This window comes from Trachypithecus francoisi, unplaced genomic scaffold (genome assembly GCF_009764315.1).
Source record: "Trachypithecus francoisi isolate TF-2019V2 unplaced genomic scaffold, Tfra_2.0 Contig01554, whole genome shotgun sequence".
NCBI classification, from domain to species: domain Eukaryota; kingdom Metazoa; phylum Chordata; class Mammalia; order Primates; family Cercopithecidae; genus Trachypithecus; species Trachypithecus francoisi.
In genome coordinates, this window is record NW_022681439.1 from 489,360 (window position 1) to 633,538 (window position 144,179).

Here is a 144,179-nt window from a genome sequence, read left to right on the forward strand (position 1 = left end):
ATAAAAAGATAAAGACTGCATCCAATCAGATAAAGACACAAACAAGCACACTCGTCCACGGTCAGTTCTCACCAGAGGACTCTGTGACTTTAAAATGTCAGGCTTTCAGCAGCTCAAAATGCAGCTGCCTTAACTGACACTGTCTTGCAGTCACTCACCATATGAACTTAGCATCTGCTTCTGCCACCTCAAACACTCTTCCTTGCAAAACCGACCTGCTTCCGCTGGACTGGTTCCTTAACCCTTTCTCCTATCTCTTTCTCCTCTTGAGGTTCAATGCTACTTTGTTCATTGTGGAATGTTTAATCTGTAACGTGTATATCGATTAAGCATACTATTATGTATGATTTACCATATTGACTGGCTTGTGGAGTGGCTCAAGCCTGTGTGCCTGCGGCTCTGACTACCAAGAGAACAGGAGGTACTAAAGAGAATTGCCTCCTTGGGAGTTCCATGTAACTCCTGGCTTTTGTGACTGAATTCGCATCAACAAAAGCCTGACATTGTGGAAAGACACAAGCATGTGTGGACCTCGTTATTTTTAACCTGGCATCGCTCATGACATCTATCTTCAAAAAACGCTTTTTTTTTTTTTTTCTTTTTAAAACTGCTATTGAGGCATTATTCAATGTCTTCAAACAAAGAATCCTTGGCAAATTTCCTTCAGAACCAAGCACTGGGCAAAAATTTCTTCCTCCTGATGAACTCTTTCCTAAAATTGCACACACAAAAAAATTCTGCAACCAGTTTTCTTTTTCTAGGTTGGTGGGCAGCTCAGAAGTAAGTTTTATGTTTAATTGCTCTTATTCCTCTCATTCAGAATTTACTGCTAATGTTTCTTCTTTATCCTTTACTTTTCGGTTCATGTTGGTTCTTAAAACTGTTTTTACAACCTCGTTTTTTTTTTCTCAAGTAGGTGGCATAAAAAAAAAGTTGCAATTAATTCAGGAATTAAAAATGTGGCTCCTAAGACTTTCTTTCCGTCTTTCTTTCTTTCTTTCTTTCTTTCTTTCTTTCTTTCTTTCTTTCTTTCTTTCTTTCTTTCTTTCTTTCTTTCTTTTCTTTCTTTCTTTCTCCTTTCTTTCTTTCTCTTTCTTTCTTTCTTCCTTCCTTCCTTCCTTCTCTTTCTTTCTCTTTTCTTTCTTTCTCTCTCTCTCTCCCCTTCCTTCCTTCCTTCCTTCTTTCCTTCCTTCCTTCCTTCTTCTTTCTTTTTTTTTGATGACGTCTCACTCTGTCACCCAGACTGGAGTGCAGTGGTATGATATTGGCTCACTGCAACCTCCACCTCCTGGGTTCAAGTGATTCTCCTGCCTCATCCTCCTGAGTACTGGGATTACAGGCATGTGCCATGACACCCAGCTAATTTTTGCGTTTTTAGTAGAGACGTGGGCTTCTCCATGTTGGCCAGGCTAGTCTTGAGCTCCTGACCTTAGGTGATCCACCTGTCTTGGCCTCCCGAAGTGCTGGGATTACAGGTGTGAGCCACCACACCGGGCCTTATTTTCTAATGGCACTGCATTCCCATGGCAGAATATTTGCTCCTCCCTCTCCATTGTTTATTTACTTGAAGTGAAAAAGGACAAAAAAGCAAAAGACAGCAAACTGAGGGCGGGAGGTTTGCCTGGAAAATTCCCAGGGACAAAGAAAGAACTGGCAAATAATGACCCCCTGAAAGAGATAGGTCCTAGGGAGAAATATGATTTCCACATTTGCAGACTCTCTTTCTCTTGTATAAATGGGTTGGGAGCTGGTTTTGGTTCAGTTCTTTCCTCAATACTCAGGAAACAATTGAAATTACAAATGTGCCCCAGGTGCTGTCTTCAGCACCGATGCATGGAAGTATGAATGTGTTTACATGTAGTCGGGGCTGGAAGGTGGAACTCACAAAAGGATTGAAATTAATATGCAGAAGAGGACCTGGGAGAGTTCCCTATCCTTCCTGCTAAGTGCATCCCCAGGTTTCTAAAACATCCATTCAGATCTTTGTATTTGTTTTAATTTGTCCAGAGTTATTAACAAGATTTTGAAATTAATTAGTTATCTAGTTGGAAGATTACCCATTAGGTAGAAATACAAGAGTCTTGGGGCTATTTCTCTTCAAATAGGTAATTTTTGACTTTTGTGCATGTGTCTAGTTTTGAGGAGGAAAGATATGATGTCTCCTAATTTTCTTTGTGTGTTTTTAAAGGCATAGTAACTAGTATTAACTATAGTAAGTAGCAGGTGCCAATAGATGTGTTAAATGAGGTTTTAGAAAAGGAGACTTGAAGGAGGCCCGAACAGCAGAGGGAGTACTGGCCTGGGAGTTGAAACACCTGAATTCTATTCTTACCCTGCCAGTATCTAGTACAGTAGGAACAGTGGGCTGTTTGCCACCTGGCATCCCATGCATTCTCTACCTCCTCCCTGCCCCTGGAGGCTGATCCTTCAGACTGCATCACCCAAGGTCCCTTGCTGTCTGGCATCCTATTAGGTTGGAGATGACAGATGGGAAACAGAGACTCTCATCTCTGGCTGTAGAGATCTCAGTGCAAATACCTCCTGTATGTTCCCCTGTCCCGCTGTTCTGGCCCTTGCTTTTGTCCTTGTCACTCTTTGTTCTCATAACCCTGATCACACCTAGCTAAGTAGTCCCTTTAAGGTCTTTTCATCTGAGCCATCTGGGGTGGACTCTGTTTTCAGGCACGTCTCTGAATGATACAAATGGCAACCAGCTTTAGCAAACTGGAAATGGGTTTGAATTCCAAACCACTGGGATCACAGCGGCTGTGTCTGGATTCTTTCCAGGAGGCTTCCAGGTGGGAAGAGAAACAGGGAAGATTAATTGGTACCCACTTGCCTGGTCCTTTGTAGACTGCTGCTCTATCTCCTGAAAAGCGTAAGACCAAAGACAGGTCCGTTTTACTCACCAAGCATATTAATGCACTCAGGCACTTAAGGATAAAGGGCTTTGCTCATGACTCAACCAAAAAAATTTTTAATGAAGTTTTCTTCTTTTTTTTTTTTTTTCTTTAAATAACAATTTGACAAAAGGGTGAAGAAATCCTAAACAAGGTATCAAGGCCAGTGTCCAGGCTGCATTCTGTTCACAGAACTGTCCTCAGGACGTTGCATGGAGCTAGAAATGTACATAATTACAGAAGAAAACAGGGAGGACTTGGTGCAGAGAGTAGACCAGTGTGGACGGGCGACAGCATCCTTAGTCTTTCATATTTATATATGGTATATGTATTTTCTATATATATATTTATATATTTTACATCCAGGTATACCAGTCATCTGTACCATTTCCTAGGGAGACATGGGCGCTTCCAAGGCAAGACAGGAAAGGGTTAGGCAGGGAAGGGGCAGCGACAGTGCAGGCTGGGGCTTGGCTCACAAAAGCTGCAGGAGCTTTAGCGACTGTAAAAGGGCCTTGGGCTCCGCGGACGCCAGGTACTGGCAGCAAAGCCAGTCCTCCAGCTCCACGCCCCGCCTGCGATCCACCGCCTTCTCCGCAAACTTCATCATCATCAGGGCCCGCTTCATGTCGATCCAGTTGTGCAGCGTGCCGCACAGCGCCTCCTCCGAGGTGCCGGGCTGCTGCACCAGCTCGCGCCGGGGCCCCCACAGCAGGCACTGCAACACACGCTTGGCCTCGCCGATGCGGATACGCTTGATGGGGTCGGCCTCCAGCAGCAGATGTGCCAGCTGCTGCAGGCCGGGTGAGTAGAGGGACAGCGCAGGCAGCGGCGGCAGGTCCTCCTGCCGGTAGTCCCGCTCCCGCAGCTGGGCGCGCACCTCGAACGGGTTGGGCTGGTGCAGCAGCTCGTAGATGAGGATGCCTGTCTGGAACTCATCGAACTTGCGGTACTGGGAGGCAGACACGATCTCGGGGGCCAGCCGGGCCTGGCTCTTCTTCTGCTGCAGGTTTGGAGTGCCGCCCGACTTCTGCTTGGCCTTCAAAAAGTTGCTGATGATGAGTCTGGGCAGCTGCTTCTCCCGGGGCCCTTCTGGGGAGGCGGGGCCGGCTGCGGGGCTGAGAGTGCCACCAGCAGGCAGGGCGGCAGAGGAGCAGGGAGGCGCGGCGGTGGCGGGGGTGGGCCCGGGGGCGGCCTGGGGGATGCAGTGCACCAGCAGCAGGTTCTCCAGGCACAGGTCCCGGTGGATGATGCCGTGCTCCTTCAGGTGCTCCAGCCCGTTGCAGAGTTGCAGAAGCAGGAAGCACACGCGCCGCTCGTAGGCCTCCGGTTCCGCCTGGTGGCTGGCCGTCGCATCCCGCACGAAGTCGGAGGCGGTCTGATGCGGCACCTCTCGGGTGATGACGACCACGCAGTCCTGCTCCTGGGCAGGGGGGTGTGCCGGCAGGGCAGGCACGGGGTCCTTGGGCGCGTCGGGGGAGGTGAGCATGCTGGAGGGCACCGAGGCGACGAAGTGGCCGCAGTCCTGCTGGATGTTAAAGTGCACGGGCACGGACGGGCTGCAGTAGGAGACTGTTTTGGGCTCAGGGGTTTTGCAGATCTGTGGGGAGAAGGAGAAGTGAAATCAAGAGTGGGGCCCATGGTTCTGCCCAACAAAGAGTGTGGAAACATTTGAGTATCTACGTGCAATAAACCTATCCACATAGGCTTGAGGGTAAGAGCAATCCGTACACATGCTAGAAGAAAACATGGGACAGAAACTTTGGGGCCTTGGGTTGGGCAAATATTTCTTAAATACTGCACCAATAGCATCGTTCACAAAAGAAAAAAAATCACAAACTTAACCTCAAAGTTCTAAACTTTTGTGCTTCAAAAGGCACCATTAAGAAAGTGGAAAGACAAGTAACAGATTGGGAGAAAATATCTGCCAAAATGTATCTGATAAAGGACTTGTTTCCGGAATTTATATATATAAAAACCACTCTTTTACAACTCAATAATACAAACAAAAAAGGATACAGAATCATGGCATAGAGAAAAAAGAAAAAAAAAAACAACAACAAAAAACACGGGCAAGAGATATGAATAGGAAATTCACCAAAAAAAATTGTAAATGGCCACAAGCATGTGAAAAGATGTTGGACATCATTAGTCATCAGGGAACTGCAAATCAAAACCACAATGAGATATCAGTCCATGCCCACTAGAATGAGTTCTAATAAAAGACAGTTCCAAGCGTCTATGAGGATGAGCAGAAATGGGAATCCTCACACATTGCTGGTGGGAATGCAAAATGGGGCAGACCCTTTGGAGCAATTTGTCAATTTCTTAAGAAGTTAAACATAAAATGACCCTACGGCCCAGTGAGTGAGGTCCCTGCTGAGCAACACCCAGCGTGGTAGGGAGGTGCTGGTAGGAAGACATCCCTCTGCGCACAGTGTGGACAAATTGTCATGAAGCTGAATAGCGTTTATAAGAAAGCAGCCTCACTTCCCACACACTTTTCCTCCAAGGTGAGTCACAGCAGCTGAAAGAAACCAGAAAGTTCTCCAGGGAAGAGGGGACCAGAAGGAACCCTCAGAGGAACCCCAGGGCACCCTCTGAGATGAAGGTAGGAAAAACAAGATGGAAGATCTCAAGCTCCTCTGTGGGAAGGGTAGCTGGGGATCCACACAACTGTGTCTTTCTCGCCTCCTCCATCTCTTCTTACACAAATGACAGTGCCAGCCACCTGGGGACCTCTAGCAATCCTAGTTCACATCTGGCTGCCACTCAACTAGAGTCTTGAACCAGCCATAATGGCCCTCTGTCAGGCCTCAATCTCCCTGTCATTACCCTGAAAGGGACTGAAGTCTCCTCTCTCAAATAAATATTATTATGCAACTCACCCAGGCTTTGTAGAAAGACAAAGATCAGATGTGAGAAGAAAGGCATCTCACATCTACCCATAAAATATTATCCTGCAAACACTCCCAAAATAACCCTGCCTTCAGGCTGCAGTGTTGGAATGATGATGAAGCAGTGTTTTTGAAGTGCCTCAATGCTTACAGGCGATACTTTTAGAAGTTCTATTGCAAGCACCTTTTCACGGAGATTTATTTATATTGCAGCTGTACAAACCTTCTCAGCATGAAACCTGGCATACAAGAGCTCAGCCTCCAAGAGACGTTTTTAAAGCTAATTGTGGGGAATGGTGGGTAACACATTAATTTAGTAATCTATTATAAAAGCAGAACGGTAATAAAAGGGAAAGACATTTACCCCAGACATTGCTTCCTATTACACTAACAAAAACGATTTTGAAATACATGTCTAAAAGGCATTGTTCAGGCTCTTTCTTATTCTGGCCTACTCAACAGTACTCGGTTTTTATTTATTTTTCACTTTTTGAGACAGGCGGGAGTTCAGTGGGGCAATCACAGCTCACTGAAGTTTTGACCTCCCAGTTTTAAGCAATTCTCCTGCCTCAGCCTCCTGAGTAGCTGGGATTAGAGGTGTGCACCACCATGTCCAACTAATTTTTGGAAATTTTTGTACAGACAAGGTTATCCCATGTTGCCCAGGCTTGTCTTGAACTCCTGGGCTCAAGTGATCTTCCCGCCTCAGCCTCCCAAAGTGCTGGGATTACAAGCATGAGCCACGGTGCCTGGCCTGCACTTGGTTTTTAAATGCAGGCTTCTGGAGCACTATTAAACTAAAGGAAATTTGCGGCAATGGAGGGGGTCCTCAAAGAAAGCATCTTGCATGTACGCAGCTGTGTTGTCAATGGAGATGTGGGAAGGACATCACTGTTATTGTCTCACCCCTAACACATATAGATCGGGCTCTTGCATATGCAAGGACTGTGCCAACGGTGAGGGCTCCATGCAGCATCCCATTCAATCTCATTAAATCCAAGGAGGAAGATGCTATTACAGAGGAGGACACTGGGGCTTCCAGTGGTTACATTATTTGCTCCGGACTATACAACGGAGAAGTGTTCCAGAGGTCAAAAGCACGGACTCTGGAGTGAAAAAAGGCCTGGGTTTAAGTATTAGCTCTGTAACCGTTGGCAAGTTACAGGGGATGTTCATTATTTGCAGGAGTTGTGTTCTATGAAGAAGCCATAAACACTGAATTAGTGAATAGAGAACCATTGCTTAGGGGAAATACAAGGTAAGTTTCCTGGGAACTTCTGGCCACAATATTTTCATTAACCCACCAGTGTTCAACCTTGTTTCACGTGTGCTTCTGTTTAGAGATACCTTGTTTAATATACATTACATGTTTAAAATACATTAACATGTTACATGTACATTAACATACATTAACATGTTAATATTCATTAACATGAATTCACAGGCAACAGCACTAGAGCTCATCCCTGAACAAAGCTTATCTAACACACATGTTTTTATCCGTGAGGCACATCCCAGCCTTGTGGTGGCTGGGAACACTAGACAGCACTTCAGCCCTATGCTGGGACCATTTTATTTTATTTTATTATATATATATATTTTGAGATGGAGTCTGTCTGTCATCCAGGCTGGAGTGCAGTGGCGCGATCTCGGCTCACTGCAACCTCTGCCTCCCAGGTTCAAGCGATTCTCCTGCCTCAGCCTCCTGAGTAGCTGGGAGTACAGGTGCCTGCCACCACACTCGACTAACTTTTTTGTATTTTTAGTTGAGACAGGGTTTCACCATGTTGGCCAGGCTGGTCTCGAACTCCTGACCTCAGATGATCCAGCTTCGGCCATTTTAAACAGCAAAATCAACAACATGTAAACCCAAAAATAAAATTCTCAGGCCTTCCAACAATCTGAAATGGACCCTTCCTCTCAGCCAAAGGCATTCCAAAGTTAATCTAAAAAAATGAGTTCAGGCCGTGATGGGAAGGGGGAGCTGGACATGCCTCATGCTACCCTCCTCCCTGTTGGAATTACCGATAAAGCAGACTTCTCAAGTCTGATAAAATTTGTTCTCACTGAAGCCTGCTACCTGGAGGCTTCATCTGTATGATAAAGGCTTGATCTCCATAACTCCTTCTCATAACCCAGACATTCCTTTCTAAGGATAATAACTCAACCAAGTGCCAATCAGAAAATCTTTGAATCCACCTATGACTTGGAATCTTCCCCTGGCCCCCTCAACTTCAATGTACATCATACATGTATTGATTGATACCTCTTTCTCCCTAAAATGTACAAAACCAAGTTGTGGCCCGACCACTTTGGGCACATGGTCTCAGGATCTCCTGAGGGCTGTGTCATGGGCCACAGGTGACTTATATGTGGCTCAGAATAAATCTCTTCAAATGTTTTACGGAGTTGGACTCTTTTCATTGACAAACAAAAAGCACATAAATGTGAAAAACAAGACACTAAGTAGACTGCAGAAAAACACCCTTGCTTCCAGGATGAGGGCTGAAACAAGATGGGAGACTGTCGCCTCATTCCCCTTCAGCTGGAAACATGCACGTTGGGTGATACAGTTTGGCCGTGTCCCCACACGAATCTCATCTTGTAGTTCTCATAATCCCCACGTGTGGTGGGAGGAACCTGGTGCTGTTCTCATGATAGTGAGTGAGTTCTCATAAGATCTGATGGCTTTATAAGGTGCTTTCTCTGCTACCCACCCCCCACTTTTTTTTTTTTGAGACGGAGTCTTGCTCTGTTGCCCAGGCTGGAGTGCAGTGGCACATCTTGGCTCACTGTAACCTCCTCCTCCTAGTTTCATGTGATTCTCCTGCCTCAGCTTCCCGAGTAGCTGGGATTACAGGTGCCTGCCACCACACCTGGCTAATTTTTGTATGTTATTTTTTAGTAGACATAGGGTTTCACCATGTTGGTCAGGCTGGTCTTGAACTCCTGACCTCATGATCCACTTGCCTCAGCCTCCCAAAGTGCTGGGATTACAGGTATGAGCCACCGCACCTGGCTGCTTTTCCCCCTTTTGCTTGGCTTCTCCTTGCTGCCGCCATATGAAGAAGGACGTGCTTGCTTCCCCTTCCACCATGATTGTAAGTTTCCTGAGGCTTCCCCAGCCATGCTGAACTGTGAGTCAATTAAACCTCTTTCCTTTGTAAATTACCCAGTCTCAAGTATGTCTTTATTAGCAGCGTGAGAACAAACTAAAACATCAGGTCACTCACATTTTTCCTTGCCTTACACATATCCATAAATCACTGGAAAGTGCTTCGAGTATTGATTTTGGAATTACAAATAAATTTGAGCGGGTAGATGATTTTGCAAATACAGAATCCATAAATAATGACGATGGACGGTATTTATCTCAAAGCATGTTTTCTCCTCTGAATGACAGAGGCAGGGATAGTACTTCCTCGTAGGGCCATTGTGAGGATCAGATGAAATGATGCAGGCATGGCTCTCAGCGCCAGGCCCAGCCCAGGGCCAGCACAATGGGAAGGGTTGCTATGGTGACTGCTCTTGCCATCTCGGCTGTAGCCCTCTGGTGGTGCGGAGGCATCCAGAGCTGGCTTGCAGGTATTGTGCAAACCCGAAGAGCACAGCTGCCCAGGGGCCTGGGAAGAGTTTCCAAGGCCCCTTTTTCACAGGGGTATGAAAGGCCCGGGCCCAGCAAACACTTGAGGCCTGGAGCTCCAGTCAGGCTGCTGACATTTTGCACAGAGATGTAAATGAAGGAGCAGAGTAAATGGCAACTGGGTTGGATGCATTTCAAAATCAGTGCAGTGGGCCTTTGGCAAGACCCGCAGCTTCCTCAAAGCCCAGCACCCGAGAGGGCTGCTTAGGGCGCATGCTAACCAGCCCCGTGAGTGAGCTCCGGGCCCTCGCTGGAGATCATTCTACAGTACTGGATGGGGGAAGAGGCGGTGGGGCAGGGAGTGGTTTCTTCTCCATCTCCATCTCCCTACTCCCCGCCCCCACCCTCATTTCATTTTCAGGGGGCCCTGCACTCGGATTTTTAGCTCTAGAACTTTACATAGACCCTTGGTTCAGCTCAAGTTTCAAACGTTTTGCTGAGCCAGGACTCATTTAAACTTTGGAGTCAGGGCCTCATTCACAGGCGAAAGTCTGGGCTAAATCATGTCTGTGAAATAAAAAAGGCCCAGCAGCTTAAAATGGGTCCCTAATCACCAAACTAGAATGACTGTCTATGGCTGAGAAATGAAACTGCTTCGAAAACGCACACACAGCTAATGGTTTTTTTTTTTTTTTTTCCTGTCACCTATTCATGCGGTGGAGCTACAAGAACCAGTTTTATCTCCTCACTGCTGCGGGGCGCTGAGCCCAAGGTAGTAGGTTCCAGCATCATCAAGGAGCAGGTGTGAGCCTGCTATTGTTAACTGGAACTCCGCAACGGCAAATGAGGCTCCGTCTGCCCTCAGTGCCGGCTCCCTGCTTAACATGCGCAGATGAAATGCGCTCAGTCTCAGACAGGCAGCTCGCTGGCTGGGAAGGGAGACCCACTCCCCCTCTTGCGGATCCCCAGATGACTGTATTTCGTCTAGACTGGAGAGCTAATGAAGTGGAACAGCTGCCCGTGCGAAATGATGCTCCAGGCCCCCACGGCCCACCCCCCAGTGATCGGGCCAGGCACATTTGCAAATTGATATTGTTCCTGGTAACCTCGTTCCAAGAATTACCATCCTCTGCATATTGGATGCTAGTCTCCAAATTTCCTTTCTTACATGGCACAGAGATGGTCCTTGCGCTACCAGTCTCCAGCAAATTCAAATAGGAAACCCCTGCGGCTCTTGTTTAGTGGCCTAAGGCTTATCTTTTGGTTTCTGTGTGGCTTCTATTGCTCATGAAATAAGGAGCAACACTTGTTTTTAACATTCTTAAGGAAAATTAAATTTCTTTTGTGTTGTTTATTAGAGAATGCGGCTAATTCTGCATGAATATATGGGGCCTTAGAATCCAAGCTGCACAGCACAATTACTTATGGATGTGAAAAACAAACCTGTGCGGGCATGGTGGCTCATGCCTGTAATCCCAGCACTTTGGGAGGCTGAGGCAGGTGGATCACAAGGTCAGGAATTCAAGACCAATCTGGCCAATACTGTTGAAACCCCCATCTCTACTGAAAATGCAAAAATTAGCCAGGCGTGGTGGGGGGCGCCTGTAGTCCCAGTTACTCAGGAGTCTGAGGCAGGAAAATCGCTTGAACTCGGGTGGTGGAGGTTGCAGTGAGCCAAGATCACACACGCACTCCAGCCTGGGCACAGAGCGAGACTCTCTCTCTAAATAAATAAATAAATAATAAAAAAATAACAAAACCGTTTGTCCCAAGGGACCCTTCTTACAGAAGGATCACCTCATTTTCTATCCCATGAGCAAGAGCGATTCAATCTCTTCCACCAGGCTTTTTCCTCTTCCAAATAGAAAGGCCAGCTGTCTCTTGATACTGAATAATATTATTCAGTACATATTATTTATAATAATACTATTACTACTACTATTGATAATATTCAGTATATATAAAAATAATTATAAATATATATAATGAACATTAGTATTATTACTATTAATTGTAATTACTATATATTATTTATATATACTGAATAATATTATTAATAGTAGCAATATTATTACCTAAATATTATTTAATGCTATCTTTGCACTTTTCTAACTGGAAGAAAAAGGATGTCTTAGGACAGGGGATGAGAGAAGACAGCTCAGGGTCTCCCTTCTGACTCCCAGTAAAAGCCTACATTTATAGAAGGGCCAGGGGCTCAATAGGTAATCAAGGGACAGCAAAAGATGAGAAATAGGGCCACAGGAAGGACTGGAGTTCATGGTAGAGACCCCAGTGGCCCAAATGGGTGCAGATGGCTCAACTGGCTCACACAGAGCTGCACTCTGACAGGGCAACGCCGTGTGGGTAGCAAGAGGCCTGAACCAGCATCAAAGGTTAAAGAGCTGTGCTGCCCTCAGCTAGTCACTTAATGTCTCTGAGCTTCATTTATCTTAACTGGTAGGGATATAACTTGGGCTTTGGAGACAGACACACCAGAGCTCAAATCCTTTTATTCACCAACTAGCTATGGACAAATTATTTAACCACTTTCAGCCTCAGATCCCCCATCTGTAAAACCTACCTCACCTGTAGGATTACTGCTAGGATTAGAGGTAAGAGTCTAGTTGTAGAGTGAAGGCTCACACAAATGATATTATTACTATTATTGTTCAAGGTGATTCCTAGGTCAAATGCTCCTTCTGGATCTAACATTAGAAGAATGACCTCATTATCCATCTCCCTCACTACATCATAGCTCTAGAAGGAAGCTTATATTCACCCCTACATACTCAGACTGTGGCAAAGTACCTGGCATATAGTAGACACTCAATAAAAACCTGGTCAATACATGAATAAACTCTCTGTTGCACTAAAAGGCAACTGTTTTCTTAACTCAGCTAAAGCACAGAATGTGTCTTATATTCATACTACAAATCTCATTGCACCATGTCCTGGGGCAGAGAGTGAGTGAAGTTGTTGAGCACTAAGTGTTAAAAGAATGCTTAGGGGTCAGGGATGGTGGCTCACACCTGGAATCCCAGCACTTTGGGAGGCCGAGGTGGGTGGATCTTCTGAGGTCAGGAGTTCGAGACCAGTCTGGCCAATATGACGAAACCCCTTTTCTACTAAATATACAAAAATTAGCTGGGCATGGTGGTGCACACAGATAATCCCAGCTACTCAGGAGGCTGAGGCAGGAGAATCGCTTTAATGTGGGAGGTGGAGGCTGCAGTGAGCCAAGATTGTGCCACTGCACTCCAGCCTGGGCCACAAAGTGAGACTCCATCTTAAAAAAAAAAAAAAGAAAAAAGAATGCTTAGGAATCAACTCCCCTCCTAATGCCCAGACAGGAGAAATGACTTGCTCAGGCCACAATTCTACCTGAGCCAGCACCAGCCAGTGGCACAGCAGAATGGAAAGAGGGAGTGGTACCTACTTTCACAGCATAGGTGCTGCCGGGGTCCTCAGAGCAGGTGGCACAGTAATAAATGGCATCCCCCGAGTCACAGCAGGGTTTGTTACAAGTCAGCTTGAAGAGTGACCAGTTATTCTCATTGAAGTGGAGCTCCTTTTTCTGGCCACCCATGAAGAGGTCCTCACATTTGGCTACAAGGCGGGCCAGGGACTGGGTGTAGAGTCCCCCCAGCTTGGCGTAGGTGCCCTCCTTGCTGCTGATGTTGCTTAGGAGACCGTGCAGCTGAAACTGGGTGCTCCCGGTGGAGGCTTGACTGGACACACTCAGCTGGGAGGACAAGGCGGATGGGGTCCCTTTGCACTGGAGGCCAGGGCTCCCACAGCCACCTCTGTTGCCCGCCAGCCCTGCTACTGGAACCCAGTGGCCACTGCCTTTGAAAGCTTTCTCCAGAGGATCAGAAGAGGAGAAGACAGCATGGTGGCGGTTCCCGGGGCTCAACGAGTAGCTGAAGTGAGACTCGTCGTGGACGTTGGTTTCTGAGTGGCTTAGATTCAGTTTGGGGCTTGCTGTTTGGGGCTTAGGGGAGCCTTGGGTCCAGAAGAAGCCATCCGGCGAAGAGGCTGCCCGGCTCACTATCTTTTTCTGGGGGAGTGGAGGGGGTTGCAGGGGTCCACTAGGGGACACATCCTCAGTGGAGCCTGAAGGAAATGGAACAGGAGCAAAGAGCTTCTTCCCACTGTTGGTGGGCGAGTGAGCCAGCTCAGACGAGGGACCTGAAGAGGAGAGACAGAAACCATCAGGCCAAGCAATGCCACTCAATTCCAGGATCCTGCAGACTTTTTTTCCTTTATTTATTTATTTGGTCAAAGCAATTAATTTTATTTTACTTCTTTTCTATTTCTCGAATAGACAATATATGCACAGTGGAAAAAGTGAAAATGCAAAAAAGGTATAGATTGACAAGTCTTCCTCCTAGCATGTCCCTCAGCACCCAGCCTCTCTTATCAGAGGAACCCACTGCCAGTAGTGTTTCATGCATCCCTCCAACAATCCAAACAAATGTGCACACGCGCGCAGGTACACACACACACACAATTACATAGAAAAGAGCAAACAGCGGCTACTGTTTGGAATAATGCTTTTCTTTCACATCTTGGAGAGACTTTTTAATCAAATATGCAGATCTATTTAATTATTTTAAATAGTCTTACCATAATATATCATCATATGCAAGTATCATAATTTATTTAACCATCCCTTTTTGATGGACACTTAAATTGTTTCCAATATTTTGCAAACAATGTTGCAACAGCAATAACAAACTTGAACATGTGTGGTTGCAGTGGAATTTTTTAAAAGTCAGGTTTATAGAGGGTGTGTAATTGGCCAATGGTAAAATTCTCCCTTTTGGCTGGGCATGGCGGCTCATGCTTGCAATCCCAGGAGGCCGAGGTGGGCAGATCACCTGAGATCAGGAGTTCGAGACCAGCCTGGTCAACATGGCAAAACCCCCATCTCTATTAAAAATACAAAAACTAGCCGGGCGTCGTGGCAGATGCCTGTAATCCCAGCTACTTATGAGGCTGAGGCAGGAGAATCACTTGAACCTGGGAGGAGGAAGATGCAGTGAGCTGAGATTGCATCACTGTAATCTAGCCTGGGAAACAAGAGGGAGACTCCATCTCAAAAAAAAAAAAAAAATTCTCCCTTTTTAGTATGCAGTCCCTGGAGATTTCACGCATACCCTGCTGGCTTAGTGGGTAAGGCAGGCCCACAGAGATTTTAGAAAGCAGGAAGGTCATGATTTTAGAAAAAGAAAATGGATCTTAAAGAAAAGTGAGTCTTTTCAAGGCCCCACAGTTTCCGAAGTGGTGCATGTGGATAAAGAGTCTGCCTGGGCAAAGGCTCACTCAGGGTCACAGGTGTCTGCAGGGCATGGGGACAATCAGAAAACCTTTCTAGGTAGCGCACAGAATGGTGAGATGAAGGTCCAGTCTCTACAAAGGTGAGGGCTGACCTCACTCTTGGCATCAAGGTATAAAATAGTGGCTTCACAATGAAAGAAGAGTTTAAGTTAAAAAATATATATATATGAGATATACACTATTAGAGCAAAGGGCAAACTGAAATAATACTCATTTCCTATATTCTCAGGACAGCTCTAAGGTGTTATCTGCTATTTTAATAGCAGCTTTTAGGGGGATAAAAGAAATAATAAATCATATTCATAGTCTGTAAAATGCATCCTATTATCTTGAGGGTTAAAATATGAAAGAAATATGACTTGCAGACTGGGTGTGGTGGCTCACACCTCTAATCCCAGCACTTTGGGAGGCTGAGGTGGATGGATCACTTGAGGTCAGGAGAGTGAGACCAGCCTGGCCAACATGGTGAAATCCCATATCTACTAAAAATACAAAAATTAGCTGGGCATGGTGATGCGTGCCTGTCATCCCAGCTACTAAGAAGTCTGAGGCAGGAGAATCGCTTGAGCCTGGGAGACGGAGGTTGCAGTGAGCCAAGATTGCGCCACTACACTTCAGCCTGGGTGACAGAGTGAAACTTCATCTAAAAACAATAATGATAATAATGGGTTGCAGCCCTAAGAAAATGCGTACTTAGGATGTGTGCCCCCATTGAGTTCTCCGTGCCACACTCCGTGCCACATCACCCTAATGGCAGAGCATGGAGTGTCTCTATGCCTTTCCACACCTTGGCAATGGGACCAGAAAACAAACAAACAAAAAGGCAGAACAAATGCATAGGAGCAGACAAGGGGTAGAAGGCCCCAAAGGAAGCAAATTATGAGTCTTGTGGCACCTCACTCAGGTGCACAGGACATTTCCAGGGCTTCTCCTGAACAGTTAATAATCTTCTAGCTCACACTGAGCCCTTCTCTGCTGTCTCCAACCCAAGAGGGAGCAGAATAGACCCCTGAGGCTCAAACACCAGTTGCAAGCCGTTCAGATCAAGACTGGGTCTCCCTATTTCTGCTGCTCCACAGGGAGGAGGGCCTCTCTAGGAAGCAAGATGGATGGCCATGGGCTGACATTCATGCCCCAGCCTCAGTGACCGAGGCTGCATTAGTGAGCAACAGCAGGGCAAAACCTTGAATGCAACGCTCACAGGAGGAAAAACTCAGCACATGCAACCTGTTGAACACAGGAGCTGAGAACCAATGGGTTCATGCAAAGAAAAGCGCTGGGTAGCTGAACAAGACTGTGGGGTCTCTGCACCAATATCCTCCTGGGCTCTGTCATCTATCATAAACTCAAGAGGAAATGAGCACGGTGGCTCATGCCTGTAATCTCAGCACTTTGGGAGGCCAAGGCGGGAGGACCACTTGAGCTCAGGAGTTCGAGACCAGCCTGGGCAACATGGCGAACCCCCAACTCTACAAAAGATACAAAAATTAGCTGGGCGTGGTGGTGCACGCCTACAATCCCAGCTACTCAGGAGGCTGAGGGGAGAGGATCGCTTGAACCCAGGAGGCAGAAATTGCAGGGAGCCGAGATGGTGCCGCCACACTCCCACCTAGGCTACAGAGTGAGACTGTCGCAAGTGAAAAAGAAATTCAAGGGGGGAGCACCGTGTTTCTTAAGCTCCCCTTGCCCACTTTCCCATCTGCAGTAAGCAATCTTTGTTTCCCTGTGGTTCATCAAGATCATAGGGAGTTGTCCTTCCCATTTGCTAATGACAGGCGGGGCCCCTGGCAGCAAGGCTGAGTGAATGATTTACACCCCTTCCAGGAGGGCTAAAGTTAATAATAAATCAAGCAGTGATGGTGCAGACTGGACCAGTCACTTTTATATGCCCACGAATTTTCCCCTCAGTAGTCAGAATGGAGGGTGCACAAGAAACAGCAAGCCAGAGGAAGGAAGATCCAGATGGCAGTGATTTCAGCAGGTGCTAAAACCCTGCAGTCCACAGGTCTCCCCATCCCACACTCCCCAGGAAAGCAACGGGGACAGACGGAGGCTAGGGCAGATGATTCACTTCCTCTCCCTCCTCCCTCTAGCAGAAGAGGCTGAGAGGAGGAGGAGGATCACTTGCCGTCTCCTGGATAAAAAAAGGGAGGGCAAGACCACCTACTTATGGGGCTACTGTAAGCCTCAGCCACCAAACTCCCAGCCTGATGAGCAGGAGAAAAGGGAGCCATGAGCACACATCCACTTCCTGACCTTTCTGCATTCTGGGCAGCAGAAACCGTCACCAGCAAGGTGTTTGATTCTCAATTTATCATCAATACGACAGAAGCTGAGGCTGGGGGATGGGAGTGGGATGTGATCAGAACCCTGGTCAATGCGTTCATCAGTACCCTCAGAGACAAGGACAACCTGCCTACGTTCAGGACTCCTTCTCATCCCAAGTCCAGTCGGTCAGGGAGGTTCATAACAGATCGGTTTCCTGGCTAGTCTCTTCTTTAAACCTTAGGCTTATTTCCCCATGTCTATTGGTTTTGTCTTCCTTGTCTTTACTACAAGGGTCTCCTGATGCCACCAGTATGCCCCTTTTTGCTTCTGCTCCAATTTGAGGATGAGCAGTGGAGTGAACACTTCACCAGCTGTCAGCCTGCCCTGCCTGAGTTTCCTCCTTTAGAAAATGGCCAATGACATCATTGTGAAGGCCCCTTGCAGCGCTAATAGTCTATAATTTCAGCTACTCTCTCCATTTTCAACCTCTCTAAACATGCATTTTATCTCAAAGCTGCCCCTGAAATCAAATAGCTCTAGGCAGATCGTTATCTTGCTTTAATTGTTCTTCCTTCTATCTCTAGTTTCCACAAATTGCCACTGGTACATTTTCCAATCTGTGAGGAGACCAGGGATCTTTTAGCAACATAATCGGTAACACTTCTAATTCCCTAGATGACCAAAGAGAATCAAGAGGTTCTGCTTGAGACTGTATGGTAGGTCTCAGCACAAAAAACACTTCGTGTGTTCAGGCAGCTGGAAGGAAGCGATTTTCTCCTTCCTTCTGTTTTCTCTTGCTTTCCTGTGGGAGCTGTTAGTCAGTGACTTTGATCAGATCTACACCCTATCACTACTTACCTATCATTTATTGGGTAAATCTGACAAGGGATACTATGTATTAGGAGGGAAGCTTGACTTCAAGGATTAGCACACACGCTGATTAATTTTTCTTTATTTCTTAGATGGCTATGAGTTTGGGGCACCACACTCAGTACTTGTTGCACTATGCACATACTTATCAGAGGCTAGCACTGCATACCCAAACATTCCCTACCCACGCCCTTGCCCAGCAGAAGTAAAGGCATGTAGCTACACAAACCTCATCAGATGAAATACAGCTCCCTGAAGTATGGACTTTACAGGGATAACTGGGCATTATCTACACATATTATAATTTTTTTTTTGACGAAGTGTTGCTCTTGTTGCCTAGGCTGGAGTGCAATGGTGGGATCTCAGCTCACTGCAAACTCCGCCTCCCGAGTTCAAGTGATTCTCCTGCATCAGCCTCCCAAGTAGCTGGGATTACAAGCACCCACCATCATGCCCAGCTAATTTTTTGTATTTTTAGTGGAAACAGGATTTCAACATGTTGGCCAGGCTGGTCTTGAACTCCTGACCTTCAGGTGATCCACCCACCTTGGCCCCCTGAAGTGCTGGGATTCCAGGCATGAGCCACTGTGCCCGGCCTATTATGATTTTTGTATTCAGAAAAGATGTGCCTGGTTCTATATCCCAGCATGAGCCACCGTGCCCGGCCTATTATGATTTTTGTATTCAGAAAAGACGTGCCTGGTTCTATGACAAGCATACTACATTCCAACCTAATGCATTCTTCCTCTGAGCTTATAGACCCTTAAAGCTCTCCAGGTGTGGAATTACAGCTGGTGAGAGGTCAGAATTCACTCTTGGAGCTCCCACCCCTGCCTCACCGCCTCCAGGCCACTCTAGGCCTCTGAGGATCCTATAGTTTCTCAGGTGTTAATATTCTTGGGGATACTTTGAAATAGATGCTAACATGCAGCCCTTGTAGATGAAACTGATTTCTCCACGACATGGCAAATGGTAGCTGTCTTCTATGGACTCTGAAGGCACTCCTAAAGACCTCCTCTGGCTAATTATCTTGACTCGTACCTGGGGAACCATCTCTCCATAAACACGGCCTTAGGCAACACAGCAGCTATGTTCTTACTGTTTGCAGCAGCTGCCACATTCTGGATTAGGAAAGCCAGAAAGAACAGGGAACAAATATACCCTGACACCTAAAGTAGTTCCAAATTCACAGGCAAACCACTGGTTCAGAAAAGTCTGCCTAAAAAAATCCATCCACAACTTTAGCCAGCAGCCCATAGTCTTGGATGTCCCATGGGACATGAGACTAATTCAAACACACCCTGGTGTTGGATTGCTGTTTCCAAATTCTGCCTTACAATTAAGGGTGTAAAATGGGTGAGAGGGGAGAACATTTTTCTAGGACCTTGGCCTATGTCTCAGTTGCCTCGTTTGTAGGTTGTTAATAATTTTGCATGCTAATTGGGCCAAAGGGCTCCAAACCCCAGGTCCTAAGTTTTCCTTCCAATTTCCAATTCTTCATATAAAGGAAGTTCCTGGCTATACAGTACAACACGCTCCATGCCTTTAGTGAATGTGCTTCAGGGAAGAGAAAGCGTTTCTAGTGGGAAGCTACATATCACGTATGCTGCACTGGATGGATCTTAAAAAGACCAAGGGAAGGTGCACTAGTTTGGTGTCATTATATTTAGAAAGCAGAGATGAGAAATCAGGATTTCAGTGGTTGGGAAGAACAGCTTAACCTCTCTGCAGAAATGCAGGCCAGAAGTTCAAACATGGTACTCTGAGGTTTTCCTTATTATAGAGTGCTCTCTTCTTGCTGGGTTTTAATAGGCACTTTCATTATTCTCTGCAGCCAAAATGAGAGCTGAGTTGACAGAGGAAGTGGTCAGTCCTGTTTTGGCTCTTTCTGTGCACAGCTCTGCTGTCTGATAGCAGCTGCGTCGGAACAAATGCAGAAGCAAAGAGCAGTGTCCCAGCTAAGTTTCCCCAAACCTTTAGCTTTTGTGTTTGACCATTCTCCAACTTTAAGTAAGGTAAAGCAAGTGGAATATAGATGGAGAAAACCTCACCCATACCCTGTGCCCTGTGGCCCTAGTGCAATTCCCTCATGTGAGAGGTGAGAAAACTAAAGCCATCTGCACGGGCACCTTGCCAATATCACCCAGGAAGTGGCTGTCATGCAGGTTTCTGCCAACCCCCATTAACTATTCCTGCATCAGAGAGTATGAAGGGTGGGGCAGAGGGATGCTTTGGCTTTACATGGACTTGTTCCTCTGAAGGCAAGTGTTGCAGCCTCTTGTTTGGTTCCACAATCAGAGCAGGCTCAACATTAAATATAGAAAAAAACAAAAACAAAAAGCAAAGCAGGCCGGGCTCGGTGACTCACGCCTGCAATCCCGGTATTTTGGGGAGCTGAGGGAGGCAGGTCACCTGAGGTCAGGAGTTTGAGAACAGCTTGGCCAACATGGTGAAACCCCGTCTCTACTAAAAATACAAAAATTAGCTGGGTATAGTGGTGTGTGCGCCTGTAATCCCAGCTACTCAGGAGGCTGAGGCAAAGAATCACTTGAGCCTGGAAGTGGAGGTTGCAGTGAGCTGAGATTGCGCCACTGCACTCCAGCCTTGGTGACTGAGTGAGACTCCATCTCACAAAAAAAAAAAAAAAAAAAAAAAAAAAAAAAGCATTTCTTTAAAAGAAACCTTTGCTTTTTTCAAGAAGCTAAACGTGTTCTGAAACTGGAAGCAGGTTATTAGCATTTTACAACTGGATGGAAAATGTGGCATTTGTGAGGAGTCTCTCCAGACCACTTAATCATCCCAGGAAACAATAATCAAGATGTGAATGTGACTTACATGCAAAAGAAGAGAACGCTCTGCCTCACTTTGGAAAACAGGCTCTAGGTACCTCGAATGCTGCCTACAGCTCACATGTGGTCCTGGAATTGTGATCTTTCAATCTCCTGTTATAACATCATCATTAAGGGTTTTCTTCTGAGTTAGTCAAATTAAAAGTTAATTCAAAGCACTTTCCATACTGGGCGCAGTGGCTCATGCCTGTAATCCCAGCACTTTGGGAGGCCGAGGTGAGCGGATCACTTGAGGTCAGGAGTTTGAGACCAACCTGGCCAACATGACAAAACTCCATCACTACTGGAAATACAAAAATTAGCCAGGCATGGTGGCATGCCTGCAGTCCTAGCTGCTGAGGCAGGAGAATTGTTTGAACCCTGGAGGTGGGGCTTGCAGTGAGCAGAGATTGTGCCACTCCAGCCTGGGCAACAGAGCAAGACTCTGTCAGGAAAAAAAAAAAAAAAAAAAAAGCACTTTTCAGATGCTGTGATGATGGAAAGTAAACTGACATTTTTAGAGGATACTTTGGTAATATCTATTTAAAATACACATACAGTTTGATATGTCAGTTCCATTTCTTCTAAGGATTTATTTTATAGATTTGCTTACCAAATTTTGCCAATGTATGGCACAGAGTCTTACTGTAAGTCTTGCAAAAATCAGCCTAGACATGCATCAGCAAGAGAGGGATTTATAGCCAATTCATACAATGAAAAAATAAGCAGCAATTTTGAAAAATGAGGCAGTCCTAGGGGTTCTGATTTGAAAGGCCTCAAGATATGTGAAGTGCAAACATGTGTAGAACTGAATTTTATATTTGACATATGGATACACATTTTGGGGATGATACAGAAAACAATCTTAAAAGTGATGGTCGGAGCTGGGATGGGGTGTCAGAAAACTGACTTTTCATTTTAACCTTTCTCCATTGTTTGAATTTTTATAAAAAATCTATTAACTTTATTGGAGCAATAATATATGACTTAAAATTCAGTTTAATGGGGAAGGTTTAAATTAGGTTGAAGCTTCACTTCAGTGATATTATGGCTTAGGCCACAGAAAATTTTTAAAAAGTAAATGTGTTTTTCCTTCGGGGCACTCCCATCCCTCCCCACCCTGTTCCGGGCTTGATTTTTCTCCCAGCACTCCCTGCCCCTCTGACCAGCAGCTACTTTACATCTTATCTTTCCTCTTGTCTGTCTCTCCTACCAGAATGTAAACCCCTTGAAGGGATGGAATTATTTTCCATCACTGAAACTTCAGCATCTAAAATTGTACCCAGCACAGAGTTTGCACTCAACAATATCTGCCAAATGAATGACTGATTTAATATACATTTTTAAGAAATTTGCCAGTAGTAGTCAGCTTATTGAGAAAAACAAGCTGACTACCGTCAATATATTTAATTAGTGTTCTGTATCTCTGGTTTGCCAGCTATGAAAATAAGAATGATGTCACTGCCCTGGTTCACGTATTCATGCAAGTGAGGATATCTGTATGAACTGTATTTTCAGACGTCTTATCTACTGCTGGTGCCAATGGTTTCAGTTCAACAGAGAACTCTCTAATCTCCTCTAATCTCCTGGCATTCAGAAATGTTTGCTGAACTGAATTTTAATGTTATCCTACATCAAAGAGGGAAATTATCTCAATGAGACATTAGGTTTGCATATTTACAAGTAACCACTTAAAGCAGAAGGGTCTCCTGATGACCATTTCTGATCATCATTTCCCTCACACATCCAACCATCCATTCCCTACAAAAACCCTCCCCTTGGCAGCCTTCATGGATCTGTCCTGACACATGCAGTCTGTCCCTCCTAAACCAAGCATAAACCAAACAACGGCTTCGACAAATTTTGCTTGCACTGAGTTGACTGGCTGTTCAATTGACTTGGACAAATGGGATGACAGATGCACTGGAGGAATACGAAATCTGATACAAGTATAAAGAGGTGAAATTAACATTGATACAAAAGTGGCATTTTGCCACTGTAACATTTAGAACAAACACCTGTTTTAAAAATGTAACAAAGTTAGAGATTTTGATTAGCTTTTCCTTACACAACTAAAACCATTCCCCCTCTCCCCCCCATAAAACTTGAATCACTAACTTTAGCCATTAACCCTGATGCAAGTATAAAGACGCAAAATTAACACTGATACAAAAGTGGCATTTTGCCACTGAAACATTTAGAATAAACACCTGTTTTAAAAATGTAACAAAGATAGAGATTTCGATTAGGTTTTCCTTATATAACTAAAACCTTCCTCGCCCTGCCACCACCCCCACCCTCCACTCCTTCGCCCCTCCCACCATAAAACCTGAATCACTAACTTTAGCCATTAACGCTATTACATTTCCAAGAAGTTTACACAAACTACTATCATGATATGCCCTGGAATGACTTTTTCCTCCACTCATTCAGGCCAGCCTATACTGTGGAGGGAAAAAGTCAATGAAACGCAAAGTTTTCACTAGTGGATTCTTACTGACAAAATAAATGTAGAGTCTAATGGTATCTTTTGGCTTAATGTATAATATTAGAAAGGCAGACACTACATTCAAGTTTCAAAGACCTTCAGTGTGAACTGCTTCTGCTTCTATTTGGATCTAATCTCTCAGCTTAGGTACTATATGCCAAATAGTAACTAAAGTTGCAATGGATAAATATTTCAGTTACAAGATAAAAGTGAGTTAAGGACTCATGGGACTGGAAGATAATTGTGCAATAACAGATCTAAGCTGACTTGGTAAGCGGTGAGAAGTGAATGAAGGATTTCTCATATTACATGACCAGTAGTTCTGTATATTCTCCAGATTAATGATTAATGTTTAAAAGACATCAAAAAGAAAAGAGAGAGAGAGAGAGAATGTCATGCCTTTGGTCTTTTGCCAGTTTCAAAACATGGTTCCGGGTACAGAGTCATGCCCAGGGGCAGAAGATAGAATGGTTGGCTCTCAGGGGCCAGAGTTCAGTGACAAGGTACATATCTTCTTGTTGACCTGGGAGTCCAAGTTTTGAAGTGCATTTCCACTGAACAACTTAGCTTGTGATAAAGGAATACCATGGCAATGCATTCATTTTCATTCATGTTATTCAGAAATGAACATGAGAAAATGTCTGAACAAGTTTCCCCATTGAACTCACAAACCTCCAGCACTGAACTCACAAACCTCCAGCAGCTCTCTGTCTCCCACCTGCACAGATTGCTGTGAGAGTCATGTACAATTCAGCCCCTGCTTCCCACCAAGCTCATGTCCCATTTCCCCTTGCCAGTGTCTATTGAAGCACGTCAGACTGGTCTCATCCTTGTCCCACGTGCGCTGCCATTCCTGCAGCTTTGTTTCTCTTTTATTGTTTTCTGAACCTGGAAAGTCCTCTCCTCGTCACCCCCTATCTCCCCAGTTCTGGCCACATTTCAGATATGATCTCTAAGTCCCATGTTCTCATAAAGTCTTCCCTAAACCCTCCATCAGCCTTCATTGATTTCTCTCTCTTCTGGAAGCGTTTATAAGAAGCACTCAAGTTCTGGGCTGCCCAATTTCCTACCGTATCCCATCCACCCATGTGCCATGTGTTTTAACCTTATCTTTCCTAGTTAGTTCTTAGGAATCCTGCGAGCAGACATCATGATTTACTGACTCTGAGAAACAAAGTGGTGAAGCCATGAAGTCCAGTTCGCCTGACACCCGCTGGCTGGTGGCTGATGGTTCATTGTAGGTCACTCCCCAGAAGTGATTACAATACCCCAAGAGAGTGGATCAGAGCTGACCAGCCCAGGGGCTCATGGTCGAGGTGCCCTGCCCTCTATGGAACAATCTGCCTGTTGAATTTGTTGTACAATGGGCTGGGGAAAGGAAGAAGATAAGAGCCTAGAAAAATCTACAGAAAAAGAAAATCTGTTGTTGCTACATTCCTCCCAAATCAAGACTAAGATATTTCCTGTTTTTAAGTAAGAACTGTCAGAGGTTTCTCATCAGAACACAGCACAGACTGACTTACAACACACACTTTTGTCTCAGGCAGTACCTATCGTTTAGGCGGAAAAATGTTGCTGACAGTGAATTTGCAATAGAACCCTCTCCTGTCTCATTGCCTACTGAGAAGAAATACTTCCATAGAAGTGAAAAAGGAAGTCATGTGAGCACAAGTCTACATCCAACATGCTAACACATGCCTAAGAGAAACACAGGAGAGGACACACACAAAGAATGCTGACAGGGTGAGAAGGTTTAAATATGATCCATCCAGGCCACAACTGTGGAAAAGCAAGAGTTCCTTTTTAGGGATATGCCCGATGGAGGACAGACCCACCCACAGGCTTTGGAGCTTAATCCAAAAAGCAGGCTAGATGGTGGCCTAATGAAGTCTTCATGCTTAATTCAGCAAACGTTATGTAAACATCTGCTGTGTCCAGTAAGTGTGTGCGTGTGCGTACATGCACATGTAGATGCAAAAGAGAGAGACAAGAGAGACAGAGAGAGAGAGAGGGGGAGAGAGAGAGAGAGAGGATGTGTAGTTTAGGACTAATCCTGAGGACAGAAGTAGAAAGCAGGCCTGTACATAGATGGCTCATTATGGCTCATTACACAAGGAAACAGGAGCCTTTCAACCTCATCTTCCTCCCGCCATGTTGCCACATCCACACACTTATAATTTGGAGAGGGCAATATGGATGGGTTGGCTTGCGATATAGTCAGTAGATAATTTACTTCAACAGCTCCCTGGAAGAGTCTACTTCATTGAGAAAGCAGGACCAAGACAGTAGTCCTTGCTCAGCCCTTCCAAATCCTGCAAGTAACCCATGACTGGTCTGGAAGGTCCAGGAGAATCTAAGCCTCTCCATCAAGGTCAAGTTTGTTACCTCCATCGCTGCAGGTCCTGGAGTCTGAGGCCAGGCTGTCCGTGGAGCCGGTGGTGAAGCTGACGTGGACACCCCTGAAGGATGGGCTGAGGCTCTCTGCAGAGCCCTGGCTCACTTTTTCCAAATCAGAGCTGCTCTTGTTCATTTTTAAAAGGTGCCTGGAAAAGGTAGGAACAAACAATACAAATAACTCATTCGGTTTCCATTCAGAAACCAGGCTGATGGATCATGAATCTACCATGCTCTTGAAACTGGCCAATGTCAGCAAGTTTATTTAAAAAAAAAAAAAAAAAAAAGGTTTTGGGGAGACAGTAGAGGTTCTCTTCTGAGTCCTTATGTGCATGAATGGCAGGAGACTTCCTGAGTGTGGTTAGGAGAAGCGAGTCTATTAAATTTAAACAAGCACCAAAATTCTTACATGGAAGGAATTGCCTTCATATTCTGACCCCAACTGCCCAAACATTTGTGTCACCTATTATATCCTGTGTAAAATCTCTACAAAGAAAAATAGAGATATTATCATACACACCAATGTGTAGAGATATACAGAGATTGGGTTGTTTTTGCAAGATGCCAGGACAAATGAATTGCAAACTAGGCCTTTACAAGTGGGATTTCTTTTTTTTACCTAGTACTCTTTTGCTAAAGCTTCAAAGGGTCTAGATTGTTTCTTGGAATTAAGGAAAACTTTAAATGTGAACCAGACTTCCAGTGACATGCTTAGATAGAACCAAGTTGACATAACCCTTATTCCAGAACAATGGAACCAACCTTTGCTTTTCTACGAAATCTTTTGTTGCATCTCTAAATAGCATCACCGACAGATCAAGGACAGAAATACCAGCTTCAAGAGAAAAACACTCGCATTGGAGAAAACAGTTCTATTATTAGGTTGGACGTTTAGCTTATTGATTTCTCCTTCCCACTTTCCAAGGGCCACATGAGTATTCATTTCTGATCTGACACTTTCATCAAGAAGGGAGTCAGATCACACCAGGTCCAGTTCTTTCCCTGTTGGTGGAAACCTACATTCGTCTGAACTGATATTTCCTGATGACATTCCTGTTCCTACTACGGCAGATCCATATCTCAATATCGGCTATGGGAAATACACAATACAGTCTTCATTTGACACAAGAACGGGCTTATTTAATGCACATGACCTTACAGTCAAGACTTGATTGGCTGTTCTTTGTGTTCAACATTGCCAGGCCTTGTTTTAATTTTCATAGGCACAGGAACCCCTTGTTTATTAACAGGAGGGTTTAAAGTTTGTTTGTTACCACAAAAAGTGCTCCTTAGAAAACACGTCCTTCTCCCCACTCCCAATCCTTAGAATTGCATTTTTAAAATGTGTTAAAGCTGTCAAATAAAGTGTGACAGTGATGGCAACGTCACGACGGCAACGTTACAAGTAATCTTCATCTTTGTATCTCAGTATCACTGTGGGAATCTTGGAAATATCAGTTCCTTAGGAAATGCTATGGCAGTAGCTGATCTTTATCTAACCTGCTGGCAAAATAAAATCAAAGACAGTTTCATACAATATTCTTATATCCACATCAGATCCACCACTACAAGTTTTCTCCAAGGCAAGCCAGGATATGAAGTCATGCATAACAACTCCTCAGTCTAGGAGAGAAGTCAGCTCTGTGGCTATCCCACTACATTGCTCCCTCCAAAGGGGTCTCTGGAGTTTCTTGGTCTTCAGGCCCAGAAAATCACTAAGAGAGAAACTCCAGCACCATGGCTACGGAGCTGGCACAGCTTCCCACGCCACAAACTTCATGAAATGAACGTAAATAGACAAAACTAAAAAATACATAGATATGTGTATGTATGAGCATATATATTCATACACACACACACACACACACACACACACTTATTTAAAGTAACAGCCAAGATTAAAAGAAAGAACAATTCTCAGGTGCCAGATACAGAGGGAACTCCACACACAGGCAGTACAAGAGATACTTCAATACTAAGTGTATGTTTACTATAGGTTTCAGTAGACGCTGTTTATTAGGCTAAGGATGTTTATGTCTATTTCAAGTTTTCTAAGGTTTTGTATTTCAAAATCATTTTTGGCTATTAGGGTTTATTAAATGTCTTTTCTACATCTATGGGGAAAAAAATGTATTATGTTTCTCCTTTACTTTGTGAATGTGATGAGTTACATTAATAGCTTTTCTTAATTAAGCCATGCTTGCACATGTTGTATGAACTTATTTTACTACACACTGCTGGATTCAGTTTTATTAATATGTAGTTTAAGATTTTTACATTTACATTCAAATAGAGGCTAGCCCATAATTTTTCTTTCTTGTCCTGTCCTTGTCCAATTTGGATATAAAGGTTAAATTAGAATTATAAAATGACGGCTGGGTGCGGTGGCTTCCTCCTGTAATCACAGCACTTTGGGAGGCCAAGGCGGGCAGATCATTTGAGTTCAGGAGTTCAAGACCAGCCTGGTCAATAGGCCAACCCCATCTCTACTAATAACACAAAAACTTGGCCAGGCATAGTGGCGTGTGCCTGGAATCCCAGCTACTCAGGAGACTGAGGCAGTAGAATCGCTTGAACCCAGGAGGCGGAGGTTGCAGTGAGCCAAGATGGAGCCACTGCACTCCGGCCTGGGTGACAGAGTGAAACTGTGTCTAAAAAAAAAAAAAAAAAGAATTATAAAATGAATTGAGTAACTTTCACTTTTTCAATTATCTCATGTAGTTTTTTTTTTGGTTTTTTTTTCTTGAGACGGAGTCTCGCTCTGTCGCCCAGGCTGGAGTGAGTGGCGCGATCTCAGCTCACTGCAAGCTCCGCCTCCCGGGTTCCCGTCATTCTCCTGCCTCAGCCTCCCGAGTAGCTGGGACCACGGGCGCCGCCACCACGCCTGGCTAATGTTTTTGTATTTTCAGTAGAGACGGGGTTTCACAGTGTTAGCCGGGATGGTCTCCATCTCCTGACATCGTGATCCGCCGGTCTCGGCCTCCCAAAGCGCTGGGATTACAGCCGTGAGCCACCGCACTGGGCCTTATCTCATGTAATTTTTATAAGATAAGCATTATGTGTTCTCCGGAAGATTGTGAAAACTTGCCTATAAAACCATCAAGGACCAGTTGCTGTATAAGTGAGATCAGTAAAGATCTGGTTCTGGGCCGGGCGCGGTGGCTCAAGCCTGTAATCCCAGCACTTTCGGAGGCCGAGGCGGGCGGATCACGAGGTCAGGAGATCGAGACCATCCTGGCTAATACGGTGAAACCCCGTCTCTACTAAAAATACAAAAACTAGCCGGGCGAGGTGGCGGCGCCTGTAGTCCCAGCTACTCGGGAGGCTGAGGCAGGAGAATGGCGGGAACCCGGGAGGCGGAGCTTGCAGGGAGCCGAGATCGCGCCACTCACTCCAGCCTGGGCGGCAGAGCCAGACTCCGTCTCAAAAAAAAAAAAAAAAAAAAAAAAAAAGGATCTGGTTCTGATAAATCTAGGACCAACATTTTCAAGACAGAGGCCCAAGAAACAGACTGGAGGATTAACAAGTCAATTCATGGTACTCACACCAGCTATTTATGATGTAAAGAAAGAAAGAAAGTAGAGCCATATCTCATACCATATAGAAACATGAATTTTCAACAGAAAAGAAACACCCATTAAATTTTAAATTCATCAGAAAAAATAACAGAGAAAACTTTATGAACTTGGGGTAGGAAATAACTTTAAAAATAAGGGCTAAAAACAGCAATATAAAGAAAAAGATAAATCTGACTACTTTAAAACTTAAAACTTCTGCCTGATAACATAAAATGGTTTTTCACCATTAAAAAGTGAAAAAACAAAAAACAAAAAACAAACCTTGGAGTAGCCAACTCACATCTTTGCAACCCACATAACTAATAAAGTATTGGTATGCAGAATAGAAAAAGAGTGCCTATAAATCTAAGAAACAGACAAATGACCCCATTTTTAAAGTGGAAATGAACAGGCAACTCACAAATGAAACATGAAAGGCCATTCAACACATGAAAAGATGATTAAATTTATGAATGATCAGATTATAAATAAAACAGGATTTCATTTCATACCCATCAGATTGGACTGGCAACATCAGATTTTGTTAAAGATCTAGAGAACTAGGAACTCTCTCACACTGTTTCTGAGACTGTAGATTGGTAAGCTCCCACACAGGACGACAATGTGATGAATCTTGTGAAGTTAAATACACACATTCGTATAATCCAATCACTCCGTTTTTGGGTATATATATTCTTGAGCAATGTCACTTAACTAGGAATGAATGAATGGCTAAGTCACTTGAATGGGTCACTAGCAGTTTATTGACTAGCAGTTTATTTTAACAAAATAGAACAGAACAGAAAATATGAAAATATATAGAAAGGATTTGTGAAACTTCACTTTGTAAAACTTTTGTTTCAGATGTGTGTGTTTGTTGGGTCATGATATTAAATATGTTTCTTACTGTTGGTCATGGTTTTTAAAAAAGGTTAAAAATTACTGCTCTAGAATATGAGTCGACAACGTCTTCCTTAAAGGGCCAGATGGTAAATATTTTAGGCTCATAAACCATAAGGACTCTGTTGCAACTACAGAACTCTGCTGTTGTAGCTGGAAAGCCACCATAGAAATTAGTGGCATGTTTTCTAATAAAGCTTTATTTACAAAAACAGATGGCTGGCATGTGGGCAATCAGTTACTGGTTGGTCTTGACCAGCCTTGTCCAGTAGAATTATAATGCAAGCCATATATGTAATTTAAAATTTTCTAGTAGCCTCATTTAAAAAATATAAAATAAATGGGAAAAAATAATTTTAGTAATATATTTTAACATAATGTATTCAAAATATTGTCATTTTAATCTGTAATCAGTATAACCTATATCAATTATTAATGAGATATTCCATATTTTTCATTCTAAGTCTTTAAAATATGGCATGCATTTTTTATTTACATACATTGCAATTCTAACTAACCACATTTTAAACTAGTGGCTACCATACTGTGCAGTACAGAGCAAGAGAAACTCTTATAAGTGGAGAAAGGTGTTCATAATGTTACAAATAGCAAATAACCTTGTAAACTGTTAAACTGTGCTTCAACAAAAGAATGAAAACATTGTGGTATAGTCTTTTAGTGGGATGCTTTATAGCCATCAAAAAAAATGAACTGGATTTTAGGGTAGCAATATGAAAGAATATCTTAAAATGCTGAGTATTAAAAGTAATTTACTTTTAAAAGGCTCAAGTAAAGTGTGATGCCATTTGTATACAGATTAAAAACATGTAAGGATATATACAGATTTTATAGAGCACATAATAAAATGTAAATAGTACTCATCAACTTCAAGACAATGATTGCTCTGGGTAGCAATGGGAGGTTGAAATGGGAATTGGGTAGGGAGGGATCTTCCACAGTAGCAGTAATAGTTTATTTTTAAAAATTCTAAAGCAAATGGCAAAATGTTAATATTTGAAAAATCTTAGGGAACACCTGCAGGTCAGTTAAATTATTATCTGAACTTAATTGCATGCTTGGAATATTTGATACACTAAAAATGAAAATTTCTAGTGAGAAAGCAAATCACAGGGCCTGAATGAGGGCAGGGGGTGACTGCTCCTGTTGATCTGTTATTGTGCCTCTGGGAGGCAAGGAATACACAAAATAACACAGTGGGATTTCTATCAGACCCCTGAGCGGGAACAGGTAGTCTCAACGAGGGTTGGTACAGAGCACCGCTGTGGCTGGAAACAGTTGCATCATAGACGTAACTACTCTTTTAAGACTTGGGAGTTAACGCTTCTGTCTATAGTTACTATGAGGCAGAAGTCACTGCTGTCAAAACTCTCATCAAGTGAATGCAGACAAAATTAGTCTATCCCTGTAATTACAGGATAAATTATCCGCAGGGTGTGTGTGTGTGTGTGTGTGTGTGTGTGTGTGTGTTAGGGAGGAAGGGAGCCTCCCAAAGTGGACAGTGGACTTTGGTAAATTTCAGTTTCTAAGCCACAAGTGGAATTTTCATGGCTTTTGGGATCTAACCGCTGCTTCTTTACTGGTAAAGCTTGAGAAATCCAGGTATCCTGCCAGGTCACTAAAACCGAATAGGTGACCAGGCATGGTGGCCCAAGCCTGTAATCCCAGCACGTTAGGAGGCTGAGGTGGGAGGATCACTTGAGCCTGGAAGTTTGAGACCAGCCTAAGCAACATAGTGAGACCCTGTCTCTATAAAAAAAGAAAAAAAAAAGAAAGAAAGAAAAAGAAAATCAGAAATCAGTAGGCATTTGGAATGCTCTGTTGTCAATGGGGATATAATATGTCTTCTAATACACATGTAGGTGACCCTTTTGCTTAATAGCAAAATCTTAAGGCTGGACACAATGGCTCACACCTGTAATCCCAGCATTTTGGGAGGCAGAGGCAGGTGGATCACTTGAGGCCAGGAGTTTGAGACCACTCCGGCCAACATGGCAAAACCCCATCTCCACTAAAAACAAACCAAAAAATTAGCTGGGCATGGTGGTGCATGTCTGTAGTCCCAGCTACTCAGGAGACTAAGGCAGGAGAATCGCTTGAATCCAGGAGGTGGAGGTTGCAGTGAGCTGAGATGGAGCCACTGCACTCCAGCCTGGGTGACAGAGTGAGACTCTGTCTCAAAAATAAAATAAAATAAAATAAAATAAAATAAAACCTTACAATGGATGACTCTTTCCTATGAACTGCATTAAAAAGCATCCGCCCTGGAAACCTGTACAATCTGTACTTTTTGAGAACTGCCACTTTAATTAGGGCATGAGCAAAACCACATCAAATTTAAAAATGAAAAGGAAGCTTACCATCAAAGCACAGACTTACAATCAAGTTGTTTTTGTGTCTTTACACTGTGTGTCAAATAGACTTCTTAAGAATCCCTGGAAAAGGCTTACTATTGCAAAGGTGACTTCTCTGAGCCCTAATGGATTGTTCTATCAGACGTGAAGCCAAATGACAATGAGTGTACTCAACACGGTATAGCAAGACTACTTCGTTTTTTTAAAGGCACTTTTCCCTCATTAATAATACTTTGATCTGTCTTTCACAAAACTGGTGCAAACCATCTGCAAAATACTTCCACGGACAAAAACCTCATACTCCAATCTTTTCTCTCTGGTTAGTGAATAACATTCTTATCAGCTACAGTGAGAGTACAGTCTCCACAGATGTCTTCACTCACGTAGTGTGATAAAAGGCGTCTTGTGCTTAACCTCAAACTTCCTTTCTGCCTCCCGCTGTTGATTACATACAGCCCAGGCGGGCAGGGTGAAATGTACAGGCCAGTGGCACAGCGTCCTCAGAGCCCCAGCCCTGCAGCTGCTGCCCAGTGTTTTGAGAATAGCTTTTCCCTCCATTGTCCTTAGAGAGAGAGGTTTTGCCAGAGTGGTCTCCATACTATGTTGGTGGAAAGCTGGAAAAAAAGACTCCAGCCGGAAGAGCCATCTGCTAGACTTCCTCATTTGTAGGAACAAGCCTCATCTAAAAATACCTCTGAAGCTTTCAGAATGAGAGCTTTCAGAATGCCCACAATCCTTAACGGATGCCCCAGTGTGCAGCAGAGAGTGAATCTCAGACTTTCCATGGCTGCTAGAATCCTCATATGACAGCAATATTCAAAGTGTGATTGCGGCCGATTTTCGTTCTCACTGCCCCTGACTTTTGTTCGGTTCACATACATTTGGCCGAGAGCTTTCTGCCACTGGAGCGGAACCTTTGAAAACCCACATAGTGCCAGCGTGCAGTTTCAGACGGGCTCTCTAAATCCCAGCATGCATTTACACCACTGGCTCTTGGGATGGGTCAAATGTACCAGTAAGTTTACCCAAAGGATCTGGAGAAGATCTAAAGTAAAGTTTCAGAGAATCAAATGAATGCTCTGAAAGCATGAACAAGTTTTTAAAAAGTCTATACACGTTTTTTCAATTAAGAAGAAGAAAGGAAAAGACTGGTTTTAAACTCAAACAACCAATAATTGTCTTAATCAAAGACTTGAGAACCTCTTACCATTCTAGACTCGGGCCGTGGTGCCGTCCTCATCAGTGAGGCCTCCCCGGCCTCGTGACCAGCTGGGATAGTGACTTCAGGGTCCCAAGGGGCAGCCCTTGGGTGTGAGGAGCCAGCTTCAGAGGCAGCTGGAATGCTTCTCCAGGCTGCTGTGAATTCACCAGCTCAGAGCTCTCTGTTTCCCTTCAGTTCCTCTCTGACTTTTCTATAAAATGCACTTCCTGCAAAAGCACAGGAAAACAGAGACGGCTCTGCCTCTCTGACCTGCAGCTTTCAATCTCCAATTGTCTTATTTGGCTCCATGATTCAAAGCCATTCAAATATGCTCTAGAATACATTAAGTTTCTCTCCATTTATTCTCTACTATTTAGCCACTCACTAAAGTCAAAATCATTAAGCAAATCAAGTTTTCTTGGTGGATAAGAACACCCTGTTTTTAACTTATTATATGCCTGTATTACCTGCAGTGGATCTTCCTCCTTGTCTATCCTCAATACCTTTCCCAGGCTTTTCAGCATTAAGTCTACTTTGTGCCAAGTACTGTTAGGTGTTGGGGATACAATGGTTAACAGAACTGACAAGATCCCTGTGCTTGAACAAACCTACAGACCTAGAAGAGAAATATTTACCAAGCTCCTCTAGTGAGAGACCAATTAACATCTTCTTTTTAATTTTTTTTTTTATTTTTTGAGGCAGTCTCACTCTGTCACCCAGGCTGGAGTACAGTGGCATGATCTCAGCTCACTGCAACCTCTGTCACCCAGGCTGGAGTGCAGTGGCATGATCTTGGTTCACTACAACTTCTGCCTCCCAGGTTCAAGAGATTTTCATGCTTCAGCCTCCCGTGTGGCTAGGACTACAAGTGCACGCCACCACACCCGGCTAAGTTTTGTATTTTTAATAGAGACAGGGTTTCTCCATGTTGGCTAGGCTGGTCTTGAACTTCTGAGCTGAAGTAATCTACCTGCCTCAGGTTTTCAAAGTGCTGGGATTACAGGCATGAGCCACCGCGCCCGGCAATCCACATCTTCAGAGAATATTTGCAACCTTGGTAAAAGCACCCTGACTCAAAATCTTTGTAAAATACTGTTCTCATGATGATGGACGATCCTGTAAGAGTCATACCTGGCACTCCTATAAGGATTCTCTCTAGCTTGGCCACCATGTTGGATTGACTCAGGTCCTCGGTAGTGACAGAAACACACATCTCAGATTTTCCTTGACAATCTCAATTTCAAATATTCCCCCATAGTCTATTCATCCAATTGTACGCATTCCAACACATTCCTAGATTTCTGGTTTAGGAAACAAAGTATCACCATTTTGGTTAACATACTGCTACTTCCCCTCCTAAATCCTCTGTTCCAAGCAGGCTCATCTTTGTCTTTTGATTGTCTCCAAACCACCAAAGTGCTCCTTCTTTTTTAGAGAATCCTAAACGTGGCTCAGAGGAAATGTTCCTCTCTGCCTTTCAAACCATCTCCATCCTCAAGACCCAGCATCAGTTTCACTTACCTACAAATTCCTCCCAAACTATTTCAGTCTTCTCTGACCCTTCTCATCCTTCTGGAACTCACACTGCACTGAGTCTGAATCACATCACTGAGCATTTGGTTATAATTCTGGTTAAATTATTCTAATTGTTTGATGTGAAATAGACTTGTAACCATCCCAAAATTATAAATGGTTTGAGGAGCTGTGTCACAGTTGAGACGTGCTGGAACACAGAGTCATTATTAAATAGTTCTTGATTAAGTTTATCTGCCTCTGTGTTGAGGCCGTGGTGGCATCTGGGAGAATGTTTCCTTTAAGAAAGAATTACACTTGCCCAGCAAAACTTGCAAAAGGCAGGAACACAGAGCAACTGATAACCATCAAGAATACTGGATTCAACAGCTGAAACTTTCTCATATCTACTTGGTTGGTACAAAAGTAATTGTGTTTTTTGCCATTACTACAAAAACACCCGTTCTAACATATTCTGAATTTTCACAAACCTTGTAGTTTTTAAATGCTTTTTTATCCAGAAGAGAGGATGAGAAAGGCAGATAACTAAGCTGGGGAAGTTGCTATTATTATTATTAATTATTATTTTATTTATTTATTTTTTGAGACGGAGTCTTGCTCTGTCACCCAGGCTGGAGTGCAGTGGCGCAATCTCGGCTCCACCTCCTGGGTTCACACCATTCTCCTGCCTCAGTCTCATGAGTAGCTGGGACTACAGGCACCTGTCACCACGCCCAGCTATTTTTTTGTATTTTTAGTAGAGATGGGGTTTCACCGTGTTAGCCAGGATGGTCTCGATCTCCCGACCTCGTGATCCACCTGCCTCAGCCTCCCAAAGTGCTGAGATTACAGGCGTGACTCACCGCGCCTGGCCAGTTTCTATTATTTTTATCATTGGAGATTTTTGATGAAGATGCTAAGGGAGCTATTTTGCAAATGCCTAAATGCCACCTGAAAAAATGGATAGGGTCAATCTGCTCTGGGGGCATGTTTTCTGCCCGCTGATTTATTAGCATGCATAAAAATAGGAAATCAGTTTCATCTTTGATCAGATGACCTCTGTGGTCCCCATGGTGCAGGCCTGTTCATTTGTATTTTCAGTTAACGCACTAGTGACTCTTCTGGAGCTCGACAAGTTTAAAAGCCCTTTGTTTCAACTTCACATTCAGTAGAAACCATTTAACACAGGAATAAAGTCATAGTTACATTAAAAGATAGGAAAATACACACACACACACAAACACACACCGCACAAACACACATACATGCACACACACACATTTAGGTTACTAGTTGGTTTCAATCAAGGATAAAAATTCTTAAATTGGTCAGATGAAGTCTGCCCTGACTATATACAGATATACTTTAGGATGAGAGATACAAACATTTTTTAAAGATGACTATTCAGATTTCAGAAAAGCAAGTCTTTTATTTGTGACCCCAGCCTACACAGTTGTGGACTTTTCCAAAGAAGCGCTGGGCTGCCTGCTACAGGAATGAGGATGGCAGATGTTTAGGGGTATACAAGTGTGGAAGTTTCAGCTGAGGCTGCAGACAGGGAGATGGAACTGCTGATGAGCAGCTAAGAGAGTGATGAAGAACTCATAGCTTGGCTCCATCACCCTTGTACAGTACACTTTCATCTCTAAAATGATCATCTAAGAACAACGTGTTCCAGCTCATGGCCTGGAAAGTCAAGGAGGAAACTCACATCTGTTCACACAAGAGGAGCAGATGGGAAGAGAAGGAGATGAAAAGAGAAAAAGTGGGAACTAAAGACAGAGTAACTGCAATCCACAAAAGGGCCTCTCCTACCAGCTGCCTTGCCTATAGGCAAGCACAGTGTCCCAGGGCCCTCAGGAGCTACTAGGAAGAACAATGATGCTAGCAGTTGAATAACTTCCTAGACGGATTTCAAAGTCACCAAGGATGGCCAATGGTGTGGTGGTTAAGAGCATGAACACTGCTGCTTCACTGCCTGGGTTCGGGTCCTGACTCACTGCTTCCTGGCTGTGTGTTTTGGAAAAGGCCCCTAATCTCTCTCTGTTCCAGCTTCCCATCTATAAAATGTGGATAATGACAACACATACCTTATGCAGTTATAAGATTCAATGAGTTCATATTTATAAACTGCTAAAAACAGCACCATGTTTATAGAAAGTGCTGGTTAAATGGATGGATGGATGGATGGATGGATGGATGGATGGATGAATAGATCAATGGATGGATAAACAGGCAGACAGAGGACTTCTGCAGTCTCCAGTAAACTGAGTGTATTAGTTTGTTCTCATATTGCTATAAAAAATACCTGGGACCGGGTAATGTATAAAGAAAACAGGTTAATTGGCTCATGGTTCCACAGGCTGCACGGGAAGCATGATGTTGGCATATGGTGGGCTTCTGGGGAGGCCTCATGAAACTTACAAACACGGCAGAAGGCAAATGGGGAGTGAGCACTTCACATGGCAAGAGTAGGAGGAAGAGAGTAAGGGAGGTGCCACACACTCTTTTGAACAACTGGATCTCATGAGAACAGCACTAAAGGGGGAAATCTGCTCCCATGATCAAATCACCTCCCGCCAGACCCCACCTCCAATACTGGGGATGATAATTCAACATGAGATTTAGGTGGGGACACACATCCAAACCATATAACTGAATAATCTTTTTGCTATCGACAGAAGCAGAAATCTTCAGATAGTCTAGAGGTTCACCCTACCTTGATGTCTCTACTTTTACTACAACATGTAAAAGATCTGCAAGGAAAGATAAATAGAGTGATGCTTTGAGGACATGCATTATTCTAAAATCACAAGAAAGAGTTGATTTGTCCATTGACCAGACCTCATTTTGAATTTGTGTGTTCAAGAACTAGATAATTTATAGTATAGCTCTAGATCCAGGAGTTGACATATTCCTCAGCTAATCAGGTTGTTTAGCTCTATCACTTCCCGTTCAGTATATGAAAATCTAGAAAGAGTACAACCTATTTAATTACATCAGCCTGCCTTCCCCTTGCAAAAACGAATCTCCCATGAGTATCCTTAGCCTCCTAGAATTTTCCTTTCTCCCTTCACACCATCTCCTCATCCCCCAGCACACACCTACCTCTGGTGTTTAGTTAAACAAAAACACTAGTGAGTTGTTACCCACTTGTGAGTCACCGCAGTTCTGGGCCTGATCGATTCCTATTGAAATCCCACCAAGATCTACTGTGCTTGACCAGAATCTTTGTGTTTCTAGACTAATGGTTTTGGTGACCTTGCTTTCAGAATTCTCAGACCCCACTTTTCTTGATTTGGTAAATATTTCAAATTCACTTTGTTGACCCAGCTTCAGTGTATTTTATACTAGACTTCATTTCTACCCGCCTACCTTGGGAGGTTATTTGGACCAAAGCTCTTAGGATGAGCTACTTTGCTATTCTTCATGCTGGGGCAGACTTTTGCCCAATAAGGACCAGGCACCATCACAGGTTCTCTCCACACTCCCTAATCAATTCTTCACTCTCTTATCTGTATCTCACCAGGTCCAGCTCCCAGACTCAGTTGACTTCCCCATTCTGGATATCCCCAAGCATTTTCCATCCTCATTCCCGTACCAGGCAGCCCAGTGCTTCTCCAGGAAAGTCCACAACTATGCAGATTGGGGCCACAATTAATTCATACTAGCTCTCAGGGCTCCCTGGTAATGCTTGTACTTGACCCAAATCAGCTGTTCCAAGCATTCGTCACTTTTATTCATCTTCTTAGTCACCATACTCACCTTTCCGGTAAGTCCTCTCTCTATCTCTCCATGACTCACAGTTTCTTTTCCTGTTAGTTCTTAAGTGCAGAGAAGTGAGATGATCATATATCTAATTAATGATACATTTTTACATTGGTCTGCATTATTTTAGTTTTTCCCTTCATCTCTAGCCCTACTCTAATTACCCACTTTCCCAATATCTCACTTTTAGGTATACACACTACATTTGGTATATCTGTATATTTGTTGTATATCTTGAGTTTTTCTTTGAATAAAGATTTTGGACCTGCTTACAAAAAATCCATTTTAGCTTTAAGGTCATACATAAGCTGAAGGTGAAGGGATGGAAGAAGATATTCCATGCAAATAATAACCAAAAGAGAGCAGAGGTGGCAATATTTATATGAGATAAAATAGACTCCAAGTCAAAAATGGTTACAAGAGACAAAGAAGGGGATCATTTAATAATAAAGGGGGTAATTTATCAAGAGGACATAACACTTGTAAATACATATTTACAAACATTATAGTATCTAAATATAAAAGGCAAATATTCATGAACATAAAAGAAGAAATAGATAGCAATATAATTATAGTAGGAGACTTCAACACCTCATTTTCAACAATGTGATAGATCAACCAGACAGAAAATTAATAAAGAAATACTGAACTGGAATTAAACTTTAGACCAAATGGAACTAAAAGGCATATATCGAACTTTGCATATAACAGCAGCATTCTTCTCTAACACACAGGGAACATTTTCTAGGATAGACCATATGTTCGGCCGTAAAACAAGTCTTATCAAATTCAGGAAAATTGAAATCATATCTAGTATTGTTTCCAACCACAACAGTGTGAAATTAGAACACAATAACATGAGGAATTTTGCAAAATTCACAGATATGTGCGAATTAAACAACACGCTCCCACAACAACCAGTAGTTAAAGAAAAAAATCACAGAAATTAAAAAATTATCTTGAGAAAAATTACAATAGAAACACAATATATCAAAATGTATAGGATGCAGAAAAAGTAGTTCTTAGAGGAAATTCTATAGCAATAAATGCCTTTGTTAAAAAAGAGAGAAGAGGCCGGGCGTGGTGGCTCACGCCTGTAATCCCAGCACTTTGGGAGGCTGAGGCGGGCAGATCACGAGGTCAGAAGATCGAGACCATCCTGGCTAACATGGTCAAACCCCGTCTCTACTAAAAATACAACAAATTAGCCGGGCGTGGTGACAGGCGCCTGTAGTCCCAGCTACTCGGGAGGCTGAGGCAGGAGAATGGCGTGAACCCGGGAGGTGGAGCTTGCAGTGAGCCGAGATTGCACCACCGCACTCCAGCCTGGGAGACAGAGTGAGATTCCGTCTCAAAAAAAAAAAAAAGAGAGAGAGAGAGAAAGATCCCAAATTAATAGTGTAACATTATATAACTCAAGGAAGTAGAAAAAGGACAAAACCAGTGTTGTGGCTTATGCCTGTAATTCCAGAACTTTGGGAGGCCAAAGCTGAAAGACTGTTTGAGCCTAGGAGTTTGAGTCTGCAGTAAGCTATGACTGATCCACTGCAATCTAGCCTGAGTGACAGAGTGAGGCCCTGTTTCAAAAGAGAAGAAGGGGAAGAAGAGGAGGAGGAGGAGGAGGAGGAGGAGGAGGAGAAGAAGAAGAAGAAGAAGAAGAAGAAGAAGAAGAAGAAGAAGAAGAAGAAGTAGTAGTAGTAGTAGTAGTAGTAGTAGTAGTAGTAGTAGTAGAAGAGGAAGAAGACCACCCATTGCACAAGGAAGGAAATAATAAAGATTAGAACAAAAATAAATAAAATAAAGAATAGAAAAGCCACATAAGGAAAAAAAGTCAATAGAACTGAGAATTGCTCCTTTGAAAAAAAACAGGCAAAATCAACAAACCCCTAGATAGACTAAGAAAATAAGGAGCGAAGACTCAAATAAATAAAATCAGAAATGAAAGTGGCGACATTGTAACAGATGTCTCAGAAATAAAAAAGCTCATAAGGGACTATTATGAACAATTATATGCCAACAAATTGGATGACAGAGAGAAAATGGATAAATTCCTAGATTCAATATTGAATCAGGAAGAAATAAAAAGGTTGAACAGACCAATAACAAATAAAGAGATTGAAGAAGTAATTAAAAACCTTCTAACGAAGAAAACCCCAGGACCAGATGGCTTCACAGTTGAATTCTGCCAAACATTCAAAGAACAATTATTACCAATACTTCTTAAATTCTTCCAAAAAAATAAAATAAATAAAGCTAGAGGGAATACTTCTAAACACACTTTATGAGGCCTGCATCACCTTGATTCTGAAGCTTGACAAAGATATCACAAGAAAAGAAAAAGTACAGGCCAATATTGCTGATGAATAGTAATTCAATTCTCAATAAAGTATTGCAGACTGAATTCAACAATACATTCAAAAGATTATGCAATGTGACCAAGTAGGATTTATCCCTGGCATGCAAGGCTGGTTTGGCATATACAAATAAATCATTGTGATATGTCACATTAAGAGAAAGAAGGATAAAAACCACACCTAAATTGACACAGAAAAAGCATTTGACAAAGTCCAGCATCTTTTCTTGAAAAAAAACTCTTAACAGCTTGGATATAAAAGAAAAGTTCCTCAACATAATAAAAGCCATTTATGAAAAACTCACAGCTAATATAATAAGCAATGGGGAACAACTAAACGTTTTTCCATTAAGATCCAGTAGTAGGCAAATACACCCACTTCTACCACTTCATATTCATCATTGTATTGGAGGTACTAACAAGAGTAATCAGACAAGAAAAAAAAAAAAAAGGCATCCAAATAAAAAAGGAAGAAGTAAAATTATCTCTATTTACAGATGATATAATCTTGTTTGTAGAAAATCCCAAGAATTCCACCAAAAAAAGAACTAAAATGAATTCAGTAAAGTTGCAGGATAGAAGATCTACATACAAAAACCAGTAGCATTTCTACACACAAATAACAATCTAGGTGAAAATAAAAAATCAAGAAAACAATCCAACTTACAATGGCATAAAAAATTAGGAATAAACTTAACCAATGAGGTGAAAGATTTGTATACTGAAAACCATAAAACATTAAATGCAAGAAATTGAAGAGGACATAATTAAATGCAAAGATATACCATGTTCATGGATCAGAAGAATTAATATTGTTGAAATGTCCACACCACCAAAAGTGATATACAGATTTAATGCAATCACTATCAAAATTCCAATGGCATTCTTCACAGAAATAGAAAAAACAATCCTAAAATTCATATGGAACCACAAAAAAAGCCTTCAAATAGTCAAAGCAGTATTGAGAAAGAAAAAAGAAAAGATGAATTTGGAGCCTTCATACTTCCTGATTTTAAATTATATTACAAGGCTATAGTAATCAAAAAGAGTATGGTAGTGGCATAAAACCAGAATCATAGAGCAATGAAACAGAATAGAGAGATCAGAAATTGATCCAGACATATACAGTCAACTAGTTTTTGACAAGAACATCAAAGGGGCACAATGGAAAAAGGATAGTCTCTTTAATAAATGGGTCTGGGAAAACTGTATTTCCACATGAAAAAGAATGAAACTGAACCCTTACCTTATATCATACACAAAAATGAACTCAAAATGGATAAAAGGCCTAAATGTAGGACTTGAAATCATAAAACTACAAGAAAAAAATAGGGGAAAATCTCTTTGACATTGGCTTTGACAATGGTTTTTTGAATATCACACCAAAAGCTCAGACTACAAAAGCAAAAATAAATAAATGGGACTATATCAAACTGAAAACCTTCTGCACAGCAAAGGAAACAGTCAACAAAGTGAAAAGGCAACTTAGGAACTGGGAAAAAACGTTTGAAAACCACATATCTGATAAGGGGTTAATGTCTAAAACTTATGAAGAATTCTTACAACTCAACAGCAGAGCAATAAGTAGTCACAAGTGGGAGAACTTCCTCTGCTTTTTCCAATTCAGGACATTCCCTCTTAAAATGATCTGGTCTCCCACATCTGTAACATCTGTCTTGCCCCCCCTCTCTTCCAAGCCCAGGGCACTTTTTCTTCTCCTCTTTATTTTCACATCCACAGCCCCTACGGCACTTACTTTTACCTTCTCCTCTAAAATACTGACCTTGCCTTCTTTCTCTCTGCATTCCTGAATTACCCAACTTTCTCCTCTTGCCTCTTCCAGAAAATCTTACAGGCACGGGTCTAGACTTATCCCCCTACATCATCTGTCCTGGTGAATTCTGTCAAAAGATTTTCGCTTTCTGCCTTTGCCTTTCCTCATCTCACCTCACATATACCTTCTGAGCTTCTCCTAACAGTTCCTCTATTGACTTATTCTTCCCATTCTCTAATTTTTGTAACTTCTTAGCAATGTCTGTCCAACTCTTAGTAACCAAGTACAGTTTTAACATTCCTTGCCCAAGGGGGCTTTCTGGGTCTAAATCTGTATATTTTCTCATTTGTTCTCTATCTAAGAATCTCATAGGTCCTTCATCCTTTTCTCGTTGTATGTTAAATGCCTTGGAAAGATTTTGGGTGCTGATTCCCGAATCCCCCTAATTATTATTTCCCTTAAATCTTTCATGTTATCACAGTGGGCGGCATTATTGTTATCCCACTGTGCATCCTGAGTGGGGAATTTGTAATCTGCTGCCAGAATATTTTGACCTGGAGGATGTTCACATTCCCAAATTGCCATAGCAGCTTTGTGGATTATATTTCTTTCTTCCCCTGAAAAGAGGATACCCAGGATGGACATTGAGCATTTACAAAGTCAATGTCCCCCTCACTGAGGAGCTTCCCTCAAAGGAAAGAACGCTGAAGTTGACTCCTTAGTGGGGGAGGAAAGTGAAGATTCTGAATATCCTTTTTACATTGCTCTATCTCCCACTGAAGTCCTTTCTTTAAAGAAGTATATTTAGAATGCCCAGATTCCTGGAATTCCCAAGAATCTGGGTTATATAGTAGGGGAGAAATAACATGGAAGGGCCTGGAGTGGCAGTCGGGTCGGGGATCAGGTCCGGAAGGGAGTCCAGGGCAGCAGCAGCTGCCTGGGGAGGTGGTGGTGGGTTATTAAGAAACGGGGGAAGGTAGTCTAGCGGGTCCCATTTCTTATCGGATAAAGCAATCTCTGACTCTTTCTTGCTCTCCCGTCCCCCTTCACCTGTTTTCAGAGGGTAAAGAACAGGTCCTTGCCACCAGCATAGAGCATAATCAATTTCTTCTTGTGATACAGGACTCTTGTCATTAACATACATTATTAAAAGTTGACAGACCCAATCTTCATCTGACCCAAATTTTGGCAAAAAACTGCTGGCTTGAGGATTGGCTCTTTGGTCCAAATGAAGCAACAACACTTAATCATCTACTGCTTCTTTTTGAATTTAGTTATTTCATTATCTTTCCAATCTTTAACGTAAGCCCTCAAGAACTACCAGGGGGAATCTGATCACTTGCATCTTTCTTCACTCCCGATTTACTAGAAACATTTCCCATATTGAATACTGGGTAGACTCAACTTCTTAATTCTGGAGACTTCTTGTCTATCCTGTTTTTCCCTGGCTTGCTTAAATTCTTAACCTCACACACTAGAGGTTTCATTTTCCCTGGGAAGGATCTTAACTCCTCTTCCCCAACCCCCGGAGGTTTCTTACACTCTTCACTCTGTCCTACCCGACTGCTTCCCTCATGGGAATTTAGGCTCCTCTTAGCATTGGCATGCCAATAGAAACCCCACGGCGGTATCCGCCCTAAACTTATGAGGCAGCCATGAAACCACAGGTAGGACCCACCCACTCCGTCCAGCAGGACTTGCCACCATCCACACAAGCAACACCACATGGTTTGTGACAATTCACACACACTTTCAACTTCCAGAATATCTGGACCACCAAGAAAGTACTTTGTCATGCTCTTGTGACGTTTCTTACCTTGTTCTGTGCACAGTTTACCTGGTTGCCACAGCAGTGCAAGCCTGTCCATCCTTTCCTGGGTTGCTGAGAGTCTAGGTTTATTCATTACAACAGGTGAGTTCTGACTCCCAACCCCTGAGGTCACCTCAGCAAGGCACTGGGGCACCTCCCTTGGGGGAAAGATCAGAGACCCTGCCCCAGAGGAGAATGGGTGACCCTGGATGAGCCCCCAAACTGTTGGAAATAAATGCTTACTCTTCAGTGCCACAAAGAAGAATCGGCATTCAGACAAAAAGTTTTCTCAGTACTTTCTGCAGAAAGGGTGCTGCCCATCAGCAATCCTGCCATGAGAGCACACTGAACAAAGAGACACAGGAATATTTATCCCTTACATGTAAAGTCTCTATTACTGTGTCCTATCTCCATTGGCTGGAGTTGGACTTCAAAGTCTAAGCTTAGCCTGACTGACTAACAATCTAAAACTTTCCTAAATAGGTAAAGACAATGCGGAACAAAGGAAAAGAGGAAGTTGCTTATGTAAAGGCTTATAGAAGCAATAACATTTCCAAATAAGGAAGGGACATAAGCTGTGAGCTGGGACATGCCTGAGCAAGCCAAAACTAATATTGTAGTTAAAGTATAAAGATATGTATGTGTTTTTATATATATACACACACACACATATATATAATACGCTTATCCTTTTATACCTAATGACTATATAAGGTTTAATGAAGAGTTATTGCAAAAAGCTAGTCTTTAAGAGAAACTATTAGTTCTAACACTTAGGATTTACTCCTTAATAAAAAGGAAACTTTGAAGAGGAACTTTTTACTTTTCACAACTTTGAAGATTCCAAAAATTTTAGGAGTTGTTTGCCAGGACAGTGGAAGAAGACCAAATATGTATTTCAGAATAGTACAACGGTATATACATACAATGGAATATCACTCAACTTTTAAAAGCAAGGAAATTCTGACACATGCTACAAGATGGATGAACCTTGAGAACATTATGCTAAGTGAAACAAGCAAGGACAAAAAGACAAGTACTGCATGATTCCATTTATATGAGATACCTAGAGTAGTCAAATTCAGAGACAGAAAGTAATGGTGGTTCCAGAGGCAAAGGGAAGGGAGAAATAGGAAGTTGTTTAAAGGTGGAGAGTTTCAGTCTTGCAAAATGAAAGGATATATGGAGACTGATTTAATATACAAATGCAAAATACTACTAAACTTTATACTTTAAGATGGTTGTGATGGTGAATTTTATGTTATATGTAACATACATACAAATTTTATGCATATGTTTACTTTTAAAAACTACATAAAAGGTTAAGAATGCAGCTTTCCTTAAAAAGAGACATAGTGTTATTTTATGAATCTGTTTATATTTAATTTATATTAACTATATTGTGCTATAGATTTCATTCTCGCAGTTATTTCAGTCAATACCAGTATGAGGTTCACCCGTGTTTCTGGACATATTTCTAGTTCATTGCTTCTGACTGCTATTAAATAGTTTATTTCATAATCATAACATTTTACTTACCTATTTCTCTAGAGATGAATACCTGGACTTGCTCTAACTCTCTGCTACTATAGTGTTGTGACGAACTTCCTTGTGTCCCCTTACTGACCTGTGTGAATATATACTCAGGAATGAAGGCTGTGGGGACATGATGTAGTCTCATACTTAATTTAATAACTGTTTAATAGCCATTTTCCTGTATTTTTGCTGAAATTTGGTATTATCCCACTTTGTAATTTTCATCAATCTGATTAACATAATGTGCTCTTTTACTGTTAACTTTATGCTTCTCTGATTATTAATGAAGTTCAGTAGCTCTTCAAATTCTTGCTCTGCATTTAGCTTTTCTCTCCTGTTAACCCCCATCCATGTTTTTTGCCTGTTTTGCTGCTAGTTTCCGCGTGTTGTTCTGCTTGAATTTCGAGAGCACCTTACATGTTAATCCTGTCTCAGTCTTTGATACACTGCTTTAATTTCTCACCCATCTATTGACTGCCGATGGCATCCTCCGTTTAACAGAAATCCTTAATTTGATGAAGTCAAAGCCATCATTTTATGGCTTACTCTTCTAGGGTCTTAAAAATGCTGTGAATGTTTTTAAATTTGCTCTTTGGTCTTATTTTTCTTATTTGGATCACTATTCCATCTGCAGTCCACTTTTACTACACTATATGACACTGTATGGTAGGATTTCAATTTTGTTTTGTTTTTGTTTTGTTTTCCCCATATGGTCAACCAGTGTGTCAAAATCATCTCATAAGCAATCTGTACTTTTCCTACCAATATATGGTCATGGCTCCACCTGCAACAAGTCTTCAATATTTAGCGATCAAATGAATGTCAAGATGGAATCTCAGACCCTGAACTGTAAGGACTTGTCTACTCTGCATGCAAAGTACTCCTTATCTTTCTCAGGTTTCTGCTTTTTGTAGGAAACACAGACAAGCATCAAGAGTGTTTGAGATCTTTACATCTTGAAGATGACATGAATATAGAGAAGATATTTTGAAAGATTTAAAGAAAGGATACCAAGGAAATATGACAGATCAACAAATATCTCTGTCCTGGCTTACTTCTATTTTCTCCTAGGGAGACATGATCTGTTTTCAATCAAGCATCTCTATAAAAACAATGGTCTATCTTTTCACCAGTGGAGAAGATTCAGAAAAACTAGAAGTAGCCTATGTTATGAAAACAATAGTTTTGTTTTCATTTTCCCAATTTAAATTTATGTTACATCACTGAATTTTCATAGTTAAACTATCCCTCCCAAAGATTCTGACACAGCTCCCACATCTGCCACCTCACTCCCCAATCCTGGACACTGAAAATCAATACAAATCAATGCAAATCAACACACTGGGCACGGTGGCTCACACCTGTAATCCCAACACTCTGGGAGGCCAAAGCAGATGGATCACCTGAGGTCAGGAGTTCGAGACCGCCTGACCAACATGGAGAAACCCCGTCTCTACTGAAAACACAAAAAATTAGCCCGGCATGGTGGCAGGTGCCTGTAATCCCAGCTACTTGGCAGGCTGAGGCAGGAGAATCACTTGAACCCAGGAGTTTGAGGTTGTGGTGAGCACAGATCATGCTACTGCACTCCAGCCTGGGCAATAATGGTGAAACTCCATCTCAAAAATAAATAAATAAATAAATAAATAAACAAACAAATAATGCAACAAGCCAAAGAGAATAAGGCTAAGCGGGCTGGGTGCAGTGGCTCACACCTGTAATCCCAGCACTTTGGGAGGCCAAGGAGGGCGGATCACCTGAGGTCAGGAGTTTGAGATCAGCCTGGTCAATGTGGTGAAACCCTATATATAAATATACACACACACACATATATATACAAAAATTAGCTGGACATGGCATGCCCCCTGTAATCCCAGTTACCTGGGAGGCTGAGGCAGGAGAATCTCTTGAACCCAAGAGGCAGAGGTTGCAGTGAGCTGAGATCACGCCACTGCACTCCAGCCTGGGCAACAGAGTGAGACCCTGTCTCAAAACAAACAAACAAACAAACAAAATAAGGCTAAGTGAAAACACATTGCTTAATAAGATTTAAGGACAGAAACAGCAAATTGAAGGTCTATAAAAGAAAATAATCCTTTAAATAACGGGTAATAAACTTAATAGTAACTGTTACTTACTAAAATGCAGAGTTCCAAAAATGGTTAAAATTCATGGGACGTTCAAAATCACTCACTAAGAGGAAACAAGACATTTTGGCATTTCAGTCTAAAATCAGAGTCTGTATTCAAAGAGAATGGCCATCATCTGCCAAACAGGAGTGGCACAGTGTCCCCCCACCACCCAAAGGTATAGGAATTCTTTTTTTTTTTGAGATGGAGTTTCGCTCTTATTACCCAGGCTGGAGTGCAACTGGCATGATCTCGGCTCACTGCAACCTCCGACTCCCGCGTTCAAGTGATTCTCCTGCCTCAGCCTCCTGAGTAGCTGAGATTACAGGCACCTGGCACAATGTCCAGCTAATTTTTGTATTTTTAGTAGAGACAGGGTTTCACCATGTTGGCCAGGCTGGTCTTGAACTCCTGACCTCAGATGATCCTCCTGCCTTGGTCTTCTAAAGTGCTGGGATTACAGACGAAAGCCGCTGAGCCCGGCTGGGAATTCTTAAACTCTTGAATTACTAACAAAAATGGCTATCAACCACTGGAGATTTTGCATTTTATTTTTATCTTTTTTTTTTTTTTTTGAGACAAGATCTGATCTTGTCACCCAGGATGGAGTGCAGTGGTGTGATCATGGCTGACTGCAGCCTTGACCTCCTGACTCAAGCAATTCTCCCACTTCAGCCTTCCAAGTAGCTGTGACCACAGGTATGTGCCACCATGCCCTACTCATTTTTGTATTTTGTTTTAGAGGTAGTGTCTCACTATGTTGCCCAGGCTGGTCTTGATCTCCTGGGTGCAAGTGATTCTGCCGCTTCCCTAAATGGCTAGGATTATAGGTATGAGCCACCGTGCCCAGCCACATTATGCATTTTAGAAGATAAATTTTAAGTTTTATGGTGGAATCAGCAAATATCCAGCACATGACATGTATCTGCACCCTCACCTCCCTACAACCTGCAGACACCACAAATAGATCATGGCCAGCTTTCCTGATGCATGGGCTCCAAATGATCAGAATTGGCATGGAGGATGCAATCAAGTGTCCTCATGGTTCAAGAATATGCAGTCATAAAATCTTACCATCCTTTTGATCTGTACGTATTACAAGAATTACAGGTGGATCACCTGAGGTCAGGAGTTCAAGACCAGTCTGGCCAACATGGTGAACCCCATCTCTAGTAATAATACAAAAATCAGCCAGGCGTGGTGGCAGTCACCTGTAATCCCAGCTACTTGTGAGGCCGAGGCAGGGGAATTAGTCGAACCTGGGAGGCGGAGGTTGCAGTGAGCTGAGATCACGCCACTGCCCTCCAGCCTGGGTGAAAGGAGCAAGACTCCATCTCAAAAAAAAAAAACAAAACAGAATTATGTTAAGTGATGCCACCACTCTGACTGCTTTTAAAATTAGACTCTCCCTCCTTTTCTTCTTGACCTTCAAGGTCATAAGGTCATATTACTTACTACTATGTCAATTTATCTCAACTATTCTTGTATGTATCTAGTGGGTTTTTTTTGTTTGTTTGTTTTGAGATGGAGTCTCGCTCTGTCGCCCAGGCTGGAGTGCAGTGGCGCCATCTCAGCTCACTGCAACCTCCGCCTCCTGAGTTCAACCGATTCTCCTGCCTCAGCCTCCTAAGTAGCTGGGACTACAGGTGCCCGCCACCATGGCCAGCTAATTTTTTGTATTTTTAGTAGAGACGGGGTCTCACCATGTTAGCCAGGATGGTCTCGATCTCCTGACCTCGTGATCCACTTGCCTCAGCCTCCCAAAATGCTGGGATTAGAGGCATGCGCCATCGCGCCTGGCTATATCTAGTGTTTTTTAATTTCATTAATTTTGACTGCCATGTGGAGCTCACAAAGAGCAGAAGCTATTCTGAAGAGCTTTCTACAACTCAGGACATCAAGTAATATCACCACCAGCTATGTGTTTAGGTTTTAGACTTTAGAAAACTTTTCACAGCACACGTATAAATTGCTATGAAATGGCTAAAAGCCAAACTACTGGGAAGTTGGGGGGAACATTTAACCGTGATAGGTACTACTGGAGAGAAAATATCTGAGAATAAAAATTTTTAAAGTAGCCTTTGGCCTGGAAGCTCCCCTCTTCATCCAACAAAGAACAGCTGTTTATATAAGTCTGCCTGTCACAGAAGCACAGAGAAGAAGCCGTCCGGTGCATCGGACTGAAGCTAATTAAAGCAGGGAATTTTACAGAGTTGTATGGGAACAGTATAAACACTCCTAACGCCCAACATTTTTAGGGCTCTGCCCAAAAGTCAATAGAAAGAAATAATGAGCAATGCAAGCACAGAGGATGCAGACCCTGATCTTTAAACTCTGAAACTTATTACTGCAGAAAGGGACACAGGGTATTCTTTGTAGTTGGTCTATCAACCCTGATAAAAGGAAATGTAAGATCTTTAATGAGGACATTAACAATCCCAAAACAACAACAAAAAATTCCTTGTGCCACTAACAGAGAAAATTTCCTACCAGTTGGTGAGTTTCACAACCAATTATGCAGATCAAATGTAGGCTGGCCATTCTAGGAACAAAGTCCCTCTGACAACGTGAGGGACAGAGGGGGACTGACCACACTGCCTAAGCTTGTATTTTGCAATGCACCTGAGAAAGCATGGAAAATCTATTCTCAGAGAAGCAAAGCCACACCCTAGAATTCCTTGTAACTCTCTGGTGGAAAAAAAGGTGTTTAGATGATTACTACCTGAGAACATTATTTTGGCAAGAGAATGCTGGTTCTACACACCTGCTCAGGTTGGAAAAAAAAAAAAAAGCAGGGTAATAGAGACCAGTAGCAAGAGTGAAATGTATAATCATTGGAGAGCAATTAGTCCATGAAAGGATGCATTGTGCTCACATGGTGTTTGCCCACCTTGAATCATTAATAATGATTAACCTTAGCCTCTTAGCCTCTTTAACTCAAGGTGGTAATGTTCTATTGAGTGAGAATAGTTGCAGAATTACGATGGGTCCCCAGTGAAATATCAGGCCAAGAACTATTACATTTGTAGTTCACTCTGGCTTGCTTTTTTTTTTTTTTTAGAAAAATCAGTAATTCGCCATTGAATATCTACTACATATCCAACTCTGTGCTAAGGTATGCTATGGAGAAGTCAAGGAAGAACGTATGAGACACATCCCTGCACTCCCAGGAGTTTATAATTTCTTGAGGAGATGCAAACGTGGACCCATTTTAATGTAATAAAAGATACACTGTGTTAACAGCCAAACCAGAGGCTGAACAGAGTACACGGGCAACCTGGAAATCTGGTTTTAGGATACACTGCATTCAAAGCAATTTGCTTTTTTCTTCAACATTTCTTGAGCACCTGTTATGTGCAAAGCAAGGAGTCAGGTGCCTTTCTGGAAAATGAAGTAAACATGGCATTGTCTCTGTCTACAACTGTCCATTTAACAAACATTTCTTGAGCATCTACTACATGTGATGCTTTGAGTTCCACCTTAGGAGTTGCAGATGGTTAAGCAAGCTCTTTACCTTTAAAGTGTATCTGGCCTATTTTGTAAAAAATAAAAGTTTTTTTTTTTTTTTGGTTGGTTTGTTTGTTTTTTACAAGCTTATACTAATCCTGATCTTGGATCAAGTTGAAACAAACACAGTTAAGGGAGAGGACTATAAGGCACTCCTGGACACAGAGCTGAGCTTACATTTGTGTTCCCTAAACAGAACAGAGGATGTGGTGAGAATCCAGGTCCTATAAGAACCTGTCTCAACAAAGGGAATCAAAGCAGGGGTCGAGCTTTGACAGTCATATTGCACAGCTGCTGATTTAATTCTTACCAACTCAATCCTGAGGATCGTTAAGGAACAGAACCCCAGGAACTGGCTTTTTAGCGCCTTGCACAGAGCCTAATCAAAAGTAGACAGTTAATAGATAGCTGATAAATTAAATAAAGAATCTCTCATTGCCAGCCTTAGTCAAGAATGTATGCTCAAACTTAGACAGAAAGTCTTATATGGGCCGGGCGCGGTGGCTCAAGCCTGTAATCCCAGCACTTTGGGAGGCCAAGACGGGCGGATCACGAGGTCAGGAGATCGAGACCATCCTGGCTAACACGGTGAAGCCCCGTCTCTACTAAAAAATACAAAAAACTAGCCGGGCGAGGTGGCGGGCGCCTGTAGTCCCAGCTACTCAGGAGGTTGAGGCAGGAGAATGGCGTAAACCCGGGAGGCGGAGCTTGCAGTGAGCTGAGATTCGGCCACTGCACTCCAGCCTGGGCGACAGAGCGAGACTCCGTCTCAAAAAAAAAAAAAAAAAAAAAAAAAAGAAAGTCTTATATGCTGAATACATATCGCTGTCAAATCAGTAATTTTTACAGAAATTGTAGAACAAGACCCTAGGAATCCATTTCAATGGTCCCTGCTTACAGTATCATTACATGTCCTGTGTTTCAAAGTTCCATCCCATACTTATGGGAACAGGCCAACTATGAATTTGCCCCTGGCATGGGACAAAATATAAACATGCATTGTTGGTACATATGTTTTGTCTGTTTGCCATACTCTGTGTATCTGTGGGGGCTACTGAAATACGGCCAGTATTTATTCTCCCCTGACCAACTTGACCTCCAGCCTACTTATTTAAGTTTTGTCAAAAAGGCTAAACACAGTCCATGAAGATTCTCTAAATACAGTGCTTCCTAATACAAACTGTGGTTTTCAAAATGCCACCCAGAAAAAGGCAGTTATGTATCAAGAGTATGGGATTTCCTAGTAAAACATTGCCACCCAACTGTCATCCATTATAGTAGAAAGGGTCTGTAGAAGAAAACATTGGAAGCTCTAATCAGATTGGATGTGGAGACTAGAGACAAACACCCTTCTCACTCGTCCTACGCCCATCCTCCTGGTTCGTACCCAGAGACCATGTTTCCAGAGGGACCACACAGTGAAGTCATGTCAGTTCCTCTGGTTAGTGATGCGGCCATCTCTGTGGATAGAAACGAACTCCACTCATGACAGTGTCACTACCTGTCTACTGAGAAGCAGCTCAGGAGGAGAATTAAGAGTGAGCACAAGACCAGGCACACAAGACCAGGCACGGTGGCTCACACCTGTAATCCCAGCACTTTGGGAGGCCAAGGCAGGTGGATCACTTGAAGTCAGGAGTTCGAGATCAGCCTGGGCAACATGGTGAAACCCCATCTCTACTAAAATACAAAAATTAGCCATGCGTGGTGGCGTGCCTATAATCCCAGCTACTTGGGAGGCTGAGGCAGGCAAATAACTCGAACCCAGGAGGTGGAGGTTGCAGTAAGGCAAGGTACCACCACTGCCCTCTAGCCTGAGCAACAGAGATTCTGTCTAAAAAAAAAAAAAGTGAAGTGAGCAAAAGCCCAAGAATAGATTTAACCTCTGCTCCCCAGCAGCCCCACAGAAGAAGGGGTGAATTTAGCAAGTAGTCGGTTAAAATTCAAATTGGCATGAGTGATAACTTTAAAACAAAGACATCAGCTGGGTGTGGTCGCTCATGTCTGTAATCCTAACACTTTGGGAGGCTGAGGCAGGTGGATCATTTGAGCCCAGGAGTTTAAGACCAGCCTGGGAAACATGGTGAAAAACCGTCTCTACAAAAATATAAAAATTAGCAGGGCATGGTGGCATGCACTGGTAGTCCCAGCTACTCAGGAGGCTGGGGTGAGAGGATCACCTGAGTCTGGCAAAAGGGGTCTGAACTGAGATGGCACCACTGCACTCCAGCCTGGGCAGCAGAGTGAGACTCTGTCTCAAAACAAAACAACACACAAAAAACAAAGACATGGCCCACTTTCTTGGGGAAACTTTTCTTTTGATTAGTCTCACCTGGGGCCAGACCATTTAGACACTGAAACCACATAAATGTGTCTTATTTCTTAGTCGCCTGTCATCCTTAATTCCACCTGGGCTCAGGCCTCTTCTCCTAATCTGAGGTTTCTTTGTGAAACGCTTGTCTGCACTAACCAGATGATTCTCTTTCAACTGACCTGGTCACCCAAAAGTCGTTAAGTCATTTAAAACTGGGTTTGCATCTGTGAAAAAGCAAAAGGCAGAAAGCAATTTGGTTCTTTCTCATCTTAATTGTTTCCCCAGCTCTGCTGTTCTTGTTAATGTTGGCCAGGCTGGTCTCGAACTCCTTACCCCAAGTGATCCACCTGCCTTGGCCTCCCTAAGTGCTAGGATTATAGGCGTGAGCCATCATGCCTGACCAAATAGCCATTAAGTCTTAAGCATGACATTTAAACTAAGAGTCCACCTTTCTTTCCTGAAGTATTTTTGTTTCCTAACCAGCAGTACTTGCTGATCCTCATCTTATGATTCTGCCTTATACTGGGCCGGGGGTGACCCAGAGACTCTGTGAGATCCATCATTCTCAGTAAGTGTGACTTTGCGGGTATAAAATCTTGTCTTGACAGCAACAGGAAGGAAATATCCAGGCCTTGCCATACCTACCTGGGGAGGAGGGTTGGGCACGCACTTAAACTCCTCCAAAGAAGAACTGTTCTGTGCATAAAATGAGCATGGAGAGCCTTTGTCCTGCAGGACACTCCAGCAAGAGGTTTCTCAGGAACACGAATGGGAGTTTACAGAGGACAGTGTCTCAAAAAGACAGATGAGCTACTGCCAAACATTCAAAACAGGACTCCAGGAAAGCCAAGTCATTCTTAACATCTATTTTTTTCCTCCAGGTCAGAATCGGTTTTGCAAAATAGGGCGATAAACAGAACAACAGGCAAAAGAGAAAATCATTCCCTGTTCTTCCATGATGGCCTAAGGAAGCCGACAATCTGTCTCTCTCACACCATGTGAGAGGAAAGGAACAGTGTCCCACGTGAAGCAGCCCCTTTTCTAGAGGTTTAAGCATAGGTAACACACATAATGAAGCTGATCATTAGAAATAGGATCTATTTCACAAATGCACCCATGTGAAGAAATCAAGTTGACCTTATATGTTGCCTGAAGACCTTCCACGTTTTTCTATTTTGGAAAACTGACATCAGCCTGCCATAATTACCAGTGTGTACTGGAATTGGTGCCGGATCAACTGTTGGCTGCATTCTCACTGACACTCTGATTTGCCAACACCCTGACCTACTAGGTTGGAAGACTCTGGAGATTCCTGGCACTATCCCCAGGGGAGGTACTGAGTTCCAGAATTAAAAGTCAGCATATGTTCCCAAGCCTGTCCTCTTATCTGCTCACAGGGAGATTCCAAAGATAATGTTAGTAATGCTGGAGAAATGAAAATGCCTCCCCAAATGAAAATATATTCTAGCTTATTTTAAATAATATAAGATGCTGTTCTTTTTCTGTATTCTCTTAAGATAATTTATTTTCTAGATTTTTTTTTTTTTTTTTTTGAGACAGGGCCTTCCTCTGCTGCTCAGGCTGGAGTACAGCGGCACAATCACAGCTCACTGCAAGCTCTGCTTCCTGGGCTCAAGCCATCCTCCCACCTCAGCCCCCAGAGAAGCTGGGATGACAGGTGTGTGCCACCATTCCTGGCTAATTTTCGTATCTTTTTTGGTGGAGACTGTATTTCACCATGTTGCCCAGGTTGATCTGGAACTCCTGGGCTCAAGTGGTCCGCCCGCCTTGGCCTCCCAAAGTGCTATGATTATAGGCAAGAGCCACTAACTCCAGCCCTTCTTTTTATTTCTTTTTTCTCCTCTAACTTGTTTATTTTTTACGAGCTGAAATCTTGAACCTCCAAGATTCCCACCGAGCTTGAGTTATATGTAATCTAAGGGTTTTATCATAACAAACTGGGCAGAAAAAACTCTGATCTCAACCCAGATGCTAATTAAAACCCTACCTGAGTCATGTTGCTACGGTTACTGGGATTTCTCCAAGCCCTGAGATTCTTAAAGGAGTAAATTTTAGTTACTTCTCCAAGGCTTAGGGTGGAGTTCCTGGGATTGAGCCATGCTAGTTCCTATAGGGTGTGGGTGTCATTGTGCAATCAACAGCCTGGGTGGCTTTTGGCTACATCATAACTAACCTTTGCATTGGATTCCATTGTTTGTCTCATTAGAGGCTTTCAATAGCAGGGTGTTATCAAAGTACTATTACCATCTCATTTTAGAGAAGAGACTCCAGACTCTCATTTAGAGAAGAGACTCTCAACTCTTCTAGAGTAGAGACTGGAGACGCAGTCCCAGTGGGTGGCTTATACAAGGTCTCTCCATGTGTAAGTGAGAGAGAGGGAATAGGAACTTGGTCTAGTGCCAATACCTGTGCTTTCCACTAATTTACCCAGGATTGAGGCAGGCAGATACAATTTAGACGTTTTACTCTCATGCCCTACTCAATTTCCATGCTCCTTGATGTCCTATAGGTTCAGGAGGGGCGTAGACTTAGAATTCTTGCGGGTATGGCAGGAACCTTAGGCTGGTTACTCTAGCTCTCCATCTCTGCTTTGTCATCTGTAAATTGGGGCTGGCAATTCCTACCTGTTAGGGCTGTTCTGAGGATGAAATGAGTTGTTATGTCTAACTCTTTTAAATCCATGCCTGGCCCATAGTGAGTGCCATATAAATGGAAGCTCATCTTAGCTGCTGAATCTCTCATTCATTCGGGGAGTTCACGTGGCTGCCAAAGAGTCTGCAATCACCTCAGGATCTGGAAGACGTCTGTTCTGCATGGTGGGCGGCCAACGCAATTCCAGAACAAAGTAGCGGTCATGAGAAAAAAACCCACGTTAGATCACATCAGTGCCTGAGACTCCTTGATGTTCAAAGTCAAGTGTCCTGACTGCTTCTCTCTGTGGTCAATTTCCTTGTTTCTAACATCAGCCCAGAGGCACATCAGCTGAAACAGAACCACTGGAAATGACATGACTCAAGCAAGTCTGTTCAGAAAGGCTGTAATTTTTTGAAAAACAGTAGGTTTCTCCTTTTCCTAACAGGAATCAGTTTTGTTCTAATCGAAAGAAATTTTTTTTTCCCCAGCATTTAAGTCCCATCCACAGCTCAATAGCTTAAAAAAAAAAAAGACCATTTATTTTTCTTGAGCCTTTAAAAGGCACTTTAAACTGGTAGGAGATAGCAGGGAAGCAGTAGAGAAAACTGAGTGTCAGCATGCTAACACGAAACTACATTTTTTTTTCTTTAAAAACCCACGTCTGAGGGTTCCTAACCACTTGTAAACCTTCCTGTTTTCTGCTTTTGGCCCCAAGACCTAATCACCATTGTGGTAACAGTTTATTGGACATACATTTATTTGGCATTAACTGTTTGCTGCCCCACATCTTTTTTTTTTTTTTTTTGAGATGGAGTCTCGCTCTGTCGCCCAGGCTGCAGTATAGTGGTGGGATCTCTGCTCACTGCAAGCTCCGCCTCCCAGGTTCACACCATTCTCCTGCCTCAGCCTCCTGAGTAGCTTGGACTATAGGCGCCCGCCACCGCGCCCGGCTAATTTTCTTTGTATTTTAAGTAGAGACAAGGTTTCACCGTGTTAGCCAGGATGGTCTCGATCTCCTGACCTTGTGATTCGCCTGCCTTGGCCTCCCAAAGTGCTGGGATTACAGGCGTGAGCCACCGTGCCCGGCCTTCCCTCCCCAAATCTTTAAAACAATTTTTTTTAACTTTAACTTTAAAATTTTTATTACTTAAAGAAAATAGAGACGGGATCTCACTATGTTACCTAGGCTGGTCTCAAACTCCTGGGCTCAAGTAATCCTCCCACCTTGGCCTCCCAAAGTGTTAGGATTACAGACATGAGCCATCATACCCAGCCCTCCCTAAATCTTATAGCATAACCTCCTTTCGTGCTTTTGCATGTTTAAATTAGATGAAAATATTCAGGACTTCCTGGGAAAAAAGCCTACTGAAGACACTTCAGAGAACTGGGCAAGAAAAAGAGGACCAGACTATAAAAATGCAGGCACTAAACAAATGGCAACAGCTTGGTGGTGCTTCTTGGAAAGATTGATTTCAAATCACCCATCCCAAGCAGGGCCCCACATGTAGGTTTTTTTGCTGGATACAAAGAGGGTCACAACTCCTGCTCTCCGAGGGCTGCACTGGGACCCTGGGGAAATTTACATAAAGGAGCCCTTTGCCCTGCAGAGAGAGTCCCAGGCAGACAATGGTACTCACCTCGACTTTGGAGGCGGAGGAGGAGGTGAGAATGTCTCAATCCCACTTCTGTCCTTGGGGAACTCAAAGGCAAAAGAGGCCGATTTGCTCATCCCAGTCCCAACTTTGCTGTTCTGCCCGGAGGAACCATCTGTGGGGGGGAGACGGTGCCAGGTGGTGGAGTTTGAATGGTCCGTGGGGCCATTTTTGGTCTCTCTTCCCCAGCTGTGACTCAGCAATTCCTGCTCCACCTCCTCTTCTTCCTCTATCCGGCACTGACGACTCCAGGTGCCTGCCTGGAACCTGGGCCGCCTCTGGTCCAAGGCTGAGGAGGTCACAGGCTGGGGACACCTGGATGGGTCACTGAGAGTGACACCGTTGGTCCGGCAGGGAGGAACAGGGTCAGCAGGGCCTCGGGATGGAGGCTGGGGCCCAATGCCACTGCTGCCAGAGCTCCCATCACTGAGGTCAGCCAGCGGCGATACTGGGGGCCCTCCGGCAGATGATGACACCGGGGACCCTCCAGGGCTACTCTTGGACAACTTGGGGGGAATGGCGGGCCTCTCCTTGGGCTTGCTCTCGTTGGCACTGTGAGCATGGCTTTCCCTGGAGCTCAGCCCCTGCCTAGCCAAAGTCTCCTCTTCACCCACCTCGGAGTTCTGGCTCACAGGTCCTCGTGGCCACTGCACCCCCACTGCAGAGTCAGGGCTGCTCAGGTAGATTGTCCGATGGTCCTCTTCTGGGTGGGCCGCCATGACTGTGATGGTGGCTGCCACCTGGGGAGTTGGGTCTGGGCTGTCCTGGCCCCAGCCAGATGCTGTTTTCTGGGTCCAGGCGTTACCTGTCCATACCTGGCCCTGGCCTTGACCCTGACCTTGGCCCTGGGCAGCTGCTGCATGTTCTGTCTTGGCCTGTGGCTTGGAAGGCACCGGAGCTGCCTTCTTCCTCTTGGTACTCTCAGCATAGATGGGTTCAGGCTGTGTAGCCTCCCTGGGGTGGGCTGGGGGCTGCGGCTCCCCCGTCAGCCCCAGGCATCTGCTAGAGGCCACCCCTGGGCAGCCAAGGTCCTGCTTCTTCTCTGGGGCAGGTTCCTTCATGAGGGAGCAGTAATCACTCTCGAGATGGGGGACGAAGGGTTTGCTGGTGCCGCTGCTGCTGCCACAAGAGAGGCCGTCAGAAGAAGTGGCAGCCTCCGAGGTGAAGGACGCTTTCTTGGGGCCCAGGCAGGATGGGTGGGCAGTGGGGCCCTGGCTACAGCACTCCTTGGGGAAGCTCAGGCCCCGCTTCTCCTGCTCTGTGGGCCCTGCACACTTCCCCTGCTCCCAGCACGTGGGTGAGCCGTCCCTGCCACTATGCCTGCCCCGGGAGCCTGCAGCCTGGGAGGCAGCCTTGGCAACAGGGCTCCCAGGGCAGCAATCCAGGATGGAGCAGTACTCTCCACCCTCGCTGTCCCCGGAGGGCGAGCACCTTTGATCACTGTCGTCCTCCGAGGGCAGGGATTCCCGCAGGGGCCCAGGACCCTGGTGACAGCCAGATGTGGTCCCAGCAAAGGCAGCCAGTTTCTGGCGGAAGCTCTCCTGGGTGGAGGGCCGGTCTTGGTAAGGAAATGAGGGTTTTTCTTTGTGCCCAGCCTTCTCGTCAGGGAAGCTCACTGGGTGGAAAGCAATGTTCCTCTCGCCACGGGGCTCAAGGTTGTGCAGGCCAACCATGGTGTAAGCTGGGGGACAGCGAGGGGAGTTGCCATCGGCGGAGGCAGAGGGACCAGCAGGCTTCTGTACACCTCGGAAGCTGCCCAGGTAGACCACGGGGGCATCCTCCTGCTTCGGGAGGGGGAGCTTGCCGGGCGCTCGTCTCCAGATGACCTACACACAAGCCCAACGCAAAAAGACTTACATTAGAACTTGTCATAGAAAAAAGAGAGAGAGGAAAAGTGAGAGGGAAGGGCAATGATACTGTAGATTGCCTTCTGTAGTGCAGTGCAGGGGCGCTGGGGCCAGGGACTCAGTGCACACCCACCTTCTGATCTCCCCAGGGCCCTGTGATCATTGCTGGGGCACCGCTGAGCCATTTGTCTTCCCAGACACTGAGCTGTGCTTCCCACCCATGGACTGTAATGCTTTTGGCTTAAGTCTGTGAAGTAGGAAAAGAAAAATATAACTTTGAAAAAGAGCCCTTTGCCTTCTTCCTCCCTTGCAACTTCTCTCACTGGGTGAGAGAAGTTGTTCCACAGGATTGGAAAATGGAGCTTGGGGTTTTGTTTAATTTTTGCTTTGAGTTTGTGAGTTTTTTGATAACCCAATCACAGTGCATGCCTGAAGAAATCGAAGTCATTAAGTGTTTTTAAAACACACGGAACACACTGGAGTCAGGCGCCGTGGCTCACACCTGTAATCCCAGCACTATGGGAGGCTGAGGAGGGCAGATTGCTTGAGCCCAGGAGTTCAAGACGAGCCTGGGTAACATGGCAAAATCCCATCTCTACAAAAAAATTACAAAAACTTGCTGGGCGTGGTGGTGTGTGCCTGTAGTCCTAGCTACTTTGGAGGCTGAGGCGGAAGGATGGCTTGAGCCCAGGAGGCGGAGGTTGCAGTGACCCAAATCACGCCACCACATTCTAGCCTGAGCGACAGAGCCAGACTCTGTCTCAAAAAAAAAAAAAAAAAAGGAAAAAAGAAACACATTGGAGGGGTGTGTGTGTGCAGAACAGGAGAGTGAGGGGTGATTTCTGAACCGGATCTGGGTGAGGGGTGGCTTCTGAACTGGATCTGGGCTTCCTCCTTCTTTCTGTGCTTTGCTTCCAGCTATGCCAGAGGTCCTCTTTCTCCCACCTACAGCAGTGACCTCAGCCTGAGCCTGTGCGAGTGGTTGGACTCGTTGGGCTATGAGACAAAGATGTGGACTGGTCCATACCACCGCTGAAGTCACCTTTTCCTCCTTCTGGTCTAAAGTCCTCCCTCACCCCCACTTTTAGGAGCAGCCTCCAAGCAGGGCCTGCCTCTGGCTTCTTTCCCAGGTGCTTCTGCGCTTAAAGAGTCCTTGGCTTCAGTTGGTGAAGGTTGAAGGTATTGAGAATGGCCTGGAGAATGGGTGTCATCAGTTTAGGAAAAAACAGAGCAGCCCAGAAGGGGACATCAAGTTCATTGCAACCAAAGGAAATGTCTTTCCTTAATGAAGCGTCTCCTGATTTAGAACTGACTTTAGCTTTCATATATACTCACACAGCCTTCCTGACCTACTCACCATATTGGTCAAGAAAACTAGAACAGGCAAAGAGGTGAAACAGGTAGCAAGCAATTCCTAGAACATGTCTTGGCCACATAGCCTCCTAAATGTGTCTAAAGACAGCAGATGCCAGCAGCCCTGGCTTATGTGCCCTCTGACTTTGTAAAGGTTACCTGTGGAATGAGCAGAATGGTCTGGCCTCTAGGGTGTAACTGTTTTTAGTGACCCTAGGAAAAAAACTGGTAAAATCCAAGCTTCAAAATGGGAAACAGGAGTACTGGCTGGGTATTAGATAATATTAAGGAATTACTGCTAATATTTCGAAGTGTGAGGCCAGGTATGGTGGCTTATGCCTATAATCCCAGCACTATGGTAGGCTGAGGCAGATGGATTACTTGAGCCTAGGAGTTCGAGACCAGGAATTTAAGACCAGCCTGGGCAACATAGCAAGACCCGATCTCCACCAAAAAAAAAAAAAAAAAGTAGCCAAGCATGGTGGCATGCACCTCTAGTCTCAGCTTCCTAGGAGGCTGAGGCAGGAGGATCACTTGAGCCTGGGAGGTGGAGATTGCAGTGACCCAAGATCTCAATGCTACACTTCAGCCTGAGCAACAGTGAGACTGTCTCAAAAAAAAATAATAATAAAATAAAAATTAAAAACTAAAAAAAACAGGCCAGGTTGTGGCAGCTCATGCCTGTAATCGCAGCACTTTGGGAGTCCGAGGTGGGTGGATCACTTGAGGTCAGGAGTTAGACACCAGTCTAACCAACTAACCAACATGGTGAAACCTCGTTTCTACTAAAAATACAAAAATTAGTTGGGCATGGGGGTATGCGCCCATAGCCCCAGTTGCTTGGGAGGGTGAGGCAGGAGAATCGCTTGAACCCTAGAGGTGGAAGGTGCAGTGAGCTGAGATCACATCACTGCATTCCAACCTGGGTGACAGAAAAAAATTAGTGGATTATAGACTCACGTCTATAATCACAGCACTTTGGGAGGCCGAGGTGGGCAGATCACGAGGTCAAGAGATCGAGGCCAACATGGTGAAACCTAGCTCTACTAAAACACAAAAATTAGCAGGGCATGGTGGCAGGCACCTGTAATCCCAGCTACTCAGGAGGCTGAGGCAGGAGAATCGCTTGAACTAGGGAGTTGGAAGTTGCGGTGAGCAGAGATCACGCCACTACACTCCAGCCTGGGTGACAGAGCAAGACTCCATCTCAAAAACAAACAAAAAAAATAAGTGTGATGATGGTATTGTGGTTATGCTTTTCATAAAGACTTTATCTTTGAAAGGTATGTATTGAAATGATGTGATATCTGGGGTTTGCTTTACAATCATAAGGAAGAGGGATGAGTGCGGGGGAGGTGAAACGAGATTGGTCATGAGTTGACGGTTGCTGAAGTTCATATTGAAGGGTATTGAGTGCATGTGATTCACTTTGCAATAACCGCTACTTGTGTACATATTTAAGATGATCAATTAAGAACATTTAAAACTTTTTTTAAAAAGCTTCATTTTTTGTCTACCCTACGCAATCTGCAAATCACAGGAGGAAATTCTGGGGGACTGGATGAATGGTTCTGAGCCTAAAGGGACAGAGAGAAAGGAGCGCAGCTACAGCGAATCCCAGGCAAAAGCCATCTGTGGGCAAGCTGACAGGAAGCCATCCTGCAGGTTTCTTGCTGGAACAGCCCTCCCTGGCTGCCAGCCAGTCACCAAGCGTTTAAACAGGAGCAGCCCCTGTAAAAATACCACAAGTGTTAGTCAGCCTCACCTGGGAGACTTCGGCACTCAGGCTGGCCTCTGTCCACACATCAGAGGCCTCGGAGCTCATCATGGTGGGCTTCACGGCAATGGTGGGCTTGGAGTAAGGTGAGCTGTTCACACCTTCATCTTCCAGGCGGCAGTTCTCAGGCCTGGGAGGCAGGCGAGGTGGAGGCGGCAGGCTGCCCGCTCTGGGCTGGGGAGGGCCGGCCACCAGCTGGTGGTCGCTCCGCAGGCAGAAGCAGTTCTTGCAGGACCCGGGTTTCCAGATGTGCTCCACAAAGTCACTGCACGCAGACATTTTCAGGCTCTCGGGTTTCAGGCGGAGGGTCTGGTGCATCTTGAGCCGACAGGGTGCTGGTTCATCTTGCGCCCGGCTCTCTGGTGTGGTCTTGTGGGATTCAGAGGTGGGTCACAGAATGGCTTCCTAGAAAGGCAGGACACTTTCCTGATTAGAGATTTGCCATGTCAGACAATGGGTGCATTATCGATTAGAGTCTCATTATTTGATCAGGGAGGAGAAGGAGGAGAAAAGGGTAAAGATTAGGATCCCATTTATTTTATGGCCCTTACCCATCTGTCACAAGGCTCTTAGACATTCTCTGGTGGTGTAGCCTTATCAGAAGCTGTAAAAACTAAACACAGCCTTGTTGCTTTAAAAGAGTACATAAAAGACATTTCAGTCCCCTAAAATCCTGGGTGAGGAGTCCCCTAATATCCTTGGAGGTTTGGGGCAGTTATGGGAAGAAATCACATAGGGTTTAAGATGAGAAGCCGGTACCTCATCCATGTATTCCCCTGCCACCAGGGGCCTAGAGTCTGGGACGCTGACCCAGAGAAACAAGAACTATCAAGTAGTACAGCAAATAAAAACAATGGCTTATGGAAAATAACCCACAATTTTTGAACAAGAACTGTGTGAGAGGGGAGGCAGGTCTAGGCCCTGAAATGTGCATTGTAATCCAGACTTCCAACCAGGTGGAGATAGGAAAGGTTGGGAAAGGGGAGAAGTAGGGTGCTGGCCCGTCCTCCAGACCTTGTGGAGAGGTCTGGCATCTTGAGAAATATCCCTTGCTTCATATACATTACTTGACCCTGTGCTGCTGAGGTCCACAACGCTGGGTGCTATAGGCCAAAGGAGCAAACCAATAGACACTCATGGTCAAAGGTGACTGGATAGATGATAAGAGAGAGAAGAGATTAACGAAGAGCTATTTCCCAGTGATGGCTCTGGAGAGAAGGCGATTGCCTTGCTCAAAGAGTTCATTGCTTCTGAGAGTAAAACTGCAAGTGCCAGTTTGCACCATGGTCCCCTGTAAATCCACCATTGAGAAGGAGCTCAAAGGGTTGCAGCCATTAACCGATGACCTTGAAATCATCCCATCAGGTCGTTGTTGTCCCCATTTTACAGGTGGGGAAACGATGACAAAAACAAGAACTTGCACCAGCCCATAGACACAGAGAGTTTGCCTGTTCTGGAAACAGAAGCCAACTTTGCAGGCGACTCCTCATTGCAGTGGTGATCTGCGCGTTGCTCCTGGCTCTTCTTAGCCTATTTAAAATGAACTGACTTCCCATAAGGAGAATGTTCAAGAGAAAAATCTTCCTTAAGAACATAAGTTAAACAGGTTCTCATTAAATAGGGAGCATTTTGCCTCAGGGTTTGCTCTCCACTTTCCTCCCATAAGGATCTGCCTGAAGTTTGATAATCTCTAAACTGTCAACAGGACTAAGCAAGTGGAATGAGCCTGGTAACCCCAAAGTCATTCCAGAGTGTTTGTGGGAAGTGTTCTCTCTTATCTCCACGCTCACACACGGGGGTGTTCATTCAACAAGTGCTGAAGCTATATGTGCCTCTTTTCCCTCCAAAGTGAAAAATGGGTTGGGGCCGGGCGTGGTGGCTCACGCCTGTAATCCCAGCATTTTGGGAGGCCAAGGTGGGCGGATCACCTGAGGTCAGGAGTTTGAGACCAGCCTGACCTACATGGAGAAACCCCATCTCTACTAAAAATGCTGGGCGTAGTGGTGCATGCCTGTAATCTCAGCTACTCGGGAGGTTCAGGCAGGAGAATCGAGGCAGGAGAATTGCTTGAACTCAGGAGGCAGAGGTCATCGTGAGCCAAGATTGCGCCACTGCACTCCAGCCTGGACAACAAGAGTGAAACCTCTGTCTCAAAAAAAAAAAAAAAAAAAAAAAGGATTGGAAGTGGTGGCTCACACCTATAACCCCACCACTTTAGGAGGCTGAGGCAGGAGGATCACTTGAGCCCAGGAGTTTGAGACCAGCCTGGGCAACACAGAGATACTCTGTCTTTACAAAAATAATAATTATAAAAAAAAATTATCCAGGTGTTGGAGTGCATGCCTATGGTCCCAGTTACTAGGGAGACTGAAGTAGGAGGATTGCCTGAGCCCAGGAGGTCAAGGCTGCAGTGAGCCCTGATCACACCACTGTACTCCGGCCTGGGTGACAAGAGTGAGACCCTGTCTAAAAAACAAAACAAAAGTTAAGAATAAAGCCCGCTGCATCTTTAAGCTAAATACATCATCTGAAATAAAAGAAAAGTATCTTTTAGCAATCATTGTTAGTGTCTCACAGGTCCTTTTCTTTTTTTTTTTTTTTTTTTTTGAGACGGAGTCCGCTCTGTCGCCCAGGCTGGAGTCCAGTGGCCTGATCTCAGCTCACTGCAAGCTCCGCCTCCCGAGTTTACGCCATTCTCCTGCCTCAGCCTCCCGAGTAGCTGGGACTACGGTCCTTTTCTTTAAGAAGACCGTTAGCTAGGTTCTTCTCCTCCTCCGAACACGCCCAGGTAGCAGATTCCTTCTTTGCCAAGTTCTCCAGAAGAGGTCACTGGGCTTCAACAAGCTGAGGAAACAGCCAGGTTTTATAATCTCAGGCCACAGAGAACTATAGGCTTGTTGCTAAGTTTTGGGAGGGGGAAAAAGCAGAGGAAGTATTCTGGCCTTCAGGAACAGGCAGTAGGTTCCTTCCTGGGAAGCTGATGAGTGAGGCCACAGAAAGGACACTGTCCAGCCCACCTCCACTGCAGGCAGAGGCTCCCATGCCTGCTCCATGGGACGGAGGAAGACAGCTTGGAAACCAGCCCTGTGTGGGCTCTGCAAGTTCCCACAGCTCCTCCTGACACAGGGCTATCTGAGGAGGGGGGTGCCCAGCCACTTCCTCAGGGGCTACCACAGATTCACAAAGCAGCAGTTTTGCTTGGCGACATGTTGCCTTCTCAACAGGCAAGTAAGAACACAAACTTGTTATTGGGGAAGGGGTGACATTGGTACCACAGGCCCTACTTTCTAAGATTCCCCAACCTTTGCACAGCCCTGGGATTGTGGAAGGATCTGGATTGCTAGCATGGGGGACGTTTCCTTGAGAATGTCTCACCAGTTTACGAGCACTCTTTGCTCCCATCCTCAGCTCTGAAACTCTTGGATGTTTAGACGCAACTTTCATCACACGACTGCCGGGGACAGACGCAAAGATTTTTAAAGGGAAGTCATTGAATAAGAAGAGAACAAACGAAGCCCTGGGCTTCCCACTGTCATTGACTCACTGCATCCTGTTAAAACTGGTTTCTCAGTCACAGCAAACAGAATTTACCACTGCATGCAGCCAAAAAAAAAAAAAAAAAAAAAAAAAAGACCGTTGCACTTCTGTGCTTGCTTGGAATTATCTCCTATTTGTTTTAAGTAAAAGATGGTGAGAAACACAAGTGGCACCCACAAAGCCTTGCCTCGCCTTGCCTGGTGCAGCAGTGCCAGCTCTCCACAGCGTGGGGAAGGCACTTCCCAGCCCACATTCCTTACCTCTGAGGGGAGGCGGCCCCCAGAATTATGCAAATCCCCCCATTTCAGTAGGAGGCTGCAGTGTCAGATTAGAAAAAAGAGCTCAGCATTCTTTCTGATCCAAGTCATGAAAAAAATGTCTTTGCCTCTGCAAACTTCTGCACTAGATTTGTGGCTCCAGTTTGCAAGACTGAAGCTGTCAGATACACTCCCACCTCATTTCAAAAAAGAATCTGAAGAATCAAGGTGGCCAGATCTATAAGATTAAATATTTTGGCCCAAAATACCCGCTCAGACTTACATCAGAAGTTGCTTATGCCTTATCCTGGAGTGACAGAATTCCAGAAAACATTCACCTACATTTTTTTTTTTCTGTATTTACAGTTAAATGAATGCAACACCAGAAAAAGGAAAGAAATGTGTGTGGAAAGTGTCTGAACTTCAGCACACTCCACTGGCCAGGGTTGACCAGGCAGAAAGGAGAAAGTGACAACTTTACCACCCGCTAGCCCCCTGCCTCCCCACTCACACAGAGGGTAAATTATGATCTTCACCCAACTTTTCCTTTTCTTTTTTCTTCCTCCAGTGCTGTGGAATCTAATCTCAGAGGGAAGAATGCGGTTTTGCACCCACTACAGTCGAAACCAACCAGACCTCAGGAGAGCAAAGTAACTGCGGAATTCCCTAGGGCTTCCTGTCAAATTTCCTTCTCAGAAAGGGAAGGGGGAGAGAAGTTGTTCAGGATAGTTCAGGCCAGTGATCAGGAAAGCCTTCTAAACCTGACTCCGGACTGAAGGCATCGCAAAACTCCTTGTCCCTAGACCATTGGGTTTTGCTGTCGGCTCTGCAAAACCATGTGCAGGGTGAGCTTACTTGAGAGAAACGCACACACCGTGAGCTGGCGCTTTCCGCTGCGAATGCCCGGCCGCCTCCATGCCCAGCAGAGGATTCTGCGTTCTAAGTGTGTATGTCCCCGGATACCAGCAAAGGTTGAGAACGTGCTCACAGCATGCGTTTGGAGGGCTCAGCCAGGGCTTGAGGGAAAGGGCATCATCTCGTTGCCTCTGGAGCCCCGCTGCTGCATACCTGGGAGCTACCCTGGACCCCCAAACCATCTCCCCGGGTCCTGGTCCCAGCAGCCAGGCGGCCTTCCGTCTCTGCCCCTTGACAATACTCTATCGGTGGAAAGCAGTCCTCAAAGCGCTTCAGTCTCCCGCCGCAAACAGAGCAGCGAGACCAGAGAACACATCCTAACAGTCGGTCCTCCCTCCTGGAACTCGTAGGAAAGTTTCCCCGTTTTAAAGAGCGCGATTCTCGAATGGATCGAAAACACCCTCCAGCTCCTCCGTCCTCCCGGCCGGGCGCCTCCCTGCACCGGGGGCACCACCCCGGGCTCACGCGGCCCCGGCGCTACCCACTCCCCGAGCGGCCGCCTGTCACCCCAGGGGTCGCCTGCTCGCGGATCGCAGCGCCCCTCCAAAGCTCCCCTCTGCGACCACGCTCGCCAGACAAAAAGAGGCCGAATTGGGAGAGCGCGTCGCGGGCTCACCTCGGGGCTGCGCTTCCTCGGCCCCTCCGTCGATCTCCAAGCCGCCCGCCGCCCGGCCGGAGCATTGTTCGCTGAAGGTCTGCGCGCGGTGCGTGCCCGGCCGCTGGCGGGTGGCGTCTGCCTGGGCCCGGCGGCCGGGTGGCAGCTGCAAGCGCGGCTCCGCCCCCTCCGCCTCCGGTGACGCCGCCCGCCCCGGCTCTCGCCGCACCTCCGCAGTCCCTGCCGCCGCCCGGCCCCGCCTGGCCCGCGCGCCCCGCCGCTCGGCTCGCGCCTGCCGCTTCCACCCGGCGGGCGCCTACCCCCAGGGCCCCGACTCCTTCCAAGTCTCCACGCCCCGGGCCTCCCTCTCTTGCCCACCCTCCAGCCCCCGACCGACAGGCTCCGCCCCCAGCCCCAGACTTGGTGCTGGCTGACCCCCGAGCCCAGCACCCGTTTGCACCCGCTCCTCAGTGGGGACCCTGCACAGCCCCGCAGAGGCGAGCTCTAGCGTTCCACTCCTCCTTTTGCCACCAGGCACGTATAGGTGCCCGGCATCGCCTCATTCAGCCGGCCCCGCGGGACCCTGGGAAGAGAGGGAGAAAGAAGGGGAAACGCGGAAGTGAGGGGTCGGGAGTGGGATACCAGGTCAGGGTCCGAGGCGGGCTCTGAAAGCCACGTGAGCACAGCGAGCCTCCGCTCCCCCTACTCCTGGGAAGAGGGTGGCGCTGGAGAGAGCAGGGCTGGGAGTCCTGGTAGCGGGTTCCAGGTTCCGCTCAGTCCCTGGACTGCAGGCCTCTGGCAAATTGCTTGACCTCTTTGAACTTTAGTTTTCTGGATGTAGAATGCAAGCGTTGCACTGCAGGGAGCTGGCCTTCTACCATGCTGGGACATCCAAGTCTTCCGCAGCCCAGTAATACACCTGTGTTTACACCGTTTCCAGTAAGTGAGTCATTCACTGAGATAGAACGAGTTCGAGATAGTCTGCGAGCTAAAAAATCTTTTAACTGGGAGTATAATAGCTTAAGACCCAGCCAGTCCTGTAGCTTGACCTGAGTGTTTACTCGGGGAGCCAGGGCTACGGTCACCTCCCAGGGCCATGACGGGTGGGTAGAATTCAGTGAAATGGAACAGGAAGAGGACCCCACCTCCCCCAAAAAACGCAACACCAGCGGCTTCTCTCGCTCTTTCACCCCTCCCCAGAAAGGCAGTTTATTGTGACTCTAATGAAGGTCCTCTGCCAGTCAGCCTGCGAGCCCTCACCTGCTGAGAGGAAGAAGATGGGCCCCCACCCCCAGATCCCTGGCTCTCCTCTTTGCTGCAGTGGATGTGGACAGAGAGGGAAGATGTGTATTTGAGGTTTGGCTTCTGTGTGAGGAAAGGGAAAAAAAGATCCAGGGAATGCTTTCTCATGTTCCAGTGACACCCATTCCTCCTAAGAGGATAGAATCTGGGGGAAGCTGTAGAGGGATGGGAATGCAATAGACCTTAAGGACCTACCCAGTGCTAAGCAACCCTATGAGGAGAGCATCATTATCCCCATTCTATAGACAGGAAAACTGAGGCTCAGGAGGCCGCACAATTTGCCAGGGTTCCTCAGTTGAAAAGTAGTAGTACTAAGATTGGAACCAAAGCCTGTCTGGCTTCGCTGGTAGGCAAGTCTACTCTGCCACTCCACCCTCGCCAAGTGCAGGTAGTCCAGCCCTATTTTTCTCTCTTCCTAAGTGAAGAGAAATCATTTGAACAAATACTGGCCGGGCGCGGTGGCTCACACCTGTAATCCCAGCACTTTGGGAGGCCAAGGCGGGCAGATCACCTGAGGTCAGGAGTTCCAGACTAGCCTGGGCAACATAGTGAAACCCCATCTCTATTAAAAATACAAAAATTAGTCTAGTGTGGTGATGAGTGCCTGTAATCCTGGCTATTCGGGAGGCTGAGCCAGGAGACTCGCTTGAACCCAGGAAGTGGAGGTTGCAATGAGCCGAGATCACGCCACTATACTCCAGCTTGGGTGACAGAGCAAGATCCTATCCCCCCCCAAAAAAAGAAAAGGAAAAGTTTGGTTACACTTCATCAGCATCCGATAGAGCTGAAGGATCCAGACCCTACCAAGACTCAAGAGGGGAAGGTGTTGATAAAAGGTAGGTACAAAGTGGTCTGCACTGGAGAAATACAAAAGTGACTTCAGAAAGTGTACAATTCATTTACACTGGGAGAGGGCAAACTAAGATGTTTGAGAAGTTCCTGGTTCTCAGGATTCAGGCTAAATGTTTCACTTCTTCCTCTGTAAGAGAGACACTGACCTCACAGAATAAAGGCCATGCTGAATACATAAAAGAGACACTTACTTTTGCACTTTATTTTCTTCTCTTTACCTAATTTATTCTTTTTTTTTTTTTTTTTTTTTTTTGAGTTGGAGTTTCACTCTTTCAATCATGCTGGAGTGAAGTGGCAAGATCTTGGTTCACTGCAGCCTCCACTCCCCGGGTTCAAGCCTTTCTCCTGCCTCAGCCTCCTGAGTAGCTGGGATTACAGGCGCCCACCACCATGCCTTGCTAATTTTTCTGTTTTTAGTAGAGACAGGGTTTCACCATGTTGGCCGGGCTGGTCTTGAACTCCTGACCTCAAGTGATCTGCCTGCCTCGGCCTCCCAAAGTGCTAGGATTACAAGTGTGAGCCACCGTGCCCAACCCCGGATTTATTCTTAATATATGAACAGGCTAGAGAGCATAATTGTAAGAAGAGAAAGCCATATTGTGGCAAGACTTGTAGTTCTGTGGCATGGGGCAGTACTTGAAGCGTTAATTCACTGTGTCTACAAAATAAACTCTGTTCTCAAGTGGTTTGCTGTGCTCACACAAAATAAATGCATTCTACTGTAGTTGCTGACATATAATGTGCATCTTCTTAAAAGCCAGCAACATGGCCATAGAGATAGCTTCATCTTGCCTAATGAAAAGAATCAAAAACACTTCAAAGGAGCCACTGAGATGCACATAAAATACCCACACTCTTATGCAGTGCTCTACCAGTGAGTGTTAAGTATATGATATCCTCAGTCAAGCTACGGTAAGCTCATGCATTTTCATAAACAATTCTTGCTTGAACTTCCAAACTGTACCCTGCAATGCAGTGTAATTTGTGTAGACACAGCATTCTGCTTCTAGCTACTTATCAGTCCATTTTCATGACACTTTTAACTGCATGGCGTGGGTTCCTTGATACAGACCAGACCTTGAAGAAGAGCAATTCCCTGTCAGCGTTTTGGTCCAGCAGCACCATTCTGTACAAGAGCAGTTATATTTTAGGAAATTGGGACAAGAGGTTAAGGCTGGGAGTGCTTCGGGGTGAGTAAAGTAAGGTAGTTTGGAATTAGGCAAAATGGCAGGATTAGGAAGGGCATGCCATTACATTATACTGCAAAAATACAAGCTGGGGTTTTCGAGAGGGGTCAGAGAGTATGAAGATGGAGCTGAAGAAATCCCACACATGTTATCTCCCCAGCCAGAGAATACATCTCAAATAATAGAGACGTGCATCTTACCTAAAAGTGAGAAAGATGTTCAGTTTTCTCAATGAATATGTATTGGGTACCTTCTACTTATAAGCACTGCATGAGGTCCTATTGGGAAAAGAAAGACAAGTAAGAGCCAAGAAAAATAAGCTCTATGAGAGGAAGATAAGCCGGGGCAGTGGGGGTTCAAGGGAGAAACAGACAGAAGAAACACAGAAAGTGACTTTACAGAGGAGGGGAGCTTTAAAAGATGAGAACGATTTCAATCTGTGGACGATGGGGACTTTCCAGACTGAGACAATGGTATCTGCAAAGGAATGGACGTGGGAGAGGCGGAAGATTTTCAGAGGTTTTGCATTCTAGCCTGGCTGGATCATGGTTATTGGAGACAGGCCTGGAAACGGAGTGTGGCACTAGAAGGGAAGAACTTGGTTTCCAGGTGAGCCATCAAGAAAGTGTTGACATTTCCGAGCAGCAGAATGACATCACGAAGGCAGTTTTTCATTAGCTTTCTCTGGATCTTGTATCCCAGATGGATTAGGAAGTGGGAGAAGAGATTGGAGACGAGGAGTCTGGCTTAGCATTCCTATCCCTGGTCCAGATGGCAGTTGATGTGTTTTGATAAGGAACATGGCAAGGGAAACAGAAAGAATGGATCGTGTGTGTAGTTTTGAGAGACATGAAGAGGGAGAAATGGGGATTGGTTACTTCATGGACTCACTGTGGGCAATAATCTATCAACGAACAATGGCTTACATTATGGAGCACTTACTCAGCATCAGGCCCTGTGTGCTCAATGATGTACCTGGCTTTTCTCATGTAAGCCTCGCAGAAACACTGGGGTAGGTGCTATTACTGAGGGACAGGAAGGAATCAAAGGTGACCAGTAGAATTTTAACCCCTAGAGACCTGTGGCACAATGGTATCATTCTTACAAACAGGAAAGTCACAGAATTCACTTTGTGGTCTCTTGGGTTGGAAGTGTGTAGCCACCATTTGGTGAATGAAGTCATCCTGCCAGAAGTGGTGTTTGGAGCCCCCAGAACAAATGAAGGAGTTGGAGGAGTATTGTGAAGAAGGAGCAAAAGCGATAGGAAGAGGTGAAGAATTGGGGGACCCAGGAATGTAGAAGAATATAGAATATAGGAATATAAAAGAGGCCATGAGGAAAAAAAAGAAAGAAAAAAAGAAGAAGCATGGCCCTTCGCTTCCAGACTTTTTAAAATGCAGAGCAGTCTAAAGAGAGATCTCTTGGGCAGGACAAAAAGGAAAGAGATGTTATCGCAGGAATTCCACCTTCCAGTTAATTGCATGAGCCAGGGAGTGTCTGAGACAAGCTTAAGCTCTTAGTGACTTTGTTTATAGCAGCAGGAGGTTCCAAAGGACCCCACGGAAGAAAAGAATTAGATGGGAGGACAAATGGAATGGATAAGGTAAGCTTGATAGGGATGCCGATAGATAAAAGTATTTTGGCCAGGTGCCGTGGCTCATGTCTGGAATCCCAGCACGTTGGGAGGACAAGGTGGAAGGATTGCTGGAGCTCAGGAGTCCAAGACCAGCCTGGTCCACACGGTGAGACCCTGTCCCCATTAAATTAAAAAATTAGCCAGGTGTGGTGGCGTGTGCCTGTAGTCCCAGCTATTCAGGAGGCTGAGGCAGGAGAGTTGCTTGAGCCTGGGAGGTTGAGGCTGCAGTGAGCTATGATTGTGCCTCTGCACTGCAACCTGGGCAAGGGTGAGACCCTGACTCCAAAAAACAAAGCAAAACAAAACAAAAGGGAGTATTTCACAAGGGGAGGAGAGTAACTGCAGCTGGGAGAGGTTGGTGCCCTGGAAGTCCTGGGCATCTGCTCCCTGAAAACCAGGCTTGAAGCTGAGCCTGCCCTTGTGGCAATTTGGGTCCCAAAACCACCATGGAGAGGACTGGGTAGGAAGAAAAGGAAAAAGGTCTTTCAAAAACTTGCTGTGATGAGTCCTTCTGGCTTCCTTCTGTCCTGCTAGAAGATAACATTCTCAGTAAGCCAGTTAGAGCTTGGTCTAGCAAACGCGCACAGCCCCACTCCTCTCTTTCCTCTCAGAGTGATAATCGGCTCTGTCATTTGCCACCCCAAAGCTATCTCTTTCTTCTTTGAGGTGTGGAAATTCACATATCTTATCAGTTAATCCCTGTCCTGTGATTACGGGATCACATCCTCGTGTCCCACCTTTTCTAAGAAAAACATATCCAACATCCCATTCTTCTCAGACGTTAGTTCTAGGCAGCACTACACAAGATAAAACATTCTAAGTAATTTAGAGTATCATATTCCAAGCACTGAATAGATTATTTTTTTGCCCAAACTGAAAGCTATTATTTAAATAATAAGTGCAGATGTCAGAATCTCAAACCACACAGGACTGAGAGCCAAAGGTTCAAGGTTGTTATGATCTTTCTTTTGTGCTCAAGCACAACAGAGCACAGATGTCAGTGCTGAGGAAGGAAAACACTTCTTTCCCCTTTGATATATGTATTAGTCTGCTCTCACACTGCTAATAAAGACATGCCTGAGACTGGGTGATTTATAAAGGAGAGGTTTCATGGACTCACAGTTCCGCATGGGGCTGGGGAGCCCTCATAATCATGGCAGAAGGCAAATGAGGAGCAAAGTCATAACTTACATGGCAGCAGGCAAAGAGAGCTTGTGTAGGAAGCTCCCCTTTATAAAACCATCAGGGCCAGGCCCGGTGACTCACGCCTGTAATTCCAGCACTTTGGGAGGCCGAGGTGGGTGGATCACCTGAGGCCGGGAGTTCGAGACCAGCCTGGCCAACATGATGACACCTTGTCTCTACTAAAACACCAGGCGTTCTGGTGGGCGCCTATAATCCCAGCTACTCAGGAGGCTGAGACAGGAGAATCATTTGAACCTGGGAGGCAGAGGTTGCAGTGAGCTGAGATCACGCCGCTGCATTCCAGCCTGGGTGACAGAGCAAGACTCCTCAGTCTGAAAAACAAAAAAAAGTCATCGGATCTCATGAGACTTATTCACTATCAGGAGAACAGCATGAGAAAGACCCATCCCCGTGATTCGATTACCTCCCACTGGGTCCCTCCCACGACATGTGGGAATTATGGGAGAAACAATTCAGGATGAGACTTGGATGGGAACACAGCCAAGTCATATCAATATATAGCTATAGGTAGGTGTGCATTCAGTGACAGATACATTGTTAAATTTTTGCAAACCTCATTTTTTCAAAATGTTACTGTTATGGGCTAAATTGTGTGGCTCCCCCTGTGTAATCCCCCCAAAAATATATCTTGAAGTCCTAACCCCTAATGCTACAGAATGCGACCTCTTAGAAGTAGGGTCTTTACAGATGTAATCAGGTTGAAATGAGGTCATTAGGATGGGCCCTAATCCAATGACTGGTGTTCATCTGTAGAGAGAGATGAAGACAGCCATGTGAGGGGAGTGATGCAGCTACAAGCCAAGGAGCACCAAGGACTGCCAGCAAACACCAAAAGCTAGGAGAGGCAAGGAAGGCTTCTCCTCTAGGGTCGGCAAAGGGAGCCTGGCCCTGCTGACACATTGATCTGGGACTTTTAATCCGCAGAACTCCAAGACAATTTATCTTGTTTTAAGCCACGCAGTTTTGGGTACATTGTTATGGTAGCCCTAAAAAACTAATAAAGGGGTCTGGGCATAGTGGCTCATGCCTATAATTTCAGTGCTTTGGGAGGCTGAAGCAGGTGGATTGCTTGAGTCCAGGAGTTTGAGACCAGCCTGGGCAACATGGTGAAACCCCATCTCTACCAAAAATCCAAAAAAAAGTTAGCCAACCATGCGTGGTGGCACTGCCTGTGGTCCCAGCTACTTGGTAGGCTGAAGTAGGAGAATCACTTGAGCCAGGGAGGTGGAGGTTGCAGGGAGTTGAGAAGGTGGAGGTTTCAGGGAGCTGAGATCGCACCACTACACTCCAGCCTGGACAATAGAGTGAGACCTTGTTTAAGAAAAAAAAAAAAAACCTACTAAAGGAGTAAAGGTACTAAAACTAAAATATGCCAGCCGGGCACGGTGGCTCACACCTGTAATCCCAGCACTTTGGGAGGCTGAGGCGGGTGGATCACGAGGTCAGGAGATTGAGACCATCCTGGCTAACATGGCAAAACTCCGTCCCTACCAAAAAATACAAAAAAATTAGCCAGGCATGGTGGCGGGTGCCTGTAGTCCCAGCTACTCTGGAGGCTGAGGCAGGAAAATGGTGTGAACCCAGGAGGCAGAGTTTGCAGTGAGCTGAGATTGCACCACTGCACGCCAGCCTGGGCGACAGAGCAAGACTCCGCCTAAAAAAAAAAAAAAAATTAAAGTATGCCAATGATTGATATACACTAATGCTCTTAGTTAGAAAGTTAGTATTTTTCCAAAAATCAACTCATAAGAATGTAGCATACAGGAGACATGTTAGTGACTGCTGTGGATGCAATGCCAGGCAGTTCACTGCAGTAGGAAGGTGGGATGTCCCTTCATTCTCTCTATAGGGACTTTGATCTGGCCTACAATGAGAATGGTCATCCTTTTATCTACAGCTCCCTCCTTCTCAAATTTTAGGGTCTATGGTCAGGAGAAAGGGCTGGTTCCTTAGCTGAATGGACATGTGCATGATTAGAAACTCTACCTCTACATTCAGAGAGTATGGAGTGAGACATAGCTCAAAGCCCATCAAGAGACTACTCTTGGTTCACAAACACTTCTAGAGACACTACTAGAGATGCATTAATGGATGGTGGGAACATTAGGGATCATCTAGGTCTGATCCTTCACTTTTTTATTTTTAAATTTAAATTTAAATGTGTTTGTGAGATAGAGTCTTGCTCTGTCACCCAGGCTGGAGTGCAGTGGCGTGATCTTGGCTCACTGCAACCTCTGCCTCCTAGGTTCAAGTGATTCTCCTGCCTCAGCCTCCTGAATAGCTGGGATTACAGGTTCCCACCACCACTGCCAGCTAATTTTTGTATTTTCTTTTTAGTGGAGACAGGGGTTTCGCCATGTTGGCCAGGCTGGTCTTGAACTCCTGACCTCAGGTGATCTCCCTGCCTTGGCCTCCCAAAGTGCTGGGATTACAGGCATGAGCCACGGTGGGCCCTGATCCTTCACCTTCACAACACTGTTCTTCAGAGCTTTCAAGGTTGTTTGGTTTAATATGAACTCAGCAATGAGTTAAGAATATGAAAATAAGAAATACTTGAGGAATTAATTCATGACTCCCATTGCTTGGCTTTCTGACTGAGCTGAGGTCTAAAAGAAGCAAAGTATTTCACCTTAGGGAGGGTCCCAAAGGGAAAAACTAATCCATCTGAAGAATCTGTTCAGTTACCCCAAAGGAAACCTCTCCATGGTACAGCCATTTTGGAAAAGCAGTTGGACAGTTTCATAAAGGTTAAAGAGAAATTTGTGGTCTGACCCAGCAACCCCACTCCTGGGTATCTACCTAAGAGAAATGAAAGCATGTCCACACTGAGACTTGCACACAAATATTCGTGCCACATTATTTATAATAGCCAAAGAATGGAAGCAACCCAAATGTCCATCGATTGGTGTGAATGAATAAACAATATGTGATGTACCCACACAATGGAATGCTGTTCAGCAATAGCAAATAATGAAATACTGATCCATGCTACAGCATAGATAAACCTCAAAAGCCTTACGCTAAGTGAAAGAAGCCAGACACAGCCGGGCACGGTGGCTCGTGTCTGTAATCCCAGCACTTTGGGAGGCTGAGGCGGGCAGATCACCTGAGGTCAGGAGTTCGAGACCAGCCCGACCAACATGGAGAAACCCCGTCTCCACTAAAAATACAAAATTAGCTGGGCATGGTGGCACATGCCTGTAATCCCAGCTACTTGGGAGGCTGAGGCAGGAGAATTGCTTGAAACCGGGAGGCGGAGACTGCAGTGAGCCGAGATCGTGCCATTGCACTCCAGCCTGGGCAACAAGAGTGAAACTTCATCTCAAAATAAATAAATAAATAAATAAAAGAAACCAGACACAAAAGACTACTTATGGTATTATTCCATTTATATGAAATATCCAGAAAAGACAAATCTAGAAAGTAGAGTAGTGGTTTCCTAGGGCTGGCAGTGGTAAAGGGATATGGGGCTGGAGATGAACATAAGGGATCCTACTGGAGAATAAAAATGTCCTAAAACTGGTTTGTAACAATGATTACAGAACTTGGCAAACTTACTAAAAAGTATTGAATTGTACACTTAAAATGGTTGTACTTAGTTTATATGTAAATTATATTTCAATAACACTGTTTATAAAAAGAGAGAGAATGGGGCCAGGCACAGTGGCTCATGCCTGTAATCCCAGCACTTTGGGAATCCAAGGTGGGAGGATCGCTTGCACCCATCCTGGGCAACATGACAAAACGCCGTCTCTACAAAAAATGCAAAAATTAGCCTAGGGTGATGGTGCTCACCTGTAGTCTCAGCTACTTGGGAGACTGAGGTGGGAGGATCGCTTGAGCCCAGCTGCAGTGAACCCTGATTATAACACCGTACTCCAGCCTGGCAACAGGGGTGACCATGGAGGGGAGAGGAGGGAAGGAAAGAGAAGGGAGGGAAGGGAAGGGAAGGAAGGGAAGGAGGGAAGGGAAGGGAAACAAAGAGGGAGGGGAGGGGAGGGAAGGGAAGAGGGAGGGGAGGGGAGGGGAGAAGGGAGGAAGGAAAGAAGGAAGGAAGGAAGGAAGGAAGGAAGGAAGGAAGGAAGGAAAAGGAATATTATTCATGCTTAATATGCTACAACATGGATGAACCTTAAGAATATGCCAAGTGAAATAAGTCAGTCACAAAAGAACACATACTGTATAATTTCACCTAAAGGAAGGACCTAGAGTTGACAAATGTATAGAGACAGAATGTTGGTAGCCAGAGGCTGGAGGAGAGGTGAATGGTGAGTGGGGGTTCATGTGTAGTGGGTACAGAATTGCCGTCTGGGAAGATGGTAAGTGTTCTGGTGATGGTTGCATGTACTAATGAATACACCAATGTACTGTGCACTTAAATGGTTAAAATGATGAATTTTATTATATTATATACACATGCATGCACACATAATTACAATTAGTTATAATTGTAGTTAATACAATTGAACTATAATTGTAGAGAGAGAGGCCACATATGTTTTCTGTCAGTGAAATTTTTAAAGTTGAGACCTATGGCTGCTTGATAAACCCTGGATGAAAAATTGTCACATGTTTTCTTGGGGCTCCACAGTCCCATCCCTGAATGTTGCTTTTCCCTCTGTCCCTCCGGAGGCAGCTGTGTATTTTCGGTTGTACTAGGTCAGTAGGCTTCAGTCCGTCCTGACCTCTGGGTGGTTTTTGTTGACTTCTACCAGAAGGCTTCTGTGTGATGTTACCTCTGAGACCCACATGTGCCAAAATCCAGCTGTGAAAATGTCATGACATGGGCCATCTCTTAGAGTGTTTTACTTGCAAAGGTAAACCGATGCTCTAAATCAAGTTTTCCTGAGGCCTGTTCAGTGGCAGGAAAAGGAAAGTTTCTATTTATCTAAAAAGAATGTGTCATTTGCCATTTTTAATAGTTTTATAAACCTGTTGAAAAATGGTGTTTCTTTGACCTATTCATCCTTGAAATGGAGTGGCCTTCTCTCTTTCCCTTTTTTTACCCCTTATGGTTCTTATAAAAAATATAGCCATAAAACAAAAAAAAATTTTTTTTTTTTGAGATAGGGTCTCACTCTGTAGCCCAACCTGGAGTGCAGTGGTGCGATCTCGGCTCACTGCAACCTCCGCCTCCGGGGCTCAAGCGATTCTTGTGCCTCAGCCTCCTGAGTAGCGGGAACTACAGGCACACGCCACCACAACCAGCTAGTTTTTTGTATTTTAGTAGAGACGGGGTTTCACCATGTTGCCCAGGGTGATCTCAAACTCCTGAGCTCAGATGATCCACCCACTTCGCCTCCCAAAGTGCTGGGATTACAGACCATGAAAGGATTTTAAGACAATCTTTTGGACTCTTGGAGCATTTTGCTAATAAAAAGCATTGAGGAAATCCCATTTTGATACAGCACAAGTAACTCTGAGGAAACTTATTTCTCTGCATAGTACACCACACGACAAAACTCCCCAAAAGACATCATTTGCTTCCTCTTTTTGAGTTTCTGAGAGCACTAATTCAGTCATGAGACAGATGTCTGATCCACATGGGGTGGAGTGGGACGAGGTGATAGAGGGGAACAAATACACCTCCCCTTTAGGGCCTGTGAATATATGCAGTCGTCCTTCAGTTTCAGATCCACAGTACCTAATTGACATAGATTAGTTATGACCTACCTATGCCAACCCCAGAGCCTTCTACAAACACTGGCTCTTATTAGCAAATTACTTCTTCCCCAGTCACGGTGCATAGAATTAACATTCTCATTTTGCATCTCAGGAAATTGAGATGGGAAGACAAATAGAGTCAAACCAGTCAGTTATCAAACGTAGAAGATTAGAAGAAAGTGACTTATTTGTCTTCCAGATCTCCTACTGAAACTCTGTAAAGGCACTGCAAAGTGTCACGACTGTTGGGCTTTGTTTAGTCAAAGGATGATCTTGTGGATTTACATTCCCAACTGGTTCTGCTGGGGAAGCCATACAATAATGGCCATACATGATCGCATGGCCACACCATACAATAATGGTGGCTGAGAGGCTTCCGGAGGGAGACTTGGTAGCATGTCCAGTGGTCACAGAACGTAGCAGGGTCAACAAGTTTTGCAGCCACCAATGAATGGGAGTAGGGGGCACTGTGTCGAGTAAGAAGGAGGGGAGCAAAACTTGAACTAATTTACTGGAAAGCCACAGGCCTTGTTAAGGAGTCTTTAGGATAATAGCCCTTTTGACTGGCTGTTTGGTTTTTTCTCTTTTAGAAGTAGTAGCAGTGGTTGGCTGGGAGAGAGAGATGGAGAAAGCTGGGTAGGAAGGCGGTCAAAAGACACGTGATGGGACTGATTGACAAACAGGCTTTGTAAGCTGGGCTGCGGGGACACCTGCGGCTCTTGCGGACAGGCTTACCCAGTAGGGGTTGTATGAATGAGAAAACAGCTTCCAAAAAGATGTAGCACAAGAGCATAAAAGGAAAAGAAAAATGTGCATTTGGTTTTATCTCGGGATTCTCCTTTAAATGACTCTTTCATTATCTAATATTCTCAACCCTAGGTCAGCATCACAAGATGCATGAAAGAGGACTCATTGCCAGGGCGTGGAGCTGGTGTTTTGATCAAAATGGAATTTGCTTTCAAACAGACATGTATTCACTAATCTCCCTTCTTTTTAAAATAAATAAATAAATAAAACAAACACAAAATCTCTTCCAGCTCAGCTGATTAAGCCCTAGTGGGGATGACAGCAACATTCACTTGCGAGATCCCACAGAGCTAGTGTCCAAAAATGAAAATAAATGTGACTTTTCATATCAACGCACAGTGTTGCTTTGTTTGCAATTCAGTTAAAGAACAGGCATTACAATGCTATTGTACTACAAGAGATACGCATCTCTGGGGCTCTAAAACGGTGAAATCTGTGCTCGACAGATTGGCATCAGTATCTTAAGAGAGCCAGAAGGGCATAGTTCTTGGTTCCAAGGAGCTATGATTGGTTGGGGTGGAAGTGAGGGAGCAAAGAAAAAAAATCCCCATACCTCCCATGGTCAATCAGCTTAGACCACATCCATTCCAGATGGCTATGTCTCGTATTCATTGATATTTCCCACAGCGAATAGAGCCTTGGTAAATAGCAATTGTGTGATCAGTTTATATATATTAAATTCCCACTGAGATAGCTTCGTTACCAGATAAGGTGAACACTTGAATTTTATTTCAGCAGGACTTGGAAGGAATTAGGCAAAGGTGTCATCACTGTCACCTCCTTTGAAACGCCTTCCTGACTCTGGAAACTGAGTTGGATGCTTTTCCTTTTCTTTTGATTTTTCTTTTCTTTTGTTTTTTCTTTTCTTTTCTTTCTTTCTTTCTTTCTTTCTTTCTTTCTTTCTTTCTTTCTTTCTTTCTTTCTTTCTTTCTTTCCTTTCTCTCTCTCCTTCTCCCCTTCTCCCTTTCTTGCTCTCTCTGTCTCTCTCTCTTGTCTTTCTCTGTTGCCCAGGTTGAAGTGCAGTGGTACAATCACGGATCACTGCAACCCCAACCTCCTGGGCTCCGTGAACCTCCCACCTCAGCCTCCCAAGGAGCTAGGACTACAGGCATGCAATGCCACATTTGGATAATTTAAAAAATTTTTTTGGAAGAGACGAGATTTCATTATGTTGCAGAGGCTGGCCTTGAACTCCTGGGCTCAAGTGATCTGCTAGCCTCGGCTTCCCAAAGTGCTGGGATTACAGGCATGAGTCAACAAACCTGGCCGGATGCTTTTTCTTGGTGCTGTCGTTAGCTTCAGTTTCCTTTTATATAAAATGCAGTTAGTGACACCTTTGTTAGAGGATTGTTTTGGAAGTTACATAAGCTAAGTTATGTAAAGTGCCCAGTTCAGAACCTGGCATATCCTGTGCTCTCAATAAATGATGGTGTTAGGGCATTCATCAGAAAGTGAAATCCATTCCTTCACTTACCAGCAGCCTTTGATCCAGGAAACACCTTGTGCCAGGCTCTGAGCAAAGCCTCAATGATGCGGCGACAAGCCCAACAGATATGCTTCCTGATTTTCTGAATGGGACAGCATAGCGAGAGGTAGGGACAGAGCCAGATGCCCCCGTGCATTTCTTTTTTGTTTTTGTTTTGTTTTGAGATGGTGTCTTGCTCTGTCTCCCGGGCTGGAATGTAATGGCACTATCTCGGCTCACTGCAACCTCTGCCTCCCAGGTTCAAGCCATTCTCCTGCCTCAGCCTCCCGAGTAGCTGGAATCACAGGCGTGTGCCACCACGCCCAGCTAATTTTTGTATTTTTAGTAGAGATAGGGTTTCACCATGTTGGCCAGGCTGGTCTTGAACTCCTGACCTCAGGTGATCCACTCGCCTCAGCCTCCCAAAGTGCTGGGATTACAGGTGCAAGTCATCGCACCTGGCCACCCATGCATATCTGATGACACATTGTGACAGGTGCTCCGAAAGGCCAGTGCACTATAAGGTCATAGACCAGGGGGCTTTGTATTCTAGGAAGTCAAGGCAGTTTTCCCTATCAATGGACATTGGAGCTGAGATTCCAAAAATCAGAGTTGACCTCTGGGAGGATGAGACATGGGAAAGAAGCAGAAAATGGGCAAGGGTGTCTGCTCTGTTAATTTCATACTCCTAGAGGATCAAAATATTGATGTCCGTGACCTTGGAAGAACTGAATTCCAGTGCTTTTTCTAGTATGTGAGTAGATATCCTCTGGCATCACAGGAATGGGTTTGGAGGGGACACAGGCAGCACCAGGGAGAAGGTTAGGGTCTGTGGGGAGGACACGTGGCTGGAGGACTATGGAGGTAAGTAGGAAGATGCCGGTGGAATACTGGAGCAAAGTGGCCAAGGGGCACTGGGCTGAGAGTCAGGAGAGCAGAATTCTGTCCCTGGCTAGCATTCCTATCTTACAGATGAAACAAACAAACAAACAAACAAAAAAATGAGTTCACAAAGATTGTGTATTTACCCAAGATATACACCTAGTAGGCGGTGACACTTAGACTAAAATCTAGGCCTGTTTATTCTAGGTCTCCTGACGATACCACACGGCTGGTCTGTAAAACGGAAAGCTTTAAGAGAACAACTGCTGGCTGGGCACGGTGGCTCACGCCTGTAATCCCAGCACTTTGGGAGGCTGAGGTAGGTGGATCACCCAAGGTCAGGAGATCGAGACCATCCTGGCTAACACGGTGAAACCCCGTCTCTACTAAAAAATACAAAAAACTAGCCGGGCGAGGTGGCGGGCGCCTGTAGTCCCAGCTACTCGGGAGGCTGAGGCAGGAGAATGGCGTGAACCCAGGAGGCGGAGCTTGCAGTGAGCTGAGATCTGGCCAGTGCACTCCAGCTTGGGTGACAGAGCGAGACTCCGTCTCAAAAAAAAAAAAAAAAGAAACCCCGTCTCTCTACTAAAAATACAAAATTCACCGGGTGTGGTGGCGCATGCCTGTCATCCCACCTACTCAGGAGGCTGAGGCAGGAGAATTGCTTGAACCCGGGAGGCGGAGGTTGAGGTGAGCTGAGATCGGGCCACTGCACTCCAGCCTGGGTAACAAGAGTGAAACTCTGTCTCAGGTCTAAATAAAGCATAATATTATGGAATAGTACCTCCTCAACAGAAGAAAAGAAAAAAGAAGAGAAAGAGAGAAAGAAAGGTAAGGTAAGAGAGGAAGGAAAGAAAGAAACATAAAGGATAAAATAAGAGAAAAAATCCTTAATTTTCTCCATAGTCTTTTCCCTTTGGAATATGTCCAATTTAATCATTTCTAGAACATTAAAATCCATGTCAGAGCCACCACCAGTAAAGCATTCTGTCACCATCCTGCTGTAAGGGCAATTGCTAGGAGAAACATGGGACTTCTCCGCCCTATCATTATAATGCTTATTTCAGCCAATGTTTCATTATCTGTGCCAAGTGCAGGCCAAGCCATGGAGACCTGAACCCCTCCGAGAGTTCAAAACCGTTCTGAGTCATTAGCTCTAATATCCTTGCAGCTCCAAAAGCAGCCGCGATGGAGGTGCTCTGCTGAGCGCCATTCCCTTAAGCATTTCCATGTTATTGTTTTGAGCCTATAGGTAAGAGCTTGGAAAACACACGAAGCAAATAAACCATTCGCTTTGCACCAAGGCCATACAGCAAGTTCAGTCACCTGGCTGAAATTAGGGGCTCCAGGATACCAGACAATGTCTTGCCCTTTTATGACTTGTGCCAAATCTTCTTCTGGCTGCTCCAGATACAAAACAAATATACTTTTCCCGAAGGCCTTTTTGGCATTTCCTTAATCCCTAAGCCATAGCGACCAAAGACACCGTTCTTCATGCCAGCATGTGTTTTCCTGCCAGCCTCTGCCACCCGCACACAAGTTTTCTGTTAACGCTTTTGTAAAGAATTTAAATGTGTTGCCAGTTAAATGAGGTATTAAGGGCCCCGGAGTTTTTAATCTCCGGTTTTCTATTAGAAGAAAGGAATGATGGTAAAAATTGTGCTTTGAAGTTCTATTGGAATTTAAATATTTTCTGCATAAAATGTTGGTATCCTCAACACCAGAAAGTCCAAACATCAACATCAACATAAAATCCCTCATTTGATAAAACAAAAGTTTAAAAAAGTGGAATCCACTTTTTCAGTGGAATAGAGGCTCAGGAGTCACATTGAATCCTCTTATTAGTGATCAATAGTGACAGCCCTTGGGCTCTTGCTGTTGAAAGCGAAAGTTAGTGGAGAAGAAATAGAAAGCAAGTAACCAAAATTAAGATACTCTGATATGCTACTACATAGAAGAATAAATCATCTAAAAGGACAGCATATTAATAGTACACTTATTTTTAGCCAAATCTACAGTAAAACAATCTTTTCAACACTTATCCCAAATTCTATTGTTTAAGACTTTTCTAGGCCTGGCACGGTGTCTCACACCTGTAATCCCAGCACTTTGGGAGGCCGAAGCTTCCGGATTACCTGAGGTCAGGAGTTCGAGACCAGCCTGGCTAACATTGTAAAACCCTGTCTCTACTAAAAATACAAAATTAGCTGAGTATGGTGATTCATACCTGTAGTCCCAGCTACTCGGGAGGCTGAGGCAGGAGAATTGCTTGAACCCAGGAGGCAGAGGTTGCAGTGAGCTGAGATCGTGCCACTGCACTCCAGCCTGGGTGACAGAGCGAAGCTCTGTCTCACTAGTGTGGAAATGTACAGATTAGAAAGTGAGATTTACAAGGCAATCAAGAGAGACAACAAGGGGACTGGGCGCGGCGGCTCACGCCTGTCATCCCAGCACTTTGGGAGGCCGAGGTGGGCGGATCACAAGGTCAGGAGATCGAGACCATCCTGGCTAACACAGTGAAACCCCATCTCTACTAAAAATACAAAAAATTAGCCAGGCATGGTGGCGGCGCCTGTAGTCCCAGCTACTGGGGAGGCTGAGGCAGGAGAATGGCATGAACCCAGGAGGCGGAGCTTGCAGTGGGCGACAGAGTGAGACTCCGTATTAAAAAAAAAAAAAATATATATATATATATAAAAATATATATAAAGAGAGGCGATACGGTCAGTTTGCATTGGTACACAAATTACTTCAAAGAAAACTGGGCACTTTTGAAGGATCAAGTGACCCTTTTTGGGTACTAGGCCATTAGAAAACCTTTCTTTTCAGAAATGCAATCTCTGTTCCATGGAACCCTAGTTTAAGACATAACTCAAGAATGACTCCATGGGGTCTTCTCACTGGGGTTAGTAACCTCCAGGGGTAATTTAAGAAAAGGTGTTGCTAATCTTTGTGATGCTTACATGAGTCAGGGTATAGACACATTCCTGGTTTCTCTTAATAACCTATCAGGTGTGTATGAACCATGAGTTTATATTTATACTTTTTGGAAAAATAAATATGTAGTCTGTATCTTTTAAGGCTAAGAAGCTTTTAGAATTTACAGCCTAATAAAAAAGAAAAAAAGGCCATAAACGGTGGCTCACACCTGTAATCCCAGCACTTTGGGAGGCCGAGGCAGGTGGATCAACTGAGGTCAGGAGTTTGAGACCAGCCTTGCCAACATGGAGAAACCCCATCTCTACTAAAAATACAAAAATTTGCTGGGCGTGGTGGTGCATGCCTGTAGTCACAGCTACTCGGGAGGCTGAGACAGGAGAATTGCTTGACCCGGGAGGTGGAGGTTGCAGTGAGCCAAGATTATGCCACTGCACTCCAGCCTGGGCGACGGAGAAAAAAAACAAAAAACAAAAACAAAAAGAAAAGAAAAAGAATCATAGTAATAAAAAGAAAATAAATAGGTTAAGAAGTACTATAAGGTTTCCACCTACTTTGCAAAGTATTATTGAATTTTACTTAATCCAAATGCTGTCTTTTTCAACCTTCAAAGGGTAATCCTGCTTCCTCTTTAGGGTCCAGGGAAGCAACTCATATTCTCTAATTGCTTCTGTAAGATTTCCTCAAATCTCTCTTGTTCTTCTCTAAGTTTCATTACATTCTAATAACACCCCCTTAAACCCATCACCATTGACGGAATGCATTTACCCTCACCAATGGGTATTTCTTCCACATTTTCTATTTTAGTCAGTTCTACCTTTAGAGTTATTTTCACACACACACACACACACACACACACACCCCATCCCACTTAATTTTATTCATCCTTCAAAGTTCATCTTTCTTTCCCCCTTGGTCCAATGCATTCTGAACGTTTATACCATTTACATTAATTAATTAATTAATTTTTTTTGAGACGGAGTGTCAGTCTTGTTGCCCAGGCTGGAGTGCAGTGGCCTGATCTCGGCTCACTGCAACCTCCTCCTCCCAAGTTCAAACCATTCTTCTACCTCAGCCTCCTGAGTAGCTGGGATTACAAGTGTATGCCACCACGCCTGGCTAATTTTCTATTTTTAGTAGAGACGGGGTTTCTCCATGTTGGCCAGGCTGGTCTCGAACTCCCGACCTCAGGTGATCCACCCGCCCTGGCCTCCCAAAGTGCTGGGATTACAGGCGTGAGCCACCGCACCCAGCCTACCTTGATTCTGTAATGTTTACTTCTCTACCTTCTTTTATTGTTCATAACCATTTTACAGGTTTCTCTCTCGCTCTTGTCTCAACAATAAGAGCCCAGAGGTCAGAAATCCTGATTTACAACTCATTTTGTGTCCCTTTTAACCTGTAGAGGTGAGCTGCGCAATGGGCCACGTATTACTCTTTGATGTTTCCCTGTCAATCTTTGTCAAGACACTGAGTTCAAGTTGATCCTCTTGTCAAGTTCATTTCCCACTCGGATCACTTGTATTGCTGTTTGTGCACACAAGGACATGTGAGATAACTACGGAAGCTGGTTGTTTCAGTATGAAGTTGCAGGAAAGGAGTTCAATGGATGATCATGTTGATGGGTGAAAATGATGCGTTATATAGAACATTGACAGATTTCACGGAGGCATAGACCAAGAATTTCATTTTAACTTTGTGTGATAGAAGGGAAAATAAATATTTGTGTTGAATTGGAGCCATTTCTGGCTGAAGCAGCTGGTTATTACTCATTGCTAATTGATTTTTGTAGACTGTATGAGTCTCACAGGCTCATCCTCCCACCGACAGCATTCCTGACCTTCAGGGTACCAATACAGTCTGGGTCCTCTGTCTTAGTCAGACTCACCACACACACCAGGCTCTCATCACCACTTTTCTGAGTCACGGGACCTTTTTTTTTTTGTTTTGATGCAATTTCTATCATTACAGGCTCAGCGGTAAGCCAACAACAAGTTGATGGGTACCCAAAATAAGTGAATACAATCTTAGCCTCATTATAATGTTGGGTGTCGAGCTGATGGATGAGGTAATGGATATAGCCAGGAGACTGGACACTGTTGGTAGGAAGCAGTAAGGAACTGGAAGCTGTTTCACCCAGAAAAGATGGCTGGAGATGGAGATGGACCTTGTATTTTCTTTTTTCGTTTTTTTTTTTTTTGAGACAGAGTCTCGCTCTGTCGCCCAGGCTGGAGTGAGTGGCACGATCTCTGCTCACTGCAAGCTCTGCCTCCTGGGTTCCCGCCATTCTCCTGCCTCAGCCTCCCGAGTAGCTGGGACTACAGGTGCCGCCACCACACCCGGCTAATTTTTTGTATTTTTAGTAGAGAGGGGGTTTCACTGTGTTAGCCAGGATGGTCCCGATCTCCTGACCTCGTGATCCACCCGCCTCGGCCTCCCAAAGTGCTGGGATTACAGGTGGGAGCCACTGCACCCGGCTGGACCTTGTATTTTCATCCACACATGTGGAAGTGAGACTTAGTTTATATGAAAGCTAGAACTCGTAAGGGTAGGTTACAGAAAGGCTCAACGTGTTTAAAAATTGAAGGAGCTGTTCCTTATTACTGAAGGAACACAGCGAGTGAGCTCCAACTCTACTAAGATATAAAGATTTGAGTTCAGATAATTAATTGAGATATAATGGAAGAGATTCCTACATTGCATGTAACTAAAACTTAAATGCTCCCTAATGACACACATAAATTAATCTGACTCCAAGGTTCTTTAAACCTGTGATGATTTCCAATTCATTTATATCTTTCATGAGATATGGCAGCTGTAAACAAATAGAATTCCAGCTTCAGGTGAATCAAGATTTTACACAAGGGCAGGATTTGCGGGTCTGTGTATGGGAAGGGGAAAGTCTTGCTCCCAATCAGTCTTGATGTCTTCATTCTAGGAATTCTTTCTGAAAAGATGGTAGCCATGCAGAAGACAATACAATACTAATTTTGTGGCTGCCTTCACATCCAATGCACAACTCAATACATACACCAGGGTTTTAGGCATTCTGCAACCCTTAAAAGTTTGAAAAACATGCGTTGCTTTACACATGTCCAGGCATGTCTATGTACAATGACTGGGAGTAGAAAATAATTTGACTTTTAGGGAATGGCATTATTCTTGGGAGAAAAAGTATCATTTGTTGAGTTAATTTCACACATACTACCACAATCAAACTCTTAAATGAGTCTATGAGATAAGCATTGTTATTCTAATTTTACAGTTGATACAGCTGGAAGAACAAGCAACTCACTTGTGTTTACACAACCATTAAGTTGTTGAGCCCGGATTTGAATCTAGGCCAAAGTGATGCTATATCCCTTTCTCGCAGGATCTTATAGCCCCTAATCATAAATCCTTCATATTTTGAAAGATAAAAGGCCATGTTTAGAGATGCCCATGACTCCAGAGGAAAAAAAAACCAGCTTGACTTTACAAGGATGGAGTAGTCTTTGCTGAATGGATAAGAACTCTAGTCTTGTCAACGCATAGGCTAAATATCAGCTCTGCCCTCTAAGTAGCTGAATGCCTTTCAATAAATACCTTCACTTCTCTAGGTCTCTGTGTTCTTATTGGGAAAACGGAAGGTGCTAATAGCACCTTCCTTACAGGACTGTTTTTATTTTTTATTTTTTTATATTTTGAGACAGAGTCTCGCTCCGTTGCCCAGGCTGGAGTGCAGTGGTGCAATTTCGGCTCACTGCAATCACCTCCTCCCAGGTTGAAGTGATTCTCCTGCCTCAGCCTACGAAGTAGCTGGGACTACAGGCGCGTGCCACCATGCCCAGCTAATTTTTATGTCTTTAGGAGAGACGGAGGTTTCTCCATGTTGGCCAGGCTGGTCTCAAACTCCTGACCTCAGGTGATTTGCCCACCTCGGCCTCCCAAGGTGCTAGGATTATAGGTGTGAACCACTGCGCCAGGCCAGGACTGTTTTTAATAGTAAATAAAATAATACATTGAAAGCACCTAGCACCATATGAACATAGGAAGTAAGTTTTAGCTATTATGAAGAGTATATATTCTTTATGTCTCTACACCGAAGGTTGCTGGTGGGCTCAAAAGATACTCCTGAAGAGTCAAGTTATGGGGAAGCATCCTAGGAAAGGAGAGGCAGGACAAGCAGACTATTCCTGGGAAGCTAGACTTACTGATAACAGTAGAACTCTCCATGGCCCCAACTGATTTCTTCGCCTGGGGTTATTCTCTACAGGTGACTCTGATAATGTTTCCATCTCTCCTGCAGCATCTAGCACAGGGCTCGAATGCTCGCTGTCTGATTAACACAGGTGTGCACAATGAGTGGTCTCAGGTGAGGGAAGAGAAAAAGCACAGAGCTTGCAGAAGGCAGAGATCTGCAGCTTGTTCCCAATGCAAGACGGAGCTGAGAAGCAAGCTGGCAGTAATGATGTGGTGTATCTTTCAGAGGATCTTGAGGTAAGGTACAGACAGCAATTCCAGTGCAAGTCAGCAGTATGTCTGGGCGGCACAAATGGCTTTCCAACATTCCCCTGTGGGGAGAATGCAGAGCATGCATTAATGACCGTATTTTGCAGAGAAGAAAACAGATTTAAGGCTCTAGGAAATCAGGGCCTATGGCACTAGGAAAGGAGATGTTTAAATGATATAGTATACCTTGGAGATAGCTCAGTAGTTCAAGTCACTGGTGGATGCAATTTGAGGTGCCTACTTCAATCTATTAAGACCTACATTCTCTTCTCTCTCTCTCTCTCTCTTTTTTTTTTTCTGTCTCCCAGGCTGGAGTGCGGTGGCATGATCTCTCCTCACTACAACCCCCGCCTCCATGGCTCAAGCAATTCTCCTGCTTCAGCCTCCCAAGTAGCTGGGATTACAGGCGTGCACCACCACGCCTGGCTAATTTTTGGATTTTTAGTAGAGACGGGGTCCTCACCATGTTAGCCAGGCTGTTCTCGAATTCCTGACCTCGGGTGATCTGCCTGCCTCCGCCTTCCAAAGTGCTGGGATTACAGGTGGGAGCCACCGTGCCTGGCCCTCTTTTTCTTTTAACTCTCTCTTCTCACCCATCAAAGCTTCTATTTCACTACTCCTCCCCTTCTGATGACAGTTAGGATTCAGTCATGCTGTTTCTGCTACCTGTCGCTGGCTTTGAGTTCACAGGAAACACCAGCTGGCACTTTTAGTGGCACAGCACTGCTCCGAAATTCCTGTGCTGACTTATTCTGGCACCCTCCCCCTATTTTTGGTTAGCTCTTCAAGGCAAATAAAAGACTCCTTTAAAATATATACATATATAGGCCAGGCACGGTGGCTCAAGCCTGTAATCCCAGCACTTTGGGAGGCCGAGACGGGCGGATCACGAGGTCAGGAGATCGAGACCATCCTGGCTAACATGGTGAAACCCCGTCTCTACTAAAAAATACAAAAAACTAGCCGGGCGAGGTGGCGGGCACCTGTAGTCCCAGCTACTGGGGAGGCTGAGGCAGGAGAATGGCGTAAACCCGGGAGGCAGAGCTTGCAGTGAGCTGAGATCCGGCCACTGCACTCCAGCCTGGGCGACAGAGTAAGACTCCAACTCAAAAAAAAAAAAAAAATATATATATATATATATATATACACACACACACACACACATATATATATACACATATATATACACACACATATATATACACACATATATATATATTTTCTTTTTTCTTATATGCCACCAAAAGGCATAGTCCAGAAACAGAAAGAAGGAAACACAACTAATTCCACTTAATACACCCATGAAGAAAGTGCATCAATTGGAACAGAACGCGGCTTCTCTTCTCGGGGGATCACCTCTCCATCACCTTCATGCGCCAATAAGCTTTAAATTGTTGTATATGTTTTCAACCTTCAAATAGGGCAAGTGAGGCCAGGCGTGGTGGCTCACGTCTGTAATCTCAACACTTTGGGAGGCTAAGGCGGGTGGATCACTTGAGCTCAGGGGTTCAAGACCAGCCTGGCCAACATGGCAAAACCATGTCTCTACTAAAAATACAAAAATTAGCCAGGTGTACTGGCACATGCCTCTAATCCCAGCTACTAGGGACGCTGAGGCCGGAGAATCGCTTGAACCCGGGAGGCAGAGGTTACAGTGAGCGGAGATCATACCATTGCACTCCAGCCTGGGTGACAGAGCAAAAAAAAAAAAAAAAACATAGGGTAAGTGTTTGATGAAGAAACAGCAGCACAAGCAAATCTTAGCAGAAGGGTCTAGAATTGCACAGAGAACAGGGTTGTGCTCTGTTACTTCCAGTTGCTCAGTGCCCTTCCTTGTTGAATGGAGTTCCAGGAGAGCATGAGGGGTTGGTAATTCATAATTGTCATCTTTTCCCTGCTGAAACCATTTGCTAGAAATAATTGTCTCTCTTTGCAGACTTTTGCATCATCCTATATCATGTTTCAGAGGTCACCTTTATTGAGGTATAATTCATATTCAGTAAATGTATCCTTTTAGATGTTACTGTTTTATAAATTTTGACAAACAAGCAGTCATGTCACCACCACCACAATCAAAATAAAGAATATTCTCATAACCCCTAAAAGTCCCTCATCCCCCTGATAGACAACCCCCTCCTGCCATCACAAGTCCCTAGCAATTGCTGGTCTGATTTCTGTTCCTACAGTTTTGCTTTTTCCAAAAAGTTATATAAATAGAGTCATGTAATGTGTAGTACTTTAAGTCTGGCTTCTGTCACCTAGCATAATGCTTTTGAAATTTATCCAGTTGTTACAAGTAGTCATGCTTTGTTTCTTTTTATTGTTTTAATTTTAATTTTAACTTTTTTGAGACAGAGTTTTGCTCTTGTCACCCAGGCTAGAGTGCAATGGTGCGATCTCAGCTCACTGCAACCTCCGCCTCCCAGGTTCAAGTGATTCTCCTGCCTCAGCCTCCTCATTAGCTGGGATTACAGGCGCATGCCACCATGCCCGGCTAATTTTTGTATTTTTAGTAAAGACAGGGTTCACCAAGTTGGCTAGGCTGGTCTTGAACTCCTGACCTCGAGTGATCCACCTGCCTTGGCCTCCCAAAGTGCTGGGATGACAGGCATGAGCCACCGCACCTGGCTCCTTTTTATTGTTACTTGGTATTTTCTTCATGTGGATGAACCAAATTTGTTTATCCATTTGCCAACTGGTGGACAGTTGAGTTGTTCATGGGGTTTGGCAATTTAAAACAAAAATTTACTTTGAAAGTGTTTTTTTTTGTTAAATTAAATCAACCTTGTTTTATCAAGCAACATATCAAAACTTACTCATGTAAGAGTTAGCAATTGCGCTTTTAGTTTGATTTGAAATTAAAGAATTTTCTTCTGCCCTTTCAGCTAATGCCTTCATTCTAAAATATAATCATTACGAGGACAGCCTTGTCCTAGATGTTCCAAAAGGTGTCCCTCTTTCTGCACTTGTCATTCCAGGCCTGTGACTTTCCATGTAGAGAAGAGAACCCTGGTTCTTGTCCACATCTGAACCAGCAAAGCTGTTCTTAGCTCAAGGGCTCAGAAAAGAGCAGGACGATTGCCTGAGATCCAGTAGTCCCTTTTGCAATAAAGCTATGATGTAAGTAATCATATGCAAAAGGTTTTTAAACTTTACCTATAGGAAATTGGGAGCCAAACTTTAATACCTCAAACTCGACTTCATTTTAAAAATTGCCTACCTGAGAAGGGAGAAATCTCTATAAAGACATCAAAGTTCTAAGATCCATAAGTGCTGATTTATTATATTGTTAACATGCATCTAAAAATAAAGCTTGTCTTTTAGATACACTTGCCTCAGGCATAATAGTGTTGCAACATGCTACCATATCACTGTTGCAAAACTATTGCTGTTGAAATTTATCTTTCTTTCTCTAACCTCTTTCTCTGCCCAGCAAAAAGGGAGGTGGAGAGAAAAAAAGAAGGAAAGAAAATGGGCGTGGGGAGAGTGGAGAACAAGGAAGCAGAAAGTCTGGGTAATGATACAGCACCTTTTATCTCAGAATCTCAAAAGCTGTTTTCTGGATCAGACTCATTGAACATTACTGGGTGGATAGGACATGGAAAACTAAGTAGGAACTGGAATGAGTTATGGTGGAGAGCCACAGGGTGATGGTTAATTTTATATATCAGTTTGGCTGGACTGTGGGGCACGCAGGTATTTGGTCAAACATCATCCTGGATGTTTCTTCTGTGAAGGTGTTTTTTGGATAAGATCAATAATTTTTTTTTTCTTTTGAGGCAGTCTCCTTCTGTTGCCCAGGCTGAAGTGAGTGGCGTGACCTCTGCTCACTGCAACCTCTACCTCCCGGGTTCAAGCAATTCTCCTGCCTCAGCCTCCTAAGTAGCTGGGATTACAGGCACTCGCCACCACGCCTGGCTGATTTTTGTATTTTTAGTAGAGATGGGGTTTCACCATGTTGGCCAGGCTGGTCTCAAACTCCTGACCTCAAGGGCTCCACCCACCTTGGCCTCGCAAAGTGCCAGGATTACAGGCGTGAGCCACCGCACCTGGCCTAGATCAACATCTAAATTGGCGGACTTTGAGTATAGCAGATTACCCTCTGTAATGTGGGTAGGGCTCATCCAGTCAGTGAAAAGCCAGAATGGAATAAGAGACTTACCTCTCCCAAGGCAAGATGGGAGTTCTGCCTTTGAACTTCAGCAGCAATTCTTCCCTGTGTCTCCAGCCTGCTAGCCTTCTCTGAAGATTTTGAGTTTACTAAGCCTCCATGATTGCATGAATCAATTTGTCTCTCTTTCTCTCAGTATACACACACACACCCTTCCTAAGAAATCGCAGAACTTCTATATTTGAGAAAGTATTAAAGATAATTTATTCCAACCCTTAGCCATAAATTTCTTCTCTAGCATCTGCGTAAGCAAGCACTAAACTGCAGCTGAATATTTTCTGCCCAGTAAACCACTAGCTAAAGAGGCAGCTACTTTTATTTCTGGACAACTTTAATTGCTTCAAGTTCTTTTGTTTTGGCTATTTGTTTGTTTGTTTGTTTTATCTGGCAAGCCCAATCTATTTCCCAATGTCTTCTATCCTTTGGCCCAAAATTGTGTCTGGGAGTCACATAGGCTGTTTGTACACAGGTGTACATTCCCCTTGCCCAGTTAATCTTAATTAACTAATTATGTTAATTTTTTGAGATGGAGTTTCACTCTGTCACCCAGGCTGGAATGTGGTGGCGTGATCTCAGTTTACTGTCACTTCTGCCTCCTGCATTCAAGCTATTCTCCTGCCTCAGCCTCATGAATATTTGGGATTCCAGGCATGCACCACCACACCCAGCTGATTTTTGTATTTTTGGTAGAGAAGGGGTTTTGTCATTTTGCCCAGGCTTGTCTTGAACTCCTGACCTCAAGTGATCCGCGCACCTCAGCCTCCCAAAGTGCTGGGATTATAGAAGTGAGTCACAGCACCTGGCCAGTTAATCTGAATTTGAATAATCTATGTAGCAGAATAATTCTGGAATATTAACTAGTTTCGTTCACATGTTTAGGATGTCATAAAGCACCTAGGACAGTCATGCCTACTGCTTCACAGAAGGGAAGATGGCGGAACATAGAGGACGGAGTCGATTCTAGGTGCCTGGAGGGAGGAGGGACAGAGCAGAAAGAGCACTGCATCAGAAGGAATTGCCCAGATGGCAATGGAGCACGGCACACATGGACTGTGCACCTGGTGGCCAAGGCTAGGCAAGATGATGGGTCTCTCAGGGATGTGGCTTGGAAATGTGATATCCAAGGACTAGATGAACCCCAGCTCCCACAATGCTGTAGACAAAATGACGGAGCAAGAAAGAAAGAAGAAAACTGGAATTGACTGGGTTTAAATCTCTTCCACTGAATAGGAGGATGAGAGAAAATTTTAGTTGAGTTTATAGAACAATCTAGCCAGTTATGTGTCTTACATTTCTAGTGACATTTCTTCACTGCTGAGAGTATAGAATGAGTCCCACAGTGGCTTTTATCCATCACTGAAAAGAAGCTAGAGAAAAATGACTCTTTGCTTTGAGAATAGTCCTGTCCCTGGAAGGGTCTGGATATAGAATGAGAAACCATGGTCTTGGGAAACACGCTGGGAATCACAGACAGGTACTTTTATTTTAAATTGGTTCCTCGTCTCCATTCTATCCTGTTACGAGTATTCCTTCAAAAGATATTTATTAAGTGCTTGCTGTATTGGGGTTGCTCTTCTCAAGGAGTATCTTTGTGGTGTTCTCTGTATTTCCTGAATTTGAATGTTGGCATGTCTTGCTAGGTTGGGGAAGTTCTCCTGGATAATATCCTGAAAAATGTTTTCCAACTTGGTTCCATTTTCTGCATCACTTTCAGGTATACCAATCAAACTTAGGTTTGGTCTTTTTGCATAGTTCCATGTTTCTTGGAGGCTTTGTTCATTCCTTTTCATTCTTTTTTCTCTAATCTTGTATTCATGCTTTATTCCATTAAGTTGATCTTCAATCTTTGATATCCTTTCTTCTGCTTGATCCATTTGGCTATTGATACTTGTGTATGCTTCACCAGCTCTTGTGCTGTGTTTTTCAGCTCCATCAGGTCATTTATGTTCCCCTCTAAACTGGTTATTCTAGTTAGCAATTTCTCTAACCTTTTGTCAAGGTTCTTAGCTTCCTTGCGTTAGGTTAGAACATGCTCCTTTAGTTCGAAGTAGTTTGTTATTATCCACCTTCTGAAGCCTACTTCTGTCAATTCGTTAAATTCGTTCTCTGTCCAGTTTTTCTCCTTTGCTGGCGAGGAGTTGTGATCCTTTGGAGGAGAAGAGGCATTCTGGTTTGGAACGCAAACATTCTTGTTTGATTGGAAAATCAAAGACAAAGGAGCCTTGTTCCCTGGAAGAGAACATGAAATTGTGAGCAAATGCAGTTAAATGACAACATTACATGAATTATAAAAATGTAAAAAGGTCTCATGTCTTTTTGCTATGTAGGCCTGCTTAAAGGCATTTATGATCTTTTTTTTTTTTTTTTTTTTTTTTTTGAGATGATGTCTTACTCACTCACTCCAGCCCAGGCTGAGTGCAATGGCACGATCTCGGCTCACTGCTACCTCCACTTCCCGGTTCAAGCGATTCTCCTGCCTCAGCCTTCCAAGTAACTGGGATTACAGCCAGCTAATTTTCATATTTTTAGTAGACAAGAGGTTTCACCATGTTGACCAGGCTGGTCTCAAACTTCTGATCTCAAATCATCCACCCACCTTGGCCTCCCAAAGTACTGGGATTACAAGTGTGAGCCACCGTGCCTGGCCTGGTTACCTTAATTTTTATCCTTAAAGGTAATCATTAGGTGAGACCCCGAAGGAGCTAGTCATGGTACGGAAGTTACAGGAGCCAAAATGTGTAATGGTTGGGAATCACCCTGTAGAATTTAAAATCACTGAGTTCACAGGCAGGCAAGGCAGTGCTTGGCTTTCTTGGTGATGAATGTGGCATTTTTTGAGGACATTGTAAATGCATGTCACAAATAACATTTATTTATCTATCTATCTATCTATCTATTTATTTATTTATTTATTTATTTTTATTTTTTTTATTATACTTTAAGTTCTAGGGTACATGTGCATAACGTTTATATCATGCATAACTCCCCAATGCAATCCCTCCCTCCTCCCCCCTCCCCATGATAGGCCCTAGTGTGTGATGTTCCCCTTCCCGAGTCCAAGTGATCTCATTGTTCAGTTCCCACCTATGAGTGAGAACATGCGGTGTTTGGTTTTCTGTTCTTGTGATAGTTTGCTAAGAATGATGGTTTCCAGCTGCATCCATGTCCCTACAAAGGACGCAAACTCATCCTTTTTGATGGCTGCATAGTATTCCATGGTGTACATGTGCCACATTTTCTTAATCCAGTTATTTATTTATTTTTTGAGACGGAGTCTCGCTCTGTCGCCCAGGCTGGAGTGCAGTGGCCGGATCTCAGCTCACTGCAAGCTCCGCCTCCTGGGTTGACGCCATTCTCCTGCCTCAGCCTTCCGAGTAGCTGGGACTACAGGTGCCCGCCACCTCGCCTGGCTAGTTTTTTGTATTTTTTTTTTTTTAGTAGAGACCAGGTTTCACTGTGTTCGCCAGGATGGTCTCGATCTCCTGACCTCGTGATCCGCCCGTCTCAGCCTCCCAAAGTGCTGGGATTACAGGCTTGAGCCACCGCGCCCGGCCTATTTATTTTTTTATTTTTTAGAGGGAGTCTTACTCTGTCACCCAGGCTGGAGTACAGTGGTGTGATCTTGGCTCAGTGCAACCTCCACCTCCTGGGTTCAAGCAATTCTCATGCCTCAGCCTCTCCAGCAGCTGGAATTACAGGCACGTGCCACGACATCCAGCTAATTTTTGTGTTTTTAGTAGAGACGGGGTTTTACCATATTGCCCAGGTTGATCTCGAACTCCTGGACTCAAGTAATCTGCTCGCCCTGGCCTCTCAAAGTACTGGGATTACAGGCATAAGCCACCATGCCTGGCTATTTAATTATTTTTATAGGGCTTTATGCTGTTACTCAGGCTAGAGTGCAGTGGTGCAATCATAGCTCAGCACAGCCTCGTCACCACAGGACTCCTGGGCTCAAGCAGTCCTCCCACCTGAGCCTACTAAGTAGCTGGGACCACAGTCACGTGCAACCAAGCCTGGCTATGTATTTTTTACTTTTTGTAGATACGGTTTCTTGCCCAGGCTGATTTGGAACTCCTGGCCTCTAGCAATTCTCTCTCCTTAGCCTCCCATAACGCTGGGATTACAAGTGTCAGCGACCATGCCTCCTCGCAGATGGCATTATTAAGCAGTTATCATGCTCTGTGCTTGACACCTGTTGTATTTAATCCCCACAACAACCCAGTGACATAACTACCAGTGTTAATCTATATTATTGATTAGGAAATCAAGGCATAGAAAGTTAAATGACATCACCCAGTGTCACAAAGCTAATTAGGGGCAGAGCAAGCATTCAAATCCTGATACTACCCAGATCAAAATCCTTTACCCACTATATGTTATTGCAGCCCGAAATGCAGAGAGGGTATTTAAAAAACCCCAAAGAGCAAGAAACCCTTTCTTATACTCCTACAATTTTATTGAAACACAGCCATACAAATTTGCTTGCGTATTGCCTGTGGCTGCTTTCACATGACAATGGCACAGTTAAGTCATGGTGACAGAGACAGTGTGGTGTGCAAAGCTGAAAATATTTGCCGTCTGGCCCTTTCTAGAATAAGTTTGCTGACTTCTGACCTCTCACAGGGAAAATTATGACAGTGATAACTCACAAGTAATTTGACTAGGTAATGTTATTTGTAATCAGGAGCCACGTTCTCACATAGCTATCTTTATGTTGGTTTCCCTAATATTAGATTTAAAAGATTTTATTTTTTATTCTTTTTATTTTTTTAATAGAGGCAGAGTCTCACTACATTGTACAGGCTGGTCTTGAACTCCTGGGCTCAAGCACTCCTCCCACCTCAGACTCCCAAAGTGCTGGGATTACAGGCATGATCCACCACGCTCAGCCCCAGTTAGAGACACCAGGCAGTCTTGCTAGACCTCTGTGACCCAGTTTATCATATTTGAACAAAAATTAGTCATCCTTACGTCTTCTTGAGTAGGGTCCTTCTGAATCTATTAACAGTGCCAATACCATGAGTAACAGCCTTCTCATGGATCTCTTTTTTGATAAGGCTGGGAATTAGTAGTGTGGCCTAATCACCTCTGAGAGAAGGACAGAAATAATTACTTTAAAACTTGGAATGTTATCTGGGTTTTGGAGTGAGGAGGTAAGTGATTCTGCTGGGATTATCTCATTTGAATTAACGCCAGTCATAGCATGCCCAGAAAATTCCTCTCAAAAGCAAAGGGAAACATGCCAAGAATGGCTGGCACAAGTGTTTACACTTTCAGTGTAATGTATATGCTGTCTATATACACATGTATCGACACATATGTACACATGCATACATATTTCAGGCACTCCAGCCTTTTCCCTGTTGAGATTTATTTTGTCATAACTCCTTTTTTGCTTCCAAGAGGAAGAGAGTTAGTCCTGTCCTCACTCTGTTCCTCCTCTCTTCCAGTCTGGGAGTGACTACATTTGCCTTGGTCTTTTTCCTCTTGTGCTGAAATCCACACTGGTGATTTCAGAGTAGGCTGCATTCTGTCTTGCAAATCATTCTCCTCCCGACCAATTCCCCATCACCCTTCATTATTACATTCTCGCTTCTCTTTAAAGTTTTTGTCTGGACAAATGTTCAAGTAGTGACTGGAATTGCCATGTACTGCTGGAGTAATGACATCATAAAGAGAATTCAAGGGGCGCCCACCCACCCTGTAGATGGTAACTGCTACAAGGTATGGTGGGACCATGGGGGCAACTAAGTTATCCTGGCACAAAATATGTCCCCTTCCCCTTCCCCTCCCTCCCTTCCCCCTCCCTTCTTTCTTTCTCTCTCTCTCTCTCTCTTTCTTTCTTTCTTTCCTTTCTTTCTTTCCTTTCTTCCTTCCTTCCTTCATTCCTTCTTTCTTTCTTTCTTTCTCTTTCTTTCTCTCTCTCTTTCTTTCTCTTTTTCTTTCTTTCTTTCTTTCTTTTTCTTTCTTTCTTTCTTTCTTTCTTTCTTTCTTTCTCTCTCTCTCTCTTTCTCTCTTCTCTCTCTCTCTCTTTCTCTCTCTCTCTCTCTCTCTCTCTCTCTCTCTTTCTTTCTTCTTTCTTTCTTTCTTTCTTTCGATGGACTCTCGCTCTGTCACCCAGGCTGGAGTACAGTGGTGCAATCTCAGCTCCCTGCAGCCTCAACCTCCAGGGTTCAAGCAATTTTCCTGCCTCAGCCTCCCAAGTAGCTGGGTTTACAGGCATGTGTCATCACACTCGGCCTTTTTTTTTTTTTTTTTGTGACTGAGTCTTGCTGTGTCACCCAGGCTGGAGTGCAATGGCACAATCTCAGCTCACTGCAACCTCCGCCTCCCGAGTTCAAGCGATTCTTCTGCCTCAGTCTGCCTCAGTCTCCCAAGTAGCTGGGATTACAGGTGCCTGGCACCACACCCAGCTAATTTTTGTATTTTTAATAGAGACGAGGTTTCACCATGTTGGCCACGATGGTCTTGAACTCCTGACCTCAAGTGATCTGCCAGCCTCAGCCTCCCGAAGTGCTGAGATTACCGGCGTGAGCCACCGCGCCTGGCAATTTTTGTGTTTTTTAGTAGAGACAGGGTTTCGCCATGTTGGCCAGGCTGGTCACAAGAAATATTTCCTGGCACAGGTGGTGTCTGGTTAGAATCATAAAGGATGAGTAATGGTTATTCCCAAGAAAGTGAAGGGGACAAAAGAGAAAAGGAGGAAGGTTAAGGAAGAAGAAGAGCAAATGCTCTGGAGACTTGGGCAGCCACTTGGCCATGATGTCTGGATAGCCTTTCCCGGGAGTTAATTCCTGCCTCAGTCTACTACCCACCACAGTTCTGCAGGACAGCGTCCTGGGAGATGAATGAAGCCCAGCCTTGTAACTGAGGAAGTGTCCTCTATTGAATCACCGACCTCGGTGAAGCCCCAACCCTGTCTGTTTCTTCTTCTGGTCACAGCGCCTTACTCAGTATGAAACACCATCAGGTTTTTCTTCCACATGCCGGGAAGGGTGCGCTCACCCTGGGTGGTGCCAGTTACAGCTCCTCCGCAGAGTTCTCCTTACCTACATTTGATTTGAGGCATGATCTGCCAGTGTGCTGTTGAATCAAAGAACTGCCTTCAGGACTGTCGTTATTTAGTGAAACTATTGTTGACAAACCAAAACTGCACCCAGACTTTCACCCACAGTTTATTCAAGCCAGGTAATATACTAAGTGCTTTGTGTAAGCCATAGTCTCTTTTCAGAAATGGTTGGCTCTCACAAAAGGAGACTTCAGATGTCAGCCTGGCACTTGCATAAATATCTTCCACTGAGATTCAGCATTAGCAAACTCTCTGCCGGATACAATTTAAACACTCAATAAAGCATGGTGGGGGTATTTCTAATTTACACATAAATGATTTTTTTTAATTCTAATGTTCACAAATTAAGACTATCTTTCCTGAATTAAGTAATAAATAAGAATTTTAATAAAACGTTTTCTACATAAAATCCTTAGAAAGTCTACTGCAAGGTTTGATGGCTGGGAGACTGAGCTGAGAGAATTTAACAGCTCATATATCAGCATTAGGATTTGTTGGTAGTGCTTATCTATTCTACATAATAAGGTTTTGTGTATTGATGCAGGCACTGCCTTACACAGTAATATAACACGAGACCATGATATTCAGCACATTTTGAAGTAAGTGTGACACTAAGACCCTCTGAAATGCGTCCACTTTGCCCCTTACAACGTTACAATGGGGACATTGTTTTTCTGAGACAGTCATTGAGAACAGCACTAACAGATTATGGCTTGATAACTATTTATCACTTTGGATTACTGTGGAAACCAGGCATCCCTAATCACCAACTTTAAAAAGCCAAAATATTATCAGAGAAGACAGTTTTATAGAAATATTCAAAATCATTTCATTAGCTTTCTAAACCTTTAAGAAAAATCTGGCTTTCTATTCAAATATTTAGCTAAACAGTACATGATGCAGTCAAAACTGATCAGTTTTCTAAACCACTTTGCTTTGTGCATTTAATGTGGAAAGGACCTGGAGAATAGAAAGAATTTCATTACCCTCACAAAGATTTGTCAGAAACATCTTGGTTGTTACTCAGAGAAGATATTGCAAAGAGAAGCTGGAACATAGTAAGAAAGAAGATTGATTCCATTACATATGACGCATTTGGAAACTGATTGAAGTGATCACATTTCAGATGCACCTCAGGGCAGAAGAGGCAATCTCTTGAAAGTGACAGCCAAATTTTGTGTGAGAGGAGGGGACTGGGTAGAAAGGACTCCCCGTCTGAGTAACAGCTTTCTGTCCTGTGTTTCATCAAGCCTATCTTGGCATTTCTCTAGCCTCAACCTCATCATAATGTGAGGTATAATTATCTGCCCATTCATCTGCTTCTTGTGCTAGACTGTGAGCTCCTTGATACCAACCATATGTTATTTATATTGATTTTCCTAAATCCTAACCAAAGCAGATGCTCAATAAGCATTTTAATAGGAAGGAAGAGAGGGAGTATGGGAGAAGGGAGGGGGGAGGAAGGAAGGAGAGAAAAAAGTTCACTTATAATGTCTATAATGGTATTAAACAAAATAGAACATGTATTTAGTTTGATGAGACTTTGTTTCAAAATTAAGTATGATTTACTTAGGATTAAAACACAAGTTATAATAGCTATGATGGACCTTATATTAAAAAAAAGTAAGTATAACACATTTTTAAAGGCTTTTAAATATCTGTATTAAATATAAACTAAATGGACAAGATTTTTCATCCCCAAGAATTACCTGGGATATTAGCCTTGCAAAGAAAGCAAAAAGAGGGAAATGAGGTTGAGTGAATTATTTGAATAAATATATGCAGTCACTATAAACTTCCAAAGGACTTTAAAATGAGTGAGGAAATATTGCTAGAAGAAAGCTTTACTTATCACTTTTATGAATTATAAAAACAAAATATTTTAGTAAGTCTTACTGTTAAGTGATTGATTTAATTATTTATACATGAAGTTCTTTCTAAACCTGGATAGTGTAAACATGTTGGTTAATCATTACAGAACTCCAAGTCTTTCTCTTTGTTCCACGCCTTAACAACAAAAGGATCGTAAATCCTTCAAGTTTCCTTGGAGTTAGCTTAGGCAGAGTCCAAAGTTTAAGAAGGTGTTCCATGAACCATAAACGTTGCCAGCATTGAAGAGTCAAAGTATATCCCAACATTCTGGGGCAGTTCTCACCCAGCTTGACTTCATCCTATTATCTTTAAAGATTTGTATATATTTAGCATTTACCCATGCCCTATCTAGAGATTTAAACACTTTTTTTTTTCTTTTAAGAATAGAGATGGAGTTCTACCACATTGCCCAAGCTGGTCTCAAATTCCTGGGCTCAAGCGATCCTCCTGCCTCGGCCTCCCATAGTGTTGGGATTACAAATGTGAGGCACTGTGCCCAGCTTTAAACACTTTTTATTTTAGAATAGTTTTAGATTTAGAGAAAAATCACAAGGATAGTATAAGAAGTTGCCATATACCTTGTACTCAGGTCCCCTATTATAGCATCTTACATTAGTATAATATGCTTGTTATAATTAGTGTATCAATATTGACATAATATTATTTTTTTCTTTTTTTTTTTTTTGAGAAGGAGTCTTGCTCTGTCGCCCAGGCTGGAGTGCAGTGGCCGGATCTCAGCTCACTGCGAGCTCCACCTCCCAGGTTCACGCCATTCTCCTGCCTCAGCCTCCCAAGTAGCAGGGACTACAGGCGCCCGCCACCGTGCCTGGCTATTTTTTTTGTATTTTTTAGTAGAGACGGGGTTTCACCATGTTAGCCAGGATGGTCTCGATCTCCCGACCTCGTGATCCGCCCGTCTTGGACTCCCAAAGTGCCAGGACTACAGGCTTGAGCCACCGCGCCTGGCCGATATAATATTATTAACTAAAGTTTATAGTTTATTCAGATTTCCTTTATTTTTACCTAATATTCTTCTTCTGGTTCAGGATACCACATCATACATACATATAGTGTATATATAATATATGTATAGTAATACTAAATAGAGCATATAATATACATACACCATATACATATATAATTTTATATAATATATATGTATATGAACATATATACATATAATGTTGTATTTTTAAATAATATATTATATTATACGTGTGTGTGTGTGTGTGTGTGTGTGTATATATATATATATATAGAGAGAGAGAGAGAGAGAGAGAGATGGGAGTCTCACTATGTTGCCCAGGCGGGTCTTGAACTCCTGGGCTCGAGTGACCCTCCTGCCTCAGCCTCCCAAAGTGCTAGGATTACAGGCATGAGCCACCGCACCTGGCCAGGATATCACATTATATTTAATGGTCAAGTTTTCATAGGCTCCTCCTTGTGGCTGTAACAGTTACTCAGACTTTCCTTATTTTGGATAACTTTGATGGATGGTCAGGTATTTTGTACAATGTCTCTCAGTTGGGATTTGACTGCTGTTTTTCTCATGGTTAGAATGGGGTTGTGGGTTTTTAGGAGGAAGAGGTCAGATAAAGTACATCTCTCAGCACATCATATCAAGGGTATGCCAGCCTGAGAAATATGGTGAGACCTTGTCTCTACAAACAATTTTTAAATAAATTACCTGGGAGTGATGGCACACCTGCGGTCCCAGCTACTGGGGAGGCTGAGGTGGGAGGATTGCTTGAGCCCAGGAGGTTGAGAACACAGTGAGCTATGACTATGCCACTGCACTCCAGCCTGGGCAATAGAGTGAGACCCTGTCTCTTACCAAAAACAAATAAATAAATAAATGTACATCCCATCAATATGAATTATCACTGTTGTTGTTGAACTTGATCTCCTGGCTGAGGTAGCATTTGTCAGATTTTTCCAGGTAAAGTTACTTTTTCCTTCCCTTTCCATTCTGTATAGTTTTGAAAGAAGTCACTAAGTACAACTAGCGCTTAAGAGGTGAGGTGTTAGACTCCACCTTGAGAGAGGAGTACATAAATTAGTTGGAATTTTTCTGCACAGGAAATTTGTCCCCTTTCCTCATTTATTTATTTATTCAATCATTTCTATTGGCGTAGACTTATGAATACTTATTTTATACTTCAGGCTATAATCCAATTTTGCTTTATTTCGTTGCTCCAATTATTCCAGTTTTGGCCATTAAGAGCTCTTTCAGTAGGTTTCTTCGTGTCTTTGACGTACTCCTATTATTGTGGGATTCTGTGGTTCTTTTTTTAAAGCACTTTCCTACTTTCTGGCACTATAAGAAACTCCGGGCTGATCGTGGGGATTTCTAGCCCCAGTCCTAGAGTCAGTCAATTTCTCCAAGTAGTCCTGGTTTTTTACATTGGTGAATGGTATTAGAAACCAATATCCACATGCTAGATATGTGTGATAATTGTTTCTTCTAGTCCTTCTTAGCTGATGGAGCAATGAAACATATCTAAAAATATTTCCATACCTACATATACATTTGTATCTATATTAAATAAATATATTTAATATAGATACATTTGTATCTATATGAAATTAACATTCATACAATGTTTCCAATTGAGATCCATTAAAACAGCTATCCCCAATCTTTTTGGCACAGGGATCGGTTTCATGGAAGACAATTTTTCCACGAACGGGGTGGGGGCATGCAGAGATGTTTTCAGGATGATTCAAGGATGTTACATCTATTGAGCACTTTACTTCTATTATTATTACATTATAATATATAATGAAGTAATCATACAACTAGTTGCTTGTTTTCTTGCAACTAGATGGTCCCATCTAGGGGTGACGGGAAACAGTGACAGATCATCAGGCTTTTTTTTTTTTTCTTTTGAGACAGAGGCTTACTCTGTTGCCCAGGCTGGAGTACAGTGGTGTGTCCATGGCTCACTGCAACCTCCGCCTCCCACGTTCAAGTGATTCTTCTGCCTTAGCCTCCCGAGTAGCCAAGATTACAGGCACCCGCCACTATGCCTGGCTAATTTTTGTATTTTTATTAAAGACAGGGTTTCACCGTGTTGGCCAGGCTGGTCTCAAACTCCTGACCTCAGGAGATCCACCCGCCCTGGCCTCTCACAGTGCTGGGATTACAGGTGTGAGCCGCCGCACCTGGCCCAGGCATTAGAGTCTCATAAGGAGTGTGCAACCTAGATCCCTTGCATGTACAGTTCACAATAGGCTTTGTGCTCCTATGAGAATCTAATGCTATCGCTGATCTGAAAGGAGGTGGAGCTCAGGCAGTCATGCGAGAGATGGGGTGTGGCTGTTAAGTACAGATCAAGCCTCGCTTGCTTACCTGCTACTGGCCTCCTGATGTGCAGCCTGGTTCCTAATAAGCCACAGGACTTCATGACCCAGGAGCTGGGAACCCCTGCATTAACACATGGATGCTTCTAGCCTCTCTTTGCTAAACTCTCATTCAGCAATGATAAATCTAACTCCCACCATCTGTCATCCATTTACTTAAATTGGTCATTTCCAGAATACATGTACAGCAGTATCTGAATTATTAGCCCATACCCCACAGGAAACTACTTTATCAACCAGAGTGAAAGGCTTAGGGGCAGCTTCTTTTGCCTTTAGTCTTACAGATGCCACGCTTTTCCACAGTTACTAAGGTCGGCACCTTCTCCCCATCTCCTTCAGTGAGGTTGTTTCATACAGTACAGTTAGATCATAATATGGTTACATCACAATACAGTGAGATTGCAATACAGGGAGATTTGTTTTGTCACTTTCTGCATTCCATCTGGGAATTCCTCAACCTCCTGATTTTTAAAAATCTGTATACATTAAGGCTCACTCTTTGTGCAGATTTGTTTTAATAGAAAAAGTATTTTAAATTACTTAACATCCAGTAAAACTGATTAGCTAGGGGGATTCATTAATTCAACAAATATTTCCCAAGGGCCTGCCTTGTGTTAGGTCCTGTACCAGTGTCACTCTGGGGGACCTTATCTTATAGTTTCTTGTCCCCAGTACATCTTTGCATAATCAGAGCACGGGTATGCCAGTTTAAAAAGCACCAGCGAAGGAAACTAGATTGTTATATTTATGGCCACATCTCCGGAATTCTAGAATTCCTTAGATCTGTGACTATGCCTCCCTCAGTGGTTCCAGAATCTGCGAAAATAATCTGTTTGTAGAACTGCGTTTACGTAAGGTTAGAATTGTTTTTCTCTACTGCTCTTTTGCTCCTAGTAAAAAAGCAATTTAAACTGCAAGGGAGGATAATAACTACTAAAGTCAACACTAGGTTTTGTCTCATAAAAAGCCATCGGCACAACTTAAATTATAACTCCCTTGTTAATCTGGGATTGCTGAAAACAACAATTAAGCCACTCTACACTTGCAAGTGATCTACGATATTGTTTTTTTTATTGGCTTTATTTGTTATGCCAACCACATGATCTAAACAGCTAATACAATTGCTCATGTAAAATGATGCCAATAAAGGAAGGAAAGATAGTTGTTTGTCGCTGTTATCACGGGGAGGTGAGGGAGGAGGAATGGGCTTGCTGGCAGTAGCGAATCAACCAATAGATTATCTTCCTTAAGAATATTCATGCTTTGTAAATCTTTCCTCCTTCCCCTTGCCTAACTCCCAGGATGGCCACACACCCTATAGTGCTGTAAGATAATCTTTTTATTTCTTCCCCTTCAGATGGAGTTTCACTCTTGTTGCCCAAGTTGGAGTGCAATGGTGCAATCTCGGCTTACTGCAACCTCCGACTACTGAGTTCAAGCAATTTTCCTGCCTCAGCCTTCCAAGTAGCTGGGATTACAGGCATGCACAACCACGCCCAGCTGATTTTGTATCTTTAGTAGAGATGGGGTTTCACCATGTTGTCCAGGATGGTCTTGAACTCCTGACCTCAGGTGATCCACCGGCCTCACCCTCAGAGTTTTCAGGGACCCCTGAGTTGAACAGATCAGTTGCAGCTGGAGGTGCTAAACTGAATCTTAGTGGTAGCTGAAGTAAGTAGCTTTCTATGTACTGAAGTTATTTGGACAAAATCACTCTCTGATGCATTCATTTGTATTCTAAACAGAAAGAAATAGCCATTGAAGATAAACTTGAAGTGGTCCCCTTCCAAATATGCATGTTGGAATAATTGTTTCTTACTTTTGTTTTTCTTGCCACAAAAGCATTTCTGCAAATGAAAGCATAGGGAGGAATCTGAAATGTAAAATAGATAAATGTGGAATGGGGGTGGGGCATCTGAGAACTCCAATTCCCAATTTCTAGCTCTATGAGCCCTTAATCAGCAGTGGTTCCCAAACTTTAGCATGTGCAAGAATCAACTGGGATTCCATAAATGCAGGTTAATGGGTCTAACCCCTGGAGAATCTGATTAGAAGGTCTGAGTGGAGCCTGAGAGTCTAAATTTTAATACGTACCCCAGGGGTTGTGGAGACTGTGAGGCTGGCCAGGCATTCGTGCCTGTAATCCCAGCACTTTGGGAGGCCAAGGCAGGTGGATCGGCTGAGGTCAGGAGTTCAAGACCAGCCTGACCAATATGGTGAAACCCTGTCTCTACTGAAAATACAAAAAATAGCTGGGTGTGGTGGTGTGCACCTGTACTCCCAGCTTCTTAGGGGGCTGAGACAGGAGAATTGCTTGAAGCTGGGAGATGGAGGTTGCAGTGAGCCGAGATCACGCCACTGTACCCAGCCTGAGCGACAGAGCAAGACTCCATCTCAGAAAAAATAAAAAAGGCTGTGAGTCCCAAGGCCTGTATTGCCATCTCTGTGATAGTCTCAGTAGAGCCCAAAGTGAAAACTGCCATGCAAGGGCATCCCAAGTTAGGCTCACTCTTTGAATTAGCAATAAAGCGATGGAGACCCAACAGTCTCAACCCATTTTACTTGATTTTCCAGTAATTTCCTATGCTCCCATATCAGAGGAAACAACTCGATTTTATCAGGCTGGTATAAAGAATTCTAAGAACTTGTTTATTTTAAAGTAGCATTAGTGATATGCGCAGAGACTAAAATTCCATCTGACACTGATTTCTCAAATTATATCAACTGAAGGAAGTGGGGCACCTTCTAGGTCATGTGGTGCTTGTCAGGGCACCAGCTGAAACCCTAAAAATAGCTGAACCATGTCTGAGGCCCAATCAGAGAATTCCTTCCAGACATTTGTCTCCAGTGGATTTCCATGAATGCACAGCTGCCCGGGGCCATGCAAAACTGCCCCACAGTGATGAAACAAAGACCCTCACATTTCAGAGACGCTGGTCGCAAGTGCCCCAACATTTGACTTGCTATTTTCTCGTCCAAGAAGCTGAACGTTGGCAAAACCTCTAGGTCTCGAATAGGGAAGTTGTGCAGGGGAGGAAATGCATTTGCTGGCGCCTTGGGTGTAGGAGCGCATCGCACTCGAGCAGCCACCCGGTCTCTAGGATTAGATGCTGGAGATACCACAGAGCAGGAACCAATGTATATGGCTTTGTTTGTCCAGATTCTATCACATTGTGTCTTGTTTTGTTTTGTTTTTATGGTGATTGGTAAAGTCAGGTGATTCCCTTAGGGCAGGAAAAACCTGGGGAGATGGTTCCAAGATCCATTTGCCTTCAGAAGACATCATGAGGATACTTAGATATGTTGACAGAGGTCGCAGTATGGTGGTTTTGTGAATATAACATCTAGAACGATGCATTGGCTTCAACAGCAACAACCAAACTGTAATATTGGTATTGTATTTCTCTAGAATCTGAAATTTCAGAGAACCTGAGAGCCCACTAAAAAGACATTATATAATGTATTAGTCAGGGTTCTCTAGAGTGACAGAACTAATGGAATATATATATATAATATGAGTTTATTAAGTGTTAATCACACGATCACAAGGTTCCACAATAGGCCGTCTACAGGCTGAGGAGCAAGGTGAGCCAGTCCGAGTCCCAAAACTGAAGAACCTGGAGTCTGATGTTCCAGGGCAGGAAGCATCCAGCATGGGAGAAAGATGTAGGCTGGGAGACTAGGCACATCTCTCTTTTCACATTTTTCTGCCTGCTTATATTCTAGCCGAGTTAGCAGCTGATTAGATTGTGCCCACCCAGATTAAGGGTGGGTCAGCCTTTGTCAGCCCACTGATTTAAATGTTAATCTCCTCTGGTAACACCCTCACAGACTCACCCAGGGTTGATACTTTGTATCCTTCAATCCAATCAAGTTGACACTCAGTATTAACCATCATATATAACTTGCTATTTTTTCATAAGGATTGTGGAAAATTTCCGTCTAAAATTTGCAAAGCCCTCCAACTTTGTGGGAAATAGCTGGATGGGAAAGATATGATTATCAAGTATTAACCTAATTTTTAAGTGAATATAGTAGAATATTAAGATTCAAGTGAGCATTAATTTTTAAAACCTAGAAGGTTATGCCTATAGCTCAATGCAACTGCTATTTCTCAAGATATTTCTAGAGAATTATTTTTGAATTGCATTTAAATTTGAGTTAGGAGCCACCCCAGAAAAGTAGTCTTATTACAATATACTTTAACCTTTTTAAAGCTCATATATTTTTTGAAATGTTAAAAAAAAAAAAAAAGACCCTCAGCTACTCCCTATCCCAAACCTCATATGACTTATATCATCTAAGAAGGCTTAGGGTTTTTTTTTGTTTGTTTGTTTTTTGTTTTTTTTGTTTTTTTTGAGACAGAATCACTCTGTCACCCAGGCTGGAGTTCAACAGTGCGATCTTGGCTCACTGCAACCTTCCCCTCCCTGGTTCAGGGGATTCTGCTGCCTCAGCCTCCTGAGTAGCTGGGACTACAGGGCATGCCAGCATGCCCAGCTAATTTTCATATTTTTTAGTAGAGACGGGGTTTCACCATATTGGCCAGAATGGTCTCTAACTCCTGACCTCGTGATCCTCGCACCTCGGCCTTCCAAAGTGCGAAGGCTTAGATTTAAAGTTGAAATTCATATCTGTTGTTTATGTAATAACAGCAAGACTTTTTTCTATTTTTCAATTGCAAAAACATTTTTAAATACACCACCAGTATACTATCACCAGGATTTTTACTTACCCACTAGGAATCGCAGCATTACCTTTTAGCCAAAGCATGTTCTTGATCCAAAAAAGTTTAACTCTCAGCCTGAGTTTTCACTTTACTCAATACCCTGCCTCTGAATAAAGCCATTTTCAAAAATTTGAATAGGGATTTGCCACCACGAAATAAGAGATGTCACAGACTTTGAGGGGTGATTTCAGACAGATTCTTAAGGACTTTTTATATTGATATTCTGAAAAGGACAATAGCTGTTTGTGTGTTCAAAATCCAATAGATTAATTTTAAAAAATTAATACTCATATCTATGAGGTACAGTTTTTAAACATAAAGATTGTTCAGGTCGGATGCAGTGGCTCACGCCTGTAATCTCAGCACTTTGGGAGGCTGAGGCGGGCAAATCATGAGGTCAGGAGATCGAGACCAACTTGGCTAACACGGTGAAACCCCATCTCTACTAAAAATACAAAAAAATTAGCCGGGAATGGTGGCGGGCACCTGTAGTCCCAGCCACTTGGGTGGCTGAGGCAGGAGAATGGCGTGAACCCGGGAGGTGGAGCTCGCAGTGAGCCGAGATTATGCCACTGCACTCCGGCCCAGGCGACAGAGTGAGACTCCATCTCAAAATAATAATAATAATAAATAAATAAATATTGTTCTTGCATTATATGTCATTGTAGATTAGAATGACATGTACTTGGCCAGGCATGGTGGCTCGTGTCTGTAATCCCAGCACTTTGGGAGACTGAGGTGGGCAGATCACCTGAGGTTAGGAGTTCGAGACCAACCTGACCAACATGGTGAAACTCCGTCTCTACTAAAAATACAAAAATTAGCTGGGCATGGTAGCAGGTGCCTGTAGTCCCAGCTACTCCGGAGGCTGAGGCAGGAGAATCGCTTGAACCCGGAGGGCGGAGATTTCAGTGAGCCAAGATCTTGCCACTGCACTCCAGCCTGGGCAGCACTCCACTCTGTCTCAAAAAAATCAAAAAGAATCGCCTGTACTTCGAGAGCAACCTCTGATCCCAAGTTTAGTAGTGACACAGTGTATAAATCTGGACCTTGAGAGACAGGCCATGGGAGGACATTTGTACTTACAGAACGTCAGTATACAAGTAAGTTGTTATACAAGTGTGTGTGTATGCGTTCGCGTGCACGCGTGCGTGTGTGTGCGTGTATGTTTTGGGTTCGTGGGTGAGTCAGGCAAAGCATATATTCAAACTTACTTCAAAGACACTTTTGAAGGCTGACCACTATTATATAAACAATGAAAAGAATTTGACTGATCAAAGAGAGAAGTTTGTAAATGACCTCTGCCATGCCTGCAGCTTGAATATTTGTTTTCACTTACACAAAGTCTGTATCCTGTCAAAGTCATGGTTAAAATATTTGAAGTTTGAACAAGCGTGGGTAATTGTGGGGGGATAACTTGCAGGGGATAACTTATGATTGGAAAATCATAAATTCGCATGAGGAAGAGAAAACTACCACATCTGTCCTATCCTAGGAAAGTCAATGATGATGATGACGATGACGAAAGCAATGATGGTGTTGGTGATACTGATGACAGTGGTCATGGCGGTAATGGCTGTGGTAGTATTGATGGTGATGGTGTTAATGATGATGGTGTTGGTGATACTGATGACAGTGGTCATGGCGGTAACAGCTGTGGTAGTATTGATGGTGATGGTGGTAATGATGATGGTGTTGGTGATACTGATGACAGTGGTCATGGCGGTAACGGCTGTGGTAGTATTGATGGTGATGGTGGTAATGATGATGGTGTTGGTGATACTGATGACAGTGGTCATGGCGGTAACGGCTGTGGTAGTATTGATGGTGATGGTGGTAATGATGATGGTGTGGTGATACTGATGACAGTGGTCATGGCGGTAACGGCTGTGGTAGTATTGATGGTGATGGTGGTAATGATGATGGTGTTGGTGATACTGATGACAGTGGTCATGGCGGTAACGGCTGTGGTAGTATTGATGGTGATGGTGGTAATGATGATGGTGTGGTGATACTGATGACAGTGGTCATGGCGGTAACGGCTGTGGTAGTATTGATGGTGATGGTGGTAATGATGATGGTGTTGGTGATACTGATGACAGTGGTCATGGCGGTAACGGCTGTGGTAGTATTGATGGTGATGGTGTAATGATGATGGTGTTGGTGATACTGATGACAGTGGTCATGGCGGTAACGGCTGTGGTAGTATTGATGGTGATGGTGGTAATGATGATGGTGTTGGTGATACTGATGACAGTGGTCATGGCGGTAACGGCTGTGGTAGTATTGATGGTGATGGTGGTAATGATGATGGTGTTGGTGATACTGATGACAGTGGTCATGGCGGTAACGGCTGTGGTAGTATTGATGGTGATGGTGGTAATGATGATGGTGTTGGTGATACTGATGACAGTGGTCATGGCGGTAATGGCTGTGGTAGTATTGATGGTGATGGTGGTAAGGATGTTCCTGCTGGCTGCGGTTGTGGTTGTGAAATTGTTCCTTACAAGGGCTGATTCTTCAGATTTCTGTAGCAACTTTGTCCCAGTTGGCTCCACTGAAGCAAACAGGACTTCCTGAAGTTTCATATTATCTCAGAAACAAAAACACAGAAAAAGAGTCATTTTTGTTTTAAAAGAGTGGAAGTAAATGAACCAAAGTGAGAGACCATCTATCTTATCAGAAATAGTATTTTTATTCCATAGTGAACCTGGGACCTGAGCCTTAATTCCCAGGCAGCTCTCCAGCCAAACAAATCACTGTGACATTGAGTGGTGTTCTGAAGCTTTGTTTTATTTTGGTAAAGGTTACACAAATATCCATTTTGAAGTGCCAATGTGAGTTTCTCTAGAAATACAATTTTTAGCAGCATCAGGATTAATATGAACATTTCAGAAATTAAACTGATTGTTTAAAAAAAAAAGTAGGCCAAGCATGATGGCTTACGCCTGTAATTGCAGCACTTTGGAAGGCACAGGTGGGTGAATTGCTGAGTCCAGGAGTTTGAGACCAGCCTGGGCAACATGGCAAAACTCCATCTCTACAAAAAATACAAATATTAGCCAGGCACGATGGTGTGTGCCTGTAGTCCCAGCTACTCAGGAGACTAAGGTGGGAGGATCTCTTGAGCCCGGGAGGTGGAGGTTGCAGTGAGCCATGATCGTGTTGCTGCATTCCAGCTTGAGTGATGGAGCGAGAACCTGTCTCAACAACAACAACAACAACAACAACAACAAAAAGAGAGAGAGAGAGAGAGAAAAAAAAAGAAAGAGTAAACAGCAAGATGTTATACAATTAAAATCTGAGGAACTTGGGTTCAAATCTCACCTCTCCCACTCTCATGCTGTATGAAATTAAACAAGTTAACCTCTCTGAGCCTCTGTTTCTTCACCTGTGAAATGAGAATCATCTATTTGCTCCATGAGTTAAAGGGATTCAATCTATCGCTTGTTGACAGCCACCTGGGTCAGAGCAAGTCCCTCGGTGGCAATTACCTTATCTCTCCTCCTCCCACAAAGGCGCAGTCATCATTCCTTTGTGCCAGTCTCTGAGCTGAATACCCCTAGAGATGCAGAAAAAAGTCTCGGACAGGTTATAGTCTTTCAAACACCTGCATAGATTTGTGTGGACTCCTGAAAGAGATAATTCTTTGTAGCAGTAGAATTTTAGTCTGCAGAGCAGCTGGGCATTTATTGTTTAAGTGTGTCAAGTAGCAAAGTGTTTTGAATGTCAATGATTAGCTTACTTCCACCCAGAGTTTAGAGACTTACTTCATGTGTTTGTTTGGAGATCAAGGCCCGCGATACCAAAAAAGGAAATGGAACATAGTTCTCCCACGTGCTCAGTCTAGAGAACTAGTTGGAGCTAGGGTCTGTCCAGTCTTTTTGAATAAGCTGTTGTATATACCTTTGCTTTTTAAAAAAGAAAAAAGAGAAAAATCTATATAGCTACAATGGCAAGTGTTATTCAAATGAAATTAACATTTTTAAGCACTTTATGAATGGTATGGAACTCTGCAAATATCTGGCAAGCTTCCATCCACACATTTGATTACCGTTGTTATTTCAGTGTGGGTTATAATCAAAGGTTTTAGGATTGTAAGAACATAAGTCCTCCACCTGCACTGAGGATGCTTGAGAGAGAACAGGGTATGTGTGCCTGGGAGTGCACAGACTCCAGGGCCTATGGGAAGAGGACAAAAGGGAGATGTGGCACTTATGGGCTGCCATTAGCTTAAAATGTTTGAAATAGTTTTTGTTGTTGTTGTTGTTGTTGTTTGTTTGAGATGGAGATTCATTCTGTTACCCAGGCTGAAATGCAGTGGTGTGATTTTTTCTCACTGCAACCTCCACCTCCTGGCTTTAAGTGATTCTCATGCCTCAGCCTCCGAGTAGCTGGGACTGTAGGTGTCCACCACCATGCCTGGCTCATTTTTGTATTTTTAGTAGAGACGGGATTTCACCATGTTGGCCAGCCTGGTCTCAATTTCCTGACTTGGAGTGATCCACCTGCCTTAGCCTCTCAAAGTGCTGGGATTACAGGCGTGGGCTGCCACGTTCAGCCTCGTATTCTATTTTTAAATGTTTTTTTTTTTTTTCAAAGTAGGTGCTGAATCTGTTTCTGATGAGTAATCGCACCTTTTATGGTAGAAAATTTATAAAAATGTGTTACGGAGAAGGCAAAACCTAAGTGTAACCTCTGTGTCCCTGGCATTTCCGAACTGTGGCTTACAACTGAAATCATACCGTCTTTGCACTCCAAAGACATTAATGCATGAGCCTTTCCTGGTGTAGTTGCTAGAATGTGACCCACAGTGCACCCCCATCCATTGCCTTCCAGCTATTCTGAGGTTTCTCAAGTTGCCACAATATATGTTATCAAGGACAAGTTTTGGGGTTTGCTTATTTTTTACTTCTTGGCCTGCAGCCTTTGCTGCCCCTTATAACAGGGCTGCTCTTTGAGGCCATGCATCTCTGTCATCACAAGCATCCCTTCCCAGCCTCCAGGAGGGATACAGTCTCTTCAGCTTCCCTTAGTACATCGGTATGCACTATACAGTACATCTTTGCTCAGGCTCGCAGTAGGATTTTACAAAAGACTTGGTCATAAACTAATGTAATTCCCAACTGCGTTTAGAATTGGATGCTCTCAGATTTTCAGGCTCAGACCCAACCTCTGCACTCTGGCTGAGTTTCCATAGGTGTCCCCCAATGCAAGGGCCTCCCCAGTGCATCTCCAGTACTTCAGAGCCCAAACCGTGTTCAGTCTCCAAAAAAGAAAAAAGAGCCTGCTCTTCCTGCTCCAAAACCCCTGGATCGACTCCTCTCTTCTCCTGGATTAATTGATCATTGTTCATTCTCTTTTGATGCCCTTCTCCCAACCAGGTATAATCTGATGCTCAGAGGTCAAGCATGACAATCACAGCATTCATGAGAACGTCCCGATGTCTGGTATATTTCACCTTTGACACCCACTCATATGGGCAATGGCAGCCATGCCAGCTGCATGAGCTTGGTCCAGCCATTTGCTCTCACAGTCCTTCCTCCAGCCTGGAGGGAACAGATGTTCGGGGAAGCTCGTCTTTCCCAACTAAGCTGCTGATTGCTCCCAATTTGTCAAAAACAACTGTTTGGACAACAAAGTACACATACCTCTCCTGAAGAAAAATCATAATCTGCAAAGATTTGGGGAAAACCTTTTTCTATCTCTGCAGACTCAGACTGAAGCATCCGCCCTTGGTTTCCTTTCCCGTGTTCCAAGTTTCCCTAGAATAAGGGGCAGTTGTTTGCCGTGTGATTTATCTTCCAAAAGGTCTTGCCAAACAGTCCCTCCTATCACAGGGGGAGGCTCAACCCCCAAAACACTGTTTACATCCCCTAGTGTGGCAGTGTTTTACACATCAAAAGATACAGCTGAGCACCCTATTATATTACATAATGTTAAGATTTTAAGTAAATCTTTGTTCAACTTTTCAACTCAAACATGCAATTCCAGAGTACAGCTCCTACCTTGTCTCGATCATATACACCTGCTGCGGTAGTTGTAGTAACGGATATTCCCCCATTTAAGACTACCTTACAGCCAGGCGCAGTGGCTCACGCCTGTAATCCCAACTCTTTGGGAGGCTGAGGCGGTGGATCACCTGAGGTCAGGAGTTCAAGACCATCCTGGACAACATGGTGAAACCCCATCTCTACTAAAGATACAAAATCAGCTGGGCGTGGTTGTGCATGCCTGTAATCCCAGCTACTTGGAAGGCTGAGGCAGGAAAATTGCTTGAACTCAGTAGTCGGAGGTTGCAGTGAGCTGAGATTGCACCATTGCACTCCAACTTGGGCAACAAGAGTGAAACTCCATCTGAAGGGGAAGAAAAAAAAGATTATCTTACAGCACTATAGGGTGTGTGGCCATCCTGGGAGTTAGGCAAGGGGAAGGAGGAAAGATTTACAAAGCATGAATATTCTTAAGGAAGATAATCTATTGGTTGATTCGCTACTGCCAGCAAGCCCATTCCTCCTCCCTCACCTCCCCGTGATAACAGCGACAAACAACTATCTTTCCTTCCTTTATTGGCATCATTTTACATGAGCAATTGTATTAGCTGTTTAGATCATGTGGTTGGCATAACAAATAAAGCCAATAAAAAAAACAATATCGTAGATCACTTGCAAGTGTAGAGTGGCTTAATTGTTGTTTTCAGCAATCCCAGATTAACAAAGGGAGTTATAATTTAAGTTGTGCCGATGGCTTTTTATGAGACAAAACCTAGTGTTGACTTTAGTAGTTATTATCCTCCCTTGCAGTTTAAATTGCTTTTTTACTAGGAGCAAAAGAGCAGTAGGAGAAAAACAATTCTAACCTTACGTAAACGCAGTTCTACAAATAGATTATTTTTGCAGATTCTGGAACCACTGAGGGAGGCATAGTCACAGATCTAAGGAATTCTAGAATTCCGGAGATGTGGCCATAAATATAACAATCTAGTTTCCTTCGTTGGTGCTTTTTAAACTGGCATACCCGTGCTCTGATTATGCAAAGATGTACTGGGGACAAGAAACTATAAGATAAGGTCCCCCAGAGTGACACTGGTACAGGACCTAACACAAGGCAGGCCCTTGGGAAATACTTGTTGAATTAATGAATCCCCCTAGCTAATCAGTTTTACTGGATGTTAAGTAATTTAAAATACTTTTTCTATTAAAACAAATCTGCACAAAGAGTGAGCCTTAATGTATACAGATTTTTAAAAATCAGGAGGTTGAGGAATTCCCAGATGGAATGCAGAAAGTGACAAAACAAATCTCCCTGTATTGCAATCTCACTGTATTGTGATGTAACCATATTATGATCTAACTGTACTGTATGAAACAACCTCACTGAAGGAGATGGGGAGAAGGTGCCGACCTTAGTAACTGTGGAAAAGCGTGGCATCTGTAAGACTAAAGGCAAAAGAAGCTGCCCCTAAGCCTTTCACTCTGGTTGATAAAGTAGTTTCCTGTGGGGTATGGGCTAATAATTCAGATACTGCTGTACATGTATTCTGGAAATGACCAATTTAAGTAAATGGATGACAGATGGTGGGAGTTAGATTTATCATTGCTGAATGAGAGTTTAGCAAAGAGAGGCTAGAAGCATCCATGTGTTAATGCAGGGGTTCCCAGCTCCTGGGTCATGAAGTCCTGTGGCTTATTAGGAACCAGGCTGCACATCAGGAGGCCAGTAGCAGGTAAGCAAGCGAGGCTTGATCTGTACTTAACAGCCACACCCCATCTCTCGCATGACTGCCTGAGCTCCACCTCCTTTCAGATCAGCGATAGCATTAGATTCTCATAGGAGCACAAAGCCTATTGTGAACTGTACATGCAAGGGATCTAGGTTGCACACTCCTTATGAGACTCTAATGCCTGGGCCAGGTGCGGCGGCTCACACCTGTAATCCCAGCACTGTGAGAGGCCAGGCGGGTGGATCTCCTGAGGTCAGGAGTTTGAGACCAGCCTGGCCAACATGGTGAAACCCTGTCTTTAATAAAAATACAAAAATTAGCCAGGCATAGTGGCGGGTGCCTGTAATTTGGCTACTCGGGAGGCTAAGGCAGAAGAATCACTTGAACGTGGGAGGCGGAGGTTGCAGTGAGCCATGGACACACCACTGTACTCCAGCCTGGGCAACAGAGTAAGCCTCTGTCTCAAAAGAAAAAAAAAAAAAAGCCTGATGATCTGTCACTGTTTCCCGTCACCCCTAGATGGGACCATCTAGTTGCAAGAAAACAAGCTCAGGGCTTCCACTGATTCTACATTACAGTGAGTTGTATGATTACTTCATTATATATTATAATGTAATAATAATAGAAGTGCTCAATAGATGTAATGTGCTTGAATCATCCTGAAAGCATCTCTGCATCCCCCCACTCGGTTCGTGGAAAAATTGTCTTCCATGAAACCAATCCCTGGTGCCAAAAAGATTGGGGATAGCTGTTTTAGTGGATTTCAATTGGAAACATTGTATGAATATTAATTTAAAGCTGCAACGGATCTGTACAACTCAGGGGTCCCTGAAAACTCCAGTAAGTGTTGGTTTGCGTATCTAGGATTACTGCTTTACCCCCAGTTCCACACCCAAGACCCTACCCCCAGCTAATACTCAAATCTGGCCTTTAGCCCAACAGATCCTGATTTCAGATAAAATTTAAGAAGGCAACATCTACAAACATGATCATGCAGAACATTCCATATGCAGACTTTTAGGTCACACAAAATGAAGTCATTAAGAACATGTCAATATGGTGGCATCTAATAATTTTTATCGTTTTTTTGCTTTTCTAAATGCCTGAAGTAAGGCTTCCCTGTTGTGCCAAATTTAGCAAGCAATCTAGAAGATACAAGAAATCTGTAAACTTTCAAATTTGAAGCCAAAAAAACTCATATTGCATTCCATTGCATATCGTGTTATAAAAATCTCAATATGATTCAGGTAAAATTAATAGCTTAAACAATTTCAAGCCCATAAAATACGGCACATAGTAATTTATATATGTTAATTATTTAGTTAGCAACTACTATATATTATACAAAGTTTTTTTTTGTATTGATACTAGAAATCCTTCCGATATTCAAAGCTTTATACTATATGTTTTATGAGAATGAGAAAGGAAATAATATAATTGAGTCAGGCCTTCAAGAAACTTACAATCAAACAGGGTGCAGAGGAGAGAAGGAGTAATGCTTATACTAGACATCCCAACAAATGCAAGAATTAGAGCTTGGTAATCATATGTGAGAGGAGGGAAAGCGAGAGCGCTTCTTTTAGCTGCTTTTCTCTCACAAAGGTACACTGTTTAAAGATGGAACGTTTTGTCACGGGTTCCTTTATGAATTTATATTTGTGTATGTGTATGTGTGCATGTGTATATTCTCTGAGTGTTGGTTTCTGTGTGTTTATCTCCTGCATTTTGCTGTTGTTGTTTATTTGATTAGTTTTTTAAAGAAATCTTTCTTGGCCGGGTGCGGTGGCTCAAGCCTGTAATCCCAGCACTTTGGGAGGCCGAGACGGGTGGATCACAAGGTCAGGAGATCAAGACCATCCTGGCGAACACAGTGAAACCCCGTCTCTACTAAAAATACAAAAAACTAGCCGGGCGAGGTGGCGGGTGCCTGTAGTCCCAGCTACTTGGGAGGCTGAGGCAGGAGAATGGTGGGAACCCGGGAGGCGGAGCTTGCAGTGAGCTGAGATCCGGCCACTGCACTCCAGCCTGGGCGACAGAGCAAGACTCCGCCTCAAAAAAAAAAAAAAAAAAAAAAAAAAAGAAATCTTTCTTTTGAATACATATGCATTAGGAAATTCAAAAGTGAACCCATAGACAATTACTGTTGTCAGTTTCCTATGTATCTTTAAGGATATCTTATGAAAATACAGGCATCTATGTATGTGCATACTTTTTTTGTCCCTTCTACTAATTTTTTTTCCACTAAAGTTAGTTGAACCTGATATGCACCATTCTGCACTTTGCTTTTACTTTGGAGACTCTTTCAAAGAAATATATATGTATCTACTGCATTTTTTTTGTTGTTTTCATTTTTTTGAGACAGAGTCTCATTCTTGTTGCCCAGGCTGGAGTGCAGTGGCACAATCTTGGCTCACTGAAACCTCTGCCTCCCACGTTCAAGTGATTCTTCTGCCTCAGCCTCCAAAGTAGCTGGGATTACAGGTTCCTGCCACCATGCCCAGCTAATTTTTTGTATTTTTAGTAGATACAGGGTTTTGCCATATTGGGCAGGCTGATCTCAAACTCCTGACCTCAGGTGATTCGCCTGCCTCGGCCTCTCGGAGTACTGGGATTACAGGCCTGAGCCACCGCATCTGGCCTCTACTGCATCTTTAATGGCTGTTTATCATTCTACTGTCACAACATAAATATGTTAACTAATTTTCTATTAATAGTTATTTATAATGTTTCAGGTTTGTTGCTATTCTTGCAAGTTCTTAGAAGTGGAATTGTTGAATATGTGCATTGTATTCCTTTACTGGTTACCCTGGCAATTTTTAATATGAATGCAAGTGATGTCTAAAACTAACCAATATATTTAGCATTCTCACAAACAACTCAATCTATAAACATTTAACTCAATCACCTCTTTATTACTTCCATACCATTGTGTAGTTTATATTTTTTGTTTATCCCTGAAAGAAGATACTATTATTGTCTTCCACATTAAAATGTGTTTATGTATACCCACAATTTTAAGAATTTCTTTACTCATCATTTTTTATTTCATCCCAGATCTTATATCTGGGATTTGTGTCTTTCTGTATAAAACACTTATTTAGAAAGTCTTATAGCAAAGGTCTGTTTGATGAAAACATTATAAACATTATTAGTTTTTAGGTATCTTAAAATGTCTTTGTTCTACCCTCAAATAATAGATTTGTTGTATAAAATTCTAGGTTTTGAGCATTTTTTCCCTCTCAGCTTAGTGAAAGTATTGTTCCACTGTCTTCTGACTTCCATTGTTGCTGCAAAGAAGTCAGTTGCCAGTGTAATTGTTACCCCTTTTGTAGCTGATACTTCTTTCCGGCTGCTTTTAGATAAATCTTCTCTTCTCATTATTTTCCTTCTGCAATTTGATTATGATGTGTACAGCTGTAGATTCTTTTTTTTTTTTTTTTTTTTTGAGGCGGAGTCTCGCTCTGTCGCCTGGACTGGAGTGCAGTGGCCGGATCTCAGCTCACTGCAAGCTCCGCCTCCCGGGTTCCCGCCATTCTCCCGCCTCAGCCTCCTGAGTAGCTGGGACTACAGGCGCCGCCACCGCGCCCGGCTAGTTTTTGTATTTTTAGTAGAGACGGGGTTTCACCGTGTTAGCCAGGATGGTCTCGATCTCCTGACCTCGTGATCCGCCCATCTCGGCCTCCCAAAGTGCTGGGATTACAGGCTTGAGCCACCGCGCCCAGCTAGTTTTTGTATTTTTAGTAGAGACGGGGTTTCACCGTGTTAGCCAGGATGGTCTCGATCTCCTGACCTCGTGATCTGCCCGTCTCGGCCTCCCAAAGTGCTGGGATTACAGGCTTGAGCCACCGCGCCCGGCCCAGCTGTAGATTCTTAAAGAATTAATCTTCTTTGAATGTGTTTTAAATATAAGAATTGGAATCTTTCAACAGTAACAGAAAATTCTTAGTCTTTTTTTTTTTTTTTTGAGACAGGGTCTCAACTCACTGCAACCTCCGCTTCCCGGAGTCAAGGGATTCTCCCTCCTCAGCCTCCTGAGTAGCTGGGACTACAGGCATGTACTACCTCACCTGGCTAATTTTTGTATTTTTTGTAGAGACAGGATTTTGCCATGTTGCCCAGGCTGGCCTCAAACTCCTGGGCTCAAAGTAATCCACCCACCTCAGCCTCCAAAAATGCTGGGATTAAAGATATGGGCCACCATGCCCAGCTGAAAATTCTTAGCCATTTTCAATTTGAATATTGCTACTCCCTCATTCTTTCTATTATGTTCTGTAGTTCTGATTGTGATTCTGTGATTCTTAAACTCACTCCATACTACAAAATTCTTAATATCCTCTTAAAATTTTTAATTTAATTTTCTCTCTGTGCTGCATTCTGGTTAATTCCTGAGGAGTTTTTTTTTTTTTTCTCTGAGACAGAGTCTTGCTCTGTCACCCAGGCTGGAATACAGTGGCAAAATCTTGGCTCACTGCTAGCTCTGCCTCCCAGGTTCATACCATTCTCCTGCCTCAGCCTCTGGAGCAGCTGGGACGACAGGCACCCACCACAATGCCCAGCTAATTTTTTGTATTTTTAGTACAGACGGGATTTCACTGTGTTAGCCAGGATGATCTTGATTTCCTGACCTCGTAATCTGCCCATCTTGGCCTTCCAAAGTGCTGGGATTACAGGCGTGAGCCACCTTGCCCGGCCCTGAAGAGCTATTTTCCATTTCACTAACCTAGTCTTAAACTGTATTTGTTATGTAATTTGAATATTGGGTTTTAAATTGAATTTCTGTATTTTTGTTTTCAAACATTCTTTTTAGATCTTTTATATTGATTTTATAATCTTTCACTCATGATGCCTTGCGTTTATATATTTGTTATAATTTTGACTGTAGATACATGTTCCTTGGTGCTTTACCTTTAGTAATTTTTGAAGTCATGTTTGAAGATAAGTTCCTTCAGAGAGAATATGCATTTACTTCTACCTGGCACCAGGAGGGCACTCCCTTCAAAGGGAAACTTTAAAATCAATTCTAGGTTTGAAGCATTTGTGCTAAAAAATTCTCATAAAAATTGGATTATGGTTGTGAGTTCTCAGTAAAGGAAACTAGCTCCAAGATGGAAAAAAGATGTACTTCTTAACAGTCCCTTCGGTGGGTTCTTAGCTTTGTCACAAGTTCCTAGATTGCTCATGGGTTTTTCCTTACAGACTCTCCTCTTTGGTTGGACTCAAGGATTTGTTTTATGTCTCTCACACTTTGCACAGTTGTCAAAACTGGAACTCAAATGACATTTTAAAAGATTTTCCCAGTACAAAAGGTGGATTCAGTGCTCAGTTGTCTGTAAGTATTTATTCTTTTAACTAACTCATACTCTGGCCAGGCACAGTGGCTCATGCCTGCAATTCCAGCACTTTGGGAGGCAGATGTGGGCAGATTACTTGAGGTCAAGAGTTCAAGACCAGTTTGGCCAACATGGTGAAACTCCATCTCTACTAAAAATAAAAAAATTAGCCAGGCATGCTGGCACACACCTGGAGTCCCAGCTACTCGGGAGGCTGAGGTGGGAGAATCACTTCAACTCAGGAGGCAGAGGTTGCAGTGAGCTGAGATACCACCACTGCACTCCAGCCTGGGTGACAGAGCGAGACTCTGTCTCAAAACAAACAAACAAACCAACACCCAACTAACTCATACTCTCCAATGATTTTTCTTCTTTTGTATGTTCATAAATGCATTTAGAAAGAGGTTTATTGACTTAAAAATAAGTAAATGAAACTAGTATCTACTTTTCTTGTTTTCAGTGGAACAGCAGATGAGGCTCTCTCTTCAGAATTATGTCAAGAAACAGCAGCCCCGAAAATTCTCAAGAGCTGACCTTCAGTTTCTAATTACTTCTCACAGCCACTTTAATTTTTGCCTCTTTGAGGCATATGCTGAAATCAATTAGGACATGGGAGTGGTTACAGCATGGCATAGTGAGGAAGCTGGTACATTTCTGAAACTGTATAAACTCATCAGATTATTTTTACTTTACATGCTATAAACCTGAAGTATTCCTTTACTCAACACACACACACACACACACACACACCACACACACACACACGTACTCATATACATTTCATACTTTCACATCAAAGTTGGTCATAAAGTTGGTACCAGAAAACAAACTTGGTAGAGTTTACAGAGTTTCGAGTAAAGGATTTTGCTCTGATGTTTATTTTCTCGATGAAGCACTAGCCCTATGTTCCAAAGCAGGATTCTTAAACCCCAAGGTGGAGTGGACAGTCTATTGAGGGAGAGAACAAAATATTTGAGCTCTATTTGTAATGATTTCATCTTATCATTTTACAATTTATTTCAGTGGAATTTTATAACAGATGAAATGTGCTTGTACAATTTTATGTGCATGTACTTTATGTAGTTATAAATATGCTCATAACAGGGAACATATCCAAAATAGTTACTGATGGATGTGTAACCACAAAGGCTCAGAGATCAATGTAAGAAACCAGGTGGTCTTTTCCATGGGTATAATCTAGGAATTCATAAGCACAGTTAAGATACTAAAACTTGATAGCAAGAATAGACCACAAGAAAAAAATCATCGAAGAAACTGTTGAAGAGAATGCTGACAGGAAGGAGCAAAAAAGATAATCCATGCCACCCAACACCAGAGGAAAGGAAAAAAAGAAACAAGAAGATATTGCCTTTATCTGCTTTGTTTGGCCTGTGTATTCTTAATAATCAGCTTGGTGTCATGAATCCAACCAACCGCAAATGATAATTGTGCAAGTGTTTGCACTTGCTGGTACAATGATTTCTTGCAAAGCACTCTGAATTGCTTATGGGGTTTATCCTGAACCATCTCTGCGCTTCTTTCAGAGGAGAATAATGTTTGGCCTTGGCCAGACATCTCTCTACTGCCTGATTAGAGAATTGAGAAGCTGAGTTAATTTCATTTCCATGATACTCTTCAGTTGCAGGAAAACCCATTAATTGTTTTCTTTGAGAAGATATTTTAAAACTTGAGCTGTTAAATCATTTCCTCTTGAAAGGGGAAAACCCAGTTATGGGATTGTCTACCTTGCAGACATAAAAGGGCTTAGAAAAGGATAAGAGCGTCTGTGCTTTCCTACCTGGCTCCTACGAGGCATGTAGAGTTATGTGGGCAATCCCCAAATCATCTAGAAGCACAGTGGCCACTTCTAATCAGTTCCTGCAAAAAGTCACTGCTTGGCTCTCAGAGACAAGTACACAGACATGCAACACACAAAGAACAGAGTCTTCTGTTAGTACCAGGCATGCACGGAGAGTCTGAGGTGGACAAAGAAGTGGGGGAAGATTTGCTATCTCTTGGGGTACTATAGAAAGACATTATCCATGGGCTGGAGGCTGGAGTGGGAGGAGAATGGGTCTACCTCAGTGAGTTTATTCTCTGCTAGGTGTTGAAGTTTCAGCAACCAGTAAAGCAAGTTTCTCTCTGAGAAGAATTCAAAGACAGCAGAGAGCTCAGTAATTTGCCTAAAATTTTATGACAAATTGCATATGCATTTGGATCTATGCATCTTTTTTTTTTTTTTTTTTTTTTTTTCTGGGAAGGTGCTTAGAGATTGCAAAAAGGCCTTCGACCTAGAAAATGTTAACAATGATTGCTTTAGAGGAATTAGAAGCACACAATTGTTTCTTGGGCATCTTTTCATTCAAAAAGGATGATGGTTCTTAGATAGAACCTTCAAGGGGCTGAGTATGGTGACTCAGGCCTGTAATCCCAGCACTTTTGGAGACCGAGGTGGGTGGATCACTTGAGGTCAGGAGTTCGAGACCAACCTGGCCAATATGGTGACACCCCCTCTCTACTAAAAATACAAAAATTAGCCAGGGCTGATGGTGCATGCCTGTGATCCCCTCTAGTCGGGAGGCTGAGATAGGAGAATCACCTGAACCCAAGAGGCAGAGGTTGCAGTGCATGAGCCGAGATGGTGCCACTGCACTCCAGCCCAGGTGGTAGAGCAAGACTGTCTCAAAACAAAACAAAACAAAGCAAAGCCATCTAATTCTTACCCCACTGCTGAAGGGTCTAATAAATACTTCCAAGCAGATGAAGGCAATGGTGTTGCTCACGGTAGGAGATTGTATTTAAAGACTTCTTGACTTTTCTTTCTTTAACAGGCACACAAATGACTGATAGATTTCTCACAAAAACCAAAATTTGTTAAATTCCAGCAAAAGCACTTTGAATTGAATAAGAAGCCTCCATCATAATATTTTTAAACTTTCCTTTTCCTACCCATCTTCAAGGAAGAAGAATCTACAATAGAATAACGTGTGGTGGGGCATTGATGTATAAGAAGCTGTCATTTTTGTGGGTAAGTGTGCAAATTCTGGAGCTAGAGTACCTGGGTTCAAGTTCTAACTCCCCCACTTGGTTCCTACTCAGTTTTCTCATCTATAAAATGGGAATAACAGTATCTGCCCCATTGCGTTGCTGTGATTTAATGACTTAATGTCTACAAAGTCCTTAGAGCAGTGCCTGATTCCTTGTAAAACTAGAGAAATGCCTGCTTATCTTCTTAACTGTGTTTTCCCTTGTGAATTTCTTTTGACACTTTGCTCTTTCTCTCCAGCCAAGGACTAGACTGTAGTCTATGATCATTGACACAGGGAAGGGATGTGACAGCAAAGATCAGAGAGAGAAAAAAGTCTTCTTGTGGCTTTTAAGTTTCAAAGGTAAGCTCTGAGGAAACGGAGACAGGACAGAGATAAGAGATACATAGAATATCAAATGAATAATAGGAAGAGGTTCTGCCTTTCACATCTGCATATATATTGGCTAGAAAAGGCTGCCTTAGACTGGGAGGAGAATGAATTGGGTCCGGGAGTTCAGAGTGTAGATACTGGTAGGTCTCTGAGAAAGAAGTCCATGAACCTCGGGTCCCATGTCAAGTTTTAGGGATGCTGGAGCCAAAACCAACCAAACCAAGCAAACAACAAGCCAACCAATTAAAAACCTTCACATAGGGCTGGGCATGGTGGCTTATGCCTGTAATCCCAGCACTTTGGGAGGCCAAGGTGGGTGAATCACCTGAGGTCGGGAGTTTGAGACCAGCCTGACCAACATGGAGAAACCTCGTCTCTACCAAAAATACAAAATTAGCCTAGTGTGGTGGCACATGCTTGTAATCCCAGCTACTTGGGAGACTGAGGCAGGAGAATCACTTGAACCTGGGAGGCAGAGGTTGTGGTGAGCTGAGATCTTGCCCCTGCACTCTAGCCTGGGCAAGAAGCACGAAACTCTGTCTCAAAACAAACAAACAAACAAACAAAAAAACCTTCACATAAAAGTTTATGGGATCTGAGAATACAGGAAGCCATCTTCTATCTCTTTAAGGTTCTGGAAAAGTGACAGTGACTGTATAGCGTGGCTTTGCAGACGTGGCCTTAATCAGCCTACGGTGTTCTCGAGGCCCTGTCATAGCCCTCACTTGGTTTCTGGGCCCTGCAGAATGTCAGACGGTGGATGGGAATGAGGCTCCTTCAGCAGCTATCTGGGTGGACAGTGATGTCCGACAAGATGGGGCCTCCCGCCCAGAACCAGAGTGAACAAACGATGCTGAGGATGAGGACAAGATGCATCTCACTCAGCACTACACAAACTCCCTGGCGCTTTGATGCCACACTAAAGAAAAGAGAGAGGATGAAAACTGACTCTGCCACCCCAGGAAAAGAAATGGGACGTTAAATAGAAGTTAAATTGAGTTACAAAAAAAAAAAATCAAGATACGTATTTTTGCACATTTGAATTTGCAGATAAAGATTCATACCTGCTCTACCTGTTTCTCTGTGACTCAGGCATTGCCCTTATTTAGCAAAAATGAAGTAAGGTTTGGCTTGGAAACCTCAACTCACCATTGGCAATGCAGGAGTCATCAGGGCGTGTCTCTACTGTCTGCCAAGGCCTAATAAAGATGGAGAGAGGCTGGAATTGGGAGCAACTGATACCACGAGATCACAGCTGTGGCACATTAGAATTGTGGGGTGGGTGCTGGGGAGCTCTCTATTGTGAAGGGGCAGGGAAGGGGACCATTGCTCAGATTGCTGGAACTATGGTCATATCCATGCCTATGAGACTGCAATTATCCTACACCCCTACTCCAGCCAGGATTCTCTAGACAAATAGAAACCCGTGTCTACTATATTCCAGGCATTGTATTGGATGCCAGGCACCTTACAAGGTGACAAAGACATGGTGTCTGGCCTCAGAGTATCCATTCCACTGTTCCAAAGAGATGCTTTCAATGTGCAGTGGAGTGTAGGCATGGTGGGAACATGAGGGGAGGAGAATTTGGTTAGTTTGAGGGACCGGGAGAACTTTCTGGAAAAGAAGACTCCTAACCTGAGTCTTGGAGGCTAAGTAGGAACTCACTACATCAGACAAGATGACTGGGGAAGAAATTGCTGCCAAGGATATAGCCTGAGCAAAGGCATGAAAGAGAGAGAAGCAGAGCATGCAGAAAGGACGAGGCATTTGGCATCGCAGGATTGTTAGGTGAGGTTACGGAGCAGGGAGAGATGAGGTTGGAGATGGAAGTTTGGGCCAAGTCATGGTGGGTCTTGAATGCCATGATTAGGAATTTAGCCTCTGTTCTGTAGTTGATGGGGACCTGCTGACAGGTTTTCAGCAAGACAGTGGGATAGCCACGTTTATATTTTACAAAGATGTGTCTGGATGCAGAGGTGCAGTAAGAATACCAAGCCAAGATTGTCCTGAAGTCCTCTTGTGCTATCCCGGTTCCAGTTAAGTCCCCAGATTAAACCAAGGACTTCACAGACCAATCACCAAGTCTTGCTTGTAGAAGGAGGTCCAAAGGAGGGCTCAGACTAGATGAGAACAGTCTGGGATCAGAAATAATCTGAGGCTGGGTGCAGTGGCTCACGCCTGGAATCTTAGCACTTTGCACGGCCGAGGCAGGAGGATCGCTTGAGTCCAGGAGTTCGAGACCACCCTGGGCAACATAGTGAGGGCAACTGTCTCCAAAAAAATAAAAACGAAAAAGAAATGCTGTGAGCCCAGGGCCGATGCTTAGGTTGACTTCTAATGACCTGGGAAGAGCAACGGTGCCCTCCTTGGCTTCCAGAGCTCTGGCCTATTTCCCCTCTGGCAACCTCAAACTCTATAGTCTTCCCTGTTTCCTCATCTGGCTGCTATGTGGAATTTCTAGTTCCAGACCCTCTAACCAGCCCGGTTCAGACCCCACCCCCGACCCCCAGGTGTGGCAGTGATAGCTCTGGAATGAGCTAGGAGGCTGTCTAGCCGGTCAGGGCAATGGGGTCAGGTAAGCTCCGAGTTTCAGCCCCAAAGCGTGGGAGGGAGCTTCAGTCGGCCTCTGGAAGACTGCGGATTCTTCCTTAGTCAGAACTCCGTTTTCGTAATTAACAGTGTGTCTGGGTCTTCCGGGGATTGCAGGATTGCCTCTCACTAAATGATTTGGCTGCATTTCTGGAATACTGTTCTCAGTTCCACTGGCTTCAGTCTGGCTCTCCTGATTCGTTATTCATGCCTATGCTTCCGATTTTCACATCCTCACAGCCATTGGTGGCCCAGCAATAGCGGCTGGGAAATGGAGGGGTAGGAAGAAGTGGGGCAGCACACAAAAGTGGGGGCGAGAATCAAAGGTTACAAAGAGAGCCCTGCAGAAGGTGTTGGGGACACGCAGCAGTAGGGCAGGTCTGCGGATGATGTGACTTGGGGATGGATGGGCTGAAAAGAAGTCAGAGAAAAAATAAAAAGCTTTGAGAGATGAGAGGACTCAGAAGTGTGGCGCTGCCCTGGAAAAGGAAATTATGTGACATGATTACGAGATCAAAATGCAGCTCTTGCCGTTGATTAAATTAGTTTATCTCTGCAGCACAGCGCTGTGCTGCAAAAGAGGAATGGTAGCCGAGTGCAAACTGGCAAATGAGCTTGTGGTGCAGAGTTCCAAGGGAGAAAAGAGCTGGCTTCGCTGCTGCCCATCGGCAGTTTTCTTAGGAACCATGAAGATTTCCTTTAACAATAGCTCCTTCTCTCCGCTCTCTCAATCTCTTCACCCTTTAGATTGGGTAGTCCAGCTAATTAGGTTGATCGTTCCAGCAGATTCTGTTGAGGCTGCGGTCCTAATGTCTTATGCACATGGAACCTTCCATTAAAGACAGAAGGGGTGGGCAAGGCAGACAGCTGAGGAGATGGAGCCGGTCCCATGGGCACCTGACTTGACAGGAGCAAATCTAAGTAGGGTTCACACTGTGGAGACCTCAGAGGGCACGGAGACGCACCCAGGAGCTTTAGAAAACATACCCAGATCTGGATTTCAGCCCCAGAGGTTTAATTTAATTGGTCTGGAGTAAGGCTTTTGCATTACTATTTTAAAAAAAGAAATCAAGTGAGTCTAATGTACAGCCAGAGTGCAGACCTCCTGACTTAGTCCAAACTTTTCATCTTCCAGATTAAAAAAAAAAAGAACCTGCAGCCCCCAACAAGGGTCTCCTGACCCCAGGCCAATGCTCTGTCTACTAAGCTAGAAGCCTCTCAGCATGAGTTGCCTTCACGACACAACTTCTGACCCTTCCTATAAAGAGGTGACTGAGCTGTCACTCTCTGACACATCCATTTGGGGTTTAGCAGTCTCCAGAGAGGTTAATTCCAGCCTACTGAATGTTTTGTAATAGGCTGAAGAAAGTAACACTATTGAAGGTTAGACATGTAAATAACACCTCTTACATGGAAACATACAGATCAATATTCTCCAACACAGACACACACATGCCTGCATGCACACACACAAAGCCTTTTCCTTCACTTGTGTGAGATAGCAGGAGGCTTTGTTTCTGAAATGTAGTCACTGCTAATAGTAAAAAAAAAATAACGTGGAGCGGAAAACATGAACAAAGGGAGCTGCACTGCTGATACGCCATTCTGAAAGCTTTCTCTTTGATCCTGACTAGGGCAGGGCATTTCTTAGAACGTTTTGAGCTTCGTACACATCTGACTGGGCATGGTAAAAGTGAACACTGAGGTGGAGAAATCCAACAAATAGATGCCCTTCTCTCCTTATGGGAAGAATGCAGTCTCCCGACAGCTTGCAGAATTGCAAACGTAGAACACCCTGTATAGCTTTCTCTTTTTAATGTTTAACTCAAATGGCTTTCCCTATTTCTTTTCTTTATTATTCATAAATATTAATAGAATAGCTTTGCAGGCTAATAATACTCAGGACAAATATTCTCTGGTGAAATAAAAATAAGCAATTAATTTGATTTCATACAAGGCTGACTGCATTCCATTTTAGAAGATCTTTTGGCCACATTTAAGTGCGAGAGGACAAGAAAACAGATGAACTAGCTGAACATGGAAATGGCATTCTTGAACATCAGTTTTTATTCACTCCCAAGCCCAGTGGGGCATGATGGAGAATAACAGTTCCCACAAGGACGACTGGGGCTAGCTCCTCCCCAAACACACAGGATGTTTCCAGTCACATCCTAAACCCTAAACCATGGAAGACGAAAACAGCGCCCCACAACACACCTGCCAGCTGGCAGCGTTCAGTCCCGGGAGAACTATCTCCCCCAGATGCTGCAGTGGGAGGCTTAATTTATACATGCTATGGAATTCATATTCATGTGCTCGCCATTTAGGCCTCATTATATTTACAGATTCTCTTCTGATGAATGAGAAGTCAGTAAACACCCAGAGGAACTGTGAATATAGAACCAGAAGAAAAACAGAGTATACCGTCCACGACAATAAGCGCCATCTGTATGCACAGTGTTCTGGAGTCTAAAACGATGACGTCAATTCCACTTGTGCAGTTACCTAAGGGTACAATTTGCAATTATTTATCTTAGAAAGGGACCGGGGAGGCCAGGTGTGGTGGCTCAAGCCTGTGATCCCAACACTTTGGGAGGCCAAGACGGGAGGCTCGCTTGAGCCCGGGAGTTTGAAACCAGCCTGAGCAACATAGCAAGACCTCATCTGTAGAAAAATACAAAAATTAACCGGGCACAGTGGCGCATGCCTTAAGTCCCAGCTACTTGAGAGGCTGAGGTGGGAGGATCTCCACTGCACTCCAGTCTGGGCGACAGAGAGAGACCCTGTCAAAAAAAAAAAAAAAAAAAAAATGCTGGGCACGGTGGCTCATGTCTGTAATCCCAGCACTTTGGAAGGCCGAGGTGGGAGGATCACCCAAGGTCAGGAGTTTGAGACTAGCCTGGCCAACATGGAGAAACCCTGTCTCTACTAAAAATACAAAGTTAGCCGGGTAAGGTGGCACATGCCTGTAATCCCAACTACTCCGGAGGCTGAGGCAGGAGAATAACTTGATCCCAGGATGCAGAGATTTCAGCGAGCCGAGATCAAGTCATTGCACTCCAGCCTGGGCAACAAGAGTGAAACTCCATCGCAAAAAAAAAAAAGAAAAAGAAAAATTGTGTAAAACAGACATCCTATGGGTACATTATTGAGATTTGCATGGCTGCAGTGGGCAATTTCAGAATCCTCTTTGAATGTTTTCCAGGTACAAATCCTCCCAAAGCTCTATGAAAGAAAAGCAAAATTTCACCCATGATTGCAAGACTTCCATGGGACCTTGGAGTCAGTGCAAGAGGCTTACAAGGAATGCATCAACTGTTACCTGCAAGGTGATATTACATGACGGTGTGCTCTCTTTTCTCAGCATCACACATTTTCTCATGACAGCCACTATGTTTAGAAATTTGAGACATTAAAAAATATTTTTAAAGAAGATTCTGTACTTGAAGGGGCTAGGAATTACCGGCATAGAACTTTAGGCCTTGATGGGTAGGTGACAAAGTCATGGGCTGCCTGATGGAGGGCTAAGGCTCTGAACGGAAAATATTTGAAACTGTTGTGAGAAATTAAGTTCATTATAACTTTGGAGAAGCCCTGAAGTTAGAAAGCATGAATTGGTAGTAGACCCAGTGGATTTTTTAATGGCCCAAGATAAGAAATGGCAAAAATCACAGTCGTGTTTTTCCAGTCTGATGGGAAGTCAAGGAACAAAGCAATCTAGGGTACTGGTGAGTGTTACTGAGTTAAGGGAGCACACTTGCCTCGTTTCTCAGCTTGACATCGGCGACCTGTCTGGTGCTCTGCAGATGCTGGGTGGCACAGTACCCGGCACAGACGGGTCAGGCAATAAAGATTTATTTTACGGGATAATAAAAGGCATTCTTTAATTTTTAAGATGGACTCTTGCATCCACATTAAGCTCTGACACAAGGGAGTCACTTTTCTTTCTTTCCTACGTTTGTTCTGTCTATCTGATTAAAAAAAAACAAGATGTGTTTGGAATCACCCCTGTGCAGAGATCAGGTGGTGATGGCAATGGGAAAACACAAAGTAGAAATTAGAAAGAAATACATGAATATATTTGCAATAGCATTTGAGGAAGGAACTGGGAATGTTTAGTGACTATGTGTGTGTGTGTGTGTGTGTGTGTGTGTGTGTGTGTTTTCTTCTAACCACAAGTGCTGATGTTCTGAGATGAGGTAGTGCATGAGTCATATACACAAAGGATTTATGAACCAAAAAAAAAAAAAAAGAACAAGATGGTGGGCGAGAAAATCTGGGGAGAATATAGGGTGGCCAACCGTCTCAGTTTGCCTTGGACAGAAGGGTTTCCCAGGATGTGGGACTTTCCGTGCTAAAATGGAAAAGTTCCCAGAGATTCTGATTTAATTGGCCTGAGGTGTAGCCTTGATTCCTTAGGTGCAGCCAAGATTGACAACCCTCGAGCAGAGCTCAGGAGACACAGCCTAGGTCAGTGATTCTCAAACTGGAATGTGCCTAAGAATGGCCTGAAGGTCTTGGTAAACAGCTTCCAGGAGCCCGTCAGAGTTTCTGATTCAGAATGATTTTTCACCCTAACACGTGGGGAGAAACATGGACAATGATACTCAATATTCATTGCTGCATAAATAGAGTTGTTTCAGAACTCTTGGAGACTTCGTGGAAAATGGCACCCTGGGAAATACTCTGTGAATTAACATTTGTTTTATATTGGCAGACTAAAAATTGTTAACTCCACAAACTGTACATATTTCTAAATTGGGCTTCTTGGAAGAGTTCTAAACCTTCCAAGTAATTGATCTGAAGCTGAGGGCATGAGCCTAGCCTTTATGACAACATCGTGTACTGTTCTACTGCCTTAATTTTCAATATAGTACTTTCGTTAGGACCTGAAAGAGTTGATCCTAAGTCTACCGGCCAGCTTTCTTGCAGCGTAATCCACAGAAAACTTCAAGAATAACTGATTCTGTTTTCCTATCCTTGCCCCTTCATCCCCCAGCTGAGGAAGCACTGGTGAGAATCACCCCCTCTCACTGGTAAGTACCAGGAGAAACTTTTACGTGTTTCAAAGGCCAAAGGAAACATAAAACAAGGGCAGCCTTATTAGCCTGCTCCTTATTAGCCTGCTCCTTATTAGCCTGCTCCTTATTAGCCTGCTCCTTATTAGCCTGCTCCTTATTAGCCTGCTTTGGTGCTGATCTGAATTGAAAGCTGAATAAAATGCACAAACATAACAAGAACACCAGACAAAATCTAACAGAAAAGAGACACATATGTCAGAAACATAATTATCTCTAATTTGCAAATTTGCATGGCATCCTAAGGGTCTGGAATGAATGGAGGCTCCTCTTCAGTCTTCCTTAGCATGAGCCAAAGAATTCAACTTCATTGAATCAACAGTGGTAGTGGTGAGGGAATAGGTAGGGGTAACAAGTGTATTTGAAACTTCTGTGGGATATAGAATTTGCACAGAACCGTTGAAGAAGTAGTGGTAGAAATAAAACAGAAACACTGAACCCAAGGAAAGGAGGTGGATCCCAGCATTTGGAGTTGATGGCTACTGTTTTGCGTTGCAGGATTCTAACAAACATTGTGAATTACTTACAGATTCATTCAAATTCTTGTTCTGAACCAGTGGGACTCAAGCTTGGCTGCACATTGAAATCAGTGGTGGAGATGTTTAAAAAGCTGGTACCTGGTCCAATCCCAGAGACTCCGATCAAATTGGCCTCAGGTGTAGCCTTGACTTTTCAGGTACAGCCAAGATTGACAGCCCTGGAGCAGAGCTAAGAATTGCCTGGATTGCTTGTAACCAGTTTCCTGGAGCCTATCCTTGGAGTGTCTGATTCCGAAGGTAAAGGTGGGGCAGGAGTTCCTTCATTTCTAACAAGCTCACTGGTGATGCTGATGCTGCTGGACTGAGAACCACGCTTTGAGGACCCCTGGCCAAGGTGTACCATGTGGCTGTGTCCTGAGGCAAGGAAACCATCCAGCGTTCCTCGTGGCCCTCTCAAAGCAGAGACAGCGCTCCCTGGATGCTCTTTTACGTATGCTCGAAGGGCAAGTTGTGCATTTTATTTGCCCAACTCTCTGAAGCCTGCTGAAGTGAGACAGCCTCTTCTTTTCCAGCCTCAAAGTGTAGGGGCTTCAGTCTTTGCTGTTCTTGTTTTTTATTTATTTTTTTTTATTTTTCTAGAAGTCATGTAATTTCCACTGTGGTGTCAGATAATCCCAAAGAACACGCTGTCCTGGGCATACATAAGCCAGCTGCTGGAGTCCCTCATACCTACCAGCACTCCAACTATTGAGGGAAGCCTTCTCTCTCTCCTCTGCCCCATTCTAAGCCAGCTGCTGGAGTCCCTCATACCCACCAGCACTCCAACTATCGAGGGAAGCCTTCTCTCTCTCCTCTGCCCCATTCTCATCTGTGGCCTCCCTCTGCGCTCTGAATCTGCCCTAATCCAATAAGCAAGACCCACAGGGCACTGAGAAGCCTGCCCCAGATAAGGCCCATCACGCGCAGAGAACTGTAGTGGCCAAGGTAATATTAATAGTCATCAGTCATAGCTACCACTTGTGGGACACTGTTCTGCTAGCAACTGCACTGACACTTCACACATGTCGTTTGATTGAATCCTATGTTAACCTTCAAAGATGAGAATTATTATGCCGGTTTTATAGATGAGGAGACTGAGGCTCAGAGACAGTGACTTGCCCAAAGCCTTGGAGCCATGAAGGGAGATGGGATGCAGAGCTGGGTCTGGCTCAGAAGTCGGTGTTTTCCCACCATACCCTTCCGCCTCTCTGGCCACGGGTGGGATGGCTTTGGGGGCGAGAACGCTGGACGCCAGCTGGTAAATGGTGTGTTATCCACTCCCAGATGCAGCTGATGGATGGTGGCCCTGGGCAGGTTGCTGGCCTGACCCCACCCTGTGTGCCTGTCCTCAGATCCTTATCTACAAAAAGAGGGGGTTTGTCTAGATCACTGCAGCCCTTTCTTGCTCTGCCTTTCTAGAAGTCTCTCTGTGACTCATGCAGCTGTGCCTCCTTTCCCAGGACTCTGCCCTGCCTGGTGATGACACGGCATGTTCAGCACATCCGTTTCCAGGGAGAGCACTCTCCAGAAGGAACCAGGGCCAGTTCCTGTGGCGCCACTTGGTCAAGGTAGCTAGAGGTTGTGTCAACCTCTCGGAGAGCTCCTTGATTACAGTTTATAACCCGGTTGTAAAGTGTCCATTCTCAGGGGAAACTTGGCTTTCAGTTCTCCGAGATGGCAGAGCACTGCAAACTGGTCACTTTGAAAGCTGAGGGAGAGGTGGACGTAAATCAGGTCCGCTCCAGGTGGCAACCCCGCCCTTGTCAGTCCCAGAGCAGCTGCTGTGGGGTGGGTCCTCCCAGGAGGAGATGGGGCAATGCTGCAAGCTTGCACCAAGCTGGGCACAGTTCTCTGTAGCTCTCTCTTCTCCTAGGGCCAGTAGGAGTGGGTGTGCTGATGGGGACTCTTCTTACAGAGTTTTTTATGATAGCTACTAATATCATGGGTTGTTGCTACTGACAATACATAGGATGATGTGTTACTTTCCTCTATGACGACTGCATTTGACCTTGAATTGGGAAACTTACATTGGAGTTGGCCCTGTCATTCAAACGGGCCTCATTCCTCATCTATTAGGTGGGAAGAAGGAGTGAATAAAACCCTGATCTTATCCTCTGTGAAAATTCTACACCAAACACAAGAGCAAGCACACAAATAGAGAAACAGGGGGGCACAGAGTTACCTGAACAATGTAAAGATTTTTGTTGTTGTTGTGATTTATTTTTATATGTTTATTTTATTTATTTACTTTTTTAAAATTTTACTTTAAGTTCTGGGATACATGTGCAGAATGTGCAGGTTTGTTGCATAAGTATACATGTGCCATGGTGGTTTCCTGCACCCATCAACCCAGCATCTAGGTTTTAAGCCCTGTATGCATTAGGTGTTTGTCCTAACGCTCTCCCTCCCCTTGCCCCCCACCCCCCAACAGGCCCTGGTGTGTGATGCTCCCCTCCCTGTGTCCATGTGTTCTCATTGTTCAACCCCCACTTATAAGTGAGAACATGTGGTGTTTGGTTTTCTGTTCCTGTGTTAGTTTGCTGAGAATGATGGCTTCCAGCTTCATCCATGTCCCTGCAAAGAACGTGAACTTATCCTTTTTTAGGGCTGCATACATTTGTTTTTAAAATTGAAGTAAAATACATATAAAGTAAAATTTACTCTTTTAACCATCTTTAAGTGTACAGTTCAGTGACATCAAGTGCATTCACACTGTTGTACCGCCATCACCATCCATCCACAGAACTGTTTTCATCAATACAGATATTTTAACAGCGTTGGCATAACACTAAAAATAGCATCTCAAAAATCAATAGTGTTTTGAATTGATAAACCTCCTTTGCAGGAATTTAAGGCGTTTCACAAACATTATCTTGTTTGTCTTCACAGTGGCCTTGGACAGAAGCAGAGAGAATAAGAGAGTGGGAAGATGATACAGAGAGAAGGAAAAAGAGGAGAAAATGCAATTTTGCCCAATTTGTAAACAACCCAGAGAGGCTTAATGAAGCATCATGGGTCTCACAGGGATCACACGGAGGATGATCTTAGAACCTGGCTGTTTGGTTATTAGTTCAATTTTTATTTTCCAGGCTAGACTATGATGTCACTGGGTGATTGTAGTTTCAACCAGAGAGGGGAGGGCATATTTTTCATGTTACCGGACAGCTATGCCTGTAACATTAAAAGGGGCTCTCCATGTCTTTCAAGAGGATTTTTCTTCGTGGACACATTGTTGGGATGGGTGTGTCAGTCTAGGGGTGGGGACTGGGGGGAAAAGGCAAGTTTTGGCAGAGGCCAGAGTGGGGTAGGTTATTCCCCCAGGTTCTGTCGGTTTCTGGGCAGCTGCTAATAGGAGGATTTGGGTTGTAAGACCTGACTCGGTTGTAAGGCCGAGAGTAAAGCTCTCACCTGTGCAAAAGCTTTCATGGCCTGAGAATGAAAGGTTCGTGGCTCCAGCCTGTGTGCGTGTGTGTGTGTGTGTGTGTGTGTGTGTGAGAGAGAGAGAGAGAGAGAGGAGAGAGAGAGAGAGAGAGAAAAAAGAGAGAGAGACAGAGAGAGAGAGAGATCAGATATAAAAGAAAAAATGTGATTTTTCCTGGTTGTGAATGAGGGATCAGATGAAGAAATTAGAAACGAAGTTTGATAAATTGTATTTATTTATTCATTTTTTAACTTGGTGAGTCTTTAAGAAACCAGTTTTCTTTGGTGGAGAAGACAACAACAACAATAACAAATTGTGTTCATTTAAAATTGTGTTCAGGGTAGGCATGGTGGCTTGCACCTGTAATCCCTGCATTTTGAAAAGCCGAGGCGGGCGGATTGCTTGAGCCCAGGCATTCAAGACCAGCTTGGGCAACATAAGGAGATCCCATCCCTACCAAAAATAAGAAAAATTAGCTGGGCTTGGTGGTATGCACCTGTGGTCCCAGCTACTTGGGAAACTGAGGTGGGAGACGTGCTTAAGCCTGGGAGGTCCAGGCTGCAGTGAGCTGTGAATGCACCACTGCACTCTAGCCTGGGTAACAGAGTGAGACTCTGTCTCAAAGAAAAAAAAAATGTATTTCAATTAAACTTAGTCTTTTTGTTCCTGGAAAATTTTACAATACATTTCTGGGAGCAAGAACATGTTACTGCTCCTGGTGCAAGGTTTGAATTCCTAAGATCCAGGAACAAAGATGTGTATAAACTTTGATTAAAAGACAGAAATGAACCTGAGAAACAGTCTGGCAATTAGTACTGTTATTTAGCCTGGAACATCCTTTCCAAGTAAGTGGGGAGAAGGGCACACTGCTTCTTAGTGAACAGAGTATATAATTAATTGGTTCAGTGGTCTCAACCAGTTATATGTGTAATTGGTTTCTCACTGAGAACAAAGGGAAACACACAATAAATGCTAGCTTTGTTGTTGTTGTTGTTACCTCTGCAGCTGGCTAAGCTCTGGTGAACCCACAAGAAGACCAAAAGTAGCTGATTTCAAATCTCCTTCCTTCCTTTATTCACTCACTTTATTAAGAACCTGCTTTGTACCAGGCACTGTGCTAGAAGATGGTAGAAAGGGTTTCAGGCTTGGCCATGAATGAGTTTACAGACCAGCAGAAGGAGACAGACATGTCAGTGCATCAGTGCAACTAAACATCACCAATGCCATGAAAGACACATATGCAGACAGTATAATGAAGGGAGTGATTAGTTTGTTTGGATGGTGTATAAGGAAGCAGAGAAGGCTTCTGCAAGAGGTGACGTCTAAGCCATGTTTTTAAAAAAGTCAATGAGAATTTCCCAGGCAGGAGAAGTTTGGGAGGATAGGTGAGAAGCACTGCAGGGAATGGTGTATTTGTTGCCACTGATAAATACATATCCGAGACTGGGTAATTTATACAGAAAAAGAGGTTTAATGGACTCACAGTTCCATGTGGCTTGGGAGGCCTCACAATCATGGCAGAAGGTGAAAGGTACATCTTATATGGCAGCAGACAAGAGACAATGAGAGCCAAGTGAAAGGGGAAAGTCCTTATAAAACCATCAGATCTCGTGAGACTTATTCACCACCATGAGAACAGTATGGGGGAAATGGCCCCCATAATTCAATGATCTCCCACCAGGTCCCTCCCACAACAGGTGGGAATTATGGGAGATACAATTCAAGATGAGATTTGGGTGGGGACACAGCCAAACCATATCAAATGGTGAGCAACTGAAGTGAAGGTTCATGCTCCCCAGAGGTTCTTTATGAAATGATTGCTGAATGGAATGGAGTCACTGGCAAAATGCACAGCCTGGGGGAAAGAGGAGCTCAGTTGGTCATGCATCCTCAGAAGAAAGGAGCAAGGTGGGATGAATAATGGCAAGAAGAAAAGTCATGAAACAATAAACGAGAGTAGTTGGATGATAAAAGAGTACAAAAAAGTGGAGAAGTCAAGAACAATCTTCTATTAACCCCCAGAAGAAGAATTACAAAGCACCCAGAGTTGAGCCGAATGATCAGCAGACAGGCCTTTCCAGTTCACGTTTTATTTTATTTTTATATTTTTTTCTGTGACGTCAGAAATTCCTGCTAACCTTTCCACATTAAAGCTGGAAATAACATGGCCTGTATTAGGCAAAAATCCTCAACAGAACTAGGGTTAAGATGATGCCATCTAGGCAGCACAGTCTCTAAGACTACAAGCCATCATTCTCTTTGTATCTGATCCAGCCTGGTCCCACTGCCTGCTGAAGCTGTACTCCCAGAAGAAACGGACCCCCTGGAAATGGCTCCAAGGTCAACAATCAGCTCATCCTCTGCCCTGTGCCTGTAAACTCCTTCACCTCCATCTCAAGGGCTGGTCATGATCCCAGGTTCCAGGAGGCTGAGAGGATCAAGAGTCCCAGATAGCAGAAAACCCACAGAATCTGGCTACCACCGGGAGACCAGTTGTCTTTTTTTTTTTTTTGAGACAGAGTCTAGCTCTGTCACTCGGGCTGGAGTGCAGTGGTATAATCTCAGCTCATTGCAACCTCTGCCTCCAAGGTTCAAGCGATTCTCTTGCCTCAGCCTCCTGAGTAGCTGGGACTATAGGTGCTCACCACCATGCCCAGCCAATTTTTGTATTTTTAGTAGAGACAGGGTTTCACCATGTTGGCCAGGCTGGTCTTGAACTCCTGACCTCAAGTGATCCGCCCACCTCAGCCTCCCAAAGTGCTGGGATTACAGGTGTGAAGAGGTCTGAGCCACTGTGCCCAGCTGAGAGCAGTTTTGCCTTAATTGTCAGTTTTCTCCTCTCGCCCCTTCTCAGGTCTATCACGGCAGAATTTGTCCCAGAACATAAAACTACAGAACCACAGTGTTTTAGTGTGAGAAAAGAGCCTAGGCATCTCCTAATTTAATGGGCTTCATGTGGTTTGGCTCTGTTGCCCTAAGCAATAAAAATAATTTGAGTATGTAACCTCAGTTGATGTATATTTATTCATGTATAAACGACATACGTCTGTAGTAATATACTTTAAGATATATACAAAAATTATATTTGAAAAGAAAAATAATTAAAAGTGATAATATTTTCTCCTGTGCCTTAATGGATTATCTTTGTTCCTTTTGGGATATGTGAATCTGTTTTGGAGACAGCTTATCTAATTCAGCCTGATCTGCTCATCTCTGTAACTCGCCACCAAGAGGAAATTCAACCTTTTCATGAACACTTGGAGGGACACCCAGTCCGTTTTTGGAAATGTCTGGGCGTTTCTTGATTACCATGCTCTGGAGAGCCAAACTGGAGGATTTTCATGCAGAATCACACCTGGACTTGGAGCCAGAAGTGAACACTTCTCTGGGTGCCTCGGTTCTGGCCCTCCCTGGATCTCACTGCAACCTGAGTGCCAGAGCTGTGAAGACTACAGCAAAGTCCTCCAACTGCCACGGTAAATATTATCATTGCCTCTGGTATGCAGAAAAGCAAGCAGAGCCACATTTGCTGCTTCCAGGTGGCAGACGCAGAAATGAGAGCAGGGCGAGAGGGC

The 144,179-nt window shown here is 44.0% G+C and overlaps 1 protein-coding gene across 2 annotated transcripts; it reads right to left on the reverse strand.

The window, feature by feature from the left end:
* Positions 1-2,954: 2,954 nt before the first annotated feature.
* Positions 2,955-69,117, reverse strand: PRAG1 (PEAK1 related, kinase-activating pseudokinase 1). Of its 2 annotated transcripts, none has more exons than XM_033176763.1 (6): positions 68,911-69,117; positions 63,574-63,990; positions 58,594-60,434; positions 25,560-25,717; positions 12,817-13,568; positions 2,955-4,500 (listed from the first exon to the last, which is right to left on the reverse strand). In XM_033176763.1, the coding sequence occupies exons 2-6, from the start codon at positions 63,901-63,903 to the stop codon at positions 3,376-3,378; spliced, it is 4,206 nt and encodes a 1,401-aa protein (XP_033032654.1). In that variant the 5' UTR covers positions 63,904-63,990; positions 68,911-69,117; the 3' UTR covers positions 2,955-3,375. The 2 variants fall into 2 exon arrangements, with proteins under 2 accessions (XP_033032654.1, XP_033032655.1); XM_033176764.1 differs by lacking the exon at positions 68,911-69,117 and adding an exon at positions 64,932-65,526.
* Between the last annotated feature and the right edge of the window lie 75,062 nt (positions 69,118-144,179).

Excerpts from the sequence above, each read along its gene's own strand:
- PRAG1 (XM_033176763.1), bottom strand. The coding sequence starts at position 63,903 with ATGCACCAGACCCTCCGCCTGAAACCCGAGAGCCTGAAAATGTCTGCG. Across the intron at positions 13,569-25,559 it reads CAGGACCTGCAGCGATGGAG|GTCCCTCGTCTGAGCTGGCT; the intron begins GTAACAAACTTG and ends TCTCCTCTTCAG. Across the intron at positions 4,501-12,816 it reads GCAGCACCTATGCTGTGAAA|ATCTGCAAAACCCCTGAGCC; the intron begins GTAGGTACCACT and ends TTCTCCCCACAG.